At 38.0% G+C, this 104,047-nt stretch overlaps 11 protein-coding genes, 1 long non-coding RNA gene and 1 pseudogene across 18 annotated transcripts; 6 read left to right on the top strand and 7 right to left on the bottom strand.

Annotated features, from left to right (window-relative positions):
- Nucleotides 1-4,969: 4,969 nt before the first annotated feature.
- LOC110768080 (serine/threonine-protein kinase PCRK1) lies at nt 4,970-9,358 on the bottom strand. Of its 2 annotated transcripts, none has more exons than XM_021971765.2 (5): nt 9,086-9,358; nt 8,006-8,422; nt 7,273-7,530; nt 6,937-7,059; nt 4,970-6,107 (listed from the first exon to the last, which is right to left on the bottom strand). In XM_021971765.2, exons 2-5 carry the CDS (start codon nt 8,360-8,362, stop codon nt 5,499-5,501), a joined length of 1,347 nt encoding a protein of 448 aa, XP_021827457.1. In that variant the 5' UTR covers nt 8,363-8,422; nt 9,086-9,358; the 3' UTR covers nt 4,970-5,498. The 2 variants fall into 2 exon arrangements, with proteins under 2 accessions (XP_021827457.1, XP_021827456.1); XM_021971764.2 differs by having other exon boundaries at nt 8,006-8,410; nt 9,086-9,357.
- Nucleotides 9,359-12,600: 3,242 nt separating this feature from the next.
- NAP12 (non-intrinsic ABC protein 12) lies at nt 12,601-21,501 on the top strand. Its single transcript, XM_021971774.2, has 14 exons — nt 12,601-13,471; nt 13,558-13,634; nt 13,955-14,227; nt 14,799-14,862; nt 14,969-15,115; nt 15,360-15,394; nt 15,970-16,043; nt 16,564-17,489; nt 18,450-18,746; nt 19,174-19,638; nt 20,050-20,198; nt 20,387-20,676; nt 20,771-20,904; nt 21,042-21,501. The coding sequence occupies exons 1-14, from the start codon at nt 13,239-13,241 to the stop codon at nt 21,196-21,198; spliced, it is 3,321 nt and encodes a 1,106-aa protein (XP_021827466.1). The 5' UTR covers nt 12,601-13,238; the 3' UTR covers nt 21,199-21,501.
- An 869-nt stretch (nt 21,502-22,370) lies between these two features.
- Nucleotides 22,371-25,112, top strand: LOC110768090 (Translin family protein). Its single transcript, XM_021971778.2, has 7 exons — nt 22,371-22,781; nt 22,892-22,988; nt 23,076-23,191; nt 23,705-23,749; nt 24,108-24,133; nt 24,474-24,609; nt 24,742-25,112. Exons 1-7 carry the CDS (start codon nt 22,418-22,420, stop codon nt 24,852-24,854), a joined length of 897 nt encoding a protein of 298 aa, XP_021827470.2. The 5' UTR covers nt 22,371-22,417; the 3' UTR covers nt 24,855-25,112.
- Nucleotides 25,113-26,071: 959 nt separating this feature from the next.
- On the top strand, nt 26,072-31,452 carry TRFL8 (TRF-like 8). Of its 2 annotated transcripts, none has more exons than XM_021971768.2 (10): nt 26,072-26,251; nt 26,331-26,376; nt 27,346-27,425; nt 27,703-27,892; nt 28,381-28,433; nt 28,643-28,733; nt 28,835-29,484; nt 30,228-30,452; nt 30,721-30,774; nt 30,867-31,452. In XM_021971768.2, exons 3-10 carry the CDS (start codon nt 27,372-27,374, stop codon nt 31,050-31,052), a joined length of 1,503 nt encoding a protein of 500 aa, XP_021827460.2. In that variant the 5' UTR covers nt 26,072-26,251; nt 26,331-26,376; nt 27,346-27,371; the 3' UTR covers nt 31,053-31,452. The 2 variants fall into 2 exon arrangements, with proteins under 2 accessions (XP_021827460.2, XP_021827459.2); XM_021971767.2 differs by having other exon boundaries at nt 26,073-26,251; nt 27,703-27,895.
- A 9,885-nt stretch (nt 31,453-41,337) lies between these two features.
- LOC110747401 (SAUR-like auxin-responsive protein family) lies at nt 41,338-41,990 on the top strand. The gene has a single exon (XM_021947587.2). It carries the CDS (start codon nt 41,411-41,413, stop codon nt 41,801-41,803), a length of 393 nt encoding a protein of 130 aa, XP_021803279.1. The 5' UTR covers nt 41,338-41,410; the 3' UTR covers nt 41,804-41,990.
- A 1,655-nt stretch (nt 41,991-43,645) lies between these two features.
- On the bottom strand, nt 43,646-45,520 carry LOC110747400 (uncharacterized). The gene has a single exon (XM_021947586.2). It carries the CDS (start codon nt 45,355-45,357, stop codon nt 43,972-43,974), a length of 1,386 nt encoding a protein of 461 aa, XP_021803278.2. The 5' UTR covers nt 45,358-45,520; the 3' UTR covers nt 43,646-43,971.
- A 508-nt stretch (nt 45,521-46,028) lies between these two features.
- ADK2 (adenosine kinase 2) lies at nt 46,029-49,103 on the bottom strand. The gene is made up of 12 exons (XM_088255741.1): nt 48,821-49,103; nt 48,530-48,583; nt 48,101-48,147; nt 47,959-47,990; nt 47,763-47,864; nt 47,538-47,605; nt 47,315-47,391; nt 47,122-47,219; nt 46,959-47,029; nt 46,806-46,872; nt 46,546-46,729; nt 46,029-46,436 (listed from the first exon to the last, which is right to left on the bottom strand). The coding sequence occupies exons 1-12, from the start codon at nt 48,901-48,903 to the stop codon at nt 46,294-46,296; spliced, it is 1,026 nt and encodes a 341-aa protein (XP_088111867.1). The 5' UTR covers nt 48,904-49,103; the 3' UTR covers nt 46,029-46,293.
- Nucleotides 49,104-49,983: 880 nt separating this feature from the next.
- On the bottom strand, nt 49,984-52,756 carry IDH-V (isocitrate dehydrogenase V). Its single transcript, XM_021944310.2, has 7 exons — nt 52,474-52,756; nt 51,603-51,923; nt 51,356-51,517; nt 51,206-51,280; nt 50,935-51,044; nt 50,780-50,852; nt 49,984-50,446 (listed from the first exon to the last, which is right to left on the bottom strand). Exons 1-7 carry the CDS (start codon nt 52,678-52,680, stop codon nt 50,255-50,257), a joined length of 1,140 nt encoding a protein of 379 aa, XP_021800002.1. The 5' UTR covers nt 52,681-52,756; the 3' UTR covers nt 49,984-50,254.
- Nucleotides 52,757-62,902: 10,146 nt separating this feature from the next.
- LOC148293592 (uncharacterized) lies at nt 62,903-63,556 on the top strand. The gene has a single exon (XM_088254527.1). It carries the CDS (start codon nt 62,903-62,905, stop codon nt 63,554-63,556), a length of 654 nt encoding a protein of 217 aa, XP_088110653.1.
- A 9,971-nt stretch (nt 63,557-73,527) lies between these two features.
- Nucleotides 73,528-75,398, top strand: LOC110766156 (sulfate transporter 3.1-like; annotated as a pseudogene). The gene is made up of 7 exons (XR_015836471.1): nt 73,528-73,644; nt 73,781-73,907; nt 74,016-74,285; nt 74,397-74,587; nt 74,684-74,769; nt 74,866-74,940; nt 75,043-75,398. The product of XR_015836471.1 is annotated as a sulfate transporter 3.1-like (transcript).
- Nucleotides 75,399-79,991: 4,593 nt separating this feature from the next.
- Nucleotides 79,992-83,123, bottom strand: PAL1 (PHE ammonia lyase 1). Its single transcript, XM_088254294.1, has 2 exons — nt 82,568-83,123; nt 79,992-81,879 (listed from the first exon to the last, which is right to left on the bottom strand). Exons 1-2 carry the CDS (start codon nt 82,969-82,971, stop codon nt 80,130-80,132), a joined length of 2,154 nt encoding a protein of 717 aa, XP_088110420.1. The 5' UTR covers nt 82,972-83,123; the 3' UTR covers nt 79,992-80,129.
- A 7,107-nt stretch (nt 83,124-90,230) lies between these two features.
- LOC148293591 (uncharacterized) lies at nt 90,231-91,528 on the bottom strand. The gene is made up of 2 exons (XR_015836235.1): nt 91,103-91,528; nt 90,231-90,701 (listed from the first exon to the last, which is right to left on the bottom strand). It is a non-coding gene; the product is annotated as an uncharacterized LOC148293591 (long non-coding RNA).
- A 552-nt stretch (nt 91,529-92,080) lies between these two features.
- On the bottom strand, nt 92,081-101,335 carry EIN2 (NRAMP metal ion transporter family protein). Of its 4 annotated transcripts, none has more exons than XM_021962190.2 (8): nt 101,056-101,335; nt 99,435-100,416; nt 99,075-99,161; nt 98,818-98,928; nt 98,523-98,735; nt 97,581-97,757; nt 94,794-97,472; nt 92,081-92,695 (listed from the first exon to the last, which is right to left on the bottom strand). In XM_021962190.2, exons 2-8 carry the CDS (start codon nt 99,651-99,653, stop codon nt 92,321-92,323), a joined length of 3,861 nt encoding a protein of 1,286 aa, XP_021817882.2. In that variant the 5' UTR covers nt 99,654-100,416; nt 101,056-101,335; the 3' UTR covers nt 92,081-92,320. The 4 variants fall into 4 exon arrangements, with proteins under 4 accessions (XP_021817882.2, XP_021817878.2, XP_021817880.2 ...); XM_021962186.2 differs by having other exon boundaries at nt 97,581-97,760; nt 101,056-101,334; XM_021962188.2 differs by having other exon boundaries at nt 97,581-97,760; nt 101,061-101,334.
- Between the last annotated feature and the right edge of the window lie 2,712 nt (nt 101,336-104,047).

Below are 104,047 nucleotides of genomic sequence, written 5' to 3'. Positions count from 1 at the left end.
TTTTTACATGAATTCGTGCCCTCTTTTCAAATTTAGGTTTGCATATCTAACTAATAAAACTAAAATCATAAACCAAGAAGCAGTAAAACCCTCTTGAAAGCAGCAAACCCAGTTTGTTCGCGAAAAGCCCCATCAAAATTGAGTTTTAAAAAACCCACGAGGGCTCTACCCCATTTTAATGTTGCACGAGCTAGCACAACACCCTTAGGAAAGTTGTGCTCCTGGAATTGTTACAAGACCTGCATAGCACAATTAACCACTTCCAACATCCCATGTCGTATGCCTGTCCATAAAACAGAATTCCTATCTCATTCTAGATTGCCCACAAGCCAACATTTAAATGAGTCATCAAAACTTGTTCTACAAACTCTTTAAATGAGTCACTAAATAGTTGCACAAGCCAACATTTAAAATTCAGGTCGACACTATTTTGTAAAAGCCTCCACCATGGACTAGTCTCCCAAAAAGCCGAAACAAAATCACATGAAATGAAGACGTGATGTTAATCTTCTAAAGCAGTCCCCCACCCCAAAAAAAAAAAAAAATCTCTTTTTGGTCATTTTCTAATAGGGTAAATTAGTAAATTCAATAAATACTTTGATTGTAGGGTGTACTCAGTTAATTTTAGGGTTCGTTTAGCAGCACTCTTTTTTAATCATTTTATATCTTTAATTTTAGTTTTTACAATTTTACCTTTCTTCCAATTCGATAATATTTGTTAGTTAGGTCAGAGAATTCGTCCTCTTGCACCAAGTTCGATTCTCCCTCAACATGTGTGGAGTAAAAGTTTTACACGACTCTTACTTACTTTTTACATGCCAATTTCTTAAAAAAATTTGACGGAATTAAAAGATTATCTTAGACTTATGACAAGTAATGAATTACAAGTGAAAGTTGAGAAAGTTGAGAAAGTTGAAACTACATGTAATCAAGCAGAATTTCCGCTCACATTATAGTGACAAAAATTATAATTTAATTGACGACGAATTTATAAATTGTAATTCAAATTGTTAAAGTAATTGTTTTTGTATCCGAAGTCATGTCATGTGTTCGATTTTTGTATCTCCCAATGTCAACCATTCAAAACAAAAAAATTCATAATTCGGCAGGATATTAATATTCTTATTTGATAGGTTGGCATGATATTGATTGCCCTTCTATGAGGAGGTGGAAAATGGACGGTTGAGATTGGACTGAATTGAATGCTTGTTAGATCGAACGGATGTGATTGAAGGGATTTGGTACAAATCTGGCTGCTCTCTTCTCAAGCCAGAATGTCCATGAGTCCATACGGGGCTGCTTTGCTTATATGAAAAAGAGAGGCCTTTTCAATTAGCAGAAAGCTTAAGATTCAATTAACGACCAAAGGTCCACATATGGGGGCCGGTGGGGACGTGTCACAGTCGTAGTGTCTATAATTAATAATTTATTTTTAATATTAAAATTTCAGAGTGACACAAACGTTAATGCTATCGAAATTCATCAAATATTATTAGTAGTACTAGCAAAAAGGATAACAATGACTTTATTTATAAAAAATAAAGGATAACAATGACACGTCCATGGCACTAGCAAGCACCAAGGATTCTCTCATTAAATTGTTGAATAAAATTGTCAAGCTAATGAACTGTTGGTTTGGAACAATTGCTTCTTCATAAAAGATTATGGGTTCGAGCAGAGCCGGCCCTGGGTAATCTGAGGCCCAGGGCAAAAATCTAAAGTGTGCCCTAAATAATGTATACATTAAAATTATAAATTTTTTATCAACTAATTAATTTTATTAAAATTATAGCATTCATTGTTTTGCAACATGAGCCTTCCCATTTGTTATTGTTTGATGATAATAATTTGAGGAAAAATGTCATCGTGTTCATTCATAGGGAATTTGCAGTTAGTTTCTCCCACATGAAACTATTCTAAAAGTAAATCTGCCATTTTTGCATCATAAACTTTCAATTCATTTTCATTTTCTGCTTATTCTTCCAAATGAATATGAACAATTCATTTGGTAAATCTTTAGATAAATTTTCATGTTTAAACGAGGTAATCCATTACAAAACTCACACAAAATTGATTAAGACCCAAGAAAAATAATCTTTGTTGCTTATCTGGGTCTGCACCTGAAACCCATCTCAATTCTCAATGAATAAGTTCTCAATTGGCGACCTTGAATATGCAAGAATGCCTATATAAAGTGATTATTTGGAAAATAGCAGCAACATAGAGAATAAATAGACAAAGAGAAAGGACTTACAGCTCTGTTGGCTTTTTCTTCTGTCATGGAGAGGAAAGGATAGGGAAAGAGAGAGGCTATGGAGAGGAGAGAGGCTGCAGTGTGACTGAGTGAGGGATGATAGGTACATATATAAGAAAATTGAGACAACAAGAATCTAAACCCTAGTATGGTCTGGCTTTGTTTTGTTTTTGTTTTTTGGAATAGGATTAAAAAACAATATATTTGTTAGCATCTATGGGTTAGCACACGCTTTTGGGAAGGGAGGATTAAACAAAAATGCACGCTTGGTTATTTTTTATTTTTTTTCTTGAGGACTTTTTGTTTTTTTATTTGTTTTGTTCTATATGTATATAATATATGGCTTAACTTGATTTTTTTTTTGTGCCCCTTTCAATTATGGGCCCCGGGCCCAGGCCACAGTTGCCCTCCCCAAGGGCCGGCTCTGGGTTCGAGTCCTAGCATTTGTGTAGTGTGTGTAAATTTGTATACTATCGCCGCTCTCACTAGAAAATTTCCTTAAAAAAATAAAAACTCGTTGCACATGCATGTGAAAACAGTGTGCAAGCTGTAAGTTGCCTTTATAATAATAATAATAATAATAATAATAATAACAATTTGATCCGATTAAATCGAAGTATGAAGTCATACTATGTTGATGTCTTTTAAAATGTTTAGGCTTAATTACATATAAACCCTCTCTTGGTGGAAAATGGTACTAGACAAAACTCGTATTGCTGAGAACAACGATGAGAGTACCTCACATTTGATTGATGAAAATTTAGCTTAATAGTTTAAAAACTATTGAGTCTCTTCACCCATAACTAATTGGCTTCGGATTAAATGTTCACGTTTCAATATAATATCTCAATAGATTACTCATGTAACACATGCTCTCACAACACTTAATAATAATTATCCGAGTACAATATGGAACATTTTTGCGTTTTGTTTTTGCTTCACCAATTGACTATAGGTTCATAAACCAGAGAGGGGGAAGCTCAAGCTAATTATTCTAAAAGAATTACACTAATTAGCTTTTTAACCCTACTTCAAAGTTGAAAAGTGCTTGGTTGGTACTTGGTACTATGGTATAGGTCGGCAATTCTGCCTTTGTGGTTTTTCTCAACTCTTTGGTGAACTTTTTACGCCAAAAAGAAGAATCAAGAACGACTTTTATAACTTTAGATATCTATGTAAACTTTTGTTGCCAACCAACCATGTAAAATCTCTTTTTGACTTTTAAGCTTCTTCACATATTCAGATTCAGAATTTTGAATGTCAGTTTGCCAAACAACTTTTCTTCAAGCATTTTGGAAAATATTGTAAATTACATTGAGTTGATCTATTAAACCAAATACGCATAATTCAATTTTTTTTCATCTTCCAAATATTACTTCTCAGTCAACATAAATCCACCTCACATATTTAATGTATTGTCTAATTGTTTGTTCAAAAAAAAAAAAAAAAAAAAGACCCTGCATGCCACGGGTATAGCACTGTTTTGCTATCCTCATCCAATTACGTTCCGTCATGTGAAATTCTTATCACGCATGACGGAACGTGAATAATTTAGCCCTTGACATGCAAGTTTTCTCCTAATTCTGCCACCCTTTTCTTCTCTTTCTCATATTTTATTTGTCGTTATTGATTTACCTGTGAAATGCAAAACCTAATAATCTAAGTGGCTGTTGGCTTATAACTTATAAGCATGGCTTTTTCCAAAATAAACCCCAGACACATAGAGGAGTAGCACGCAGCACGCTATATAGACTGTCGTTTTATGCCGCTCCCTTAGTTTATAGATTTGTAAGCATCACAAACTCAAGTTAATGATGTTATAATTTCTGTATCTGATATTGTTTTTTGTTTTTTTGCTTTTATTTCTATGTGTGATCTTGAGCAAGCCAAATTCTTTATGCTCTTTTGTACCATTCAAGTTGACATGGTGTCATCTACTTCTGGATTTATCTACATGCATTGACTTTGGGTATACGTAACAAGCAAATGAAAGGTCCAAACGTATATCAATAATTGAATGATTAGGTTTATGATTCAATCGTTTTATAACCCCAAGTTTGTCTTTTTAGTTAAATAAAAAACACTTGAGTTACGATTAGGGGTCCTCGGGAATATTGATGAACAAGTTGAGTAACATGATTTTTTTTTCTAAAAAACAACAGATTACAATTCTATAATTATTCTACTTTTCCGAGTGATTTCCATAATATATATACAGAAATTCTCCTATGTAGATTTTGGAATATATATATATATATATATATGTATATATACAGTCCCCTTTTATTAAGGGATCTCTCAAATAATTTTATTTGAGGGATGCCCTTTAAGGTACCCTATATATATATATTTTTTTTCCAACGATCAAAACCATATATTTTTTAGATATTCATTCATAGTCCTTACAAAAAATTAGGCAAATCGGAAACTATTTCGACATCCAATTGTGTTCTACAAAATCAATAAACACGATGCTTCAAGAAAGTACTCAAATTTCAATAACACAATTGAGTGGTCAAATGATATCGGATTCAAGTGATTTTTTGTAGAGATGATCTTTGAATGAGTATCTATAAAATAGACAATTTGGATTAGTGAAATACAATCCGAAGTGGGCCCTACAAGGGGTGTTCCTCAAATAAGTTTATTTGAGGGTTCCCTCAAGGGAAGCTCTCTATATATATATATAGATGTCTCAAAGTTCAAATCCTCATCCAAGCAAAAATATCATCCAATGATTTTCATAAATAAATACTCAAATGTGTAAAAGCTTCCACAGCTTAAGCGCACTCTAAAAATTAAAGAATGCAAAGTTTGAGAAAAGAGGTTTAACAACACAGTTGACAGTACTGATTACAACGATTTACTAATAAAACTCAATATCTCATATATAGGCTTCTCCAGGTACCAAAAAAACTAAGTTGTCCCTCCATGCCTGAGGCCACTACAATTAGAATCTGCTCTGAAGCTTCTTGTAAACAGGACTCACAACTTTGAAGTGGAGAGAAATCCGTCCTTTATCTGTTACATTCTTGTTTAATGTCTCTAAAACTTTCCACAGAAGACTGAAAATTTGAGCAGATTTATACATATTGCATAGAAGAATTGGAAAGTGAGGGGGGTGGTATTTACAAATTAAGTTATTTATGCAGAAGTTTTTCTGTGTTTTCCATGTCAAACCATAATTTATGCTTCAGATAAACCCAACAACTTCTATGACCAGTTTGCTAAAATGTACTTACAATCAGCATGTCCTTAAAAGTTTCGGTGTCCACACGCGAGACAACCAGCCAGTTTCTCCTCTCCTTAAATCCGCATTTCTTCTCTTGTTCACTGTTTCCACATCCCGGGAAGTTTGTATCGGTGCCAAATTCTTCAGGGGCAGTTGCGGACTTGCTGTTCCTGTTGGTGCCTCCATATTTTTCTTTTGGTTTGATGATACCTCCCTAATTTTCTTTTGGCCTGACGATACGTCCCTAATTTTCTTTAGGCCTGATGGTGGTGCCTCTATAATTTGATTTACCATTTCCAATACCTCACTCATCTTTGGACGATTCTTGGGGAGCCTGACCAAGCATCTGTTGGCTACAATTGCAAGCTTTTGAACTGACTTGAGGGGGTATTTAGCTTCAAGCCTAGGGTCTATTATTAGGCGGAACTTCTTCAAGTCGGACAGGTATGGCTTCACCCATTCTAAGAGCTTCTGCTCACTCTTAGGGCGGTTTCGATCTAGAGGACGCCTACCTGTGATGAGTTCATAAAGGAAGACCCCATAGCTCCACACGTCATTCTTAGCTGTTAGACGTCCGGTCTGGATATACTCTGGTGCTGCATATCCCATGGTTCCAACAACCTGATGAAAAATCACTAGTCATGTAAGTGCAAGAGTGTAGTACATAGCTGGACCATTATAAACCGTTACTGCATTACTCTTTCATCAATGGTGAAAAAAGCCTAAAGAATTGGGTATCCAAACAAGATAAAAGCAGTCATAACTATAGGGCCTAGGCTCTGCTAAGCTGTCCATTTTACTTGAAATGAGCTTGTTTTCTTCCCACCAAAACTCCAAGGATGAATCAAGACATCCTAAAATTTAAGTAGAAGTGGCCAATAAATGCAAGACCTATCCACTTAAAGGGAAAACTAATCAGATGCAGGCCTAAGCACAAGCAATAATAAAATTATTAAAGAAATTCAATGTGCTCATATTACAATTACTATTAGAGACAACTCCACTCATCTTTAATACTAGCAAAAGCACAATAAATTCATCTTGGATCTAAAGTAAACACAATAGGCTAATTCAATATCCATAGAGCATCCAAATGTCTAACAAAGTAATAATTTCCGTTCATCAGATCCATGGTGACTAAATTTCACATTAAAAACTTTCACTGATAGCTCAGCCATTGCAAATCTAGGGAAGTAGCAGAAGAAATCTAGGTTCAAGTTCTCAATACTAAACTCCACACATCTATTAACTTTACCGACACTTTCTCAATGTGGATACTCTTGATTATACTAAGCAACTTGTTTCAGATGTAGTTATCTTGCTTTAATAAGATCATAAACAATGAACCAAAAACTAAGTCACAAAACAAGCTTCAAGACTAAAAGTTGATACTGGTTCATGCAATAGATGTAAGTATAAATAATTAGATAATTTTGTATGATGATCATACCGCTGTTGAGACGTGGGTTAATCCTTCCGATGGGCCCAACCTAGCCATTCCAAAGTCTGATAGCTTTGCATTCCACTGCTCATCCAGAAGGATATTTGAAGATTTAAAATCCCTGAAAATGATCTAGACAAAAATAAAGAAAAATGTCAGTTTGATAAGTTGTATTACTCACAAAACTTAGCCCCTCTCCCCTCCCTCCTACTCTCCTTTTCTTTTTAAGGTTTTTGCTTTTTGGTTGGGGTTCTAACACTTCAGGGCAGCCTCAAACACATGAGAATATCAAATGCATCAAAAGGGACTTACACATATTGAAAAGGAAAACAAATATTAAAGTACCTGAAAATCCATTTCTTCATGTAAATATGCCAGGCCACGAGCAGCATCCTGAGCTATTTTCAATCTCATGGGCCATGGAAGAGGATCTGAACGACTGGATAAATGGTTCTCTACACTTCCATTAGGCATGTATTCATAAATTAGAAGTCTCTGGATTCCTCGTTCATCATCCTCAGCACAGTAGCCCACTAGTTTGACAAGGTTTGGATGCTCAACCACCCCAAGAACATTAACTTCTGTCACCCATTCCTTATGCCCCTGGTACCAAAAAGGTGGGATTGTAAGTTTACAAGCATACAGTAGATGGATTTCATTTTTTTGACATAAATGGAAAATGCATCTTATTAGACTAAATATCTGTTAGATCAATACTCTTCGTGACAAGCATAAAACAAAGTCTATTACCATTAAGTACATAAATATGTTGTTAGAAAGAAGCAAGTATTTGTAAACGGTCAAACGAAAGACCCTGTGTGCTAATAATCATCAGAACAAATAAAAAAGCAAATTCCTTGTGTGAATGCATCATTATCATGTGTATATCATTGTGAGCCATTAGGATTTTTTATTTCTTTATCAAACTTAATGAGGAACACTGTACTTCCTTTAGTATAAATCTCATAATTATCATCCACTAATCTTAATTCATTTGAAGACAACAAATAAATCACAAAACAGTTTAACATGGGCAATGAAAAAGAATCTGTCTAATGTTTTGCCAATAGAAACTTGCCTGCAAGCCTCTTTTACTGAGCTGTTTCACTGCAACTTCAAGTTTTTGAGATGGATCTTCTGCACTCTTAATCACCCCTTTATAGACACACCCAAACCCACCTTCTCCAACCATGACAGAGCGGCTGAAGTTCTTTGTGGCAGATTTCAGCTCAGAAACTGTGAATATTCTGAGGTTGCTGGGTCTCTGAGAGAAACTAGGATATTGGTTCCTCCTCATGGACTCTGTGCTCGCATCAGAGATATTCTGGGAATCTAACTCAGATCCAGATCTCTTCATTTCACCATCAGTAAATGTTGTATTTGTGCTCTTCGGTTCATCCTTTTTTTCTCCAATGTAGAATGAGAAGCACTTCATAGCTCCCAACGTTGTTAAGTGTTATGATCCTCACCTAAGATTCAGAAGCTGAAGAGAGCCCTAGAATTAGGGAGCCATAATAAGCAACAATTCAAAACCATCAAAAGTCAAGATAAGAAAACACTTCATAATGTAGCAAACACTCAAAATGTCCCTCTCCAATTCTGCGAATGTGACCACTTTTATGATCAACAGATATCACACAAAGCTCAAATTAAAAATTAAAACTTTTTACAACTGCCAGTTTTCCTTCCTAATACAGGTTTTTTGCAAGTGCCCAAGAAGATTAGATATGTAACAAGTGACCAAGTTTTTCCCTACTCTACTCGGTAACTTAATCAAAAGTTAAGGAAAGCCCAAATACCTTAACTCAGAAAGTAACTCATGCCTTCCCTTTATTTTCTGTTTTTCTCCCAAAAATAACCAGCATCAATGAAAAATCAACTGTGTTTTTCATTTTTTGCATAAATCAAACTACTTCTAACAACCTAGATTTCAGATAAGGAAACTAAATATGTTAAACCATCCCCATTTATCATTCTTCATTAGAACCCAAGAAAAATCAAAATCAGAGATATTCTCATTTCATTCACAAGACCCCAGACAAAAAGTTTCAAAATGATATATTGCAAATCCAACAAACCAAGCTCAAACAGAAGAAAAAAAAAAGGCAATGATAAAAGATGATAATTGAAATTCTGGGAAAGAAAAGAAAAAAAGCACCTTGCTTTACTGATCTTAGTCTGATTGCACAAAACTCTGTCCTTGACTCCTAGAGTTCACCAATTCCCACGTACGAGGAAGTATGCGAGCAGCCCATTTATTTCATTGACACCCAAAATGACCTCTGAAGCTACAGAAAGAACGCGCAGCCCCTGGTTTAAAGTTTTAAGAGAAGCTTCAACACGGCATCTAAAGTCTAGCGTTCAGCAAAAGCTTACCAACCAAAATGCCAAAATCAAAACCCACTTTAAATACATATAAATCTACCAACATGGGCAAATCATCAATCTTTTTTTATTAGTTTCACAGCTAGTAAATGTAACCCCCAACCGCATGTTAAGTGTGAATGGAGGCTTTGAAAATTAGACCAAAAGCACAAGATGGGAAGAGAGAGAGAGAGAGAGAGAAAGAGTGTCCTTGTGTGCAAGAATGAGTACTGGTCATTGGTCAACAAGTCCCTTCACATGAAACCTTTAAACAAGGTTATCCTAGTCATTGGTCAACAAGTCCCTTACATAACATTTGATTTGATTATGGTTAATGGGTTTTTTGATGGTGCTGTCTTTGCGTTTAACTGCAACCATGAACAAATCAAACGTCTCATGCTCTTGCAACTTGCAAGTTGTAGCGTCTCATGTTCTCGACAAAACACGAAACAAGACAAAGAAAAGGTCATTCTTCATCTTGACTTGAGGATAGGGACTGTGCTGGATAGTTTTTCAAGACGTTGAAAAAAGAAAAAAAATATCCAATAATGTGAATAGGAATGTTAGAAAGACAAGGGCGATGCACACGCTGAGCATCTCAAGATGAATTTTAGACGTTAAAAATTAGGGTCATGTTAGGGAAATCAATTTGGGATACCTACTTGTGTATCAACTCTCTTATAGAGGTGGAATCCACCAATATAATGGGTCTCACGCTCTATTAGAGAGTTAGTACATAAGTTGATCTCCCTAGCATTTTCCTAATCGATACTTTGAACAGTTTTGGTCATAAATAATTTATAAAGAAAGCAATTTTGGTCATAAATAATTGTAAGAAATGTATTCCCAATAACGAGAATGACAAAGTCAAGGGGCTCATGGCACGGGTTTCAAATTTCTCTCCTCTTCATGAACATCCTATATGGTGTAAAAAGTCTCTCATCTTCTCTAGTGTTCATACTCAATATGGGAATGGCATCTCGTAATCTTTACTAAGCTCCCATTCTCACAAACCATTTCTCTCTTCTGCATAGCATCTTATATGGTTTTCGTAATCATTACATGTTAGAATGTGAATATTTTATTCAAAATCAATTTGGTCAAGAGTTAAAAGTCCAAGATCTTTAAATTATTATTTTTAATTAAGTGACGTGGGAGCTACCAAACTTGTGACTTTTGATCATCTATAATGACGTTGGTTTATAATTTCATTTGTGTTCTTCGGTGTTATTATTTCTATTAATTCCATCAACAAAGAACAGGGTCCCTTTTAGTTTGCATGTTTGTGATTTACATCTTGTTTCCTGACCTTCAAAACTTTTTGCAAAATTAGAAACTTTTGTTTTCACCAAATTTTTGGTCATTACAAAAATTGACTATGTTTCAAATTAATAAACCGCGTCAACATATAAACAAATAGAGGCTGACTTATTAAATTTATTTAAAACTTAAAATCAACTAATAAAAAAAAACATAGATGATTTTTCAAGAGTGTTGTTAAACAAACCGTAAAATTAACTAAGTACACCTTACTACTAAACTATTTATTGAATTACTAATTTATCATAATATAAAATGGATTATTGAAATATAATTTTAATAAGTACACCATATTCAACCCTAATTAAATGTAGAAAAGTTTTCGTATTGCTTGGTGCCCACAGCGAACAATGCAACGAGCACTGACAAAGGCTCAATTGCAGGACGAAAGGTTCTTCCATAATCCATTACTTTTTCTGATAATTTTTTATTTTTGTTGTTGTATTTTTACTAGAATTTTATTCAATTTTCTTGATTAGTGTTTATTTGTAAAATTCGACAGTTACTTTTCCGATAACTTTTTACAAAGTTTCACTTATCAATTGATGATTGCTTGTTGCCATATTTTTTTTTTCTTCAATAAATTTTGGCCTTAGCAGCAATGGGAAGTTTAACTTTAATATTATCTATATTTCACATAAATATATATATATATATATATATATATATAGTTATTCTCTTATCCGGATGTCCGCACGTTATTATCGTGCGGATCCTATTGTAAACAGGCAGGAAAACAAAAAGGGGTAGTACAAAATACACTGCGTCCGCACGATAATAACGTCCGGATGTCCGCATAAGAGAATTTCTGTATATATATATATATATATATACAGTTATTCTCTTATCCGGATGTCCGCACGTTATTATCGTGCGGATCCTATTGTAAACATGCAAGAAAACAAAGAGGGGTAGTACAAAATACACTGCGTCCGCACGATAATAATGTCCGGATGTCCGCATAAGAGAATTTCTGTATATATATATATATATATATATATATATATATATATATATATATATATACACACACACATACAAGGGCGGAACTAGGAATTTTTCAATTAGTGGGCTAGCTAAAGTTATTAGCTTAAAATTTAATGATTTTTTTTTTTTGGTACTTACAATTTCTATAATCTTTCTAGAAATAAAAGTAAACATTAAATCATATAAACCACGCTAGTTCATAGCTCCATAAACTAATTTTCAATAAGTTTTAACATAAACCAAATAGGGTTTAACACCATGGTGGATTGAACATCTAAGGCTTTTTACCTAGATTGACCTTAGTTCCTTCATGCATTCATATCATACATGAAAAATTGTTTTATGTAAAAATATTGACTAAGTATGAAAAATGGGTTTTCGGAATAATCATTTTCTCAAGATAATTTTTGGCGGCTTTTATTCCTCACACATCAAATAAGAAAACTTGATTTTATGGGATTTTAGTATAAAGTATATATTGACTTAATGAGCCATCATTTTTAGCCTAAATCGTATTTTGCACTAAAACCAATTTTTCATATTTTGATTTTCTAGTATTTTTATTTGAATCCAAATGAGGGGTACTTTCTTATTTACATTGTAAACTTAAGTAAATGGAGTAATATAAAAATAAATAAAAGTAAAATGACAACAAATATAAATGGTAATGTGAATAATGGCATGGCTGAAATTCTAGATGCAACCAATGATCGTAAAGTAATAGTAACCTGATTTAGGATTGGTATTAAGGTGGTGTGTGATAGAATGTATTATGGTGTATCATGGGTATTTTTGGTAGTTAAATAGGGTGTACTTAGTTAATTTTATATTTTAATTAAAATATTAGGGTGTACTTAGATCATAAGGTATTATCAGTTAATTTTAGGATTCATTTAATAACACTTTTTTTAATTACATTTTTTTTAATGTACGTAACAAATGAATGTTGTCAATGAATAAGCAGCTATTATGCAAGCGTTTAAAGAGCATAGACAGAAACAGAAAGACTCGGAACAAATTTCACGCACAAACAGTCATGTGGTTTTGACTACATTCAATGTGGCTGCTGGCCACACAATTCTCCCCGCCATTTCCTCAGCCAAAATTCCGGGCCTCCTTCAGAAAAATCTTTTCCGTTTCTCAGCTCTGGTTGCTTTCGAGCCCTCTGCCACGTTCATCTTCAACCTCCATCGCACCCACGCTAACTTGCAATAGTTTTTTCCTTCTTTCACTTCTCAAGATTCAATTTTTTCCTTTCGGCCAAAAAAAAAAAAGATTCAATTTTTTCTTTCCAGCATACCCATTTGCTTCATTCTTTCTTCTTGGTCCATAAAAACCCAGAACTTTTAGTATACTGCACAATACCATTGGCATTTTCGATAACCCATTACTCAATTTTGTGTTCCTGGTCCATGTGGGTTCACAATTTGTCACAACATTGCATGATATGGTTGATATAAATGAAGCATTAGAGAGTGTTGCAGGCAATTATGATCAATGCCTCCATGGTCAATTTTCCATGGACCACCTGCAAATTTGAATGCGATTAAAAAGAATATTCATTGAGTGTGTTATTAGAAAGTTGGATTCTTGGATGGTTTTGCTACAATGTGTGATGTGGGGAGCTCCAACTGCTAGAAATGAGAGGATTGAGGATTAATGCCTGTTGGGTTCCCCATGCTTTTCTGTTTCTTATAATTTTTTTAAGCTTATTGCCTCGCACTCGGTGTGTGAATGGAGATGATTACAGTAGGACCAAAAACCCAGCTGTGCTTCCTATGGTTACACAGCTAATCTATAGCCGGCTTACAAATATCACTAAAACTTTAAGCACTGACCTTAAAGCTGATATGGGTTTCTGCATAAAGAATGTGTGAGTAAAACCCAATTGCCCTTAGTTTGTTTCTTTGCTACAATTCCTGTTTTCAACCTAAGATGTTCTTTTTCTTGGCTTTTCAGACATGATGATTGGAATGGAGCATTCAATTTTACGGGAAAGCTGGGATTCTTGACTGATTGTATAAAGCAGACAAGTGGTACAAGCTTTAGTCAATTCCCTATTTTATTTATTTATTTGTTTTGGTGTGTTTTCATTGCTAGGCTTTCCCCCCTTAATTGTAAGTGCATGTGTGTTCTAGGCTGGTAACATAAAGCCAATGCCATAATAGAGAAAGGGGCTCTTAGTTCTGTTGGTGTGATGTCCATGCTTTGTTTTGTACTACCCTGATTCGTTCTAATGATGTGATGGCATGCTACATTCTTGTTATCTTTTCTCCTGGAGAACTTGTCTTTAAATGTATTCATATAGCTTATGCATCTGTAAAGTTCCTAACGAAAGATGTAATTCAATCACCAGGAGATGTCACTAATAGACTATGTACAGCAGCAGAAATAAGGTCCTATTTCAAGAGTTTCACCGCAGGTGGGATAAAACGTTCAAACTACTTAAAACTAAACAAGAATTGCAATTTGACCTCATGGGTTTCCGGATGTGAGCCTGGTTGGGGCTGTAGTCTCGGCCAAAACCAGAAGGTTGACCTCAAAGCTTCAAGCATACCATCTAGAACTCGGGATTGTCAGCCTTGTTGTGCAGGGTTCTTCTGCCCTGAGGGCATTACGTGCATGATACGTAAGTATGTGATGACACCCTCATTATCATTAGTAGAGATGTGGTCTATAATGTGGTCCAAATAGTTTTATTGTTATTAATTTATGTTCGTGAATATATTTATTTAACATATCATTAATTCTTTTCGGCTGATGCTTCACTTTTTCCTGCTGCTTTTTTATTTTCTTAAGCTCTGTGCTTATTTGGATCTAGGATAGGATTGTCAGTAATTCTTGCTTCTTGTTTGAGGGGGCTGGAAGTGTTCATACATAGTTATCTTGCCACATTCCTGTGATCTTTGTTTGAGTTCAAAATTATATTGTGTCTATAACATTTAATGCTAATGTGTCTGTCTGTTTATTGAGCAAAGTGAAATAAAATTCATGAACATTGCAGTTTATGATTCTTTTTGTTCAGAAAAAGATTTTATTGATACACAATCAGAAGTATACATATAAAGAAATTCGGGACTGTATGCCAAATTTTCTCAGTCCACATAATTTCAGTCTCCTGGGCTGATTTGAAAGTAGGCAACTTATTGATCTATGATCTAACACCTTTTTGTTTTGTTTTAATTTTGTTGTAAATGAAGCTTGTCCTTTAGGTTCTTTCTGTCCCAGAGCAGCACTGAACAAAACGACTGGATTATGTGACCCGTGAGTTGATATCCTAGTCTTGACAACCTTTTTGTCCTCTCCTATCTCGGGTTTCCTATGGGTTTATAGTATGCATTAGTATTCATTGGTGGATACAATTTTGCAGATATAGTTACCAAGTACCCGCTGGAGAACCAAATCATACTTGTGGTGGCGCAGATATTTGGGCTGATGTTGACAGTAAAACTGATATTTTCTGTTCAGCTGGATCACACTGTCCGTCTCCTATACGTAAATATACTTGCAGTAGTGGGTATTGATTCTCATCCCCGGAACTCAAATAACTTTCTTACTTGCTTGCATCTTACTACTTTTCCATTTTGGCCATTGCGGCTTGCTACTTATTGCTACTTACTGCAAGATAAAAAAACCCTGAGGGTAAAGTCGTTCGGAAATAAACCTAATCCATCTTGGTGTTGCTGCATGATCTAAGAATTAGGCAACTAGTTGTGCTCAGCATCTGTATTCACTAAGATTCTGTTCTCATGCAATTTCAGGCATTACTGCAGGATGGGTTCAATTGCTGAAAACTGTAAGTTTTGTTATATGTTTAGTCCTTCCACGTATAGCCTTTTAATAATGTAGACATTACCTTTTTCCTTATGTTCCTGCTCCATTCGTGACATTCAGTGTTAGATTGGAGTTTTTACTTGCTTGAATATAGCTTGGTTTGGTTGGTTAAAGATGTGTCCTTGAATTAGCAAACTTTGCTCCCTTTCTCTGCTACTGAGGTTTCAGAGTCTCAAATATTATAAAGAGGAAAGGGGCTCGCATATGGAGTTGTACTTTTATATAAGTTATGAATCTGTTTCTTTACTCACAAAGTCATTATATGTTTAATGATATTTAGTTTTGCACTATTAGGTGCTTGACCAAAATACAGGAAGAGTTGCGTACCATTTTCTGATGAATGTAATAAAATAGGTTACTAGCACCTTATTCTCTCAGTAACAGCATATGATATTTCTGTTGACCATATCTCTTAGCCCTGTACCATTTCATTTTCACAAATCTGCGCTCCTCTAAGATTTCTGCCGCATACTCTACATTTGACTGAGAAGGTTTGTGGTTTGATATATTTTATTGATCTCAATTGACCATTTGCAGTGTGCTTGAAGTTGACTGCATGTGGTCGTGGTACTGCAAACCAGAAGATTCATGCTTATGGGATCATCCTTATTGTAAGTGTTTCCTACATATTCTTGGATCAAGTTTTGTAAAATAAAATCATAAGCTAGTTTTGGGCAGTTCATTGTTTAAGCAGGTGAGGATCAATTTTAGTTGTGAACCTTGTGGCTTTCAATTTGGATTTAGTCCTTATTGCCGAATATAAAATTAATACTTGCTATCTCACTCTCTTAAGATTTGTTTAATTTTGAAACCTCTGTGTGTTTTGTCTGAATAATAAACTCTCTAAATACATTTTCTTGTATTCATTCACAAATTCGGTAATTTTCCTTTTGACAACAAAAAAATAAAAAATAAAGCCAAAAAATGGAATGACATACTGCATGACATCAGTAAAGCAATCTCCCTAGTTTAGGTTCAGATTCTTCAGAACATGCTTCTGCATGTGCAAGACAATTTATAGATGTATTTGATGTTGGATGCTCTTGTTCTCTCTCTCTCTAAATATTTATGTATCTATATATATATGTAGGGCTAATTGATCAATCAGATACTGTTCACTTGCCTCTGTAGGTTTTACTGAGTCTTGTTCTGCTCGTAATTTATAACTGTTCTGATCACGTTCTTGCCATTCGGGAAAAAAGAGCAGCTAAGTCCAGGGAAGCTGCAGCAAGACATGCACGAGAAACTGCACAAGCACGCGAAAGATGGAAGTCTGCAAGAGATATCGTCAAGAAGCGCAAAACGGGGTTGCATGAGCAGATGTCCCGAACATTTTCTCGCAAAAAATCTGTAAAATCAGAGCCACTGAAGGTTTTAGGCCAAGCTAAACCTGGTACAGATGACTCTTTGTTACCACCTAAGATACCAGGTACATTAAGCGGGGAGCAGTCATCAGCAGCTGCTTCAAAAGGAAAGAAAAAGGAACCAAGCGACCTTACGAAAATGATGCAATCCCTTGAGGATGATCCAAATAGCAATGAAGGTTTTGATCTACAGATCGGGGATAAAAATATTAAAAAGTCAGCACCAAAAGTTAAAAACCTGCATACTCACAGTCAAATTTTCAAGTATGCATATGGTCAACTTGAGAAGGAGAAAGCTATGCAACAACAAAGCAAGAACTTGACCTTCACAGGACTAATCCAAATGGCTACCGATACTGATGTGAAGACCCGTCCTACGATTGAAGTAGATTTCAAAGATTTAACTCTCACTCTGAAAGGAAAAGAAAAGACTCTTCTGAGGTGTGTCACTGGGAAACTTTTACCTGGTCGAGTTTCAGCAGTGATGGGTCCTTCGGGAGCTGGGAAAACAACTTTTCTTTCTGCATTGGCAGGAAAAGTAACTGGATGCACTGTTACGGGCTCAATTCTTATAAATGGAAAAGCTGAACCAATGCATTCATATAAGAAAATAATAGGTTTTGTGCCTCAAGATGATATTGTGCATGGAAACTTGACCGTGGAGGAGAATCTCCGATTTAGTGCAAGGTGCAGGTATGTAAGTTACAACTTCATGCAGCAGTTTAACTGCATTTTCGAATTATTTCCCTTCTTCAGAGTTATACATATGTGGAGTTTTATTATTGCTAGTGAATAAGTATCATTATTGTCGTAGATGATTACACATCCTCACATTTTAATACATGTCTGTAATTTCATTTGCGATTTATTCTGTCGTATACCTTCATTTCTTTTTCATGGCAGATATATGAAGCAAATTAAGCATATACCATAGTCAAAACCTACTAACCCAATATTGAGAATACTAATTTCTTTTACTAATTAAAATCTGTTACAGGATACCTATTTTAAACATGGTGTTTTTATATCTAGATGTTTTTAGTATTCTTAGGTACCAGTGTAGTCTTATGACAGATGAGATTCTGATTTCCGTATGACCCATTTTTATTTGTTCACTTCGTCGGTTATTTCTTCCATCATCCTTGAAGAACACATATTTTCTCATATTTACATCATAGCATATCTATGAATTTGTTTTATTGACGAATTCTGACCAGCCAAGATTCATCACAAAAAGGGATATATTTCCTGGTTGTTTCTCGTTTTATCCTTTATCAGACTTCTAAATGCTGGCTGAGGCTGACTCTTGATACTCTATGTTATGTTCTTATTTCACATACAATTTTTCTCATTTTACAAAAACACTAAACGATGAGGCTACCGTTAAAAGGTAATCAATGCACTCGGGACATAAAAAGCCTCAGGCATGTACGGAACGTGTGTCAAGAGGCTACCATTTCTGATTAACCATTTACTCATATGAGAACTTTCTATCCCATACTAGCTAAAAATTTATTGTTATAAATTATGTTTCGCCATTAATTCTTAACTCTACTATGTAAGTTTTGTGTCGATTTGATTGAGGTCAGCAATTTTTGTTGGCTTCATTTTGATTATATTACGTCTTTGTTTCTGGGCCCCTTCATACTGCAGGCTATCTGCAAACATGCCAAAACCTGATAAAGTCCTGGTTGTTGAAAGAGTTATTGAGTCATTGGGACTACAGTCTATTAGAGACTCCCTGGTTGGTACTGTGGAGAAGCGAGGAATCTCTGGAGGTCAAAGGAAACGTGTAAATGTCGGCTTAGAGATGGTCATGGAACCTTCATTATTGATCTTGGATGAGCCTACAACTGGTTTGGACAGTGCTTCTTCCCAGTTACTTCTTAAAGCGCTTCGACGTGAAGCTCGTGAAGGGGTAAACATCTCCATGGTAGTTCACCAACCAAGGTATGCTCTCTCTAAAATTTCAGGAAACGACAAAAAGCATGAGATATAGCGACCAGAATTTCTGAACATGTGGTGTGGTAGTTGATGTGTTAATAATAACTGGTCGTAATAATTGACGTAATAAGTATGCATTAACTGCCACATCATGTAGTACCTTAAGCATGTTCCCAAGAACAATCAACTGCCACATCATGTGGTCAGAAAATATATAGTTGTTTTAGCATTTTCCCAAGAAAACATTGAACTTGAGTACTGCTATTTCTTTTCTGGAAAGTTCATGATGAAAAGTATTTAATTATCAATTGTCAGGTTAAAGAATAAGAAGCTGTTATTGGTTGCTTTTTCTTCTGTTATCTTTGTATCTTATTGACTTAGAGTTAGTGTTTTGATCCTTTTTTCTTTGGGGGGGGGGGGTGGGTTTGTACAGCTATGCCTTATTCAGGATGTTTGATGATTTCATTCTTCTAGCCAAAGGAGGTCTTACTGTATATCATGGATCCGTAAAGAAGGTTGAAGAATACTTTGCTGGCATCGGGATTGTTGTACCAGACCGTGTTAATCCTCCGGACCACTTCATTGACATTTTGGAGGGTATAGTAAAACCAAGCTCAGGTGTGACTCATGAAGAACTTCCCGTTAGGTGGATGCTTCATAATGGGTACCCAGTACCTCCAGATATGCTGCATCATCTTGATGGTATTGCTGCAAGCTCAGCTGGCCCAAAACCTGTAATGAAACGAGATCAATCTTTTGCTGCAGATATGTGGCAGGATGTAAAGTCTAATGTTGTGGTGAAAAAAGATCACCTACAACATAACTTCTTCACGTCTAACGATTTATCCGACCGAATTACTCCTGGTGTAGTTCGGCAGTACAGATATTTCCTAGGGAGGTATAGCATCCATTATTCAATTTTATTTAACATGCATAAGAATCCAAATTCTCTCTACTGGTTGTTGATACATTATTGGAGGTACAGTACTATCCCCAGAAGCCTGTCCAAGTTTGCTAGGGTTACATATCTGTTTATATGCAACTTGCTTTTGGGTGGCTTGTTTTTGTTTGTCAGTTTTTCTGGTAATTTTGTAAACTCTCGAGTCAAAAAGGGCATTCTTTGATCAATTTTCAGCTTAATATTAGTACTCATTTGAGCATTGCCTAAATATCTGTGAAGATGGCCCCTATTGAAGATTGAAACTACAATTTATTTGGAAGAAGTGTAATTGATAGTCCTTCTTTGGCTGTTGAAGGCCAAGGACGTTTTAGTTTTTAACCTGAAATTCTTATAGGTAATTTCTCTCAGGGTTGGTAAGCAGCGACTACGAGATGCTCAAATGCTGGCAGCTGATTATCTGATTCTATTACTGGCTGGAGCCATCTTAGGGACTCTTGGTAAAGTGAAGGATGAAACATTTGGTGCCCACGGCTATACTTATACTGTCATTGCTGTTTGTAAGTTTAGAAACAAACTTTCTAGGTTAATATTGAGTCTAGCATGGTTTCTTTAGCCTTAACTGATGAGATTGGAAAGTGTTATTTCTCTCAGTTTTCCTTGCCAAAGTTATAAAGTATTTTAGACTAGACAATTTTCTCACCATGTCTTCGCTCATTTGATATAATCTTAATTTTGCTTATTGCAGCACTGCTATGCAAAATTGCAGCATTGAGAACCTTTTCTCTGGACAAATTACAGTACTGGAGAGAGAGTGCGTCTGGGATCAGCAGTCTGGCTCATTTTCTGTCCAAAGATACGCTGGACCATTTCAATACAATCATCAAACCATTGGTTTATCTATCCATGTTCTATTTCTTTAATAACCCGAGGTCATCCTTTCAGGACAATTACATTGTCTTGCTTTGCCTTGTGTACTGTGTGACCGGCATAGCTTATGCAATTGCCATCTACCTTGAACCTAGCCCTGCCCAACTGGTATATATCGGAATATCAAGCTGATAAACTAATTACATGCTTATGAATGTATGTAAGTAATATTTCTTCTAAATCTAATCATTTCTGTTTTCAGTGGTCCGTGCTTCTTCCTGTTGTTTCGACCCTCATTGCAAACCAAGTGAAAGACAGTGAAGTAGCGAAGCGTGTAGCAAACTTTTGCTACACGAAGTGGGCACTAGAGGCTTTTTTCATTGCAAATGCGGAAAGGTTTGTTGTGACCAATCCACACATGCATGCAAATTTGTTCCATGGAACAATCGACATTGTTACAAATTCCAGTGTTCCAAGTTTTCTTTTGTATTCTGTTGTGAATCGGGATGCTGATTTCATACTTTCTTGATCAGGTACTCTGGGGTGTGGCTGATTACTCGCTGCAATCAATTAATGAAAAGAAGCTATGACCTTGATGATTGGACTCTTTGTCTGGTCGTCCTCATCGTCATTGGCGTGCTTAGTCGTGTCCTGGCTTTCTTTCTGATGGTGACTTTTCAGAAGAAGTAGGTTGATCTGGATATCCCCTTTCTCTGCAGATTTTCTTGTATATAGATCATACAAGTCAGATTTCAACACCCTTGTAATTTGTATCATAGTCACTGATGAAGGTGAAGCAAAATTCTTTAACAACAGAAAATTGTTGGCTAACATTGTAAGCAGAAATGCTCATACCTAGATGAGTATAGAGGACCCACACATTTACTTAATCTTGTACAAAAAAGGAACTGTTCAGTTTACTTTGATCTCTATGTATGCTCAGTAGTTTTACATCACATATATATTTATAGTTTCTCAAATTTTGAGCTTGAATCATATTAATGAGTCATTACCAAATTTTCCTAAAGATTAAACCTATTTGATTCAAGGGAGCTAGCTATTGCAGCAATTGAAGTTTTATGACACCAGTTTTGGGTTACATATATTTTGTTGTGCTTGTCATTGTGCAGAGGTAAAGTTTGAAAAAAACACTTTATCTATCCTATTCAAGAGAGATCTCTTTCTTTTTCTTTCTTTGTTAGGCTAGCGAAGTAAAATCCGGATGTATTCTAACTCTAACTCATTACTCCACTCTTATTCATTACGTGAACAAACTCCAAAGCCTGAAGAGAAATCTTTCAATCAAGTATCAACTATTGTAAATGCGAAGTCAATTAAGAGCAATATTTAGGTCGAATCTTTGGCCCTTAATGTATGTGGCGTTCACAAAGCATTACTAGGATTCACTCATGTCATGTGTGTGACTGTGCTTTACTCTTTTCAAATCAATCTCAAAATAACATTTTTTTTCCGAAAATAAACAGATTACTTTCCCCAAATTGAAAATTTGGATTGTATCTAGGTAATTACCTCACTAAGGCGTTTGGTGGTGGTTCTGCCTTCGGTTGGCTCTGGCTTTATGCCAATTTTGTATCCTGACTTTATGTCAGTTTTGGGTTCTGGCTTTATGCCAGTTATGCATGTTTGAGTTTTTTTGTAGTGGGCTTTTACTGTTGCATTTGTTTGGACTCATTTTTATGAGTTCCACTATCTTGTAATTGGCATTGCCTTTCTATCAATGAAACTTATTCCGACCAAAAAAAAAAAAAAACTATTTAGAAAACCAAATACAGTGCCCAAATTGAAAGAAAATAAAATTACAGCCACCAAACTGAGCAACATACACTGGCATTTTACGCGCGCAACACGTATCTATGAACAGAAAAACCCACGAAACGAAAAAGGACTAATGAATATGAAATTAGCATTTCGAAACGTTTATTGTACGCTCTTCCGCTCCCTAAACCCTAACCCTAACCTTCCCTCCAATTTCCTCCCCCTTCGTCTCACACTCCTCATCCCTCCCTCACCGCCGTCCATCAGAGCCCAAACGTTTCGCTCGCTCTCCCCCACTCACTCCTCTGCATCCATGCCGGGCGGTGAAGCACACGCGGCTCCCCTGCTGGAGAAGCAGTTCGAGGACTTCCGAGCGCAGCTCGAAGAGTCTGGAACTTTGCGCGAGCGCATTCGAGCTGTGGTTATGGAGATCGAGTCCACCACAAGGCTCATTCACTCGAGCCTTCTCTTAGTCCACCAGTCTCGTTCAACTCCAGGTAATTTCATTTCATGTGAAATGTAGAAAAGGATTTTCCTTAAATAAATATATGTAATTTATAAATTACATTTGTTTTGTTTTTTATTTTCTGGTTTTAATTTGAAGCAGAGGTTTTGGAGAAGCCCTTGGCTCAGATTGGTGTGCTGAAGGAGCTCTACAATCGACTCGCTGAGATTGTGCTCGAGTCTCCTGGGCGATACTATAGGTTAGTGAAGTGAAACAGGGGCATTGTTGGAATTTTAATTTGTGGTTTGGTTTTGGGACTGGCTTGATTGATGTGGTTTGTGTTTAGATATCATGGTGATTGGAAGACGGAGACACAGACTGTGGTTTCTCTGCTTGCTTTTGTGCATTGGTTAGAGACAGGGGCTCTTTTGCTGCACACTGAAGCTGAGGAAAAACTTGGGCGTACGTTTCTACTCTCTGTTATTGTTTGTTTATGGTGAAATGTTTGTATTTTTGTCTAATATGAGCTTTGTGTTTTTTTTTTTTGGAATTTTGATTTTGCCAAGACGGTGTGTATATATAAGTGTCAGTTTTGTGAAATGAAATGCGTAATATTATTGACAATCAGATTTCAACCAACGGGTCGGGGTACTTTTTCATCATTAGAAGAGCAGCCATGATCATGCTTTTTAACCATTGATTTAACAATCAGGCTTCAGATTGATCTTAACCTGAGTCTAATGCAATGTAGAAACAAAGATTCGAATAGCAATGGTAACCAAAACACCAAAATCTTCTATGATCTGATTTTAGTTGAAAAACCTTGAGGCAGGGTCATGTGATGTAATGATGTCAATTACAATCCACGAGATCCGTGACTGTTTATAATGTGTTATGTTTTTGCTTTAAATAATTTAGTCTTAATTGCAGTGTAATATCTTTAGTTTCTAATATGAGTTATTTCCATTTTTGCAGTGAACGATTCAGAGTTTCGTCTGGATGTTGAAGACTATCTTGTTGGTGAGTGTTGTAAGATTTCTTTATACAAGATTGCATAAGAGTGATGTTGCTGTGAAACAAGTCAAAAAAGTTATCTGTTGATACAATGTTTTTTTGTGATAATCTGGAAAGGCACAAGATTTTGATTCTTAGATATATATTTCATGGTTTCATTACCTTCTATCCAAGGTGCAAATAATATAAATTTAAATCTCCTTAACAGCACCTCATTCAAATTGTGTGGGAGTCAATTGTTGGGTGTGTATATCTAAACCATTGTGAGGAGTCCAGTAGGCTTACTTGCATAGATTATTATCGCTGCTGGTTTCTCTTGGTTAAGTTAGACGCTGATGTGAATTTTTTTTCCCTGCTGTTGCAGGTATTTGTTTCATGTCCAAGGAATTGGTAAGTGGTATTCTGCAATTGTGATAGCTTGCTTTTTTGTACTTGTTCAAACTGCCTCAAAATGTTTTGATTGTTGTCTTGAATTTAATACCAGCAAAAATTTAAATTGATAAGAAAATATGAAAAGTTTATACTTGAATAGGTATATAGTTGGATACAGAGACCTAGGGTGTATATCTAGAAGGATGTCTTTTTTGTGGTCGGATAAGGATGTCATTGTGCTTCAACTGAGAAAATTCATGAGGTGAAAGCACATTGATTGACATGCCATTCTGCATGTCATGAAAATAATTGATAGCTTTGTATTGAAGTAGGCTCATTATACAATACATTGCTGCAGCCGAGGTATGTGGTTAACCAAGTGACAGCAGGGGACTATGACTGCCCAAGAAAGGTGCTGAAATTTTTGACAGATCTTCATGCAGGCTTCCGCATGCTTAATCTTCGGAATGACTTTTTGCGGAAGACATTTGATGGTATGCTACTCATTGTGACTTTACTTATCAATGTTTGTCTTTTCCTTTCAAGTTTCAATCCTTGCAAGCCTCGTAATTTTTTATATTACTTTTGCATTCCATTTGCTTGAAATACTTTGTCACCTGTGGCAGGTATGAAGTATGACCTAAGAAGAGTCGAAGAAGTTCACTACGATGTTAAGATCCGAGGCTTGACAGCCAATGGTGATCCTGTGGTAGACCAAGGAGCCCCAGCACAATCATAGATTTCAAAAGTTGTAAACTCCTCTTTGTCATCTTGATTACTTGAAATTCCAGAGAGACAGATGACCGAAGAGGGTTTTGTATCACAAACTCCAACCGAATCAGGTAAATCTAGAATCCTGCTACTAGTTACAGGAGAATGGAAGCAAGGAAAACTGTAACGAATGCCTTGCTTCTGATGTCATTTTTCGACTTCTGTGTAAATCCAAAAACAATGAAACATGGTTGAGGAAGAATGAAAGTTAAGAGTTTTGTTAATCCATCAGTTTGTTTGTAGAAAAAAAAAAGGATATATAGATGCAAGCAGAAATGATTCCGCAGCTCTGCATCGACTTCATGAAATACCATTTCCGGGCTCGCTCTTACCATCATGTGACCAATAACAAATAACTTTCAAGTTTTTATTTTATTTTACAGTTTCTAGATATTATTGTCTTCTTTAGGGACCGAAATGGACAGAGATTTGATTTTCAACTGTTGTGGTAAGTGGCATTAAAACCGGAGAGCAATATGCTCTTGTAGGAATAGGATAGGATCGATCAACTAAGGCCCCTGCCTACAACTTGACCACATGGTAGGCATAACTAAATTTGCTCTCCTGTCACATCTAAAGTTTTTTTTTATATAATCATTTTCCAAAGCCTATCGTTAGGGGTATTGTGACTGGGAGTTCTTGACTATTGCTATCCATCCAATTTAGCGAACCTCATTTTCCCTTTTTGCGAATCAATTATCATACTTTATGGGTAAAAGGTAATGGTGGGAAGTATAATCTATCTTTTTTGAGAAGGGAAGGCGAAATGGTCTATGATTACCTTATGAACTGTAAAACCTCTTTTTTACATCACAAATTAATGTCAGATTTTTAGGTTCAAAAAATAAAAAAAATGTCAAATTAGGTACACTTTGATAAGTGTAATTATGGATAATGAGTCATTGATACGATACAAGTATAGTGTCTTGTCCAGACCAACCGGCTTAACTCAAATAAGGCGTACCCTTTTCACAAACCGACCTAACTCACGCTGCGTAACCTTTTCAAAGACAAATTATGGCGTTCACCGGTGGGGTTCAAATTCATAACGCCGTCAAAAGAGTCATAACGTGGATGACCACAAACGCAACAACCCCATTTTAATGTCGTCCACGTGTCGTTGTAGGTCACGGCGGACTTGAAACGCACCTTGAAGCGTTTTTCTTTCTTTGTGAGCAGCAGAGCGAGAAATTAAATGAAAATGACGAAACACCCCCATTTTTCACATTCATCCATTTACTCATATTTCCCTCTATCTCCTCCATTTCGTGTCGCTTTTTGGCGGTTTTGAGGCTCTTCGGTTTCGAACATTCGCACGAATTTCTCTGACGTCTCTCTCTCTCTCTCTCTCACTCACTCTCTCAGGTCAGATCTCTGCTCTCTAGATTCTGCTAGATCTCCATTTATCTTGATTTTTCAATTTTTATCTTCTCTGAGATCGCAGATCGGCAAGCTTTCAGCTCATTAGGGCTTCCATACTCATTAATGAGGTACTGTTTCTACTTTAAACTCGTTTTCTGATCTACTTTTTTACTTACTGTTTGGCTGCTGAGAAAACGAAGCAAGAGTTGCGGATAAACTTTGCTTTCACTAGATATTTTTTTCTACATCTTTTTATGTTTTATTTTTTTGAGCTTAACTGAAGTATACAGCTATATACTGTTTACTGCTCAACCTGAGATTTCGCTTTTCTTCTTTTTTTTTTCTTTTTCTTTTTTACTTTTTTTTTTGTATTTAGGGTGCTTTGTATCGGATTGCATTTTATAATTATTAGTAGTTTTTTTTCCTTTCACGTTCTGAATAACTGATCAAAACATATGAAATCTCTTTTCTTTGGACAAGAAAACGTTTAATTACAAGGCCTGTCTCTTATCCGCCATTCTATTTATAGACTGGTATTAATCTGCATCATGCAGATCCTCATTTGGATGGCTGCTCGCTTATCCTTGTGTGTTTTTCTTTTAAATTCTAAAACATATGTAAGCAAGTTCATCAAGGGCATGCGCCGTTCCCTACTATGTCCAATCACTAACCTGGCTGCTGGTGATAATGCAGCAATCAATATTGAGCCATACAACTGACCCCTTTGCCGTGATTCTATAATCTTGAACTAAAGTTCATTAATGCCTCAGTATTGATCGTGCAATTGTAAATTCGAGTGACTGCAAACCATTTGATATTCTTTGACGTATGAAATGCAATCCAGGTGGCTACAATAACTAGCATGGTTTCATAAGTTAGTACAAATTTGTAGACATGAACAGGCTATGTGGACAATAATCAAAATGTGAAGGAGACTGAACGTATTAATTGAAAAGCGATCTCTGGTAGCTTGGAATAGCTACTTATATCCTTTCTGTTGTCATATTGATGTACTCTGTTGATTAATGAAATCTGTATAGTTTCTCGATCTGGGTTCTTTTTGGTACAACCGAACTAATGAATGTGTGAAATTATAGGATCTATGTTGGAAGCATAATATGAAATGGATCATGAAGCACACACGTGTAACAAGTTCGTCAACATGAAATCCCAAAGGGTGAGGATTTATCAGTTTTTCGAGGAATTGCTTTTATCATCATGCTTATGTGCACTGTACATGACTCTAGTTCTTCATATAGGCTTTGCCATCTTTTCTGAATTTCTTGAAATACTAGGCATCTTAGTTGCTATTCTTGTTGCTACTATTTAACATTAATTATTGATTAACAGTTTATGCTTGGTCTCAGTAATTAAATTTAGTCCTCCTTTAGTTCCTTGCTTGGGATAGCCACTGGTATAATTCTTTTTTCCTTCTATTTTTCAAATTTTCATAGGTGAAAGTAGAAGGTTCTTTTGCTCCTGCATTAGAAGATGAAACTGAAACCATTGAGCATTTACTAGCAGAACCTAAAAGTGAATATGTTACGGTAGATGGTGTCTTATGCTGTGGCAAGGAGAATGCAGGAAAGGGCGTGGACATTGAAGATTTTTCCTGTGGATATGACTTTGGGCTTAATACATACAGTGGTAATACTACTAAATGCTACCATTCTTGTTTCTAGCGCCCTTATTAGTTAAAGTATTATATCAAGTCCTTTTGTTTTAGGATTTTTTATTCCTCTAATTTGAAGTGTAGGAAATTTCCCAAGTGCCTGGGGAGCACTCTATGTACATCGTCATGAACAGTTTTGACATGTATTATTGGATTTCTTGACCTTTGATCCCTAGACTGAAATTCTTCCACCCCTGAGGAAGATCCTCTTGCTGAAAAAAGCAAAATATAATAGAAGAAAAAGATTGTATTAGGGGTTTTTAACATCTGACACTTGCATGTAAAGAAATCTTGTTTCTTTGATGATAGAATACATTCCAAATGATTTTATTCAAAATTTATTTATGGGTAACTGAATTCGAGTGACTCGACAAAGGTTTTTGGTTTCATTTTGTCAAATAAATTTTTGGAATCACTTCTGTTATCATTCTAATCCTGTATATTTTTTTCCCTTCATAAGGTGGATTGCATTCTGCTCATCCTCGGGGAAGATACGATGAATTAGAATTTGGAGTATGTATTTAACTTTATGGATAGATTTATATTATGTCAGAGTTATTCTGTACATTCTTCTTCTCTTTGTGAAAATTAACTTCCCTTTAAGTTTTAGGTCGCATCGTTTCTCTATATCACTTGATATGACAGTTTTAGGGAATGCTGTATATATTTACTGCTGAGTTATTTGTGGTGATTGCACTTTTGATGAGATAGTGATTTAGTAGGTTCTTGACGGATTGTTGGACGAAGTTGATGAAGTGGAGGATATTCATGCAATAAATGGTCTTGCAAGCCCTTGTGATGATTATCTTTTAGGTGAAAGTTTGTCTATATTGTCTGGTTAATAGTGACATTTACCGTGTGCTTTCTCTTTCCTTTTGTTCTCTGATGCTTTTTTTTTCTTCTTCCAATTGCAGATATTGGATTTACAGGAAAAGCTTCTGAACTGGGTTTTGGTCCTTGTGAAAAATCACATCTGGGAAACTCAAGTTCTGAAAGTCAGTCTCCACGATTAAGTGGCAGTAGTAACGGTGCTGTTGGGATATCTGAATCGTCAACTGTGACTATTCAAGAATTTGAATGCAAGAATAATTCTATTGACAAGGCAGTAACTCATGAGTTTCATGGTGGCTTCAGGCGGAAAAAAAGACGTCGAACGCCTGTTGAAGGCAATGTCTATCCTGCTCCAATCAATTTACAAAATCTTGAGTTAGATAACGATGAAAAGTCTTTAGTAAGGGAAATAGTGTCTGGTGAAAATGAGAAGCTCTCTGTTGAAGCAACCAAACTTGGTGCTTTTCGTAAGGAGAAAAGACTGCGTAAGCCTACTTTGAGATATATTGAGGAATTTTCAGGTAAGAAGTCAAAAGATTCCAACGAGAGGGAAAATTGTTCTGCTGTTACTGCTACACAGGATCGCTCAAAGGTCAGATGTCAGAATGAACATCATCATGTGAGTCCTGGGATATTGTCATCAGTTCCTGAGGAGGATTCAATTTCTGAAAACCAGACACTGGCTGAATTTAGGACTCAAAGAAAACTTGCAAAGAAGTATGCATCAATTTTGGTAGGAAAAGCTTCAACCTTGCACATATTTATTCCTTCAACATTTAAAATATTTAGCATATTGATTCCTTCAACATTTAAAATATTTAGAAGAAAACTCCCATCTTTTTTTTCCCTGTCTCTCCAGTTGTATGGTTGTTTCTCTTTCCATGTTTGCTTTAATTTACCTTATCAGTAGTACTAGTCTGATAAACAGTGAAATTTAAGTATGACAGGTGGTCCATGAGGCACCGTTGTCTCTGGATCACCCTCTTAAAAAATGTGAGAGATTATTCATAGCCATCTGCAGATTGCTGTGTATTTTTCAAGTAGACTTGGAGAATGTGAGTTAGTGAGTCTATTATTCCTTCGTGCTTGTTAAATAGTGTTGCATTAGCTGTGAGTTACCTATTATATTCTTCATCTTTTGTAGAGAATGTGTTGCTGCATTTCTGAAGTTTTAAAATCTATTGATTTCGGGGTACTGATACATTGATTTCAGGATATGTGTTGCAACCTGTTTCTTAGGTTGCAAAACTTGTTTTTTGGATCTACCCTCTGGGTAATGGCGTTCTTTGCTTTGCATTGAAGGGCACAGCTGTTGTGATGTTCATTGACTGGAAAGGAAAAAAAACTTAGAAATCAGTGTATATTATTTTTTCTTTTTTTAGACAACTAGGATTATCAGTAGTACTGTGTTTTTCCTCTTTGAGTCATGTAATGCCATGGTTTCAGAAGTTTAATTGTCTGTATTATTCTGCACAGGCACTTGAGTCCGATGAGCAACCTATTACATCTGAGTCTGAAGATGACCATGTACCCAAAAAAAGATCTAGAAAGCACGATCGAAGGAAGCATCAAAGGATGTGGACTCTCTCTGAGGTGACGACATTGGTTGATGGTATTTCTGAATATGGAGTTGGACGGTGGACAGATATTAAGAGGGTCCTATTTTCGAATTCTGCTTATCGCACGCCAATAGATCTCAGGGTACATTGCAGTTCTCTAACAAAGGGAATAGTATGCTCTCCATTTGCACAGAAAATGGAGAGGGCCAGTTCTTCAATCCGAACCGCCCAAAGGGGCAGGGCCCCCTGAATTGGGGACAGGCCCATGAAGGCCTGACAAGCAATCTATGGTCCAGATTTTTACTGGCTTTCTCCATTTTGTGCTGTACCGGAGAGAAACTGGATTTCAATTAAACAGGCGTCTTTGTGTTTTAATTTCTAATTCTCTTTACTACTTGTGCACGCTGCAGGACAAATGGAGAAATCTTTTAAGAGCTAGCTGTGGAAAGAAGATGAAGAAAGAGGCTAGATTTCTATCTATTTATATTTTTATATTTTGGGTACGTGAAACTGTCATGCAAACTAAATTTGTCTATGTGTGGTTTGGCTGACACAGGTTGAGCAAAAGGAGATGCGAGCCTTACCAAAGTCTTTGGTACGCCGTGTCCGTGAGCTGGCGACAGTCCACCCATATCCCAGGCAGCGTGGCAAGAAGTTTGCCCCTCCCATACTTCCTACTCCCAGTAAAAGTGCTTCATGTGACCTAATCAGAAAGTATGTCCGAAGGAAGAATCGATCTTGAAGTTCAATATCCCTGTTGCAGTAAATCAATAGTCAGGAATGTACCAAAGTTTAGTTGTAAAAAGTCTCGTCTCATCAACAATCTTCTGTTCTTAACATGGAGCAATTGGATCCTCAGGAAAAAAAATAATGATTACAAGCTCTCTGCACCAGTTGGGCCAAATTTTCTGTTGTAATAGAGTTTTGAGATGTTTAGGTATGCTCAAGCAAGAGTAGTTTGTATTTGACATTATTGAACACCCCCCCTCGCCTTTCTAGGAATTTATTTTGGGTAGTTTCAAAACCATCGCTGCATGCTCTGTTTGATCAGGTATTAGCTGTTTTTGGCTCTAAGTGTGCTAGTGGTTACCTATAACAAGTTATTTGGAGGCGTTATAATCGCTGACAGTGCGATTTTTTTTGGGTAATGTTTTCAAATATGGTATGGGTAACTCGTGACATCATTGATGCCATTTGTAAATGGGTTCCTTTGAGGAGTTGAATTTTGCGTGAAATCTGGCAAAAGGGTATTCATTTTTGGATTTCAATTTTTCTCTTGCATCAACACAAAACAAAGAAGCGAAGGAAATAAAAAAATTCAACTGCAACATATATATATATATGAGAAAACACACACACATGTATATATAATAATGGTCTACAATTCCTTACATACGCTTCAAATTTGTTTACATGGATATGGTTCTGATACGAGCGCTAGAACATAGCAGTTTACCCAAAACCAAAGTTAACACTGCAAATCTTATGTAGCCACTTGATATGAGACTTTTTAAATCCATTAAGGATTTTGCCATGATCAGTTGCCCAAGCTCAATTGGCGATTTCTCACAATTTATGTGATATGGTCAGGAATTATTCACACATGTGTGGGCGGGCGACTGACTATAACACAATTCAACTGTATAAACCGCTGTTGGACTACAGACTATACCAGATAATTTTTATAAGATTATAGGCAAAGCGCAAATCACCATCCATACAAAAGCTTATAGGAGAATATACCAAAGCCCAAGTAGAACTATTAACTAGTGTTCACACCAAGCTAACATCATATAGGATTTCCCATCCATGCAGGACCAGCTTTTATTTACCCATTTCCACCATCACCACCATCTCCTTGAGAAGAGCCATTGGGGTCATTATAATGCTGTCTAGGTATGCTGTGGTGGTTGTCAATATTGTGGTTGTCCAAACTGCTTCCTGGGTACTTTCCACTGCTCTTTTCCATGGGTTTTCCGCTTTCGACATGCCAGTGTGGCTGCTCTTCTTGTCCATACGGTCGTCCCAACATAGCCCTCCTTGGCGCTGCTGCCAAGCAATAGCTGGCCATGAACATCACAACCAAAAAGAATGCCACCACCTTCATTTCAAAACTTGGTACTACTAGCTGGAGCAAAGGTTTTTGAATATAAACTTGTATACAACTTTGATTTTTGAGCAAAGGGTTTGTGGTAGTTTAGAGGTTCAATTTCGTCACAAAAACCCAAGTGGAAATAGATGAAGAGAGAATGTGAGGGGGTTTTTTTTGGGGAGAGTTTGCTGCTTTATATAGAGGAACTGAGGAATAAAAAATAACGATTTAACTAGAAGATGTGGTGTGGTTGGTAAACTGCTACCTCCAGCTGTTGAGCTACCTAGTGCCTCAATGGCAGGAGTTCGAAATCCATTGGAAGCATTTTGTGGCTAGGGAGAAGCCGAATTCCGAGCGGGAATTAATCCCACCATTTGGGTGTGAGGACACCTCGTGGTATTTATATATAAAAAAATAACGATTTCGGTTGAAAATAAAATGAGTAATTAATTATGGGGTCTCCACCAAATATGGGACAAGATTGAGTGGGTTTCCATATAATTCACCAGCTTATAAATTTTTTTAAAATTAATATAAGGCTCTGCTAATGATGGTCGAGAGCAATTTCTTGTCCAGTCAGCTGCCTCAATAGGAAAATCCCACCTTTCAAGTGGGATTATATTATATTATTCACCAACACAAATTAAGTCTATCCAGCATAATGGTTTTGCTGTTTGGGTCACTTTATGATGTCAAATCATGAATATATATTGCCATACAAAAATCAGAATTAGGCCATCTGTCTAGATGTTTCTTGCCAAGTTGTCAACTGAGATTACAGATTTTGTATTTTTATCTAATATTGTCGTTGCAAAAGAAAATATAATAAGAGAGTGAGAACTGGTAAGAAGATACTGCTTGCCTCATTCTCGGTAAGGAGATACTCCTCCTTTTTGCGAATCACAGTTTGACACATATGTAAAAATAATTTATAAAAAAAACACAAAAAATAAATAAATAAAAATCTGCACACGTATCACGTTGCTATTAACAAGAATGTAAGAGCTCCTATTTATATAATAAGGAATGACACCGTAATCATTAAGAGAAGAAAGATAAGTTAATTATTTTGAAAAGAATCTATCACTGTTAGGCTGTAGATTTGTTCCTCCACTTTGTGTAAGTGGGATAAATTTTGAAATTCATTGCCTTTGAAAATTTGATAATTGGATTGGTGACAGGTAATTTTCTGATTTTACTATAGCCCATATAGATCAAGTTGGGTTTGGGAAATAAAACCACTAATTTCTTATTCTTTGTGAACGGTTTTGGAAAACAAATACAAAAGCAACATGTGCCCCTCGTCCACTTTCAACGTCCTAATCCCATCCATAAATATCTCCATACTCAATTTGGAAGATATTAACCACTTCAACCTAACCAGTCCTTGCAGGGCACACAACAAACGAAGAAAAGGACTCAAGAAGAGCAACTAGGGTTGGTTCTAGTAGTTAAAGGATTTTGTCCAACTCCCAAGAGATTTTGATTGCTTGCACAATGGGCCACTTGATTGTGAAACTAGCCCAAAGATCTGATGATCCATTGCAGAGCAAATTCAGAAATGGATCTTTGGGGCGGATCTAGCTCCTTTTTGGCTAGCCGGCCACCCGGCCGAAAATTTTCTATAAAAAAAGGCACATATGTTAGCCCAGCCAAAAAAAATAAATTCTATCTCTAGTTGCCCGGCTAGCCAGCAGCATATTCTCTTCTCATTATTACTCTTTTGTCTCTCATTTTCTCTTTATCATTAATGCATAGCAAATTCAGAAATGGATCTTTGGGCCATACCCAAGTAATGTCAAGTAATCAAACCCACGACAAGGGTTCTCTCCTCCGTCCAAAATCCTGCGTTCGGTTCTTCTCCTTTTTAAACTCATAGCCAAAACAAGCCAATTTCAAAAGGGTAGTCCCGATGACCAGTATTTCTTCGGTGCAAGCTCGGAGGGGTAGTGTGTGCGCTTAAAGTGATTCGAGTTTAGTGTATCAGATTTAAGTGTTTGTGCTTGGAATGGTTAGGTGCTAGTCCGAACTCAAACTACCACTCCGATAGAGCAATGTACTAATTCAACGATGTTTGCACGAAGTACAAATTCACACCAAAGAAAACCAGAAAATTACACTCCAACTTTAGCCTTTGCACTCTAAATTGGATGTTGGATGTCTTTTGCATTCACAGAAGGTGTGCAGGAAACTGAAAATTGGATCATCATACATATATATATATATATATATATATATATATATATATATATATATATATATATGATGATGATGATGATGATGATGATCCAGCTGCATTTCTACAACCTAGATAAGAAATCACATGTTTTTGTGGATATAGAATTTGAATGGCCATATTTCTTCAAATTTATGTGTTATTTGTCACATCCATTAAATTTACTTATCTGTTATGCATGTGTTCATGCTGTCAGATCATCGTGTTCCTCCCATGGCCATATAGAAACGGGTAGAGCTATCATGCACAGGTGGGACTCCACATGCATTCTAGAAACTACGAAAACAGTAAACCCTTGGCAATGTTTTTTCTCTTTCGAAAAAAATGATAAGCAAAACCTTCACAATGATTGATATATAATAGTTGTATTTGAGGCTTTATGAAATGGTACGGTTTTTTTTTTTTTTTTTTTTTTTTTTTTCTCACTACTTGTATTGACTTTGGTGTATTTGAGGTTTGATGTAATTGTTCAGTCCATTTACGTGTATTGAACTTTGTGTATTCGAGGTCTGTTGTAATGAGTTGTGATTGTGTTAATTATGTGCGTGCTAGTAGGCGACTCTCAACCGTTGATGCATTATGAGCTCTACATGCATACTAACGAACACACATTATGTTATAAATTTTGAGCCAATTTTTACTACAACAATAGGTGTGTGTGCTAGAAATGAACACAATTAATGAAATTTGGCAAACTCAGTTACGTAATGTTTGAACAACATTAACTGAACGTGTAACCTATTATATATTGTCCCACCAACACTGCCAGAACCAGCTAACCTAATGTTCAAAATAGCTCAACATTATCACTGTATTTATGGAACCTCTTGAATATATAGGTTTGGTCAATTCTAGCTCAACATTCATTGAGGCTGACTTGCTATCCCAGTACAAATAAATACTCTATAACATCGTGTAAAATGACAAAGAATACATAGCTTCTTCTCACTAGTGGAGAGATGGGTTTCATGTCTTGAGTGGGTGAGTAGAGTAGGTTGATTCAGTTTCTTTTCTTAACTCTCTTTTACTCTTTTTTGCTAAAACATAGAGAATATTGAGAGTAGAGAGTGGAAAGTGTAGAGAGAATGAGAGTTGTAGAATATTTTCTGATTTTCACTTATGTTTCATTACTTATAATCAACACATATATATACAAGTTCCTAAGACATTAGTCAAGACCCCAAGTTAGGCAACCAACCAAGTTAGGCAACCAAACTAGTCAAGCCCCCCAAATATTGTAGGTGCCAAACATTAATTGACTACATAATTAACACATTAATTTACTACATAATTAACACATTAATTGACTAAACATTGTAGGCTACCAACCATTGTAGGTGCCAAACTAATCCTCATTAATTGACTATTGCTAACACTCCCCCTCAAGTTGGTGCATAGATATCATCAATGACCAACTTGCCAAAAGAGAGACTGTCGTTATTAATATTTCCGCATCAAGCTTCTTCTTAATAGAATGTCGATCCACTTCAACATGCCCCCTCACGTGGGACCACTACATGGTGGGCCACACGTGGAGCAAAGGCCACATCGAAGTTAATCATTTCGGTCTGTCGGTGGCAACACCAAATCCAAGTGCAGCCGGTTGGTCGGTAGATCACATAAACCATGCGAACAAGGCAAAGGCAAAACAAAGGACACAGAAACCTTGTGAACACGGCAAAGGACACAGAAACCCTGTGAACACGGCAAAGGTAAGGTAAAGGACACAGAAACCCTGTGAACACGGCAAGGACACAGAAACCCTGTGAACATGGCAAAGGTAAGGTAAAGGACACAGAAACCCTGTGAACACGGCAAGGACACAGAAACCAAACCCTAAAATAGGGAAAGGCACGTCAAGGTAAAACCAAACCCTAAAAAGAAAGGGTAAGGCAAGGTAAGGCAAATAAAGGCCAAGCAAAGGCAACAAAACCCTAAAGATAAGGTAAGGCATGACAAAGGTAAGGGCAAGGAAAACCAAACCCAAGCAAAGGCAAAGGCAACCAAACCCTAAAAAATAGGGTAAGGCAAGGTAAAGAAAGTCAAGAGCAAAGGCAAGGTCAACGGGCGTGACACAGCGGAAACACACCAGCAAAGGCAAGAACACGGTAGAAGCAACAACAACACTGTCCTCAACAAGAGACATAACAGGTAGGAGCAACAACACTGTTAACAGCAAAGGGACACAAAAGGCAGCAGGTAGGAGCAACAACACTATTAACAGCAAAGGGACACAAAAGGCAGCAGCTGGCACTAGCAAAGGATATAGTAGGCAGCAACAACAATACTAGCAGCGTCACAAATACTTCCATTATTGCAGACACAACTTCTCTTCACTCCTCCTCTCCCCCTGAAGAGAAGGGGTTGTCAGAACCATAAGAGCAGTGGCACTTGAGAAACAGAAGCTGACTGAAGCTCAGATGTAGAAGAATCAGTCATGGCAGATAGGTAACTGAATTGCAGGCAGCGGAATAGATGAGCAGCAATGTCACTCCCCCTCAAATCCGACGACGTATGAGAGTCGAGATTTGGAGAAAGCAACACCGGTAATGACAATAAAGTTGCAGCACCCAAATAAAGTTGCATCTATCTCCCCCTCAAATCTGACACTGGTAGAGGGTCGAGATTTGGAAGAAGAGAAAATGAAATAATAGTAAAGAGACTCAAACATGCCAGTCTCGTGGTAGAAACAAATGCAAGGAAATGTGGAATGGAGATGGGCATCCGACAACTGGAGAAAAGGAATAAAAGATGGAAAAGAGTCTGCAACCCAAACAAAAAGGAGGATTAAAAATGAATGAAGGTGGATGACGTGTATGCACACATAGAGAGAAAGGGATGAATATTGTATAGATAGGGTAGGTGATGTGGACAAGTGCAAGAGGTGTTGAAACGGAAGAGGCATATAGTGCAAAACAAGTCCAATAAAATAAAGGGAAAAGGAAGCCAGAAGGTCAACTCATAGGAAAAATAGAAAGAAAAGAAAGGAAAACCAGACTGTCACATAGAGAGCAAACAGGGAAGAGAAATCTCAATGAGAGAAACTCAAACACAGAGAAGAGCTTATACGGGAGCTAAACAATGAGAGGGGTTGGAAAGAGATATAGTTGAAAGGAGAGCTCGTTAGAGAGTAAAGAGAGAAACAGAGAGGTTGCTAAAAAAAAGGAAGGAGAAAGGCAGCTCAAGAGAGCAGCAAAGAAGACAGAGACCAGCAGACAAGTCAAAGAAAAACATAAGAGAGCTCGTTAGAGCTTGAGAGATGATGCAAACACCAGAGTGGCTATGCAAAGGGAACATCGGCAGTAGTGTAGCTCGGCATGACAGAGACAAGGCCGAGTAGGAAAAGGCTCAGCGAGCGGTGACGAGGCTCGCGGAGGAAAGGAAATGGCTCGGTGAGCGATGACGAGGCTCACGGAGGAAAGAGATCATGGTGATCAAGGAACGTACTGCCCATATGAAACAAATTAGGCCATCGTGGCCAAGGGACTTATTGCCCATACAGATAAAAGAGAGGAAATTTAATGGAAACAAGAGAATTTACAGCAACATGAAAAAACGCCAACGACTCTCAATTTGATAGAGGATCTTAAGGATTAGCCATTAGGCTCTGATACCATGCTAAAACATAGAGAATATTGAGAGTAGAGAGTGGAAAGTGTAGAGAGAATGAGAGTTGTAGAATATTTTCTGATTTTCACTTATGTTTCATTACTTATAATCAACACATATATATACAAGTTCCTAAGACATTAGTCAAGACCCCAAGTTAGGCAACCAACCAAGTTAGGCAACCAAACTAATTAGGCAACCAAACTAGTCAAGCCCCCCAAATATTGTAGGTGCCAAACATTAATTGACTACATAATTAACACATTAATTTACTACATAATTAACACATTAATTGACTAAACATTGTAGGCTACCAACCATTGTAGGTGCCAAACTAATCCTCATTAATTGACTATTGCTAACATTTTTATGTGTCATTTTCTTCTTTTGTGGTCTAAGGAGAGCTGAAACCCAATTTGGGTGTAGAGACTTTATATGTACCATTGATTGAGAGGTAATGTTATTGTTGAAAAGTCTAGTACATTCTGTAGGGAAGCGCAGTGTAAGTTATTGTCTTTCTTCATAGATGACACATTACGTAAGGAGAAAGACAAATGAAAAAGATATACATCCGTGATATGTAAGTTGTTTCCAAAATTAGGTGGGTGAAACGAGTGAAAATATCTAGTAAACACACAACAGGGGAAAAGAAGAAGACGAAAAATCAGGGCATTGCTTCCCAAGAGGAAGCATGGGAAGGAATTAATGGGAAGGGATGGGAGGAGGTAGTTGAAAGTGAAGTCGGAATCGAAGTGGCAGGAGCGACAGCTAAGAAGAGCTGACGAATACACATGGAGGAGATAGATTCCAATTCAAATCAAATCATTGCTGATCTTGCAAAATATGAGTTAGGATTACTTGAGGTGTCACCAACTTCTCAACACTTCTCTCACTTCTCAACTTCTCACTCACCCGTGAGCCATATTGGCCCAACCTCATGTGCACCATTCCATGTCCCTTTGCTAAGCTACCTCACCCTCATGACCCACCCTATAACAACCCACCATCTTAATATGCTTCCAAGATGTATGATCATGAGATTTGAATTCAGGAGAACAAGTTTGTTCGTGAGATTTGATTTCACGACAATCTTTAAGAAAGTGAAAATTGAATGTCACTAAACTCAATGTTGGTTAACTTAATATCTTTTGTAATGTCATCACAATGACATATATGAATAAAATGGTTCCCTACTAACAAACACACTGATTCATCCCCTAGAGACAAATGGAAGTTGATTTCTATCTCTACTTTTATTTTGATAGCTGGATCTTGAGAGTTTTCAAAATGTTGAATGACATTTGACAGGAGAGTTGTCAAGGATATTAATTCTCTTCCAGTCCCTCTCCATGTCTGCAGCAGAACTGTTGGTGGATTTTAGTCAAAAATGATTGGACAGAGTGAGGAACTATGCCTTTCAACCAGCCTAGCACAGCAAACTTTGTCTCGAGGGGATGAATCATTGTGCTGGCTCCTCTCTCTCTCAGCAAATAAACTTCGAACATCTGAACCCACTCAGAATCACCACCACAGGATCCACAACAAACGGCACCGTTTCACTATTTGCTTGCTTTTTCAAATTTATATTTTATGAAATGGCTTGATTTGACTGAAGTGGTCTCTTAGCTGCCTGTATGTAACTCCACAATAACTAGCCAGAGGATACTACGAAAATCACATTTAAGGGGTGCCTAGAAAGTGTGGCTAATCTTTAAGCCTAAACTTGTATCTCCATGCAAGATGGTAATATTTATTTATCAACAAAGTGGTAGGACCTAATTTGAGGACTTGTATCAGTTTCTGTGGTAAGTTTTTCTTGCCAAACTTTTGTTGTCAAAGAGATGCTTATACTATTGCAAACTAACATGATTAATTGTTCATTTTCACAGTTTGACAATAGAACATTCCCCTCGAATTAGGTCATCGTTAAAATACCATTGTTTATGCATAAATATTGATCATCTATGCGCTTATTTCTTAGAGAAACCTTAAAACGGATCGCATTTTGGTTGACGAGGAAATGGAGAATGTTACAACAATCGAGAATTGAATTTTCTTTCTATAAGATTATATAATGTGAGTCCCATTTTATGCTCTGCAACCCAGGATACATCCATCCATCCCTTCTGCTACGCATAGCCCATCTCCTGCTCAGAAAGTCAGACTGAAAAGATACTCAAAAACTTATCCAAAATCTAAACTGCAAAGATACTCACAGGATATTAAGACTGCAGAGCAACAATGTTGTACGTACGGATAGTACATGGTGCAAGAAATGATAAAAAGCAACAAATTAGTGCTGCTGATCCTGATCAAATCTTGAATGCAACTAAGTGGGGGAAATAGTATAAAAAAAAGAGAAAAGCAATTGCCTTAGCTCATATCCCATATATCTTACCCCAAATGTGATCTACAGCAGAGCAGGAATATCAGAAACTTTTGATTTGTAATTGGCTTTCTCATTAGCCGACCATCATCTTCAACTCACACACTAAGCAAAGCAATAGGTAAAATAATATCTTGTGTTACAGCTAAAAGAATGTTGCTTGCACTTGATGATGTACACAAAAGGCACACAATCTAATCTTTCTGCACTACTGGGTTTTTTTATGGAGCTGTTTTCTTTTTCTTTCTTTTTTTTGGCAGATTCATATATTAAATTCAGCAAAAAATCATGGCATTACAAATAAGTGGGATCGCACACACTTTGTCCAAGAAGCTTATCCCATCCTTAGTTTCATATCTTATCTTTTCCACTCCCAACCTGTGGGGTCTTTAACTTTGAGAACTTCAAAAATCACTCATCAAGCACCATGCTTTCTTAAGAGAGAGAGAAGAAAAAAAAGACTGCTCACAGTGTGGCATTGTCTATTTATGGGTGATTTTATAATTTTTGAGATGCATGTTCGTACAATTTCGTATCAAGATGCATTTATATAAAAGGAGTGAAGGGTACAGCACGGTAGAGCAAAGTTATATAATTTGATCACATTTAAAAAGAAAAAAGAAATATCACCTCTCTCAGCTTCCCAGCCTATCATGTCAACCATTTAATGCTCCAAAATAGTGCCTCCTCTTCCACACCTATATATGCCTTTCACCTTCGTACAAAATAAACCAACCCATCTATTTCAATTCTCTCTCTCTCTCTCTCTCTCTCTCTATGCATATAAACATGATGAAGGGGAAGTTTGTAAGGGTGTGTGCAAACAAGTGGAGGAAGATAGGAAGTAGAGGGAGCTTACCTTCTTCTACATGCTGTGAGAATTGCTGTCAATGGGCTTTGTGGTCTTCCATGCATGAAGAAAACTCAATCCCAAAAGATGTCCCAAAGGGTCACTTAGTAGTCTATGTGGGTGAGAACCAGAAGAGGTTTGTGATCAAAGTCACCTTACTTAATCACCCTCTCTTTAGGGCATTGCTCGATCAAGCTCGAGAAGAATACGATTTCCATGCTGATTCGAAACTCTATATCCCATGCGACGAGAGTCTTTTCCTCAATGTTGTTCGATGTGCTAGCTCACCGGTTGATCGAAGGTTTCCTCTGTGTCTTTGAGAATTCAGTTCGGTACTAACAGACAACACTGAGGTATTTAATTGATTCATGAGGTCTGTGCTCCAATAATAATGCAAATCAGCAGATATGCAGCCTTATTGTTGTACAACATGTAGAGTTGTAAAACATTTAATATGTTCTAGGTCACCAATGTAATTCAGTTCAAGAATAGTAAATTCTGTTCTGCTTGCTTGCTCAGGACTTCTGCTGTTTTTTTATAAGCATGTTGCATATGAAACAAACATAAATGAAGTGGTCCAAACTAAGTACACCAGAGCTAATATTTGATGCATACCGGATCTCAGCAGGACCAGAACCAACCAGCCAAGTAACTGAGACCAACCTGTCACAGTTTTTAAGTGGGCCAAAATTTTCAGTTGCTCATGCAATGCAAGAGCACTCAGAAACTAGATGCATATTTGTGAGTGAGAGCTCAGTTTACATTTTGGCCATTGGCAAAGCGGTTGACTGGTTGCTGGTTGCATTTATTTAACCAAAAAAGACCAAAAAAATAAAAATAAAAGAAGAGATGGAGGTTCTGATGTCTGAATTAAATGGAACCCAACAAATTACTGGTTATATTTGAAACCATAAGCATGGGAATGAGGACTTTTTAGTGATTTAGTAATTTAAAATTGCAGCATATGAACATCATATATTTGAGATTTTATGTCATTGACTTCCTACCCTGTATCAGTGTTCCAGATCCCCTTCTTGCTCTTTTATTCATTGTTCCATTAGTTATTCCATGTGGCAGCATTGGATTTGATAATATTATTTTAACTAAGATATTAAAATAACAGTCATTTCATGTTCCATATTAGTTGGTGCCTAAAATTTGAGCTTTTTTTTTTCTTTTTGTCTCTAGTATTATTATTATCTTTTGAAGTAAATAAATATATAGTCAGTTCTTGGTTAAAAGTGTGGGATCTGCAGATCCAGTGAATGAACAGCTAAGTCATTGCCTTTTATATTCCAGGTTTCAAGCCAAAGTTGCAAAAGACCTTCCAAGAGCTGCTTTCTTCCCATAAAATTCCAAAGAGGAAGGCTACCAATTAAAGGTACTGTACATGGCTCAGATGACTTAAAAATATTGAAAACTGATTACTTCTCAAAGGCCCTTTTAGCGTACCATCCAAGCATAAACTCTATCAATTCAACAGGATGTTGGACTCAATTTCAAAGCTATAATGAATCAGATTCTATGCTAGTTTGACGAGACAGGGCATGCTACGAACCAATCAAATAAAGGACTGGATTAAAACCCACTAATCTTTCTTGATCCAGTGTCAGTGGATCAATCCCTATGTCATTAATGGATTGTTCATCAGTCATCACCACAAGGGAATTGCTTGGCAGCAGCAGCTAGGTGGCTTCAGTCAAGTACTTAATGGGTGCCTCATTAAGCGAAGCACGGCAAAGCCTATCCATTAGGCTCTTACAAGATAAAGCCTATCCATCTTCTACAATCTCATCATGAAATTATACAAATTGCCTCACAGCACATAATGAATATAGACCGTATAACGAAAGCACTTGATAGCTCAATGCATATTTCATATGACCCTAGACTCATTTATATACATAAAACACCTCAAGAATGCACAATTATGTACTCTCACAAAGGTTATCTACTTTTCTCATCTCATGACATTTAGCTTACTATAACACGAACACTAATACATACCTATACAGTGGCCCGTAAAGTAAATTAAGGTGCATTCACAAATCCTGTACAATGTTTATAACCAAAATGAAAACAGAACAGTATCCTTCAAAAAGAAATTCCTCTATAACAAAAACAACCGAAAAAATGATGGCTGAATGCTGTAACAACCTAAGTAACTTTTACAATGACGATTCTGAATTGCTTTCATTATCATCAACAAAAGGAGCATGCAATACAGGGAATTAAAACAATGATTGCAATGTCATTTACACATGAAGGATTCTTGTGCAAGGTAATACACAAGTAGTATACTGCTCTCTGATACATTACATACAACAACATTGTCTAGCGACTACACTAAACAATAGCAGTGCTGAATATCAGGGAATCCAAAGCAGGAACACACAGAGCACTGAAAGATTACCAGGAATGTAGTGTTACAACTGAAGCCTGCAAGAGAAACTGCCAGCCATTTACTGCCAAGTATCATCTAAGGCCCTCAATCTAGTGCTCCGATCCTATCCCCCTGAGAACTAGCATCCCTACACCTCGCCCTCGCTGCAAAGTAAAATATCAGCCAAGCCACCATAAAGTAGACTTCCACAGTTGCCTGAAAAAGCTGGGCAAACGATTTTCCACAAATTCGAGCTACAATCCATCTTACAGATGACCCACAAAATATAGCTTCCAAACACTTAATCTGAATAGCTTGGTGCAACATTGACAGCATCAAATAACATCCTTCCTTGACAATCTCCCTTCCATTCTTCCTCGAATCCACTATGGCAACCCAAGCATCGACAGCAAATACGAATGCCACCAATGTATCCAACACGAACCACATTAACAGAAACCCAGAAATCTCCTTCTCATAACCTCGAATCCACGGAGGCATAACTGAAAAAGGCATCAACTTTAACCTGATGAAAAGTTTAAAAAACGAGTACTGGTCCTCAATTTCCCCGAAATACCACAAGCCAAGAAGCTGAGTGAGAGCATCTCTCACCGCCCACCTCATGAGAATGAACCCAGAGAGCCTCTTGACGCCCAATCTAGACCCATCCCAAACTAGACCAACAAACGAAGTAATCCTCCCGATCAGATCATTCACAACTGTGGTAAACACAACGCCAAGAACCCATGAATACGTAATAAGAAACCCAAGAATTACCCAACCGTAAGCTGCAGATAAGAAACTCACAAGAAAGAACAACGTCGCCACATCTCGGCGACCCAGCTCCAATCCCTTGATGAAGAATTGCAAATCGACGACCCGATCATCCAATTCCTCATCACCGCCTTTCTCCTCTCCTTCACTGCTATTGCCTTCCCTATCTCCCTCTCCAGCTCTGTCATCGGAAATGGTGAATTTCTCGGCTTTGAACGTGAGACCGGAGCGGACAATTTCAGAAACCCTAGTTCCGTAAGTGCCATTAAACCCTAATTTGGAGGTGGAGTGAGAGGCGGAGGAGAAAATGAGGATAGGGGCGATGCGATTGGGGCCGAATTGGGAGCGAGTGTCGTCGTCGTCGCCGGAGAAGAAGTCGTCGTCTAGGGTTCCGACTCGGGTGAGGTGGAGAAATGGACGGTGGCGGCGGCGGAGGGTGACTGGAGAAGGGGAATCCGCCGGAGATCGGGAAGAGCGGTGGTTGGGGCTGGTAGTGCCGGCGAGATCGAGGCGGGAGAGGAGGGACTTGAGAGAAGGGTCGCGGTCGATGAAGGATGTGAGGAGGTAGGTCCCATTTTCGACGACCGTACGGAAGGAGAAGATGAGGAGGGAGAGGAAGAAGAAGGTGAAGAGGTTGCCGGTAAACGATGTCGTCGCTTGTCTCAGGACTTGGGCGGTGCTGCGCAGGTGGTTCAGCCGTGGATGCTGATCGCTCATCGCGGTTTTTTTCGAAAAAAAACGTTTCTTTTTTTCTTCTGTTTTTCTCGGCGTTTTTTGTTTTTGTTTTTATTGTTGGTGTGAGTTGTCTTGTGACTTTGTGGAGAGAGAGGGAGAGAGCGCGAGCGATTGGTGTGTGATACAACACTCAGAGAAAAATCTACACGCGTTGTGTTGTAGAGCGTGAATATATTACTCACTAACTATTTCCGCCATACGACGTCGTCTGGGAGATGAATACAAGGTGAAGGTCTTATCAGCCAATTTGTCTTGTCTGATGAGGCTGCGTGTGACAGTGTGCGTGTCACAAATTAAAACAACCTTTGCCAATGCTTTATAGGACGTTCGAAAATTGATGTTTTTTTTATGGGTAAAAACTATTATATTGTGTTTTTACCAAGTCGAACAAATTAAATTTGAGAAATAGTAATTACCTTTTACTCAAACTCTTCATACAGTCGTCCATGAAATGTTTTTTTTTTTGGGGAGTACCTTTCCTATTGGAGACCTAGGCCCTTTTCTTATTGGGCAAGTACTTTGACCGTTTTTCATCATCCATGATGATGGGCCAGCAGTATAGTGCGAAAAAAAATGGGACGATATCCCGGAAGTTTATTTTGTGAAATGAGGCCCAAATAATAATTGGATGATGATAAACTGAATAGGAAATATGAGAGAGAGAAGGTCGCTAGCATTCCTCAACACAATACAACATATGTATAAACTTTTTCCTCACTTGTTCAAAGAAAGGGTTGGGGGTTAAAAATCCCATACCAAATAACTAGGTTTAGTGGGAAATTTCCGGATGCATCATCTATCCAAATGACTATAATAATTAATAAGCAAATACAAAGATAGAATACTAGCAATAGACTTCAAAACAATCAAAATTTTAAATAACACATAGGAAGTAGAGACAGACACAAAAGGAATGGCTTAATTGAAATCAGGCTTCTCTGGGTAGGTGCAGCCAGACCTTTGGATGACAACATTCGCGGCATAGTTTCCCGCTTTCACACAGTCTTCGATTGGTTTCTCTAGAACTAACTGAGATAGAAAACCTCCAACAAACGCATCCCCTAGACCAAAAACAACATAACAAGTTAATCACAATTTCAATTGTTAGTCTCTGTTATTTTAACTAATCTGATAGAGCGACATTGATACAAGCTGCTACACAAGACATACCTGCTCCGTTGGTATCAACCAGTTTTTCTTTGGGCAACCTTATGACTGGGAACTTTTTCACTTTCCCATCCTCAGCAACAACTACGGGATCTGCACCCTGAGTAATAACAGTAATCCTCTTGTGTGTTCCTGATGCTTTGGGCCACTGGGCGATCTTTAGAGCTATTTGCTCGACATCATCAGTCTGTTAACTCAATCAATCAGAATCAATTAACACTACAAGTGGAAACCATTAATGTGGTCTGGCACTAGGCAATTACCTCCCAGCCATGGACTTTTGAAAAGGTTCTAGCTTCCGTCTCATTTCCAAAAACAAAGTCCATATACCTAAATTTCAATAAATAAAAAAAGGCACATCTACATCAGTATGTTCATATTACTCTATTACTGTAACAAAAAGGATAGGAACTTACGGCAAAACTTTCTCCTGAGCATCCTTGAAAAACTCACAGATAAATGGAGCAGAAAGGTTCATTGAGAAAACCTGCAGATAAAGGGAATGGTCAAGACTGTTTCTTGCAAACGCGATTGAGAGCAGAAAACAAGACGAAATTTCAAAGATATAATATTTCAAACCTTGTTAGTTGCAGCTGCATGTTCAGCAACAAGCTGAATGGAGTCTGGGGATACAGTAAGAAAAAAACCAGCAATATAGAAGTACTTGGCCTTCTCAACTGTCCAATCAAGATTTTTCAGAGAAATCGGGTCAGAAGAATGCATTACTAGAGAAATGAATCACAAACCTAAAACACAAAGGTTGAAAGGGTACCCAAAGCCCAATTTTCTGGTCTTTTTAAATGCTCAAACTTGTAGCAGTTAGCAGCTGACAAATTCGCAATAAGTGACCTGCATTCACATACCGCACGATTATTGTCAGTCCACTAGACTGAAAATTACGAGTATATTTTACAGCTATACTAACATTTAGAGGACAGTTAGTTAATTGGAAAGCATAATTTGAAATTTCAAAACAAGCTTGATTTTAAACTGACCTTTCACCACCTACAACACAAACGGCACAGGTTCCTGTTGGTGCAGACTCATCCTCATAATAGTGAACCTAGTTCAGAACAGCAATAGGTAATATAAGTTGGTGAGGCAATTTAAGAGGAAAAAGAAGTTTTACTTTTTTGAACTGCAAAAAAGTTCCTGCCTAAGCGTGTGTACCTTATTCATAACTAAGGAATAATGCAGAAGGAAACAAAGAAGACACTTACATTAACACCAGCAAGTTTTGAGTTCTTCTTCATCTCTTCCCCATACTTGTCCTTTCCTATGGAACCCATATAACTTGTTGCACCAGGTATTTGAAGCATCCACTGCAGAAGGTAAAGAGAAATCCACACAGTGGTGAATTGATGAAGGATATAAAGGATCGAATTTAATTATCACAACAAACATTTCATGAAGTACCTGGGCAACTCGGATTGAATTTTGAGTAGCACCTGCAGAAATCAAAAGTTCAAATTCAACTCATTGTGAACGTATTTATAAGTTTAATATATCCACAACAAGACTGTTTGAAAAGCCAGGCGATGCAAAATCAATGCTGTACCTCCAGCAATGTACTCCACATTATACTTGGAAGACATTTCATCATACCTGAGACAAACATCCATGTTGGTCAAGATTTCATCCAGCTAAAGATATGTCTAACAAGAAAGTATTGTCTCACGGTCGCATCGAGGAGTGGATGACTTCAATTTTACATAAATGAAACTGTTCAGGACCTTTTAGATAAATATAGACCCTAAGCTCTCCTTACTCCTTCGTAGGCGTACATATATGATATTTGTTGAATGGAAAGAAGAACACATTTTAAATTCCATCTGGTCATGTCAGTGTAGTTTAACTAACACACGGTTCACTTTCCCTCTCCTTGAATTGGCAAATTAAGCAAAAAATAATGACCCACAAAATCTCTAACAGATTCATATCTAGTCTACAAAAGTTCACATCCTAAATACAAGATTAAATTGCTTACATGGATAGGTGCTTGTCCTCGGCAAGAATCGCATTGTTGAGCTGCAGGTCATATCTGTTACACAAAAGCAAACAACATCAGGTCTCAAATCAATCCCAGGACACCAAATTACGTGTTCCTCTAGTTCAGCGTAGTAAGCCTAAGCTTAAAACATGAGCTAAAACTACATAGTTGAGCTAGAAAAGCTCAAGCTAAGCAATAGATCAAACAGCTGGAGAGCTAGGAGAAGCTTCATGGATCTAAGGATTGAGCAAAAGAAAAGCAAAAGGCGGTTGAGAGAAAGCGACGCACTTTTGCAAGAACTCGTCGTCGACGACGGCGGAGATGTCAAGGAGGGGGTTGCCCATCCCCAATAGAATTCCTTCGTACGCCATTGGAGAGGAGAAGAAGTGAGAGAGCTAAAGCTGAAGATTTGGGTTTAACAAAGAATAGCAAGTAGCAAGATTCAGAAATGAGATCAGATCTATATTGGTAGGTATTGGGAGCCAAATGAGTAGGTTTATAGGTAGAGAGGTTTTCTTCTGTGCCTTTGCAGTGAAGTGGGGTTAGTGGCTCTCTCGCTATTTCACCAAACCAAACCCACTGGGCACGCATACTTAGGAAATGCATTTCCCACTATTTGGGATTTTTTTTTTTTCGTTAATTCTCGTATTTTGTTTAAGAATAAGTAAGAAATTATTCTTCTTTTTTTTTTTTTTTTTTTTTTTAATTTTTAAAAAGAAAAAGTTTAGAGGGAGAGTAGGTTACCTTATCCCAGAACCACAGGACCATGGCATACTAAGGCTATGACTTGAGGACTTATAGAAGAGAACTTATAGTATAGTATAACATGCTATGACTCGAACTCAGGACCTCTACTTGGAGAGCAAGCAATTGTTCCAAACCATTACACTAGTGGGTCTTTGTTATTTTGCAAGATTTATTGTAGTACAAAATGATGCCTAACATGTCTACTAATAAATTGTTTTGGGCTTTTTTATTTTTATTTTTAAAGGCAAGTTGTGTAATATTTAGTTTACGGTCTCAACTCAACTAGTATGTGAACTATAATCCCTTGTTAAATCAACCACCGACACAATTGGTTAACTAGGTAATAAAGAAAGAAATTTGAGTTATTATAAGAAAGATCCACCTCCAAATGTGCATGAATTATGAATTATGAAAAAGATCCTTTGGGTCGTTTTGCAATATAACATACTTGTGTATGTGGGGACTCGTGTGCGTTTATTTTGACACATATGCCCACATGGGAGAAGTGGATGAACCAGAGGAAACAGTTGAACTTGAAACACAATAAAACGAAAAAAATCTAGGATATAAGGTAAGGGGGAGACACATAGGAAAAACATCATGTGATTCAAATTATTGTGTTCTTATTTCACGAAATATTTTGACAGAACAAAAAAATAATACCATAGAAGATCCATGGCACAATGATTCTCTGAGAAGGCACCTTGAACACAAAATGTTTATTTTGAGAAATATTGCATAGGAAGATGAATATGTAAATATGAATATGTTAGTTTCTCCACTTTTTGCCCTTCAAACCTCTCCATGACTGGACAAATATCTTCGTAATCATCCAAGTGAAGTGATATTATTCCCCTTCAGAAACAACTGAAGAAACGAGAAAAAAAAAACGTTTGAAAACATGACTCCAAAGGAGTCACAATAATCTGTTGACTAGGAATCCAAAAAACCCAAATCCTACTAAGCAGCATCTTCTCAAAGATGATCGCAGATTGCCTTCGTAAAGTCGGAAGTTGACGATGCGCCACCAAGGTCAGCTGTTCGGAACTTCCCCTCGGCAATTGTGCTGAGGATTGCATTTTGGATCCGATCAGCTTTATCGTGGAGCTCCAAATGGCGTAGCATTGTAACCGAACTTAGAAGCAGAGCAGTTGGATTTGCCAAGTTCTATGAAATTTAAATAAAAGAAGGATGACTTAGGAGCAAATTGATACTAATACATACAAAACCTATTTCTAAACAAGGAGAGCTTAATAAGTTTACCCTTTGAAAAAAGAAACAATTCATATAAAATGTACTCAACAATATCAATCCTAATATGGCTTTCATTATCAAGTTTCTAGCTTTCATTGTCAATTTATGCTAATCCTCTTAAATAGGACCACATCAACAGTTACCAAATACCAAACGACAGGATGGGGTAGGTGAGGGTATTGAATGGACTTCTTGTGTAATTACATACATTGCAGATTGAACATCACAAGGTTCAAGAATGCTCACCTTTCCAGCAATATCAGGTGCTGAACCATGTACAGCTTCAGCAAGGGCAATGCCTCCCTCACCAATGTTGCAACTGCATAGGAAGGCAATTGGTGTCAGATGATATTTGGTTCGTACTCCAGAAGGGAATTAAACATGCATATTTTAAGCCATACCTCGGTGTTAATCCCAAACCCCCTATCAACCCAGCACAAAGGTCACTAATAATATCACCATAGAGGTTAGGCATGACTAGCACATCAAAAAGTGCTGGATTCTTCACAAGCTGCATAAGGTAAAACAATTAGTTAGCGTGACCTTAGTTTTTTCCTCCAAAAACCCCCATACTACATGCTTAATATATAGTTTTTTTCCCCTTCTTTATGGTAAATACTAAAGTATAAAAATTAAAAAATTTCCCCAAGTTTAAAGGGAAATTATTCATACCATCATACAGCAATTATCAATGACGACTTCCTCGTATTTTATGTCAGGGTACTTCTCTGCAACCTCACGACAACACTGAAAGCAAAGATCAAACCAGTTTCGATACGAGTATACTTGGGAAAACAATCAACTAGAATGTAGTTGGCAAACCTTAAGAAAAAGACCATCAGTTTTCTGCATAATGTTTGCTTTGTGTATCGCAGACACTCTCTCTCTTCCATGGGTTTTGGCATAATGGAAAGCATACTCAGCCACCCTCAAGCTTGCCTGACGGGTTATGATCTTGAGGCTCTCAACAACACCTCTCACCACCTACCACAAAAACAAGGAACTTAATCAAATTTATGTACAAAAAAATATCAGACTATGTTACTCTGCTTATTCTTTAAAGACTTACTTGATGTTCAAGTCCACTATACTCCCCCTCTGTATTTTCACGAATAGTGATAAGATTGACATCGTCATATCGAGTTTTATATCCAGGAAGGCTGTAACAAGGCCTGACATTTGCATACAAATTAAGTTCTTTCCTCAGAGTAAGGTTCAATGAACGATGACCTTTCCCAATTGGTGTGGCCATCGGCCCTTTCAAGCCTACCCGGTTCTTTCGTACCGATTCTAAACTTTCCCATGTTAGAAAACTCTGAGTTCTAGGATCAATTTGGTCCCCAACGTAATGCTCTTCCCATTCAATTGGCACTTCAGCTTCTCTGAATACCTGCACCCACGCAAATTGTGAACTGAATCAGAACTTGAAACTATAACAGAATAAATACAAACAACAGCCATCACACACCAGTAGTTATTAAACTAGGACATTGTCCTAATCATGCAAGAACTGAATATCGGCATTTAAATTATCGACATTTTTCTGGGAAATGTGATCTCTTCTTTAAATTTGCATTTTTATGACGAGGTAGCTCCCTGATCGATTCAGGAAAATAAATTCCCATTGAAGCAAACTTCACAACAAATCAAATCATCAAACTCTAAACCGTTAATATTACTACTACACGACAAAAATACTTGATCAGCCAAAAATTATTATCTTAATAACAGACTAATATCCAATGAAACATCTAAATTCCACTAAGATTTCAAAACCCTAAACACTTTCAAGTGCATACCAGTGCAAGCGTGCGTATATATGTCTGAACGCACACATACAATACATACATACAGATATTAATATACAACTCTGATGCAAAATAAAAGGCGCGCAAATGGAAAATTGGAACAGAAGAAGGCGATAGAGATCGGAGAGGGACCTGTTTGACGGACTCGGCGATCTCGGGGCCGATACCGTCGCCGGGGAAGAGAGTGGCACGGATCGGAGTGGAATCAGACGAGAAAACCCTAGCTGCCTGTGATGACGGTGATGAAGAGGATAGCAGGCTAGGGCTAGGTTTCGCGGCGCCGGAGAGAAACTGGGTCGAGCGGCTTCCGAGGGCGCGCCTCAATAGGTGGGAAGCCATTATCGCTGCTTGTGTAATTTGGCGATCGAAGAGAATAACACTAAAAACTTTTTTCGGTCTATAACTAAATGAACAGACAGACTGGAGGAATATTATTATTTTGTATTTTTATAATTATTTATTCCATTGACTAGTAATAATTTTCTCTTTTTCAATTTCTTATGTTGGAATAATAATTTATTGTTAGAGTGCTTGTAGTATTCTCTTTTCACCCAATCAAAATTAAATAAAATATATTCTCCGCCAATTGCTTATTTTCTTTTTTTAGCCTTAAAAGAAAACATTTGTTTTGGAAAGAAAATGTTAAACCTTTTTTTTTTAATAAACGAGAAAGGGGATTATAATATAATTAGACTAAACATGTTTTTGGAAATAGAAATACAATTAGACTAAACTCTTTTTTGAAGCTGATAGAATTTTGGGAAAAATAAAAGATGAAAGACTAATAACACTAAACCTAATGCTAACGGGTCTTGTTTAGTGGAAAAGGACCTTGACTTACATACAAGAGATTTCAAGTTCGAATCCCCATGACATCTTAGGTGTGTGTGTGAGAGAAATCCTCTTTCCTTTTAGTTTAGACCAAGGTCTTAAATATTGAGGGTTTCGGAAATATCGGTGGTTCAAAAAACGAAAATATCGGGAAAATATCGATATCGATAAAAATTAGATAAAAACCACGGAAATTGTGATAAAAACATGGAAATTTTTAATGAAACTTTGTAAAAAGTTTATTTAGTCAATCATCTATTATTTTAACACAAAAGATTGGAAGGAAATGCATTGCATAGTAGGTTTGAGTGATTTAAGTTGATTGTATTGTGAGCTGACAAACTCTGTGACTTAGAAAATCTAGAGTAATTAATGAAAGAAAATTAAACACCTGTAGTAATTTGTTATATAAATCAAGTATGGCTCTTTGTGGAACAAGTTGGTAGAGGGGAAAATGAAGAATGGTTTTTGTTATAAAATATAGACTTTTTATCACAAATGGTCCCTGATGTTTGCAAAATTATCACATTTCGTCCATAACGTTTTTTTGTGACACTAATGGTCTTTAAGGTTACCATCTACACATCAAAATGGTCCCTGCCGTTAGCTTCCGTCAAATTTTCTGTTAAATTGCTGAAGTGGTACGTGTGTGGAGCCCACACATCCAATTGTATAAAGCCACGTGGCTTTAAATAAAATAAAAATATATTTTAAATATTTTAAAACTTAAATCCATAAAAACAAAAACAAAAATACTTGCACCCTCTGCATTCTCACTCTGCCAGCGCCTTTCCCCCCTTGCAAAAATGCATCTCTTTTTATACAGAATGCTACCAACAGAAATAATCTGATTCCATGGAAAGTCACCAAACAAGAAAGGAAAGATATATATATCAAATGCATCCTAAACGGAGCCTTAATAGCCAAAACCACAATGAACCAACTTCACAAAACTCCAAGCACAAATCAAAGAATCAAGGCCAACAAACAGAAACGCACAAAAAATCATAAAAATGGTGAATTTGAGAGAGAACGAGGAATTACCTTAGAGTAATTTAAATTGAGTTTTTTTTGTTTGTGAAATTTCAAAGTAGAGACTATGTTGTTGGAATTGTTCTAATTCTACTGCATGCCATGTTTTGTATACGTGTTTGAAAACTTCATGAAGTTGAATTTTCATGAAATTTTAGTATGTTTTACTTTCACATATTTTCTTCATAAAGTTATTCAGTTTGGTTGTAAATTGAAATTTTGGTGAGTTCTCAAAATAAAGTGTACAAACATAAATAAATAAAAAAGAACATTCTGCAGCCTAGTCTGATAGGACCCGACCAAAATTCCACTTTGGAATCCGAGTTGAACCTTGTGAGTGTCCGACACCTGGCAGGTGTCGGGCATAAATGACCTAATTGCCCTTCTAGTTAAAATTTCATTAAAATTTTGGTTCGACTTCTGCCGAAAATTTGGCATAGTCTCCCCTGTAATTTGATCATTCCCAAAAATTTACACATGTCAAACAAGCATAAAATTATGAACACCAACTGCCAACATGCAATATTTACATTCTAATAGTTAAATACAAGTTCTAAGGTTGTGGATACGGACGGAGTACGGGAAGCAGGAACTACCCTGTGGTGGCGTACTGAAGCACGTCTACTGCCAGGGGGCGCAAAACATTTAAAATGTTAATGGACCAAAAACAAAGTTTTCTGAAAGTACATAAGAGCGTACTAACCCCATTGTAAAAACAGTTATGAAAACTAAATCAATTTTTTCATCTATACTCGTACTGAAATCATGCATCCATATTTATATCTATAAAGCCAATCACATTCTTAAGCAAACATCATTTCATTGAAAGCATTAAAAACAACTCTAATCTACCACCTAGGCGTACCCATTTTATTTCCGTCAATTCCTTAAAATCCGTCAATTTCATGTATCACCATTGGCGACACAACCTCGCAGGTCTCGGTAACACAAAGTCGACCCGAGCCGCAATTCTCGCAGGATTCAGGAGACGTTTAGTCGGCCTGATCCGCAATCCTCACTCCCACGGTCCGAATATCCCTAAGACTCGTGGAGCATGGTCAAGCATGCTGACCTAACTGAAGGCAACCAATAAATCCGAAGGCAACAGGATGTCCGTAGACATCATCATAACCAAAGGCAACATATTTATATTTGGGTACCTAAGGTGGCTTAAAGAAAACATAAAATTCTGAAAAGATTTCATAAATGTACGAATTCCCATTTAACATGAAACTCTGCTGCCATTTTATCCGATACTTAATTAGATGTCCTTTTTCTATATCCTTTGGGGATATCCAACTCGGCAGCATATGAATTGAAATATTTAAAAGTAATAAATCGAATCATGAAAAAACATCGGTCATTTCAATAAACTTATTCAAGATCAAATAACGAAATTAAATTTCATAAACTCATTTATAAAAACAAACAGTCCACTCATTGTTGGTCCGTGCTAGCTAGACCTTTCGAAGGTCCCTCCTGCGGGTCAGTCTGTGCCCGGGTGCCTGAATAACCATCATAATATTTTATTAATATAAATGCTCAATATAATATTTAATTAAAAACCCTGATCCCCAGCTCCTAGAAGTGTGTGCAACAAATTTAAAGTCGTTCCTAGGCCCACGATAGCTTTTCTCATATTTGGAATGGTTAAGAAATGACTCGGGACTCGAAAAGCGATAAATCCCAAAAAGTCAACCCAAGACCCCGTAGGGTCGACGACCTCAAAATTCCGATCCGGAAGTTCCTAGAGGTTCCAAAATGCCTAGGACACATGTCCCAAAAATTTGGTCTCGGTCGGACGGTCGGATTACTCACGATCGCACGATGGGGAAGGTTCCTAAAACCCTAGCCCTATGGTTGGCATTTTCGGAGTATCCGGGACTTCGATTCACGATCCGTCGAATCCTATATGATACTGGGATTGCCTAGATCAACATATTCCAATTTGACTATGATCCAACAGTTCGAACGTATTGAACCCGGAAATCGCGCAATAGGCGAGATCCGTTCGGGGTTCAAACGATGTCCGAATTGAAATTCGTGAGTACCTAGGCACGGCCGGCGCGCAGGTGTGCTGAGTAAATTCCGGCGGCTGGAAATTCTCCAAACCGCTGACCCAACTCCTACCCTAGGTGTAACACCTTATTTGGAACCACTTTTGTTCTTGGACCTACCCCAAAAAGCGGCCGGAATTGCGATCCCAAAATCGGCCAAACCTTAACTCGAAATTTAACCTATCAAACCTAGAAATCTCTCACATCCTGTCCAACCATCAGCTATAGCATGAAAAATAGCTAGAAATGCACACCTTATTTGACCGGATTAGTGGCCGGAGCACGGCGGACGAACGTCCGAAATTCTGACTGAAAACCGAACGGTTTTTTCGACTTTCTGCGGGATCTCTGCGGCGGATGGCGGGGAAATGGCCGGGCTGAGGTGGCGGCGTGATGCTGGTATTTTCCTGATTGGTTCGGTGGGTAACGATGGTCGGTGGTGATGGTTCGCAGGGGAGGGTGGCGTTGGACGCAATATAAGGGGGTTATTGCTGGAGGAAGAGAGAGAGAGAGAGAGAGAGAGAGAGAGAGAGAGAGAGAGAGAGAGAGAGAGAGAGAGAGAGAGAGAGAGAGGAGAGAGAAGAGGAAATAGGTTTAAAAAAAATATATGGTCTGCAAAATTACCATTTTGCCCCACTACGTATTTTTATCGTATTTTCTTGGTTATGTCTTCGATTCGAGTCCACTACATGCATATGGACTCGTTTTGTTGCGCTCTACGCAACGGTGCAATTAGAATTTTCAGATTCCTTCTCAGTAAAAAAGTCAACTTTTTCCCTAATAAAATATTCCATGGGCAAAATTATATTTTTCTCTAATAAATTAATAATTAAATATTATTTAAGGATTGGGTTATTACATAGTCTGTTTTGGTTTCTATCTCGACATGCTTCCTTAACCCTAATTTCCATCAAATTTTGACATTTTTAATTTTTCTATGTCCATTTGCGATCTGAAAAGTTTTACATTATTTTGATTTAAATTCAATATTTAGTGAATTTTCAAAGTTAACGTGTTCCAATCTAAATGTTTAGCAAAACTGAAGTTTTTGTTTTAAATTGATGGTTTAAATTTTCTTTATGAGTCTAGAGCCGAACCACCTGATTTTAAACATCCCAAAGAGTAGAACAATTATAGGAGGGGAATAGATTGGTTTTTCCTCGATGCTTGGTTCTATGCTTGTTTGAACGTGAGATTAAGGGAGTAACGATCGGGTCGAACAACTTGTCAAGTGTATTTTGGGGCTTTAGGTCTACATGCGCCAGTAGGGCACTCAAACATGTTTCTTTTTTTTTTCCCCGTGAATTTTAATCAGTAAATTATCTGAATTAGGTGTTCTACTTTGCGTACTTTCGAGGACGAACCCGCACAAGGTTAAGCTAGCTGGACATGTGGTAGGGTTTCCTGATTCTCGATGATTGTGCTATATCCCTTTTAATCTTGGTGCTTATATATAGTGATATAAATATGAATATTATTGTTGCTTTGCTCAGTGAATATTATTTGATGTTTCTTCGTGGAAATTATTTGACGTTGGGTAAATATTATTATTCATGTGATTAGATTTGAAATATTATTGTTATTATCTGTGTTATTATTCAGCAGAAATAAATGATGTTTGCGCTGCATTACATATGCATCATAAATACAGTGGTGTTAAGGGTGTGTGTGTCGTTTGATGTATATCTAAGGGGTCGGAGAATGCCTTAGATACATATGAGTAAAAAAAATGTAGAATATATTGAGGTGACGGGAGCAGGGCTTGAATATATTGAGGTGATGGGAGCAGGGCCTCTAATAAAAAGTGGAAGTTGAGAAATTCGTAAACAAAAGAAAACTTGGTTAAGGGACATATGGGCGCTAATTCATATTTTAGGGTATTCGGAGCCGCAGTGGTAAAACGCATGGTATGGGACATGCAGGCTTGTTGCTCTAAGGTATGAATTAGTGGGATTAGAAGGGAGTGAGTTCATGGCATCACTGCATATGCAAATTTATTTATCTGGTATGGTTGCATAATTTATGTATCTTGTGTTCTTTGATGCGTGACACATTGATTAACTGTGATAGTTGACCTTGAGGGGTTTGACGGTACTCTACTGCGCATTAGAATGCTCATACCCTAATAGATTGTGCAGGATTCAAGGCGAAGTTCGAAGGGGTGGGTTTCAACCAAGCTACTAGGCTTTTGTTGTTGATTTGTGTAATTAATATTTGTAAGTAGTCAACCGTTTGATAAAAAACTTAGTGTGTATTTAACTACTACGATCTACCGAGACTCTGATTTCGTGTTGTTAATTAAATTTGTGTTATTTGTGGCTTTATTTCTCATCATATCATAGTTGTAGGATTTTATTCTTATGGCTATGGTATGACTCACACCATGATTCGGGAATATTCCTTATTTTCGAATCGAGTCGTGACAAGTTAAGAAGAAGAATGAGATCAAAGAGATTTTAAAGAAGTTTTATGAGGAGTATGCCAAGTCGCTGTCACCACCACCACCACCACCATCCACTCAAATTAGTAGTTATTGTTTCTAGTGATACTACTACCATGAATACTGTGGGAACTGAATTAAATCAAAACCCTAGGTCAGATAATTCCTTCAATTTAGGGATTATTTGACCTAATTGGGAGTTACCTAATTAAGTTGGGATTGATTTGATTCCTACCACAATTAGGGATTTGATTTAAATCAAATAAATCAAATCCCTAATTAGTCAAATCTCGCCAAATTGGGGAGGAATAATTCTTTTCCATCTACGGAATTATTCCTCTGAAACCCTAGCCTCCAAGGCCCCTATAAATAGATGGCTACACACAAGGTTGAGGTACGTCAGAATTACTACTAAAACTCTGCATAAATTTTCCTCTCAAAAACCCTAGCCGCCTCCTCTCTCCCCCTCTCTTACAAAAGGCTCCGACCGCCCGGTTTACACCATAAACACATATATCTCCGTACCCTAGTTAGCTAGTGTTTTTCTTACAAACTCTTGAACTAATTTAGGCATCGGAGGGCCTTTGGCCAACACCCCCCGGGTGTGGCCCTCTCATTTGTTCTATTTTGCAGGGAGAAAGAGGCGGCGAAGAAGAAAGAGAAATCTGATCGGTGCATATTTATATATCATTTTGTACCCTTCTAACTTATGACTTGATTATGTTTTTGAGTTAAACTTGTGCTTTTAATAAATTTTGTGTTTGTTTCAGTGTAATAAGCTTGAGACTCATTAAATGCATTTTGGAGACAAGTTAGCTCAAACAGTGTCTGCAGATCTGTCAACTTCACGGATTGGACTGTACTTGCTCAAGAAGAACCAGATAACGAGCCATACATCATTGGAAAGATGTGGAAGTCTAGTTTCTAGAGAATTTTACGGTTCATGATTCCGAGTCTTCTAGAGAAAGTTATACAAGTTTTGACAACTTAAGGTCAAATTCGGCAGCATCTGCGTTATTGGGCCAAATATCACATTTTAAGGGCTTTCCGATTTTTCCTTGAGCTGGGCTGCATATGCTTGGAAAGATAATTCAAAGGGTTTGAAGATTCAGATTTTTCCAGATTTTGTAGGAGGGAAGATCAAGCCCAAAACAAGCCCACAAGCTGACTGCAATGAAGTCAATTCCAGTCTATTTTCGGCAGTCAACTTGCAAGGCCCAAAACGTACACTTGTACTGCTCATATGAGCATATATTCTTCATACAAGTTGTTCCAATGGGTGTCTATTATGACATATCCAAATTTGAGCCCCATTGGATACATATTGAAACCTCAGGCCCTCCTACACCAAGCCTGGTTCAGAAAAATCGTTTTTTCCAGCAATGGTGAAGAAAACCCACATGGGTTGGCAGCAAAAGGTAGCCACAATTGAACACCTTTGAAATCCCATGTGAAGAAAGCTTGAGGTGCAGCAAAAGAAGTATGAGATGAGATTGATTCCAACCACACTAACATAGACAAGATGAAGTGGGAGTTATGGGTTGTATTAAAAGAGGAATGGTGGTGTTGGATTTCATCATGATGTTTCTCCCTCTTAGCCCTATAAATAGAGAAGTCTTCAAGCTTCATAAAACACACCCCAAGCGGGGAGCTCTCAAACACTTCTCTAGAGCTCCCTTCCCTTCTCTCCCTCAAATTCTCTTAGTTTCCTTTTAAGTTGTCAATTGTTGTAACAAAATGATTTTACTAAATTTTCCTTCAAGTTTTCAAGTTCTACTTTAATTTTATTTGTAATGTACATTCTTTCTTAAGTATTCAAGTTTAATTAGTTTCCAAGTTTCAATTATGGTTTTTGTTCTTATTCATTATGCTTATAAGTTAATATGCTAGTTTGAATGATTGATCACCATTTAGGCTTGCATGTTAGCTATCTTGGTTTGAATTAAGAGTAGACACCATGCTTTAATTCGAATTGAACTATGTATAGGAAGAGTATGTATGGACATTCGACAACAGGGATTAGATACATGCTTGATTGTTTAAATTGTTCTTCTATGCTTAATGGGTTCCTAATGCTTAATTTTAGGTTAGACAACAAATGATCAAATTAGGGAATTAGGAATACAAGGTTAGGACCAAACACCATGGCTTAATCATACTTTAGCTAGAATTAATCCGTTAATCTAGTTGAACTTGGGAACTTATTTGCTTGAGTTATTTCTTTTTTCTTGTTTTATTTATTTTCTCTTTCATTTCTGTTTTGTGTAGGGGAAATGAATTGGATCATTCAATCACCAATCCTCGTGGGATCGACCTCGCACTTACATATGCTATACTACCAAACGGCTCATGCACTTGCGAGTATTACAAGTTGAGGATGCAGCTGAATCCATTTTGGCGCAGCTGAATCGACGCAACAAAATCTTTCCAATCGAATATTCTTGTGGGGAAATTTGCTCCCACAATGGCCGTTCCCATCTCGGTGATTCTATCATTCCCCTGAAAAACCAATTCAAAGCCTAGTGGAATATCTCCTCTCCGCTTGGCGCGACTGGAGAAAGGCACAACGACAACAAAGGTGAAAAAAAAAAATCACGACGCAGAGGAGCACGGAGCTGCTGCTTGCCGACATCTCACCACCACCGGTGGTGCAGCCTCTCCCACCGTGACCGGGAGTCTCTGACCTCCAAGCCCAGCGGCTCTCACACCGACCGTCGCCGGAAACTCGCCAACGAGGATGTTGGAAAATTCACAGCCACTGTCGTCCTCGAATCAACAGCTTCAGGTCATCTTCTCGTCGTCCCGACCACACTATCGACTTGAGGACGCTTGGGCAGTAAAGTCTGATGCCAAGCTCTGTTATTTAACACCGGAAACTCTTCGGATCATCACCAGAAAAATTGGAGGTCACAGTTGAGAATGGGTGGTGACTTTCCTGGTGTTTCCTTGCGACACCACCGGCTCTATTGAACTCGCAGACCTCCGGTCAAGAAAACCACCCAAGGACGATGCTTCCAGACGCCGGAGAAGTCGCCAACGCGCCACCAATGGATCCACCGTTTCTGCCCAGCGTCGGTGACGCCGATCCCTTTTCCGTCCCGCGACATCGCTGCCACTATCGGAACCGGAATACTCCGGTCTGTCCTTCGTCGGAACGCCAGCCGTTCCGCCCCGGAGCCGACGACTGTGGCCCACACGCAAGAAGCCAAGAGTTGCGCATTCTCACGCCAACAATGGCGTCCAAATGGAGATAAGCTCTCTCTCTCTCTCTCTCTCTCTCTCTCTCTCTCCCCGAGTCATTATTGTACATTTTCCAATAATTATATTATTATTAAATATTTTCTGATTTTATAATTCTTAATGATAATATTAACGTTTAATATTTAATTATGAGTTAATGCACTTTCCTAATAAATATTAGTATTTGATATTTATTTTGATTTAGTGTATATTCTTAATAAATATTAACCATTAATATTTTATTTCTTGAATTATAAAACATGCCTTATTTAATAATTTTATTATTTTATTAAGGTGCAAGTGATATTACAATTAGCATATAATGATGTTTTTATCATGCCCGCTAATTACATTTATCACTAATGATCAGAAAAATACCAAACGACTTGGTGACCAACCTGCAATTCCTTGGTCTAACCGATCAACGACTCTCAGGTCAATCTGATCCATGATTTGTCGGTCAGCCCGATGCATGATCAATCAAACCGAGGTTGACAACTACCCTCGGAACCTCGTGGCCGAAGGCAAAAATCTACCTCATGGCCCCGTGGCCGAGGTCGGGATTTTCACCCATGACGAAGCCGCAACCTCCCATCACGGCACTCTTGGCGCTGCTGCCACTTATGGCCCGATTATGGAGCAAATACGACCATTCCGTCATGTGCCACCTCGTTTGACATTCGTGGCCCCCACGTATACCTCCAACAAAACCCTAGCCCACGTGCAATTGGGCTCCACACAATTCTCTCCTCCTAATTCACGCAGTCAAGTAGACCTCAATCTTAGAGACGACCAGCTAACTCAAAGAGTAGACGACCAAAACAACTTGGTTGGACAGCTCCTCAAACAGATTGACTTGGTCCGAGACCTTGGCCTTGGATCCAATGGCAAAGAGAGAAGGATGGACGAATGCACCGGCAGACAGTTAAAGAGGTCTTAAGCAGGTCGAATAGGAACTAACATGCAAGGAGGAAGACAAGAACATGCTGCTCCACGTGCAAGCATGTCACAAGTATCCAAGGAACCTCCCCAGCAGGTTATAAGGATTAACACAATCCTGGCCAACTCCGAGGAATTTGGACTGACCAGCAAAAATAAGAAGAGGAAGATCAAACAAGCCACTGTGATCTCCCAAATCTCGATCGGCCTTCCACCAGCCGAAGACGATCCTGTGATCGGCTTCCAAAAGAAAGATCTAATTGGCCTCGATATGCCACACAACGACGCCCTTGTCATCAGCATTCAGATCGCTCTGGCCATGGTCGACCGAATCCATGCAGATGAGGGCAGCATAGCCAATATCCTGCAACTGGCAGTCATCCAGCAGATGGGCTTGGAGACAAAGATCAACAAATCAGCCAGGTCGCTGACTGGCTTCAATGGCGCAACGACGGTTACCGTGGGCACAATAGATCTTGACGTCTACTCCCCACCTGTAATCAGCTCGCAAACATTCATGGTCATTGATGAAGTCTCACCCTACAATGGCGTACTAGGAAGACCATGGATTGGCAAAATCAACGCTGCCACCTCTGCTACACGTCAGAAATCGGATAAGAGAAGCAAGCAAACACAGTTCCTCCCTATAAATCAGGCAGAACTGAAGGGAGTATAGCAACTAGAGGAGAAGGCAAATCTCATTCCTGACGGCCGAGCAGACCAGAAAGGAAAGGGAATAGTTACTCCCCAATAGCAATCAAAGAATCAGGACCAAATCGAGGGAATCCGTCCGGAGGTCTCTCCTGAAGAAGGATGGAAGCCCGAAGAGGACGTCGAGCTAGTACCCCTTGATCCTGACAAGCCAGAGAGAAAAGCGCGGATCGGCTCGTGCCTAAGCCAGGAGGAAAATGCAGAGCTTGCAGTCTTCCTCAAGAACAACAAAGAGATATTCGCATGGTCGCCATCCGACATGCCAGGCATCGATCCCCAGATCATCTGCCATCGACTTCACGTAAACCCTGCCAGCAAGTCAGTGACGCAGAAGAGACGCAACTTCGCTCCCGAGCGGGTAGCTATCATTGAGGCCGAGATTGACACACTCCTAGCTGCCGGATTCATCGAAGAGATCTTCTACTCGGAGTGGCTGGCAACGTTATTTTGGTGGCGAAACAAGAGAAGGGAAAATGGAAAGTTTGCATCGACTACACCGACCTCAACAAAGGCGTGCCCTAAAGACAACATTCCACTGCCAAGAATTGATCAATTCGTCGATTCAACTTCCAGCAATCAACTGCTAAGCTTCATGGACGCTTACTCGGGCTACAATCAAGTTATGATACATGAAGACGACAAGGCAAAGACCTCCTTCATCATCGAAAGAGGTACATACTGCTACAAAGTCATGCCCTTTACACCATAAACACATATATCTCTGGACATAGGCCAAACGGGCCACACTCATCGACACGTCTCCAGACGTAGGCCAAACGGGCCACTCTCATCGACACGTCTCCGGACATAGGCCAAACGAGTCACTCTCATCGACACGTCTCCGGACGTAGGCCAAACGGGCCACACTCATCGACACGTCTCCAGACGTACACCAAACAGGCCACACTCATCGACACGTCTCCAGACGTACGCTAAACGGGCCACTCTCATCGACATATCTTTGGACATAGGCAGAACATGCCCAGAGTCCCTAAAGGGGGACCCTTGCACTTTTAAATTTCCTAATGGGAATACACAAGCAAGACACTAGCTGGTTACTCGAGTAGTTCACAAGTCAATATGCAAATTGAAGTTGAAAAACAACTGAAATTTCCATAGCAAGCTGACCAACCGGCCAAGTTCAACAAAAGAAGATGGTCAGACAAGACCAATTATTCTAAACAAGAAAGCAGACTACAATGTGAAAAGAAATAAAGGAGTCTTCATTTACTCTGAGACGCCAGCAGGAGATCCTTGATCTACAGCCTCTTCGGAGTCCGCCTGATCAGCCACGTTCTCAGCAACTCCATCTGCTTGATCCGCGACGTCTGCCACTACCTCATTTGCTGCATCCTCCTCTACTTCATCCTCTTCAGCTACCGCCTCTTCGGCCGCTTGCTCTTCAGCTCCTTCCATGTTCACAGCATTAACCTGCTCACTTTGCACATGGAGCAAGTCAGAACAGAGCATCTCGATGTCTCCATCTCCAATGGCATAGAATGGATCATTTCCATTTGAACAGTCTAAGTAGCCCAACTTGTACGCATTCATGATAACTTCGAACTTGGACTTTTCAGCATACTTATGATATGCGCCAAATTTAGCCAGAAGCTTGTCATAACTAAAGGAGACGTCAGCGTCCTTGTGCTCAAGACGAAAGTAGGCATCTTTCCGACTAACCAAGTCAACAGCAGAAGAGGGGGCAACAACAGACGAGTTTCGGATAGTTTCAGCAACAAGAACTACTCCTTTTTGAAGCAGATGAAATGTTGCTTCCTTTTGTTTTTCCAAGAAAGACTTGAGAATGTGCCAAGATCGACGGCCTGACGAATGTGATCGACCAACTCAAAACAGGAGGACGAGTTTGATAGGAAGCTCGTCTTGAGCAAATCAGACATGCATGCATCCCCTGCAGGGCTAGACTTTTTCACCTTGGGATCAACCGCCGACACTGAAGAAGAACCCTTCGCCCAGGCAGATGACTTTCTCATCTTCTTAGCCTCCGCCAACCTCACCTCCAAAGGAGTCAATGATACTGAATCAACTCCACACTTGACTGCTCGTGACTCAACAGCTGGATCATGAGTAGACCTCCTGCTTCGATCTCTATCTTTTGACAGATGCAGACGACTCGAACTTCAAGGTGGAATGTCTACATCTCTTTGACGCTCCGCAGAACTAGTTCGCGAGCGAACCACTTCACGGAGCATATCACGGTTTCCAAGCTTGTCAGCAGGAGGCTTCAGTAGAACATCCCGAGCACTGCGCATACCACCAACCTTCCTGTTATATGCACCAATGAGATGTTTAACCATACTAGATGACGAGGGAACAGCTCCTACTTAAGTCTTATTAGTAGAAGGGAGCTTTGGCTTCTTCCTCAACGGAGACACATCATTCGCACGCGAAGTCGCAACTCCATTTCTTGAAGACTGGACATCAGCCTTCCTTTGGGCAGATCATCAGAGTCTGGACCATTCTGCTTCCATCTCTCAAACATCCTGGGCAGGGGGCAGACGAGGCCCGCAACGCATGAGGCCAAGCATGCTCCAGCCTAGACCTACGACGCTAGGCAGTAGCTGGTCCACCTGCTCCACCACAGTTGCCGCCCACTACTAGCCATCGCCTGTCACGACGACAACTAGTCGGGCTTCCCCTAGCTGATCCTCGAAGCAAAAAAGAAGAAAAAAAAATATATGTGCTCGACTTACCTTGGGATGCACGGCGACTCCTCTCTTCAACAAGCAGTACAAATTCTCCAAGATCTCTCTCAAGCTAGAAAGTAGAGAAGTTAAGTTTGCGATGTGAAGAAGAGTGAAGAGAAGCCCTGCATTTATACATGTTGGGCATCCTAGGTCAAGAAGGAATCGCAAGCCCATTCCTACTGGGAACCCAACTCCAAGAACAGTCAAAAGCCCACTCCAATTGAGAGCCCAAATCCAAGAAGGAAGCCCAGTTACAGCTGGACAGCCCAACAGATAATTCACATCTTCTACATGCCACCACGCACCATGCAGAAGCTGGCGGGCATTTGTGGGAACCGAATTAAATCAAAACCCTAGGTCAGATAATTCCTTCCATTTAGGGATTATTTGACCTAATTGGGAGTTACTCAATTTAAATTGGGAGTTACCTAATTAAGTTGGGATTGATTTGATTCCTACCACAATTAGGGATTTGAATTAAATCAAATAAATCAAATCCCTAATTAGTCAAATCTCGCCAAATTGGGGAGGAATAATTCCTTTCCATCTACGGAATTATTCCTCTGAAATCCTAGCCTCCAAGACCCCTATAAATAGATGGCTACACACAAGGTTGAGGTACGTCAGAATTACTACTAAAACTCTGCATAAATTTTCCTCTCAAAAACCCTAGCCACCTCCTCTCTCCCCCTCTCTTACAAAAGGCTCCGGCCGCCCGGTTTACACCATAAACACATATATCTCTGTACCCTAGTTAGTTAGTGTTTTTCTTACAAACTCTTGAACTAATTTAGGCATCGGAGGGCCTTTGGCCAACACCCCCCGGGTGTGGCCCTCTCATTTGTTCTATTTTGCAGGGAGAAAGAGGTGGTGAAGAACAAAGAGGAATCTTTCCAATCGAATATTCTCGTGAGGAAATTTGCTCCCACAAATACAACAAGTAGTAGCCTAAGCCAATGGAGAAAGAAACAAAAGCGAATGAATGAAAATTTGAGAAAAGAGACTCTAGCAAATGATGTTGTGATATTAGAGCATGAGATTAATAGGTACATCACCGAACCTATTGAAGATGTGGTTGATGAATTCGATGTTTTGAAGTGGTGGAAATTGAATGGGGTTAAGTCTCCGAATTTGGCACTTATTGCAAAGAATGTGCTTGCCAACCCGGTATCAACTGTGGCTTCGGAATCATACTTTAGCACGGTAAAAGATTAGAATAGGCTGGTATATTTTAGCTTTATCCACAACATACCATCCCAAGCTTAACTATTAGGCCTTGTTTGATAGGAAGGACTAGACTAGCAAAATGTATACATTTCATGCGTATCGTGGTCCCATATTTCATTCTAGCCCTATTGGTCCTCACCTTGTTCTTGACGCTTCCAAGAGGGTATGACCCTGAGTTCCTAGTCCACTCAGCGACCCTGCAATACCCACGCAATAATACCCCCTCCGAGTTTACCGCAATGTGGAACCTAACGCTCTTAGCCATGAACCCCAACAAGAAGTGGGACATCTACTGTGACAGCCTCCAGGCCTCGCTCTTCTACTACAGTCCCGTCTACCAACATATTACAGAGCTAGATCAAAAGTACCAATGTGTGATGCTCGTAGCAATGTCGTTGCGTCCCTTGCTTCTAACCACCACCAACCAAACACTAGTTAGTTTCAAAATCTCCACGATCGATGCTTATGTGGTTGATGACATGGCCAACAAAATCTCAGATGGTAACACCACAGATCAGTTTGTGTTCGTGCTACAGCCTACAGGTATAAGCTTCAATTGAAAAAAAATAATGTTTAAAGAAATAAATAATAATAATAATAATAATAACAAGCCCACTATTATTGAGATTATGAGATTTTTAAAATTTTAAATTTTCGACTCGTTAAAATAAAATTAATGTGAATTCACAAATAATATGGTTTGTTATGAGAGATTGAGGGAATTTCGTTTGCGTGTGAGGAAATGTAAATTTTCACACCCAACCCATTTGTTGCTATTTACTCTATGTGCTTAAAATTGAGAAGTGTGGAATAATAGCTATTCCAAGTCAAAATTAAGGTTGGTACAATCTAAATCTAATTCTAATCCTAATCCTAATCCATTCCAAGTCAAATCTAATTATCTCCTGAATATTGAATAATAATCTCTCTAAAAAAAAATTATACATAGACTCCTCACAAATAAAATAATAATAACAAAATTCAAAATTGAAACAAACGTTTCAAGTATAATAAGAAATTCAAATACATGGTGTGAACTTTGAGTTATTATAATAAGAAGTGGTATGTAGATTAATTTATTTGAATATAAGCATAAGGGGCTGGTCTAGTTTTCTATTTTGTTTGTTTTTTGTTTCATTTTTCAATTTTTCAATTTGTTTTTTTCAGCCATATGACGTCGTTTAACGTGCTTAAAATTTAAAAGAATAATTTTTTTTTTTTAAAAGGTCAGAAGAGAGAAGTATTTTTTTTTTGGTCGAAAACAGAAGAGAGAAGTACAACGAGATAAAACTAAAGTAGTGTAGGTCGAAGCAACGCCTTATTCAAACCCCAAAATCCAAATCCACCATCCGCTTACAGATCTCTCTCTCTCTCTCTCTCTCTCTCTCTCTCTCTCTCTATATATATATATATATATATATATATATTAAAAGATAAACAAACAAAAATGTCTTAATATACAAGATAATTATATAATTAAGGTTGGTACAATCTAAATCTAATTCTAATCCTAATCCTAATCCATCCCAAAGTCAAATCTAATTATCCCATGAATATTGAATAATAATCTCTCTAAAATCATGGTTGCCTGCCCGCTATTAGTACTAGTACTAGCGTAAGCCAAAGCCAAAGCCAAAGTCCAAGAAGCCAGCAACATCTCTAAAATCATGGTTGTCACTACTAGTACTGAAACTACCAGAGTCCAAACAGCCACCAACATATTAATCCCGGCTTCCGCTTCTAATGATCAGCCTATACGGCAACCCTTCTTCGACTGTAAGGGAACGTTCTTTTGCATCATGTGTTTCGTGGTCCCCTATTTCATTCTAGCCCCATTGGCCCTCACCTTGTTCTTGACCCGTCCAAGAGAGTATGAACCTGAGTTCCTAGTCCACTCAGCGGCTCTGCAATACCCACGCAACAATACCCCCTTGGAGTTTACCGCCATGTGGAACCTGACGCTTCTGGCCATGAACCCCAACAAGAAGTGGGACATCTACTGTGACAGCCTCCAGGCCTCGCTCCTCTACCAACATATTACGGAGCTAGATCAAAAGTACCAACATGTGCTGCTCGCAGCAACGTCGCTGCGTCCCTTGCTTCTAACCACCACAAACCAAACACTAGTTAGTTTCAAACTCTCCACGCTCGATGCTTACGTGGTTGATGATGTGGCCAACAAAATCTCGGATGGTAACACCACAGGTCTGTTTGTGCTCCAGATTTCGGTTTGCTACAGGTATAGGCTTCACTCGAAAGACGTGAAAATTCCAGAACCCAATGTCCAGAACTACTACTGCGACGTTCCAAGTCCAAGTTGGAGTATTCTCGGATGATAATAATAATAATTACAATAGGACTTTGGCGGCCAATGAATCAACCGCGTGCGAGGAAGGGGATTCAGTATCTTTCTTTTTAATACATTTTTGGATCATATGATTCCCAAAAATAAGTTAAGAATTTGGGGTAATTTTCCATCCATCTGTACTGTTAGAATCATCAAATATATATTGCAATTAAATAAACTTAAATTGAACTGATTTCCAATTCATTTCATTTGTCGAAACTTAACTGAATAACTAAGTTGAATTCACTTTACCGAACAAAACAATAGAAGAAACAAATGAATACAGTCCTAATAAAATTACACTTTTTTAACCAGATAACTGTTACGCACTGGCACTGTTGTAATATGCAAAAGTTGCAGAGACTGGAAGTATTTGATTTACGTCTCAAAACAGAACTACCAAATGTTAAAGCAAACAAAAATTTTAAAAAAGTTTTTCTTTCAAAATTTGAAAAGGAACATGATAGTCCATCAAACGAAGTCCCAACGTCACTAAATTTGAAGGGAAATGGAACCATGAGAAAATCCAAATGTTCCTGGAATTCTCATACTTGAGATTGATGCTCCCATTTACTTTGCAAATACCAACTACTTAAGAGAAAGGTACTAATTAATTAAACCTGAACACACTCTTGCATGTTATAAGCTTATTATTGATTGTGTAAACCAAGCTGCTTCCATCCCTTGGAGCATTAAGCTGCTTATTCAGGATATTCTCTTGTTGTGTTCCATTTGTGAGAAAATGGCTTGTAAGCATGTGTTTAGGGAGGCTAATTTTACGGTTAATGTTCTTGCCAACTTGGGGCACGAGCTTATTCCGTTTAAGTTGTGGGAGAACGGGCTAGCTTTGAAATATTCTCTTCCGTTTTATTTTGATCTTTTTGCCCGTAGTGCTTATCAAAATAAAGGACTCTTTTTTGTTTTCTGACTGGGTCATGGGGGAGGGGAAGGACCTCAATCACTGAGCTAAACCCAAGCAAGGACACATGCCATTATTGCTTTTAAGAATAATAAAGCAAGGAATCAGTGAATTGTTCTTGTACTTACACCAGTGTTCTAAATTTAATACAAGAATAATGTGCCTCAAACTGTAATTTAGTCAACTAAATCTAACTTTAGTCTCAGAAGACCAGTAATCTGAAGTTTCAAAACTTAGACACTTACATTGGCGAAGTCATGAATTTTGTCAAGCGAGGTCATAAGATACCTACTAATACCAAGAGGTGCAATGCAACGGCATATATACATAGACTTCTTGGAGAGGAGCCTAATGATGGTGCCAACATGCAAAGACAGAATAGTTAAGAAACAATCAACAATTTCTTTGCTCACTTCAGCAAAAAAAACTTTGTGGCCTTTTTGTGTCTATTAGGAGCTTCAAGCTCACACTAGGGTTGGAGGCTGCTGCCATATTGAACTAGTGATGAAGAAGACATAGCTTATCGTCTACCAGCATATGCCAATATTTGTTTGGTATTGCCTAATTATAGATTGATAATTGAAGCACTCAAACGTTGCCTTTACTGCAGTGAACCTCAACATTGTGTATCATGGTACAGGGCATTGTGCCAATGAAACTCAACTTTGGAACTTGGTCATCATCAACATGCATCTAGAGCTTGATCTCTATTTCTCTCACCCTTTCAGGAATTTAGGGGGCCACTTAGTAGACTCTTTGGGAATGCGCTTGAGATTGTTTTTGTAATCAATGTAGTAAAGCCCAAATCGTAAGGTATAGACATATCTTGAGGCTTCTTTGGAGCTAAAGGATCATTGCGGTAGCAGATTGGCTTCTTCGGAGTTGCAGGGTCGTTTTTACCATATCTTGAGGTATAATAATTGATGCCAACAAATCAAAGGAACCCTTCAACAATCTCCTCTCCTCCTTGGTGAAAATGGGCAGCCTTTCCTGACCAAATGTCTCACGTTCTTTGGATAATATCCATATATCAATGTCTCACGTTCTAAAACAGATTTCAGTGTAAGCCTTGAAATCATCCACAAAGGAACTTCAATGGGCTGAAAAGGATATGGTGTCAGTCAACTGCCCACAAAGGAACACATTGGTGAGAACTGCATTGGATTCCAATGATGCCTTCAGCAATTTCAGACCCTAAGAATTCATGAAAAGAAAATCATCATTTTGAATAAGATAAAAATACCTCCAACCAAAACAGAAACAAAAAGAACGCAAACCTCATCCATGGCTAGATGAACGATCCTCTCTTCAAGGGAACCAACTTCCTTACCATTGAACTTGTTCAGCATCACGATATGGTAGACATAGGCTTCACTTCCAAATTATCCATTATCCATTATCCATTATCATGTATGTAAACATCTTTCACATACCCTCCTCTACCACCACCAGATGAACCCAGTATAGCAGCGCGCATATACTATTTTAATATATTGTATTTAAACAAATAGCCGTGCTGCTATACTATTAATTAGAATAAAAATTTTAAAAAAACGAAGTATCGCCGCGCGGCTATACTACTAATTTAGAAAAAATTAAAAAGGGAGTATAGCCGAGCGGCTATACCATTAACTTAGGAAAAATTAAAAACGAAGTATATTGAAAAAACACAGCGCTCTTTTAATTTAGGAAAAAATTAAAAAAAAGAAGTCTAGCCGATCGGCTATACTATTAATTTGAAAACAAATTAAAGAAAGAGGATAGCCGCGCGGCTATACGATTTATTTTTAAAAAAAATAGAAAAAAGGACCCAGGTATAGCCGGGCGGTTATACTATTTATTATTAAAAAAAAGACCCCAGTATAGCCGAATGGCTATACTATTAATTTGAGAAAAGAAAAGGGGTATAGCCGGCTATACCCTTTAAATATAAAATATAATATTTAGTAGTATATCGGCTCGGCTATACTATTTATTTTTTAAAAAATGAAAAAAAAAAAAAAAAAAAAAAAAGGCCAAGAAAAGGAAAAGCTATACATTCTTTACATTCCCCTCTCTGCCTGGCTCGCTTCACTGAATCACACTTCCCATCAAAGTCTTCAAGTTCAAGGCCAAAAAAGAGGTGGGCAATTCCTCATTTGAGCTCTCATGGAGCCTCCCAAGAAATCAAAGAAAAGCAAGAAAGTTAGGAAATTGAAGAAAAACCTTGGATAGTTTCTTCAACCCAAGGTTTTTCTTTTCACTAAGCTCAGTCTCCAATTACTCTGCTTCCTGCTTTTTAGTGGAATGCATTCAAATTACTTGTAGTTTTAACTAAATTATCTTTATATTTTGTTTATTTTGGAAAATCTATGTACACAGACATCTAGAACAGGTGGTGGATTTTGTTCTGTAATGTTAAATTCGGTAATGATGTTCAAAACCTATAAACTATGCTTTTGTTCAGTTAGGCTGTCGGAAAAATCGTCCTAGCTAGGCGGCCGCCTAGGCGGGTCTAGGCGGGTCCATTTTTTTTCTTGACTTTAGCTAAATTATGAACTCGCTTCAATTTCTGATGGCCGCTATAAGAAAACTGGCTTTTGATTATGTGTTTTGCGAAAACAGAAAGATGTGGTCGAAAAGTTATTGCTAGAGGGAGCAATAGAGATTTTAGCCTGTAAAAGCTTTTTGTATTTAGTATTTTGGTTTTTACCTATATGACAATTTTTTTAAATTAATGCCTGAATTTTCTCGTGGATATGTATTGTCAGATAGGAAAGCTGAAGAAGGAGCTTAATCCAATGTCCTTTGGAGACCTTCTGTCTGTGTCTCCTTATCTGACAACAGCTTTCAAAATTGGAGTTATAGCTCTTGCCGTAAGTAATTAACATAATTCTTTAGTTACTGATATTTTTTAGGCCAGTTGATCACGAGAAAGAACATGTTGTATTGCAAACCGTTCTTAATTATAACAATTAATGGATTGTGGGTTTTCCTAATTGCTATGTGCAGGAAGGAGTAGCAGTAGGGAGAAGCTTTTCCATGTTCAAGAAAGACCACATTGATGGAAACAAAGAAATGATTGCCATTGGGATGATGAACGTTGCTGGTTCTTGCACTTCTTGCTACCTCACCACAGGTTAATCACTCATCGTACACATTTAATACTAATTAAATTAAGGGGTTTAATCTTAATTAGATTCATTTCATGTTGCTCATTAAGCGAAATTTTTTCATCAATTTTCAGGGCCATTTCCCAGATCGGCAGTTAACTACAATGCAGGATGCAAGACGGCAATGTCAAATGTTGTCATGGCAATTGCGGTTATGTTCACATTGTTGTTCCTCACTCCTCTGATCCATTACACTCCCCTGGTTGTGCTGTCTGCTATTATAATAGCCGCCATGCTCGGCCTCATAGATTATGAAGCTGCAATTCACCTCTGGAAGTTTGACACGTTTGACTTTGTTGTCTGCATGAGTAGTTGGCAGCATTGAAATCAGCCTAGTCTTAGCGGTACATACAGTTATGTCACACCAGTAAAAAATTACTGTGTGTGACAATAACACCATATCTACAACTTAACATTACTTATTAGAACTAATATTTCTTTTTTCTTGTGTGTAGGTTGCAATATCTGTGATCAGGGTACTTTTGTTTCTGGCAAGGCCAAGGACTTTTGTTCAAGGAAACCTTCCGAATTCCATGGTTTACAGAAATGTTGAGCAGTATCCCAATGCAAGCAATGTTCCTGGAATTCTCATACTTGAGATTGATGCTCCCATTTACTTTGCAAATACCAACTACTTTAGAGAAAGGTACTAATTAACTAAACCTGAACACACTCTTGCATGTTATAATCAAATTTAAAAATAATAATTTGGAAGTTGACCCAATGTCCTACTTGTTTTCAGGATTACAAGGTGGATAAATGATGAGGAAGACAGGATCAAATCTGCAGGGGAAAGTAGCTTGCAATATGTGACATTGGATATGACTGGTAACTAAGGGAAACAAATAGTGCATATGTATATAAAGAAAATTCATGTGACATTTTTTACCCTGAAATTAATTTGTTTTCTGGTTTAATTTGCAGCTGTTGGTAACTTACACAAGTGGGATAAGCATGTTTGAAGAGGTCAAAAAGCTTGTTGACAGAAGGGGGCTCCAGGTTCAAAAATCTGCAACACTTTCAATTTATCAAATATTTCCTTCCAAATTTTTATTTCATCTGTTTATATAACTCTGTAATTTTGTTCCCATCTGTGTTTAGCTTGTACTGGCGAACCCAGGAAGCGAGGTGATGAAGAAGATGAACAAGTCAGAGTTGATTGAGAAAACATGTCAAGGATGGATTTATCTCACAGTTGCAGAGGCTTTTGCAGCATGCAACTTCATGCTTCACTCCACCAAGCCCAACCCTGGCAAAGATCAAGAACCAGCTGCATGGAACAACGTTTGATGGCTTTGGCTGGCTACAATGTGAATTTATGTATCAGAAAGCAATATCCACATAAATATGAGGACTCATTTGAATTAAGGAGAAATGAATTTCAGGAAACAACGTTTGATGGCTTCGGCGGCTATAGTATTAGTTTCAGGAAAAATAATAATAGAAGGGAGTATAGACTAGCAGTTATACTCTTTTAATATATTATATTTATTAGAACAGTTTAGCCGGGCGGCCATACTTTTTACTCTTTTTAAAAAAAATTAAAAGACAGGGTATAGCCGAGCGGCCATACGTTTTACTTTTTTAAAAAAATTAAAAAACAGAGTCTATTCATTAGAATAAGAATTTTAAAAAACGTAGTATAGCCACTATTAATTTCCGGAAAAAATTAAAAAGGGAGTGTAGCCGTTCGGCTATACCTTCTTTAAACGCTATAGCCGCCCGGCTATACTTTGTATTTTTTGAAATTTTATTCCAATTAATAGTATAGCAAAAATGAAGAAAACGATACATTCAAGAGCAAAAGAGTAATACATGAGTCTCAAAAACATCTTGGAGTCACAAGGTCAGAAGTTCTAGCAAAAGTTAGTTCAACTACCTTAACAAAAGAAACTATCCTCTGAATTTTAAACTATCACTTATACTCAATAACACTAAACCTAATAATTTCGCAAACCTCATGAGAACTTTTTTATTTATTGTTTAAACAAGAGGTCCTGGGTTCGATCTCAGGCACTTGCGAATAGAGCAGACTCTGTTGGGAGAGGTCCCCGCTTTGCACCTGACCGTACCTCGAGAGATTTAGTCTCCGCAGTCGCACGGGGGATACCCTGAGAAACCAAAAAAGAAAAACATAACCACTAAGTTGGGCTTGCCCAGCATAACTAAAATGGTCTCAATTTCTGCAGCCTTAGGCCTTCTGAGAGCTTTAAACCCACCAGGGAATGGTCAATGGACTTTATATGAAAGTCTTGTTATGCTCTCTTGATACTTGACCCAACTTATTAGTTGGGTTGGGTCAGGCCCAGAAGATACTCTTACGTCTTACCCTTGTGCACAATCTTGATGTTCCCCAGAGTATTTCCACTAGGAGGTCCAGCCTGAGCAAGAGGCTTCCAATTCAGTTTCCAATGCCCAAGTCTTGTCAGAGTAAGAGTTGGGCTCCACCAACCTGGGCAAATCCAAAGGCAAGACTTGCCTGGACTGTTGCGTGGGCAAGCTGACTTAATGCTAACGTCATTGTGACGTCAACAACCAATTTAAATAACAAAAAAATTGGAAAAAAAAAACCCCAAAGATTTCAGTTCTTTTTTTGTTTATATAAATACCTAGCCGTATTCTTCACTTCCCACACTAAAACTCTATACAAATTTCTCTCATTATATCTCATGTGAATAGTGGTTGCCCTTAGGTTGTCATGGTAATGGGTGGAAAACCAACAACAACAAAAAATTGCTAGGGCTGGCACTATTTATGTGAATAGTAACAATCATTACCTCCCATTTCCCTTTGCCATGACAAATGAGTGGAAATGCTCTAATAAACTTGTGAACTTGTGGGTTTAATTAGCAAGGAATGCATACTTTCTTCTAACCTTTGATAGATGGTCATTCACACATGTTTAGACAATTGTTAATCGTGAATGCCTATGGACTTTACAACGGATTAAACATACATCAACAACGAGCAGACGTCTACTTGTGCTTGAATAAGTATTCAAGCAAAACATACTTGGAACTTAAGTTTGGTTTTAAACAATTACTCAAGAGCAAAACTCATCTTTAGGCATTGAAGTATAAAACGAGGAGACTTAATGCTGGCACAAAATGGATGCAAGTCAGTGCACGATTCACAAGCATGGATGATTATTTCATTTGGTGGTTGGGATCGATTGTGCAGCAAAAGCTCAGACAAAATAATGTACCAAAACAAAAGGCCCAAAAAAAGAAGAAGAAAGACAAACCAGAGTCTTTCAGTGCCCCAATTGCATCTTTTTGTTCAAAATGAGGCCTTGATGGTGTCAAATCTCTCAGACTAGAAGTATGAAATTCAGCTTTATGCGACAAGCAAAATAATGATATAGCTGCTAATGGGTCAGATTTTATAACTCATGCTAGAACTGATAAATTGGAGAAGCTGTAAAACATATCATAATGTTTTCACCAAACATGTGACATTGTGTAGTGAAATAAATTAGGGAAATGATGTCTAATATCATTATTTTGATAGCAAATTGAAAATATCGATATGATAGCAATACTTTATGTTAGGCTTTTTATCACAAAACATTCTTGACATTTGCAAAACTATTATATTGCGTTCTTAAGGTTTTATTGTGTCACTCGTGGTCCCTGACGTCAATATATGATCGCTCTTAAAATAGTTCCTACCATGACTTTCCGTTAAAAAAATCGTTAAATCTTGTGACGTGAGATCACGCGCCCATTTATCCGGAAATCACTAAACCTTGTGACGTGAGATCACACGCCCATTTATGAGGGATATAATCATCAGACCAACTCCTTTTTACCTCCTCACGCCTCAAACCCATTTCCTCTAGATTGTCGTCAACACCATCATACCCATTACGCTTTTTCTGAGAAGTAAATCTGATCTGCAAAAGTGAAATTAGAAGCAAGAGTCTTCTAATAGTGATTGAGAGGATGGATGAGGCAAATGAAAACTATCGAAAAGGGGGGAAAGGCTGCAACGTATAAAGGTAAGGATCATTTTAAGAATTCAAAAGCAAAGTGTTCAGTATTCTTTTGTCTGCACATGCACACAATTCAAAACCTAATGCTCCAGCGGGAACAAGTAGTTCACAACCTTCTCTAGCAGTTGTCAGGCTTTCACAACCCTCTCCAGCACCTCAAGTGGCATCACAGCCTCCTACTGCACACAATTCTTCATCCCAGCAAGCCTCAACATCACAAACTGTCCAAAGAAGGAGACTAAAGTCTCCAGCAAAGAAAGGAAGGCCATGGAGAGTTTGAGATTATGTTTTATGGAACTGTAATTGGTTTTTGATGGAAGTGGTCTAAGGTTTTTGATGTATGATATTGTTTTTTGATGGAAGCTTTCTAGGGGTTAAAGTGATGGAACTGAAAGTGGTTTTTGATGGAAGTCATGTAGGGGTTAATGTGATGGAACTCAATGTGGTTGATGATGTAATTGAAAGTGATTTTTTATGTATGGAGTTGGTTCAATTTGTTCATAGTGGTTGATTGTTTAGTTTATTCAATTTGTTCAATGTGTGTTGTTTATAGTTCAATTTGTTCATGTTCTTCCCTTCCATTTTCAGCGCTTGTTCTTCGTCCAAAGTAAGACATTCTTCTAGGATGTGAAAATAGAACTGTAGCTTTAGTTGCGCCCTAAACACAAAAACCCATAATAAAGCCCATCTTCCCCGCCAATCCAACAAGAAATGAAGGGAAATGGTTCCAAATTGGCGGCAAATGGGTCTGAGGCGTTGAGGAGATCAAAGGAGTTTGGTCTGACGATTATATCCCTCATAAAATGAGCATGTGATCTCATGAGATTTAACGATTTTTTTGACAGAAAGTCACGATAGGGACTATTTGAGAGCACACATATTAACGTTAGGGACCACGAGTGATACAAAAAACTTTAATAACGCAATCTGATAGTTTCACGAATGTGAGAGATGTGTTGTGCTAAAAAACCCTTTATGTTATATCAAGATTATCTAGGACGGTTTGTTATCGAAATGATGGGACAATATTTATTGAACTATTTGTTCCAGTAACAATAATGTTATTTTAACAACTTAGTGGTAGTTAAGAGCATTTTTAGTAAGATATCATGTTTTGTATGTCCAATGATTATTCATGAAATTTGAGCTCATTGGATTATTGAAGTGGACAAGACTTGTGCAGTTGAACAGTGTCAAAGCAGCATCTCTCTCTCTCTCTCTCTCTCTCTCTCTTTTATGGTCTCAAATTGGTGGAAGCTGACCAGGAGTTCGCATTTTCTCTAGTGCTAAACCAACCAGGTGGATTTGATATTCACACCCATCCATCCATCCATGATCCAATCCCTTGCTTGTGTGCTGAAACCAAAGCTAAAGCCAGAGTGGTCTCTCTCACTCTAAATCAATCATTTTGTGCTGGATAATGCAGTACCAAAATATATACAAACAAATAAATAAATAAATATATATATGTATATAACATAATAAATAAAGAAAGAGAAGGAGAAAACCAACCACGCACAGAGAGAAACATGCACTCAAAGCAAAGCTCAAAGCATATGGTTGCTGAGTGCTTGGCCCCTCTGTATGGTTTAGACTCTGATGGGGGATTTCCTTCTTCTTTTCGTTTTGTTTTGTTTTGATTCATTCTATTTGTTGCCAATTAGTTTTCATGATCTTGTAGGTCTAGCCAGGCTTAAAAGGATTTTGGTTTGAGTTGAAGGGCTAAAAAGTACTTGAAGTTCTGGTGTAAATTTTGGTAACATTTTCTTCTGCATCATCTCATTTTAACATTATGGTGGTCATTTAGGAACTCAAATGATCAGATTATCACTTGAATTGAAATCACAAAGATGAAATAAGATAAGTGAAACTCATCAGCCTCAAGAAAATAGAGATTTGTCAAAAAGAAAATGAAGAGAATTGATAGCCTCCTATGGGAGATGCTTATGTAACTGATGAGAGAGAGACAGACATTCAACATTTTCTGCAAAACATTTCCTGACTATTTGAATACTATTCTCACTAAATAACAAAGAAGTGGTAAAGAACTTAGAAAGAATCAAAAAGCATAAGTAGATGGTTTTACATTTATTAGGTAAAATAGGTATAGTCACACAGTCTACCAGCAATGCAATCAAACTTATGGACACAGAAGTAGTGGAATGGAATGCAGCACTCAAAGCGTAACGAAATGCTAACAGATCGGAAGTGGTGCACCGTTCCAGCCCTCGAGGCAATCCAGAATCGGGTCGATGATCTTTCCCTCGCAGATAGCTGTGAACACCTTGTCACATTCTTCGCCCGGTGACCTGACCTTTTCCCCTGTTAGGTACTCTGCACCCAACTCCTCCCTCACAAATTTGTACAAGGGGTAAGACCTGCATTCCGTAATCCTGTTTGGAACTCCAGCACTTCCACTATCCAATGCAGCCCTTGCACTATCCACCTCTTTAGGCAAAAGCACCTTCAGCTCTTCCTCAAAAGCAACAATCTTTTGGAAGATTGAAGTGCTTGCATTCTTCTCATTCTCACCATTTGTCAAAGCATGCTCAACCAGCACTTGCCTTAGTTTTTGCATCAATGGGTAAGTGGCACTGCAGGGGTCGTCGATGTAGGCGAAAACATATTCCCTATCGACCACTTTAAGCAAATCCTTCTCACAGAATCTTGATGGGTGGAGCTCTCCATTAACCCCAGTTGTCAAAGTTCTCTTAGCCACTTGGCTCACTGTGTTCTTAACTGTGTTCCTCAAGTTCTCCTCCAAATGCCTCAAATCAATGGCTTGGCAAAGTGCCACCAAAAATGTGGAAGACATGAGCTTCAAGATATCAACAGCTTCAGCTGTCTTTCTTGAAGAGATCAACCCCAAAGAGTTCACGTCTTGGTTGTGCTGCTCTGCACTCTGGACATGGTTAGTGACCGGGTTCGCGAGAAACTGAAGCTCAGAACAATAAGATGCCATGGCAATCTCAGCCCCCTTGAAGCCATAATCCAAACTTGGGTTCCTGCCTCCAGACAGATTTGATGGCAATCCGTTGTTGTAAAAGTCATTGACAAGCTCAGAAAATTGAGCAAACATGAGCTTCCCAATGGATGCAATAGCCAAACGAGTATTGTCCATAGAGACACCAATTGGGGTCCCCTGGAAGTTGCCACCATGCAAGGCCTTGTTCCTTGACACATCAATCAAAGGGTTGTCATTGACTGAGTTGATCTCCCTCTCAATGGATTTGGTGGAGTACCGGATCACTTCGATCTGTGGACCGAGCCATTGAGGTGAAGTTCGGAGAGCATATCGATCCTGTTTTGGCTTCTGCAGAGGGTCCTGCTCGTGCAACTTCTTAGCAGCTTTAACATAAGAGCTACCATCCAAAATATGTTCCATAATTGCTGCAGCTTCAATTTGGCCAGGGTGGTGCTTCAACTTATGCGTCAAGTGGTCAGTAAATTCAGGCTTCCCCTGCATAACTTCAGCAAAAATTGCTGATAGAATTTCTGACAGCAATGCCAAAATGTTAGTGTCGAAAAGAACCGTGGAAGCCAAGCCAGAACCAACAGCAGTGCCATTAACAAGAGCCAGGCCTTCTTTAGGCTGCAACTCAAAGAACCCGGAATTGATACCAACAAACTCAAAGGCCTCTGCAGCGCTGAGGGTCTGGCCATCTGGTCCAACAGCCTTGGAATTAGGCCTGCCAGTTAGCATCCCGGCGATGTAGGACAGCGGGACAAGGTCACCGGAGGCTGTGATCGTGCCGCGTAGGGGCAAGCATGGAGTGACATTGTTGTTGAGGAACTTGGTGATGACTTCCAAGATCTCAAATCTTATGCCAGAGTAGCCCTGGAGGAGTGTGTTGATCCTAACCAACATGGCTGCTCTTGTTGCCTGGTGAGGCAAAGTGTGGCCCGACTCTTTCGTGCTCCCAAACACTCCAGCGTTCAAGAATCTGAACCAAGAAAATCAAACAACAATTATCAGCCATGGTTTGGTGAATTAAGAAAGGCATTGAAAAACAAATGTAACTAAGGAGGAGAAAAGCGGATGGCATAATTATAAAATTCAAATCCACTTGGGTCCAAAATTATTAGTTTAACATTCAAGATCCACTATAGCAGATCTTTCACCTAATTATAATTGTCACCTTTGGTGACAAACCCGACTTTCACCTTGTTATTCTAAAGGTTTCCTATAGCAAAATTCTCAACCCCCAAGTCCACAAAACATGTTCTTTCCCAAAAAAAAAAAAAAAAACAGAGAGAGAGAGAGAGGATGGGCTGTCAACCCGTCCTGACTCAGTCAACTCGCCCGTTTAAACTCGGTCCCTATATATTCCATTTGCAAGTAATTAACTAAGCAATGCCTAAGCCCCAATACCCACCACAACAACAAATCATTCAACTCGTCCACCATACACTGGGTCAACTCAGTCGAGTCAAAGTTCTAGGTGAGGCAAGCGATGCAAATAAAACGATGGGAACTAGTTGGCTGAGCTACCGACTACCAATCTACAGTATATGATACACTTACGATCGAACATTAACAGTGTACAAAAAAATATCGACAATGTAGCATGTGCTGTAAATTGATATTCGGTATCATAAAAAATGTTATGATGAGGAGGAGCTAGAGCTTACCTAATGAGCTCCTTCTGAAGGGCAGCCCCTTGCTTTGTTCTTCTGTGGGAGGTAGCACCAAACCCGGTGGTGACACCATAGCTGTCAGTCCCTTTGCTCATGCTGTCCATGACCCAGTCGCTGCTGGCCTTGACGCCGGCCCGGGCTGACTCAGAGAGCTCAACCTTGACCCCAGAGTCATGAGTGGCTATGGCCGCCACTTGGGAAATGGTCAGGCTCTCTCCACCGAGCTTCACCACCGGCTTCCTGTACTCAGCCACCATGCGCTTCACCTCATCCAAGTGGCTCCCTTTTAGTGTCTCTGCTGCCACACCCCAGTTCAAAGGGTCCTTCTTTATGCAGAGCTCAGGAGACTCTACCGATCCGTTTTTGTGACCATTTTGCTTGATGGAGTTGGTTGCCATGTTAATTACCAAAAACCCAAATGGGAAAATACAAAAACTGATGAGAGCAAAGTGTTTGATGAATGTGAGAAGAATAAGGAGGAGGAGGGTGTGCAGAGTGTTTTTCTGAGAAGTGGAGGGAGAGAGGAGGGTGCTTAAATAGAGAGATGGTGGGTGGAGAAGAAGTGTTAAAAGGAGGGAGGGTTTTGAAACGGGTCATATTTGGGAAGTGCTTGGTAGGTGAGCATAAGGGTGGCAGAGAGCCACACGAGGGTTGGTTGAAAATTGAATGTGACCGTATGATCATCTATGGATCCAACGGTGGGGATGTAGGCTACGTGGCTTCTAAGGTGGATGATTGGACGACCGAATACTTGTTAGTTGCTTGGTATAGGGGTAGGAGACGACACCAGGAAAGTGGTTGGTGAGGATTGTTTTGAGTGTGGAAAAGTAAAAGGAAAAGCAAAATTAAAAATGAATAAGTTTTTCTTTTGTTGTATTTATGCAATTTTATGGCCAACTTGTATCGGTATTGAATATGGAGGTTTCACAGCGTAAGGTGTTTTTTTTCACAGCCTTCGTGAAGTTTTCCATTGCATTTTTTTGGGTTATATTTTCAATTAAATTATTATTTCAAAATTCGTTCTCTGATACTATTCAGGTTCTCTGAATTTGATTATATATTATATTTGACGGAGGTTGCTGCAAATCATCCAAATATTCTTTATTAAAATTTTTGTTTATTTGTTCGCTCTCTTATGCACAAGTAGTTTGATGAAAATCATGTTTTCTCTAGATCTATTACAAATAAGATGATGGGTGCTCTTATGCACAAGTAGTTTGATAAAAATCATATTTTTTCCAGATCTATTACAAATAAGATGATGGTGTGGCCGCAACCACATGGATTAAATTTTTATGAAATATGTAGGGCTTAAGTGTTGGCAACCACATGGATGAATTGTTATACCATATATTTTGTAGCATAAAATGAGAAAATTAGCAAGAATATTCGAATAAAAATTTATGGTGAAGTTTTGGCATTTGAGAGTGCGTGACTGACTGGAAGTGAATGACGTCTTTTTTTTTTTTGTGAAAACCAAGGTATCCCCCGCGCGATTGCGGGGACTAACCCTCGAGGTACTGTCGGGTGCAAAGCGGGGACCTCTCCCAACAAAGTCTGCTCTATTCGCAAGCGCCTGGAATCGAACCCAGGACCTCTTGTTTAAAGGATCCAAGCCCCTTCCACTTGGACCAAGTGGATTTAAAGAAAACTAGCAAAAAAATAAAGAAAACTAGCTTCCACTGAAGCTTTTGGAATATAAAGAAAACTAGCAAAAAATAGTTTGTTTAAAGAATGCTATTATTTCCACTCATCTTATCTTTAAAATTTTAAAGCCATATTTATCTCTTTACAAAATGATTTCTAAAGACAAATTTACAACTCTCTCTCTCTCGCACACGCACCCACAACCACAACCACAACCACATCCACATATATTTTTTTCTTTTGTTCAAAATCCACACTGACCGTCCTTTCCATCCTTCTCCATCGTCCCGGCCTGTAATTTCTCAGCACACCCATCAACCCCACCCACCCACCGTCCCTGCAATTTCTCAGCATTCCCATTAACTCCACCCCCAATCTTATGTCTCAATTATAACCCCACCCTCCCTGCAATTTCTCAGCACACCCATCACCTCCCTGCAATTTCTCAGCACTCCCATTAACTCCATCCCCAATCTTATGTCTCAATTCTAGCCCCACCCTCCCCGCAATTTCTCAGCAAACCCCTCCCTGCAATTTTTCAGCACACCCATCACCTCCCTGCAATTTCTCAGCACTCCCATTAACTCCATCCCCAATCTTATATCTCAATTCTAGCCCCACCCTCCTTGTAATTTCTTTGAGTTTCTGTACAAAAAAAAAAAATAGATGACATGGTCAACATCTTCAGAGGAGGAGGCGCGTGGGTTGGGGTGGAAATATCAAATTGGCGGCGGGGGTCAGTGGCGGACCCAGAAAAGTTCAGCAGTGAGGGACGTGGATAAGGGTTAAATCCAAATTGTTCGCATGTGGTGTGGTTATAGCCAAAAATGGCGCAGAGAAAGAAGAAGAAAATAACAAAAGGAGAGGGATTTTTTTATTTTTTTTGGGTCGAAAAGTGAACAGGCAGAAAAGAGAGAAGGAAAAGAAAGAAGAAAGAAAAAAAAAGAGGGGAGAGAGTTTGCTTGAATTAATAATTAAATGGTATTTTAGGAATAATGGTGGGTGGAAATATAGGTTTTGTGTTTTTCAGATTTATATGGTGAGTGAGAAGATAAGGTGGATGAGAAAATATGACAGGGGTGGAAATAGCAGCACTGTTTAGATCATAAGTGTTTTTTTGTTATTCTCATCCAAAGTATAAATAAATCTTTTACCATTATTAATCAAAGGTATTTTTACAAACCATGATGCATATATAAAATGTTGGAAAATATAGCTTTTTGCATGAGACAAATATTAATATTTTAGCCACACACAAAAAAAGCGAAAATATCCGAAATATTTACACTTTTGCTCTCACTTTTCTAATGAAAAAACCATATATTATATAACCATACTGCCGTACTATTTTATAATTTCTTCAATTTTACACTAGTACATGGTTTTTAAGGCTCATAACACATTCAAGTGGAAATAATTAATATATAATTTTTATGTGAATTGGATTATGTTATATTTTACAAATTTACATAAACTGACGAGGTGGGTCAAGCTTTCCACATTTGGAGCTCATAAATTGAAAACTCCACTCCCACCTATATCTCCTCCTTCTTTTTCTTTTTCCTTTTTAATGTAATTGGTGTGTGATTATTCTTTTTTCAGTATGACAGGTGGCGTTAGTGTGGATTTGTGATGAAGTGGTTGGGTTTAAAAATATGAAAATAATTGTCCATAATTAAGTGGAGCCAGGATCGTCCGGTGGGTCTTTTTTAAAATAAATGCAGATGGATGCATTTTAATCGTGTCATTCTAGAGATGGATGCATAAGAATGAGTGTCGGCTGAGGAGGAAAAAGATGTCTGTTAAGACAATTCAAAGTGACTTTCTGTCAATGAAGCACTGTTAGCTTCCTTTTCTTTCTCATAATTTACTCTCTTGTTGAGTTTTTACAAATTGGGATCCTAGGCGACCGCCTTATCTGCTTGTGCCGAGGGCCTTCCCTGGTCCGGTCCAATTAAAAGCTCCATGTAAGTTAGTCTACCAAATTGTAGACAAGGTGCTATAAATTTGTTGTCTATTCACTTGCAATTTGCAAATAATGTGTGGCAATTTGAAGGACAACTTATACTCTATGTGAACCGCTCGTCTGGTCTGGATCCAAATCAATATATTTAAAAACAAAAAAACAAAAATAGTCATGTCGACTAAACACTCCATTTTTGGCAAAAATTTCAACAACAAAATATATATTTTGGTAAAGGGGAAAAACTCACTCAAACCACATATTTTGGTACTAGAAACTTTTGTTGATATTTATTTCAAAATTTGGTTGATTATCTCATGAGTCCTATTTGGCACGACCATGATGACTAGTAATGCTATTTTCCTTTTGATTTGCAAACGTCTCAGGTTCGAATCCCAATTACATCATGGTGTGTGTGAGAAACTTTCATTTTCATACCATTTAGACTATTGCTTATATTATATGAAGAAAAAAAAAAGATCGATTGTACTAAAAAAAGGACCAAAGTTTAGCTCGGTCATCAATCAAATAAAGAATATTAGAGATATTGTTTATGATACTTTATATATATATACAAATCGGGTCGAGCTACACATTTGTATATATTAGTTCTCACTGAACATTCTACTTGTAGTATTTGATCACAGATCATTTAATTAAGGTTAGTTTGTCACGTTTGGTCTTTTTTTACCCTTCAACTGGTAGCTGAAACTGAAACATTATAAAATTATAGTATATGCAACCTTATTTGTGTGACTCGCAATTAAATGTAACAGAAATAAAGCTTATGGCATGCATTAACTACTAATTAATCATTGTTAAAAACTTAATATTCTCATTTAGTCATTTTCATATGCCTTCTGTGGATCTTATTAATTAATTACTTAATTTGGTCTTGTTTATGCAAGTCATCTTCTTTAATTTTTAAAAGCAAAATTGTAACCACAAGGTGTGGTGCAGTTGGCAAACTGCCACTTCCAGCTGGCGAGCTACTTGGTGCCTCAATAACAGGGGTTTGAAATCCGTTGGAAGCTCTTTTTGTGGTCAGGAACAAGCCGAATCCCGAATAGGGATTAATTCCATCATTCGGGTGTGGGGACACCTCGTGATATTTACCCCCAAAAAAAAAAAAAAATTGTGAAAAAATAATATTTTCCAAACCAATTCTCATGAATTGCTTCGCAAGTCCTTAGTGGGCAAGGTTGTTGCCACAGTACTTTTAGCTTTCAGATTTTCCATCTCTTCATTTCGGTGCATTGCATGTAATGTATTATATTGGTCAAGTGACTCGACTCAAGTCTTAGGCATCGATGATGACCCACAACAATGTGTACACGAAAATGTCTTCAAATAAGAGTTTGACTTCAATGCCCTGTAGAGAAATTATTGGACTCTAGTTTATCAGGTTGTGTGGCTCGATACAAGTTATGGATGTGAATGAACTTAATAGCATGTCGAGAAAGTATTAAAATAATGTACAGGTTAAAAATATGTGGATATAAGTTATGGATGTGAATGAACTTAATAGCGTGTTGAGAAAGTATTATAACAATGTACAAGTTAAAAATATGTGGTTCATCGTCGAGAGCAGGTAAAATCACACACACACATGAGTATACTATTTTGAACCTCATTCGATTTAATAAGCCTAAATAATTAAATTTAAGACAATATCAGTACTGGATCATATTTAACTATAGGACTAGATCTGATTTAACTGTAGGATCCGTGTCATTCTATTGGACAACAAAAACATTATGTGTAATAAAAGAATCCAAAAATCCACGACAATGTAGAGGTCCAATATGGTTAAGCCTTCATTCCTTATATGTTAGTACTTAATTTGGGCAAAACATGTAAGCATCAGGCAGAGATTAATTGTAGGTTTGATATATATGTTGATACGAAATTGTACAAAATAACTTCTTTACTCTAATTATATAAAAGCACCACTTGTTTAAACTTTAAACAAAATGATGAAATTAGGTGATTTGACTTTAAGACCCACCAAATTTTTTCTAAACATAATTAGCAAAACTTTTCCCTTGCTAGTGGATACAGAAGCCGATCAAGTTAAGACCACCAAACAAAGGAAAAACAAAGTTAACTTCACCTAATACTAGACTAATTATGTACAAAGACTAGGCTGCTGCATACGCGAAAAGAAATCATATAATTATTTAACATATCAATTTTCTTTAGCACTTTATGATTAGAAAAACTATTTGTATCGCAATTCACTGATTACGTCTCATCAAATAGTTGGTTGTTGTGGATAAAGATGAGAAAGAGAGAGAGATCTTTTGAGGTTTGACCCTTTGAAAGCTGGGGGTTTTTTGAGCTAACAAGTCTGGTTGCATGCCACCACCAACCTCCACTTTGATTTTCTTTTCTTTTCCTTTCCTTTGATTTCATAGCTACGTAGGTGAAGAAGAAGAAACAAGAATATAAAATTGAGGCTGCGGACCACTTTCAAAGGAATGGGATCATGTGCTGTGGGTTTTGACTTGGGATAATTCTTCAACCCGTTCCGATCCAATTCAAGCCTGAGCCATAAATAAAATTAGCAGTAAAAATACTTTTTCCAATTTTTTTCTTCTCTTTTGTTTTAAAACCTTCTTGTATAATAATAAAAAGAATATAAGCTACACGGTCTTGTCTTATTTTAAATGGAACATTTTTTTAATATATATGCAAAATGTAAGAGAACATCCCCAAGGCCTAATCTTTTGGGGATCATTTTGTATCAACCGCCATGATTATTCTTCACTTTTATATGCTTTTTGGAGCTTTCTCCATGAATATGCCACAGTGATATAACTAAATTAACTTTAGAATTTTTATGTGCGTAGGCCACAGTCTCTCCAATTTGTCAATTATTATTCATGAGTAAGTAACTTCCGACAAGTACAAGATGTATCTTTGTAGACATGATGATCAAAGTAATTGATTGTGAATCCCGATTATAAATACGCAACAACGAAAAATTAACAGAGCGCACCGAATTATTGATTAGGATTAACTTTCGGGGATCACATAATTGCAAGTACTATTTTTATCCTCATCATTTCACGATCTGCCTCAAGAGTGACATGAAATGGTTCGTGCAACAAAATAAATAGGAAAGAGAAAATAAACCCTAAAAGCTGGATTCCACGCCATACATCCTCACCTACCAAAACCAAAACCAAAACCAAACCCCCATAGCAAAAGCGTGCATCATACCAGAGGTTCCCCTCTCACTTACCACCACACATTTTTTTAATGGAATCAAAGTATGCAACGCGTTAGGGTTGATGTGAGGATGATGGAATTTTCACGAAAAATACATATTTCCTTTTGCCTACCAAACTCCCAGAGAAAAGAGAAATGCCATCTCATGATGGGTCACGTGACTTGGCCTAACACTCTCCAGTCTCCCCTTCTACACTAGATGACAGCACGTGACTATATTATAGTGTTTGGACTATTGGTTTGTTTGTTCATCATGCGCTTAATATATACCTAACTCCTGTTTAAGGCTGTCCATGCACATGTTTGTTGTATCGTCGTCTGGATATCGGTTCGATTTGGAAATTGTTGACCTGAATGTTTTATATGTACGTAAATACCATGATCTTCTTGTCTACCGGAGCTTCGCTATTCTCCATGTGCTCAGGCAACCATAATTAGGGTTTTTATTCCTAATTTGATTGGATATGATTTTTTATAAATTTTTTGTATTTTTTTAATATTAGAATTCAAGTTTTGAGATGGTTTGCATTTAATGGTTTTCTCTTTATTTTTCTTATCTAACCTTTTAGGTTGGTGCCTCAGCAGATCTCAACGATGGTCAAATTGAGTCTTCTTACCAAACACCTTAATAAACATTTGTAATAATAAAAAAAAACCGGAAGATTTTTTTGGAGTGCTAATAACAGTTTTTTTATAAATAAAAAACCGATTAAATTAAGGACGTTAAAAATAATGTTTTAGATCGTAAATAAATCTATGTGTGCTATTAAACTTTGTTATTTGAAAGGTTATTATTAACATATCCACACCAAATAGAAAAAATAAAATAAAAATAGAATAATAATCCTGAGCAGGAGGCTGGGCTTAAGGTGCTGGGGGCCCATAATTCAGCATGGCCCAAGCCCACATGTAATAAGCCCAAGCCAGGATCAAGAAGAACTGATATCAATCACAATGCAATATCCCATTTTAGAATTTTGATGAGGCCCCAAACATACAAGTAATTATTTATACATTTGACGGTTTCTTCTCTTACAAGTTACAACAGCAGGCGCACAATTTTGACTCTCAGGATTTTTCAGACTTGGTCGGACTTTTCCTGGGCCTGTGGTGGAGGAGGCACTGGAGGCCCAAAATGCTGTGGAGCAGAGAAAGCTTCCCTTCGGCCGGTTGCCCTACCAATGAGGTAAAAAGCAAGGGCTATAATCACGATGAACAATATCACAGGAACTGATACCACCACAACAAATCCCATTTTGATTTTCAGCCAAAGAAATGTCTGCACTGCATTATCACAAACCCAGAGATAGATTCAAAGTCAATGAAAATAAATAAAATTAAACCCTTTCTTCCATTTTCAGTCTAAAATCCCATTTTACTTTCAGTGTGATGCAATTCTTTTTTTTATTTTTTTTATTTTTTATACAGCGATATTGAGGAGGGAATTCGAATACAGGACCTTAGAACCTTAGATGCACGTGGATAACTGCTTTTAACCACTTGTAAAATCATTATTTCCAACTGTTTATTTCCAGACCAAGTATTAAATATGAACCCTTTATTCGTTTTTGGGTAAACAAGTTATGGATCATAAATTAAACCTCATCAAACACCCACTATCTCTATCTCATGTCTGTTAATACTTGTATTGTATAGACCTAAGCAGCAAAACCACAGGGACTTACCTCTTGGGTGTCTTGGTGGTGTTGTTGGGTGTGCCTTGGTTTTCCAAACAAAGCAAAAGCAAGCAAATATACCTGCCTGGAGCCTGTGAACTCGGGAAAATACCACAAAAGACCAGAGAGAGAGAGAGAGATGATGAGGAATTGTTAGACCATGATAAGTATTGTCCAACCAGTCACTCGGTTGAGCTGAGGAGGCCTGTAAGCCCTCCACATGTCATAAATCTGACCGTGGATACGGGACAGTTGTCAGCAACCTAGCATAACGGGTGGGGAAACTTGGGGCCACGTCACGTTAGAGGAAGCAAACTAAGAAACATGTAATCCACTCATTAAGTTGAGGTTATACAATATACAAATACTATATATATGGCCTTTTCACTCTACTTTAAATTGTCCATTGAATTTATTTTCTGAAAATTTTGGGTTCCATCCACCTGCGATATCATATATAGGTTGTTATTTTGTTTGTCTAAAAGGTGGGATTTAAGCCAACTTTTGGTTTTCTTGGTTGTACGTTGCCGATAGAGACAGACAACCTGCTTCAAATATCAAATTCCCAATGAACTTTCATTCTCAAATATTTGATAGATATTGTTCATTTCTTTGATGTCAAACACCACCCTCACCATGGGAAAAAACTTAGTTGCAACAGAGATAGCACTGTTTTACTATCCCTAACCAATAATGCTATAACATGCGGATGTGTTATCACGCATGTCATAGCGTTATTAATCGAAGATAGCAAAATAGTGTTATTCCAGTTTCATGGAAATCTTTCTCCTCACGATGGCCTAGGACCACAGCATTGGGTTGGGAACAATGTGCAATGGAAAAAGATTATCCAAAACACTTGGGACTCAAAAATCTCCAAAAGGAGCATACTTAAGGCTTTGGATAGAGGCCCCCAGACCTGGCATTTTTCAACTTTCCATCTTATTAGAACAAGTAACAGAAGCAAGCAAGCAAGCAACACAAGAATTGCAAAATAACCAATTTTCAACTTTCTACCCATTTTCTTTGATAATGCTGCAATTACAGATCCAGCAATTCTTACCTATGTATATGTTAACATACAAGGAAATACAAATTGCAGCAATGGCTTTTGATACACTGAGAAATTATGCCTTAACTGAGGGTTTTGATCCAGAAGATGAGCCGTTTTCCAAAATCAAACAGCTCAATAACCCAGTTGAGACATACTGTGTTTGTCTGTGAAAGCTATGACCCATAAGGAGCAGATGTCTGAACCTTGCGTGAACCAGAACCCTCGTGAGTGCCAGCAGTTTTGTTGGTTAATCGACGCTTGTAGCGTTTGAGTACAGACGCCAGATTTTCTTTTCCCTTCGGGAAAGCTACATCGCCAGCTGCTGTCCCCGTTCGGCCCTTACGACAAGATATTGCAATCTCCACATCCTTGATTATGTCTAGAAGCGTTGCTGACGTTGTGCATTTTCCCCTGGCTGGTTTTGCAGCAGGGGGTATTCCATTTGAAAAAGATGGACTCGACTTCAGCTGGTGTACTGCAGGAATTTGAAGGCAGAAGCATGGTGACATTGGAGTGCGAGGCTTTGAAAATGCTGAATCAATAATCCCCTGACATTAACAGGATAGAGCCATTAACATCACTGATTTAGAAGCTTTGGAAATAAATATATACATGAGAAGATAATCTACTTGTATACATACTGCAATGCAAGGAGAAAATTTCTTCTAAATTCACCAATAGAAAAACACTATATTTCACATATAACTCGGCCAAAGTTCTTCCGAGAGTCACGGGAATGATAAAAGCTTATCATGCATAATTCTCATCTCGCACTAGGCAGCAATAAACAGTGCTCATGTAGAAAGCATTCAGTGTAGAATACAAAGCACTCAAGGTTCAACATATATGAAAAGATAGTAGGTTACCAAAATGAAATTTTTTGAGACTGAACAGTGGAGGACAAACTTATAAGTTAACTAATATTTTCGTTGCCTAAAGTGAAGGCCCATAAGTGCAAAAGCAGTAACAAATATTTCTGTCAGAAGAATCATCCTACACACTAACAAAGAAAACAATTACCTGCTTTTCAATACAAAAAATAATAAAATAAAAAAATTTGCCCATTCATGACCAAAAATTGTTGTCCTGTAAATTAAGGAAAGTAACAGAACTATTGATGAATAATTTTTTTAAGAGTTCATATAGTCAGTTTTATTCACTTTCCTATATTATTTTGGGAGTTTTCCATTACCCTAAGATTCTATTTATGGTGTGATTTGATTTGATGTTAGTTTCCTTGTTTGACTTGGATTGGCCTCTACAAATACCCCTTGATGCAATCTTTCATTAGGATTTTGCTACCAGATAAGGTAGACTAGCCTGACAAAAGAATTAAAGAAATAAAGTGAAATTGGCTAAAATAGCCCTTTTTTACAAATTCTATTCTAAAATAGCCCCCCTTGCATTAAAGAGACACTATAGGTAAAACAAAGAGGGAACTATAGGGATGAGAAAGAGACACTGTATGGGCAATTATAGAATAAAAGTTTTGAAAAAGGGCTATTTTAGCACAAGCCCCAAGTTAAATGTAGACTAGAAAACCCTATAAAAAGGTCTTATTTCTCATCTTCTCCCTTATTTCTTTCTCTCTTTCTTCTCTTTCCATCTACTTTATTTCTTTTCCATGGAATCAAAAAGCATCCAGTGATGGTGAAGCCCTACGTGAAGATGAGTGTCAAGAGTATAAACAACTGTTGTTATAATTCCTATAAAGGGAAGTACTGTTGAGTTAGTGTGATCCTAGATGTGAATCCAGCAGTGGTGTGTGGTGAAGTGGTTTGGTGGCAGGAAATTGCAGTGTCCTCTACCAAAGTTCCAGTTTAGGCAAGTGTGTTGGGTTTCAATTTATAGTGGAGCTCTAGAGGGTCCAAATTATAGCCACCCTCGCTGTTCGTGGCGTTTCATCTTTGGGTGTTGAAGATAAGTGTCAGTTTCCTTGTTCTTTCTTCAAGAAAATTGGGCTCATATTATGAAATTTTTTTGGCGTGCTAAGAAAGAATTGAAGTATTTGACAGAGCATTCAGTTTTCATGTAACAAAGGTTGTTTTTCTGTGTTGTGTCCAAGGCATGTTTGACCCAGCTTCAGGGGAGTGTTAGAGTCAATATAGTCTATTTGATGTTTACTTAATTGGCTAAGGAACTTTGGACTATTCTAGGATTCTATTCATGCTGTGGTTTGATTTGGTTTTTGTTTCTTGTTTGACTTGGACTGGCCTCTATAAATGGGCCTTAAAGAAACACTTTTATTAAGACTTAGATATTCAATAATGTAAAATAGAAAGCCTAGCCAACTTCCTCCTCACCCCTGTTCATCTTTCTCTTCTCTTTTCATCTATTTTGTTTCTTTCAACAAATTTGAGTTCCTAGGGTAATCATGAAAGCCAATAAAGTGCAGAAACTCATTTAATGCAACAAAAGGAGCAAAAATGCCACCAGTAAAAGAAACAATCAAAACCTTCTAGCGGTTTGATCAAGTCCCAAGGTAGATATACTGCCTAGTCAAACCCACGGTGAAGCATAACTATTTTCTGCTTGGTTGACATATGGTAACCAAGACGACAATCTTACAAAAGAGACCATAATTTCCTTGCAAAAATTGGAGTCACAGAAATGTATCTTAATAGACAGAAGTTTTTCAGTGTTTACCTGAAGTCGGTTGAGGACGTAGGTATATTTCCCCCATAGCTCTGGCCGGCTTTCCATGAGTGACAAATCAAGAATACGATGGATGCACCAGACCCCGAAGCTTACTATCAAATCTGGTCTCCAAATACAACCCTCCCCACAATTAGGAACTGAGGAAGGGGTGCAATTTGCATCATTATTCTTCATTGCAGAAACAGACTTCCTATCAGAAGAATGGTACTGAGGCTCACCCATGTGAACTGTTCGATTCATCTCTCTAGTTTCAGCTTCATAAAGAAATTTCTCCCTTGCAGCCACGCGATCAATTAGATCCTCATCAACCCCATCATTCTGTGTAAACAACCAGTCAGATCCTTCCAATTTCAAAAGTTTCACAATGCAATGCCTGAAAGACTGAAGAAGCTTGGCCTCTGAATCTGCAACTGAAGTAGCTTCTTGACTTACAGAACCTGCCCGATAACCAAATCCTCCACTCCCAATAGTACGATTATTATCAGCTACACCAAATTGCTCAAAAGGCTGTCTAGACCAGAGGGATCCAGTGTTAAAATTAGAATTTTGCTGTGATGATAAAGCATCTCTGTAGACTGGTGATGGAGAGAGTTGATCAAATGCCAAAGGAGCTCCTGTTCGTGCTCCAGAATTTGAATACAAGGATGATTCATAATTTGTTATCCCAGAAGATGATCCATACCCCACAGGACTTTCCCAGTTGGCACTTTTCTCGGGCATGTAAAGATGGTGAAAGTCTGGTAAACTATGGTATTTCTTTGCATTTGCTTGACTTACCACATTCTCAGCAATTCCAGAAGGGAGCATATCATAATACGGCCTTTCAGATTGCAACAGACTATTTCTAGATACTGTAAGATTTTGGAAACTGGAGGCCTGACCAGAGCCTAACCCATTTTGTAACTTCTGCCCCATGGTAAATGCAAGTGAATCTCTGTAGTTTGCAGCACCCAATGAAGAAGCGGATGTTAGGGCTGGTGACTCCATTTGACCGTTCAAATTATCAAAACCTCTGTCCTTTGCCATTCGATTGAGATATGAGAGCTGATAACCATGTATTGTGGCTGGCTGGTTGTCCCAACTCTCAGAAGACGGGAGACTGCGCACGCTTGAATAGCGCCTCTCACCAGAGTCAATAACACTGCGGCTTGAATTTTGCACATAGGCATCCAACAACTGCACGCGGCTGGGCAACAATGAGGAAGATCCCCTTTGGACCCCATATGACTCTAAACTGCTTTGCACACTCTGCTGCTTCGGAGAGTCATATAAACTTGAGTTGATAATGGGATCAGATCCTCTCCCTCCTGCAGATGGAAAATATCCGGAAAGTTCCTTTGCACTAGTATCAACTTTCAACGAGGAGGACACAGCCTTTGAATCTAACCCCAACAAAAGATCCAGTTTCTTAGCCTTCGCTTCTTGAATTACATTCCCATGGAAATCATACAGTTGTCCCCAAAATTCGTCAAGTACTGCAGCTAGTTGACGTCTCGCAGCACGCCCCAACCCCGCTAATCTTGAAAGGCTACCAGCACTACTCCCCCCTTCGTCACCTTTTCCACTTAGACTCCTAAATGATCCTGGACCCTCAGATGTCAATGGAGCAGTGCTCTCAGAAACCCCTTTCAAAGAATCTTCAGGCTCCCAGGTATCTCCCTCATCATCATCTTTTTCATTTGGTAAGTCTCCTTCAACTCCAACAGTCTTTTCAATTGGCTCTGTTGATTCGATCTTCAGTGCACTGCTGCCCTCCAATGTAACATCAGAAACCTCATTAACCACAGTTGAGACTGGAGTTGACTCCACTGTAGATGTGGATTCCTCCATATGGCATTTAGGGGAGCAAGGAAAGGTAATATGAGAACCATTTTCCACTACAGTAGTTAGGTGAAGCTCCTGATCAGGCTCTGTGATAGTTTCAGGCAGATCAAGATCAAAACTCGCTACTTCTGAATCACTATCCAAAGCCCTCCCAAATGATGGTGATGGTTCATGCTTCTGAACACTTACCTCTCTATGATATTTAGATTCAGAAATATTGATCTCCTCTTTCTTTGTTATTGAATCAGGTGAACCCACAGGCAGATCCCAGTTCCACACCTGAGCCTCTAATCGTGCACTTGCAGATTTTAATGGGGTAGCTGCCAGCCAAATCATCAAACAAAATGTTGCACAAGCAGTGAGTAGAAGTACACAAGGAACAGACATACTACTCCCGGCATTCGACCTCAAATTATTAACCCAATCACTATTCCCAACAATCACTTCTACTACAAATATGATTTTCAATCCAAGCATCCCAATTAGTGTAATCAGGGATAAAAATTCAACAAATTGAGAAACTTTATGGACACCCATTATTGGTCTTGAAGCAGCAATTCGAAAAAGAGGGATCACAGAAGATGGCAGTAGCAGAGCTGCCAACACTTGTGTGAATATAAGAAGTTGATACATCCCTTCAGCTCCGGAACTCCAAACAAAATAAAGAGCTGGAACAATAGCAATAATTCTGATTGTGGCACAATGAAGCCAACCAGGAAGGTCTAGTTTCAAAAAATCATTCAAAACTACTTGTCCACCCAGACTCCAGCTTAATGTTGTGATTTGATTTGAAACAAAGAGAACCAGCAGGAAGGCACCAGATACTATTGGACCCCAAAAGACCTGTATAATTTGAAAAGAAAATCAACTTGGCTCAGTATGCTGCATGATATTCAACGGTTGTCGAAAAAATAGAATTCATCACAAACTAATCATGGAAGAAATTGTAACCTGTCCGACTAGTGACATTACATCCTGAAATGTAAGCAAACCAAGGCCTGAGTATTCATTCTCCGCTGAGGTCATAAGGGCATAATTCACCAGATAAATACCACTAAAGATGCACAAGATGGCAACTAAATGGTGATGACACAAAGCATCCTTGGAAACAGTAGGCTGACACTGATACTGCTGCAAAATTAGGACAATTGAGTTTCAGAGAATTGACCATTCACACAAATCAAAACATTATTCAAGTGGTTTTCAAACAGGATGCATAGGAGGGGAGGGGACAGAACTTAGTGATATAAGCACATTAGTTGATGTACAAATTCAAATTTGTTATTTTTGGACTCCCTACTCCAACAAGAAAATCTCAATGCTACTGTTAACAGAACTCCTTTTTTCTATTTAGAAAGGAAGTAGAAATTTGAGTGCGACCTCAGTGGTCTCTATCAAACTGCAGTGACCATTGAAAAGGAAACCATCTAACCTTCTTAATCAAATTAGTATGTTAAAAGGTTCTTTTAAACTAGATGCACCGATGACTCAGCAACATGTCCTAAAAGGAATGTCATATTGAGAAACAAGAAAAGAGCTAGACACTGTAAACACATGCATTGAATGTATATCTAAATACGTCTAACTGTTGAGATTCATGATACATCCGACAGAAGAAGCGTTCACAAGGATTTATATTAAAACAAAATCTCCCATATGAACTCAAGATGCAATAAGCAACTGTGTAAACCAAAGATGCACAGGAAGACATATATAATACAACAAATAGCAGATGCTGCCAACAGTTGACCACCTGTAAAAGAGTCAACATATATAATATATAAATATAACAAAGATACACATACATGCATAAGCTCATGTTCAACAATATATGCATGGATGTGAAACGTTATTGCAGAGGCAGAAAACGGGGAGCATGAGAAGCACAGATACCTGCACAATCGAAGAATGAAGATAGAGACTGTGAGGCATTATACTTGCTCCAAGAAGACTCATCAATGCAAATGCACTCTCCCCACTCAGCTTTGTTAGCATCCCATTCATGGAAAATGACATTTCTGGTTGACTGATAATTACTCCAAGAACGAAGGAAAGCTGTATAAATCCCGCAATGCATACGCATAGGACCTTCGCCTTGCAAGTCTCCTGATATGGATACTCAGTATTTTAGTAATAAATATTGCAAATGCAAGACTATAAAGGAATAAGTGCAAGTAACAGAACTTACCAGGAGGGTGGAAAAAAGAGGGTACAAAACAGCATTAACAGCAGTCAAAAACACGCAAGTGAACAAGTCCCACCCAAACAGAAGATTAAGTCCATGTGCGATACCAAGGATCTAGTAAAATAAGTGCAATCATATGTCACGCATATAACAAATCTAGTTTCAACAATGATACTGCATATCATCACTTATGCCATAGCACAACATAGTTTAGACAAATTGAGGGCAAATGAATAAGTTGATGAGGATAGAGGAATCACCATGGTAAGGTCCGACAGAATCACAGAAACCTCTGTTTGAACTCCTAAGAACATGCACGTGCCTTTGTCATACTCCTCACTGCATATCTTTTGACATAAATGAAATTTAAGAAAAGAAAAAAGTGTTAACACTTGGCGGCTTAACAAGGAGCATGCGTGCATGCAACTGTCTCTGTGCAAGCAAGAGGGAGAGAGAGAGATCAAACAGCCAACTACATAGTAAATCAAATAACAAAATGCAAAGAGAAGGGGTATCCTGGTTAGGACGCAGCTCAAAAGCATGAATGTGAACAGAGTAAGCGCACAGCACCTCCACAACTAATCATGCATTAATAAAACCCTGCTTGAGAGAATTAATACCTGTGCAAGATCTCTTCCAGTGACTACACCAATCCGAGCTGACAGATAGTGACATAAAATAGCTGCAAAATTGAAAATAAGCATCAATGCTGCCAGGTCAGAGCCAAAACGGGCACCTGCTTCAGCAGTTGCCGCCCACTTTCCAGGGTCAAGATATCCAACTGAAATCAGAAGCGCCGGTCCAGCAACAGGAAGCAACCGATGTAGAACACCCAACATATTGTTAGCACTGGGATTGGCAGATTCCAAATTAGCTATTGACTCTCGGACAAACGAAATTTCCAGTGCAATGATTTTTTTGGATATGATGGATCTGTCTTACTAATAACAATTATGGAGGGCCTTCCTGAACTATTTAACAAAACTAGACTCACGAACTGAGCGAACCACCGCTTCAGAAGGAAAGGAAATATGGAAGTACTTTAAAGACGGGAGAGAAAAAAGAGAGACAAGCTCACAACAGGAGAAAGGACCTAGAACTTAGGGGGCAATAAAAGAAAAGGAATGAACAAAGGCATAAAGAACTAGAGCAGGAGGCCAGGTAAATATGTTTCCAGCGCATCAGTGTCCTGATAGGTACATGAACCTAGTTTACTGTCTTTGGAGAACATGAATAGGCAAACGAAAGTACATCCAATGAAGGTCCTGATAAGGTGAGTCGCGCAGGCTATTCCAATACACTTGCGCAGATCAACCTAACTTCTCGACATGACTACTACATGATCCAACTTTAAGCACTAACTGATGGTAATCTGATGCTTCCAATCATATCCAATTGGATGCCATTGTAGGGTAAACTATTTACCCTGTTAAATTTAACATTTATTTCCTGAACATAAGTAGATCGGTCCATCCAATCATTGTAAAACTTCGAGCCAATTACTAAAATTACAGAGAACAACTAACAGAGACTCTCAACTCCATCCATGAAACAAACTTCAACCAGTCCAATCACTTGCTACCCTGCCTTTGACGTCCAATCCTGATTCAGAAAATCACATTAGCTTGATGCACCCAAAAAATAGGGTAAATATCAACATCAATACATCTTGACACCCTAGTTTTATGACCAAGTCAAAATTTTATGAGAGCCATAAGAGTGACCCAGCAGTATCGTTTACACCATTAAGTAAGAAAATTAACCAAGACTTAATCCCTCCAGAAAAAAACGCTTTTCCCAAAATTTGAGCAAGAGCAAAACTAGCACAGAATAATTAAAATTACCATGACAAGAATCTAATAGCAACCAATCAAATTCCAAACTTTATATTCCAGCAGAAACGCAAAAACCAAGCTCCAAACCCATGTCAGATCTTTGCCAACACTAAAAAAGAAAAACAATCCTAAACAGAAGCAACATGCACATAAAATTTTTAAATTACAATAACTCAACAGTTGAAAAACAGCCCAAAACCCTAGAATCCCAGTACGATGAGAAGAATATCATAATCCATCGCCATGGATCTGAGGCACCCAGACAAGCAAAACCCAAAAGCCCGTTTACACAAATACCGAGGAAGATGATAAATATTGGGTTTAATCAATTAATCAATAAGTCAAAAGCACAAAAAGTTGGTCTTAAGGGGGTATGAGTTTTAGGGTTTTCGAAATGCTAGCTTACCTTACCTTCCTCTGAGCTTTCCTTTTCACTTATATTGTATGTTTCAGTTTCTCTGCCAATCTCTATCTTCTAATCTAAAGTCCTACACAAGCAGTAGATCTCAGAGGAGTTTAAAGAAAGCCACAAAACTTATATATTTTATGCATATATTTATATCTTGTACTGGATAGAGAAAGAGAAAAGCTCAAGTTTCTTGGTAGAGAGAGAAAGAGAGAGAAAATTATGGGTAGGCTTTCAAGGCCATCTTGAAGAGAGAGAGAGAGAGAGAGAGAGAGAGAGAGAGAGAGAGATAGTGAAAGTGAGGTCTTGAGAAAAGTTTAACAAAATGTGTCTTTTTTTTTTATATGAAAAAAAAAGAAAAGAAAAGAACAGATGGAAAGGTCCAGAAAACAGTTTCTACTTTCATTTATGGAATCATGTGTTACTTTCTTTCTATTTCCTCTCTCTCTCTCTCCCCTTCATTTTCTGTTTCCAAAATAATTATATAAAAAATCTTCATCTATTTCTCTTTCTTTTATATGTTTAGCTACAAACTTAATCATATTGATATACATTAGGTTCCAACTGAAACAATAGTTAATATTCACTTCAGGAAAGAATAGTTAATATTGATTATGACAATGTGGGTATAAGAAAATATTGCAATACAAGTAACTGATGTTTTGTCATATTTTAAGAGACAATATAAAATTGCTATAACAATTTTGATATTATTTCTAAGAGGAAATATTTATTACTTTTTTTGTAACTTCATGGGTTGGACAATGACTTCAAAGAGGACTTTACAAGCTTAAACACCAATCATATGTTCTCTACAAGCATCCAAATATGTAATTAATCTCCTCTAATCAAGGGGTTTCTTAATAGAGTTTTGTTTCCGTTAGTTCGCATGCTTTCAAGATTTCTAACCATATATTAATACGTGACCTACTATAGAATCTATATCAATCTATGATTCGACGCAACTGTCTGTATACACGTGTATAACTCGCAATAGCATTTATTTTCTTACGAAATTTTTCATTTCAGAATTCACTAACTTGAATTTGACAGTTATGCATATTTATTTAAGATTTTTTTTTAGTACAAGCAATTGGGGGAGGGGGTTTTACACAACTATTCATTGGTTGCTCAAGGGTTTCGAACCTCTACCCACATGAGGGGAAGGTTAAAGAGCTCAATCAACTCAACTATACCCTACTAGCTATTTAAGAATCTTTAGTTTGGCTAAATACCACTTTTGATCTCTATTTGTCATATATATATATATTGACTTTAAAATAAGGTATAAATTGGTTAAAATGTCATTGATTTTTCATGAAAACCATTAAGTATCATTTGATGATATAAAACTATATTATATTGAATAATTATTGGCCAAATAAAAGATTCAGATTCTGAAAACGCATTAGCGATATGAAGTATTACTTTCTCGACCATTCTTATTTCATTGTAAATCAACTTAATCGGCAGTTAATGAAGCTCACAATACCATTTTCATATAAATATTAGTGACTTTTTGAAATGACAAAGTTATTAAAATAATAATTACTTGCATAAATTAATTAGAATTTTGAATGTTGTTAGTGTGTGCTTGATCAAACAAAGAATCCCATCATGTCAAGTTATTATATGATTTGTTCTATATAACATCTCGCACAATATTTTGGGGAGTCTTATTGTTACAAATTGGATCACACATGATTTTTCTTTGTAAGTTATGATCGAAACCCAATAACCAATCTAGACCTAGTCACTTGGACGGTATCATTTTTTTGAGAGAATAACGATAGTATTTTATTGATAAGAGGATAAGCAAAAGGGAGAAGGAACCTTGCCACTGATACAGTACCCCTCGATCCCCCTAAGATCATGCATGTAAAAACTACTGGACAATATCATTTTGATAAATAATTTTTGGGTAAATAGAAGATGTAGATCCTCCATTCATGAAATTAGGATTTTCTCGACCGCTTTTAATGAAGCTCTCATTACCGGTTTCGTATGAATATTTTGAAACAAATCGATAGTATTTATTGAAGAAATAGAACATAGTACAAAGCCACAAAAGTGCTGAAATGGGTACAACATCTCCAGTGACCAAATGAATTGATCTAGAGAGAATTACGTCTAAACCAACAAATATTCAAACCCCTGATTTAGCAGCCCGAAGCACTTGTACTCAGACTAACAATATAGATCCACCACGCAACAGTATAAACGGTAGATCCGTATCGCAGCCGAAAGCAAAATACAAACCACGAATCTCCTAATGAGTAATAGACTAAAACAGACAAAGAAAAACAAGACCATTGCTCCACATCCTCTATAACACCCAAAGAGATCCAAAGCGCCATACTAGCTAAACCCAAACCCACACAAACCGGCAAATTCCATTATTGTAACTCCAAACTCTGAACAGGAGCCAAAACCCCGTGCATATGGGCCAAAAACGGCAACTAAATCATGGCGACAATGGTGTTTCACCGTGGCTACTTCAACAACCTCCAAGATACACAAGAGTTCTAGCAAAATCACCCAAGTCAACCAAATTTTCAGTCCTCGAGAAAAGTATAGATCTGGAATAGACCTATACAGGAACTCCTGAATCTACACACACACCAAAAAAAAAAAAAAAAAATCTAAACCGAAACCAAACCAAAACACATGCAAAAACAAAAGAACCTTACAAAATCAAAGCAAAAAAGGAATTCGAGGGAAAAAAAAATTATGGGAGGGGATGGCGAGAAGGGAGAAGGAGGGGATGCCCCGGAAAGGAAAAACAAATCAACTCGCAATCACGGGGTTCAGATGGAAGAGAGAGGAGGATGATATGAGGGAGGGGAGGGGGGGGAGAGAGAGAGAGAAAGGGTGGGGCAGAGAACTCCTCCCCTTGGTGCAGCGCTGAAGGAAAGGTGTGGAGGCTTTCATATGAATATAAGTGGCTTCTGAACTGCTAAAGTTTTAGGGTAACATTTATTTTAAGAATATT

Source organism: Prunus avium, chromosome 6 (genome assembly GCF_965620075.1).
Source record: "Prunus avium chromosome 6, drPruAviu1.hap1.1, whole genome shotgun sequence".
Taxonomy (NCBI): Eukaryota; Viridiplantae; Streptophyta; class Magnoliopsida; order Rosales; family Rosaceae; genus Prunus; species Prunus avium.
Note: the sequence above shows the minus strand (reverse complement) of the source record. Positions and strands in the feature narration are given on the sequence as shown.

What these genes read in the sequence shown, in the direction of transcription:
- LOC110768080 (XM_021971765.2), bottom strand. Translation starts at nt 8,362, where the DNA reads ATGAAGTGCTTCTCATTCTACATTGGAGAAAAAAAGGATGAACCGAAG. An exon ending in TCAGTAAAAGAGGCTTGCAG is followed by an intron (nt 7,531 to 8,005) that starts GCAAGTTTCTAT and finishes TTTTGGTACCAG; the next exon opens with GGGCATAAGGAATGGGTGAC. An exon ending in ATGAAGAAATGGATTTTCAG is followed by an intron (nt 7,060 to 7,272) that starts GTACTTTAATAT and finishes ATTTTTGTCTAG; the next exon opens with ATCATTTTCAGGGATTTTAA.
- NAP12 (XM_021971774.2), top strand. Translation starts at nt 13,239, where the DNA reads ATGAGAGGATTGAGGATTAATGCCTGTTGGGTTCCCCATGCTTTTCTG. An exon ending in ACGACTGGATTATGTGACCC is followed by an intron (nt 14,863 to 14,968) that starts GTGAGTTGATAT and finishes ACAATTTTGCAG; the next exon opens with ATATAGTTACCAAGTACCCG. An exon ending in AACCTAGCCCTGCCCAACTG is followed by an intron (nt 20,677 to 20,770) that starts GTATATATCGGA and finishes TTCTGTTTTCAG; the next exon opens with TGGTCCGTGCTTCTTCCTGT.
- LOC110768090 (XM_021971778.2), top strand. Translation starts at nt 22,418, where the DNA reads ATGAATATGAAATTAGCATTTCGAAACGTTTATTGTACGCTCTTCCGC. An exon ending in AGCTGAGGAAAAACTTGGGC is followed by an intron (nt 23,192 to 23,704) that starts GTACGTTTCTAC and finishes CCATTTTTGCAG; the next exon opens with TGAACGATTCAGAGTTTCGT. An exon ending in GTTTCATGTCCAAGGAATTG is followed by an intron (nt 24,134 to 24,473) that starts GTAAGTGGTATT and finishes ACATTGCTGCAG; the next exon opens with CCGAGGTATGTGGTTAACCA.
- TRFL8 (XM_021971767.2), top strand. Translation starts at nt 27,372, where the DNA reads ATGGATCATGAAGCACACACGTGTAACAAGTTCGTCAACATGAAATCC. An exon ending in TCAACATGAAATCCCAAAGG is followed by an intron (nt 27,426 to 27,702) that starts GTGAGGATTTAT and finishes AAATTTTCATAG; the next exon opens with GTGAAAGTAGAAGGTTCTTT. An exon ending in ACGATGAATTAGAATTTGGA is followed by an intron (nt 28,434 to 28,642) that starts GTATGTATTTAA and finishes GTGATTTAGTAG; the next exon opens with GTTCTTGACGGATTGTTGGA.
- LOC110747401 (XM_021947587.2), top strand. Translation starts at nt 41,411, where the DNA reads ATGCATATAAACATGATGAAGGGGAAGTTTGTAAGGGTGTGTGCAAAC.
- LOC110747400 (XM_021947586.2), bottom strand. Translation starts at nt 45,357, where the DNA reads ATGAGCGATCAGCATCCACGGCTGAACCACCTGCGCAGCACCGCCCAA.
- ADK2 (XM_088255741.1), bottom strand. Translation starts at nt 48,903, where the DNA reads ATGGCGTACGAAGGAATTCTATTGGGGATGGGCAACCCCCTCCTTGAC. An exon ending in GACGACGAGTTCTTGCAAAA is followed by an intron (nt 48,584 to 48,820) that starts GTGCGTCGCTTT and finishes TTTGTGTAACAG; the next exon opens with ATATGACCTGCAGCTCAACA. An exon ending in ATTCAATCCGAGTTGCCCAG is followed by an intron (nt 47,865 to 47,958) that starts GTACTTCATGAA and finishes TACCTTCTGCAG; the next exon opens with TGGATGCTTCAAATACCTGG.
- IDH-V (XM_021944310.2), bottom strand. Translation starts at nt 52,680, where the DNA reads ATGGCTTCCCACCTATTGAGGCGCGCCCTCGGAAGCCGCTCGACCCAG. An exon ending in ATAGTGGACTTGAACATCAA is followed by an intron (nt 51,518 to 51,602) that starts GTAAGTCTTTAA and finishes TTTTTGTGGTAG; the next exon opens with GTGGTGAGAGGTGTTGTTGA. An exon ending in CTGATGGTCTTTTTCTTAAG is followed by an intron (nt 51,281 to 51,355) that starts GTTTGCCAACTA and finishes CTTTGCTTTCAG; the next exon opens with TGTTGTCGTGAGGTTGCAGA.
- LOC148293592 (XM_088254527.1), top strand. Translation starts at nt 62,903, where the DNA reads ATGCAAGGAGGAAGACAAGAACATGCTGCTCCACGTGCAAGCATGTCA.
- PAL1 (XM_088254294.1), bottom strand. Translation starts at nt 82,971, where the DNA reads ATGGCAACCAACTCCATCAAGCAAAATGGTCACAAAAACGGATCGGTA. An exon ending in CTTCAGAAGGAGCTCATTAG is followed by an intron (nt 81,880 to 82,567) that starts GTAAGCTCTAGC and finishes TTCTTGGTTCAG; the next exon opens with ATTCTTGAACGCTGGAGTGT.
- EIN2 (XM_021962186.2), bottom strand. Translation starts at nt 99,653, where the DNA reads ATGTTGGGTGTTCTACATCGGTTGCTTCCTGTTGCTGGACCGGCGCTT. An exon ending in TTCTGTCGGACCTTACCATG is followed by an intron (nt 98,929 to 99,074) that starts GTGATTCCTCTA and finishes TTATTTTACTAG; the next exon opens with ATCCTTGGTATCGCACATGG. An exon ending in CTCTTTTTTCCACCCTCCTG is followed by an intron (nt 98,736 to 98,817) that starts GTAAGTTCTGTT and finishes TATCCATATCAG; the next exon opens with GAGACTTGCAAGGCGAAGGT.